We start from the raw sequence: 144179 nt of genomic DNA, 5'->3' as shown, positions 1-144179 counted from the left end.
CTATTATGTTATCCTGCTATACAACCAGTCTAACTATAAAATTATTACTATTTTTTCCAAATTTAACCTTAGATGGATAAACTGAACATAAGAAGGAAATTGTTAATAAATTATATATAGTTAGATATACCTGTAACAAGTGTAAAGAATCAGCCAATCTAATTAATATCATAATAAAGATATCAGAGCTCTCAGCAGTTTTTGACTATTACAATTATTTATCATTTGTCACATTTTTCCTACTATTGCACTGGTTTTATGATCAGCAATTTTAAAAGAAACAAACACACATTGATTTTAACACTTAAGGGTATATTTACTAAACGGCTGGTTTTAAAAAGTGGAGATGTTGCCTATAGCAGCCAGATTCCAGTTATCATTTACTTATAGTCTACAAAATGACAGCTAGAATCTTATTGGTTGATATAGACAACATCTCCACTTTTTCAAACCTGCAGTTTAGTAAATATACCACTTTGAGGAAAACAGTCTTCTTTACAATTATTGAATTTTAAGAGTGTATGTGCACTACAATAAACTAGTTTTTTACCCTCTGTATCTGTTTGTTTAGTAGTAGCACCTCCATTTATTAATAAGCACTATAAAAGTGAGTAAGTTAGACGACACTACAGTCATTTATAGTTTATTGTTGCAATGGTTTACTTTGCACTTCAAACAAGCCTTGTGCAAGACTTTCTGTGGGAAAAACCCAGATTCACAAAAACAATTAACCCTGGCTCCTTAGCCAGCCCAGGAGAAAGACATATCTTCACAGTTATAAAGTATAAATGTATATCTCCCCTCCCCTTCATGTGCTAAAGATGTTTAAGCCACACTGAAATGTTGTCTCTGCAAGTTCAGGCTTTCTTTGGAAATCAAGACTCAATACCCCTTCCTTTGAATGCAAAGAGTTAAGGCTGGTGTCATCCCTCTGTAAACCTAGTATCCATACCTGAATCTTCGCTTGGGGCTAGCATAGAAAACACTTTTTTCCTTTCTCTTTCCCTACAGTTAATACTAAATGTTTTAGCTATGTTATCTACGGTCTCTGGAAACAGATTTTTGTTTTGACTCACACCATATGTTAGTTTCCCTCCCTCTGTTTTTTTACATGAAAAACACAATAAACTGTTTATTAAAAAAAACAAAAAAAACAAAACACCTTTCCCACTCCTAGGGGTAAATGCGTTATGCTCAGATTTCTACAACTCACCAATATTCGGCGAGTTTGACAGCTAAATTTAAAACGCCAATGTCTTTAAAGGGCAAAATTTGCCATTAAAGACTTTGCTGTTTTAAACTTAGCTGTCATACTCGTCGAATATCGGTGAGTTGTAGATTACCCTAGACTCATTTTTATGGGGTTCCCCAGTTCTGACAGAGGAATCCATAATCAACCTCTTCCTGTCTGTCGCTTGGCTACTGATGTTATCCAGCTCCGAACCGAATAAAACATATCCCATAAAATTCAATGGCTTCAGTGTATTCTTGGACTCTGCATTTGCTTCCCAAGTCTTGAGCCAGAGATTGCAGCGAGCGAAGACCACTGAAGCTGAATTTCTGGGCCCAATTAGACCAGCATCCAGAGCTACGACCACCAGCTATTCAGGCACCTATCGAATGTGTTCAACCAAGATCACCAATTTAGACCTAAGCATTCCTGACAGCAAACATTCCAACAGTTGCTGCCTTGTTGACCCTAGCACAGTCGGAAAGGAGACTCAGAAAAGTACCAGCCATTGTTAGGATAGAAGCCACCGCGGGCATCGCCACGACTCACTCTCCCGTCTCTGGCGTCCCGGTCGTCATGGAAACGGTCTGGATGTAATTTCCTGCATTCAGCCCGACCGTTGCCAGGGCAACGGCTGGCTGCTCACGCTCCGGCAACGCAGGGCAGCCGGGCACGCGTCTCCAGATTGCAGGCTAATTAATCATCTCATTAATTAATTAAACAGTACCTGGGAATGTTTACAGGGCAAAGCCCTGATTAGCTAGTTACAGTATTAAGGCAGGGAGGGCTTAACCTCCCTGCCGGTTATAGCGTGGATTTTGTCTGTTGCTGACCTGCTCCTGCTTTGTCCCAGTTTTCCTGTGGATACTCTGCCCCACATTTATTATTGGACCTCCCATTGTGACCCTATTGCCTTGTTCTTGGATTCTGCTATCGTGCTGGTGACCCTGAGACATTTTATTTGACCATTCTTCTTGCTTGTGACCCCTGACCTCGGCTTACGTCTGACCATCCACTACCATCTACTCAGCCTCCTCTGACTTGCCACTGTGGTGTTGTTAACAAACTTGCACTACGCTAGGAGTTAAGTCCTGGGGGCATCCGAGTACCTGTGAGCGCATAAAGCTCTATGGGAAAGACGGCTGCTATAGGTAATACCTCTGTCAACTGTTCTGCAAGTTCGTTTTATCAGACCGGCAGCCTAACAGCCACTACATAAATAGAATTAAGAATGGTCTCAAATTTTCGATAAGTACTATCTTTAAACGCTGTGGTATTTGTGAATGAAAAAGTGGTGGCTTTAGACAATTGCACTATAGGGCATTTATCTTAGGTGGCATTTCTCATGTATCCATGTATTCTTTTGATTAGAGATAAGGCATATGTAATCTGCAACTTCCTTAGGTTTAGCCCATGCCTCGCAGAACAAATTTTTCAATTGTGGGGAAAAGAAAAAAAATAAAATAAAATAAATGTAATGCTTCTTCCTCCTTTTAAATAGCACATTATCAGGATCCGCTGACTCCTCTATCATCATCAACATTTATTTATATAGCACCAGCAAATTCCGTAGCGCTTTACAATTGGGAACAAACATTAATAAGACAATACTGGGTAATACATACAGACAAAGAGGTAAGAGAACCCTGCTCGCAAGCTTACAATCTATAGGACAATGGGAGTTTGAAACAAAAGGGCATGTGCTACATCATATTGCACAATGGACCAGCTAGAATGCTCTATGCCCTTAATGTGTAGTGCCTGACGCACCTCATGCTCTAAATTATCCACTACATGCTGTCCTGCAGAATCCTCATCAAAGCAAGAAGAATGCTCAATGTCCGATTCCTCCGCTACCTCCATAAGAGAAGCACTGGGAATCAAAGCTCCCAGAATGGGACAGAGACAGAACTATGGTGTTTCTGAGACCTAGCCAGTGAAGAGTGCTCCAGAATCTTCTCTAGGGGGAGGGAAATTTAACAATTGTATTGACATTGCACCCAAACTGGTTTGGTTAGGAGAATCGCCAATGGACCTGTTGACCAGTGGACAATAGTGCCCAGACGCAGAGTATTATCCGCTGAATTCTCAACAAAGGAGGTGGAGTGATGGTTACCTTTTCCTATAACCAAGGCACATGCATCACGCTGGGTGAACGCAGAGATCGGCTTCGATAGGGATGTTGTCCAGGCTGGTTCTGTCAGTGGGAATCCCACGATACGCGCGACAGTCTGTTTTCAACTTCGCAGGCCGTACACAAGGCATCTGTGCCTTACTGTCCACTGGGCAACTTAGAATAACATTGTAAACATGTACAAAAAAAAGTTGCTGATAAAGCACACAATATGTTAAACACTGCAACACAAAGACAAAGCATTTAAATGGGCATATTCAATTGACGGCGCGATCGCCGAAAATCCAGTGCTCAAAAAATATTACCGTTCTTACGGTAATCCTGCGCGGGATAACCGTTAATATGGTAATTTACTCGCTGGATTTCAGCTCGCAGCTCAGGGAGCTGCGAGCTGAAATCCAGCGAGGTATTACCGTAATAACAGTAATATTTTTTGAGCGCGGGATTTTCGGCGATCCCGCCGTCAATTGAATATGCCCCATAGTGTTAAGAAAAGCACCCTAACCCACTATGCAAGCCCATCCCAGCTCTAGAAATACTTCCCTGTAGCTGAGGACAAAGAAAAAGAAGGAGCTACTGGGAATGTGACTCTTTTGACTTCACTACAGTCCATGTACTAAAGCCTGCCAGGGAGGAGGCATTATGCTGGCTGCCAATGCAGCAGTGGCAGTTTAGGGCCCCCATTTGGTAAGTCAAGGGGTCACCCTAGGGAAAGAATCCCCACATCAAGAGCGGAACACTGCACAGAGAATGGCGCCTCCATAGCCTGCTCCAGTTCGGCTGTCTTAAAATTGTTTTGACTCCCAGTTCGTCTGAGAGTCAAAACAATCTAAGCCGAAGTATCAAGTAAGGAGATAAATAAAGTTTACGAAAACAAAATGCCAAGGTAGCACTGAGAAAGCACCCGGTCCTGTGGCACTCTAAGACAAACGGATGTCCCTGCAGGATGGGAATATAGAAAAGGGAAGAGCACAAACATAATGAATATTTTAACGTTCCAAATTCCTGAAGGAGGCTCCAGTGTCCCCCAAACAGATGAAATACATACTGTACAGCTGTCAAAACATATACACTGCCTTCAATACAACCAATATCAATTTAGAGCATTTCATTTTATTTAAATTTACAAGAAGGCATTTAACATAACTTAACTCTTTAAAAAAGTTTAAATGTCTTCTTAATATCGATGTGTTTTAATAATCACCAACTTTAACAGCAAGACACTGGAAAACATTATGCACTGTGGTGATAGAACACTCAAAATGGTTTCAGAAAGGGTCATGTTCACAAAGATATACTGTGATAAAAAGCCATGTATCAGAAATACCTGGGATACAGGAGCAGTGGTGATTACATGAGAGAGCTGTACAGTGGTTGAAGTGGGGGTGTATACAGTGGTATGCTATACTGCCACTTGTCCTACTGCCTTCTTTGTAAAACTATAAAATTCCATTCACATTACATTTTTTACGTGTGTGTAGGATTTTTTTAAAGATGCCTTGTGTAGACAAACAGTTGAATCTTCTGTTTTTCCTAAGACGTTATCCATTCACAATGTCTGGCTCAGAATACCAAAATTCGAAGACTATCTTACATTGTTTGTTGAAGGTCTGCATAATCTCAAGTTAAAAAATCCCAAGACTGTTATAAAGACACAGCTTTCCAAGTGAGGTTATTCTCAGCAAGAGTTTGTTTTTTACATCAGGCCCTGTTGTATTTTGCCGATCTGCAGATATCTTCGGCTTCATAGAACAGATTCATTCTCAGTTTAGGGCGTTCATCATCTCAAGAGCCTGTTTCAATTCTAGATACACAAAACAGAGTCTTGTTAACGTTATAGTTACACTGTCCATTCACAATTACAAATTGGGAAGTGTATTTAGGTACAATACTGAATAAAAAAAAAAAAACAAAAAAAAAAAAAACAGCTTACGTACTGTTAGTGAATGTATAAAAATAGATTTGATGTACTAATTCTATCTTCTCATTCTACTAGGTACAATTATTAGCTACAAATGGACCATAATTATTTTTCATTTTCTACAGTACAAGGTAGAAATATTGTTGTATACAAGTGCTGGGTATCTATGCACATACAAACAATGAAATATAATGTACTTTCTCCTTCCATGCATAACTTCATTTTCCTATTTTGCAAGGCGGCATAAGTAGTTGTGTTCAGATCACATAATAGCCTTCTCACCTGTCAACAAAACTCTTAGTTTACTGGCAGACAAAGTTACAGGCCTGGAGCGACCAGTATTTGTCACATGCAGATTTAGGTGGACAAGAGGCTCATTCACCTCCTGTAGAACACTGGAGCAAAGGGTCTGGTCTACACGCCAGCTCAAAGAGGATAAGCGCGACACTGCAGAGATACAAGAACACCCATAAATAAACTCACTGTGTATCAACAATCTCCCATACTTCCCCAAAAAATAGTTGAAGTTAACAGATCAAATTAAGTGTCTGAACAAAAAACAGTTTACAAAATCAGAAGACTTTTCATTTACAAGCAAAGATTACAGACAGATTAACCAAAGGTGCAAACACAAAAAAAACAAAATCATTGCAAAGTTAACACTTTAAACTGAAGTTGAGTGTTTAGCCTAATATAAATTATACGAAGATGAGATTATGTATGTATGGACACACACACACATAGCGTTTTTTTCTTCTGCCAGAACATTCTGGCGCCTTTTTCTAATGTTACCACTTGTACATTAGGAAAGGGGGACAAAAGTGTACTGTACAATAATTTATGTCCCCCTTCCCTAACCCAGAACGGAGCCAGTGCAACACAGTTTACCAAGATGGGATATTCTTTTGTGCTTTGGACTGTCAATTATGCAGAGCGAAGGAGAATCACAGCCTAATCTGCCATGCACAGGAAGTCTGTGGCCACACACAAACTATAGATCGATCAATCATGTATGAAGCAGTCTATTCTGGGAACACCTTGGGGAAGTAAAGATGGGTACACACTACAGGAAATACCTGCAGATGAGATATCTCTAAGAATTTAACCAACGACTGAAAGTCCCGATGAGCATACAGATTTATGTGTACACACCTACACGATTTATCTTCTGATCTATGCTCTTCATCTGTCATAACCATCTGCTGAAATGATTGTGACTCTCCACACTACAGATATCTGCCTTAACTGCTGGTCGTGAGTGCATACACACTTCCACATTTGTCAGACATTGTTCTATCATTGATAGTGATTTTTAGTCAGTTTATAAAATCAAATCAAGCAATACGATGTGCTTTGGTACGATAAAACATGATCGTGGGAGTGTACACACTAATGCAACATCCGACCTAACAGTCGTTTATCGTAACATGTAGTGTGTACATTTCTCATCACAATGTTACCACTGATCTTTATTAGAATGTAATTGGCACATTTGCACTTTTTTCAAGTAACTCACAATTTCCTCTAAAAACATAAGTTGAAATTAATAACAGTATTTGGTCTTCAGAAATATTTTTATTAATGTTACAGAACCATTCTTGTCAATTTAATGCTGTATAACCTATTAAATCAGAAAATGAAAATATATGGCATTGTCAAGCTAATGTGGAATAAGCTAAAGACCTAGTATATTTTAGTGCCTTTTGTTTTTTACTCCACTGCAAACCAAAGGAATGCATAGGTTGATACCAAAATACATACATTTTTTAATTTAAATAATTTTCTGGAAAAACTGCAAGGGTGCCAATATTTTATGGCCACAACTGTACTACTGGTGTAGAGTTCTTGCACCTTTTAAAGCCACGTTATAGGGTTACTTTTAGGGAAAAAAGGTTTATCAATTATAGTAGGGTAAATAAAAGTTGCACTTTTGTTACTGTTATTTTAAGTATTATTTGGTTTTCAATTATTTTCAGCATACTACCTAACACCACAAAGAGTCCATTGATTATGGTGGAAGTCATATAAGGTATAGTTCCTGTAATATAATTTCTTACTGGAGAGCTTCATACGCTAATGTATCTTTATAGAAGATCCCACTCTCCCATATTTGTACAACTGTGAAGATTGATCCTTAGGATCAATTATTTTGAATGTCAGCAGCTGACTGGAAATAAAATATAGCAACCAAAAGCAGCCTAATGTCGGTTAAGTTGGCCACACTTGCTGCTGGGCCCAAGGGCTGAACGGCCTGATCGTGACTGATTCAAGTGTGGCCAAATTCAAAGGTGATCCTCTCGACTGGCTGGTGGAATGACCCATGTGTAAAAACCCTTGCATTAAAAATGGAGGCATAGAAAAGGGAAAGGTGGATGTCTTCTGTGAAAAAGAAAAATTTATATATATATATATATATATATATATATATATATATATATATATATATATATATATATTCTGTATAAGCCACAAAGTTCTTATATAAGAAAAAAAATAAAAATAAAACAAAAGTATCACACAAATTTAGCAATGTATGACATGATAGTTATACACAAAATATGATGTATATAGTTGCTTGCTCTACCTCCCATTGTATGGCGCCATGGACTCTGCGGTGGTTTATAAATAAATGATAATAAATAATAATAAGGATGTAGGCACATGGCTGAATACTTACAGCGGAGGCTGTTTTCCTTCAATGTCTCCTGTAAAGCAGTCTGTTTCTCTTCATAAGACCGACAGAGAGATGCTGCGTGTTCTACAAAAAAACCCCCCCAAAAAACGAAACAATAGGACTTGAGATAAACAGATATTTCACCAGACTACATTTTGTATGCCACATGTATTCATAGAGAGCCCTGGCAAATATCACTATTCCTCATAACCCACAAACATATGGATTAACTGCTAAGAGCAACATTCAATATAAGCAGAGACCTTATTGCACTCACAAATTGTATTTTCAGACAAAGATCCAAAAGGTGGGGCGGGGCAGCAGGTAAATATCCATAAATCCAAAGAAAATTGGAAAAGTGAGCCAAGTACGTGACAGGATCCCGAACTAAGGATCAAAATTGCCACACGGCATTCTGTATGCTTTACTATAGGCTAAATTGAAGTACTTTTGATACTTTGTCAATATTTAATGTGCATGTAATATATTAAAATGGGAATTCTATTCATTGGCTGTAAGTGTCTCTGTGCATAGGGCAGGATAATGCAAACTAGCAATTTAAATACAATATACTTTTTCTACCTGTACACTGCACAACACAATTGGAGTAGTGCATATCACATGCATTATTAGAAATCTGTAAACACTCAACACTATTTCTTTAGTTTTACCGATGGGCAAAATTGTCAAAAAATGTTTTACAGAGTGCCAGTAAATGTACTAACAGCTGCCAACAATTGTGTAAAATTGTTACCTGTAACACAGAGAAGTGTGTGTGTGTGAGTAACTAAAGGTGCTTATCCACTTTGCGATGACCCTCACCCTTTTAAATAGTACCTACACCAAGCTTCCATTTGTAAGCCTGAATGAGAAGTCTCCTTTCTCTAGAATATATTATGAGGAATAATTTTAAAAATTCACTGCCCTTCTCCTGTACCCTTCTCCAATGGGAATAACACTCTCAGACTTCATTATAACATTTTGCATGCAGTGTGTATCTTTGTAATTTCACATAATAGGCTACCATAATGATTAGCACAGTTACATATATAGTTACATAGTTGTAGAGGTTGAAAATAAGACACCAGTCCATCAAGTTCAACACATTTTGGATCTCCTGTGATCTCTCTTATATTAATCCAGATAAGGCAACCATCAATTTGTTTCAATCGTGAAAAATCCCTCCTGACCCAATATTTCACTACTGTCCTTCATTCTAATTAACGGTTGTAACCCTGGATATCCTTTTCCGCTAAAGATTTGTCTAACCCTTTCTTAAAAACATATTAATTGAATCTGCCATCACAAACTTCCCTGGCAGTGAATTACATATCTTTACAGCCAATACTATAAAGAACCCCTTCCTTTGCTGGTTGTGAAACTTCCTCTCCTCTAAACCCTAGGGGGTGACTACATGTTCTATGTACAGTCCTTGGGGTAAAAAGTTCCCATGAAAGCTCTCTGTATTGACCCTTAATGTATTTATTCATAATAATCATATCCCCTCATAGACACCTCTTTTCTAAAGTAAACATGCCTAAACTGGCTTTCCTTTTTTTCACAACTTAATGACTTCATACCCTTTATCAATTTTGTCCCCCTTCTCTGAACCCTTTCCAGTTCCAAAGTGTCTTTTTTATAGAGTGGTGCCCTGAACTGTACTCCGTATTCAAGATGAGGTCTTACCAATGATTTATATAGTGGCAAAATAGTGCCATCTTTATTGTCGTGATGGATTGCACCTGAATGAGGAGGGGGCTGCAGTGCTAGGGGAGAGGATGGTTAGAAGGTTGGAGGAGATTTTAAACTAGGCTCCGGGGGGGAGGGGCAAGCAAGTATTTATGGGATAGACATTGAGAGTAGTAAGGAGGAATTTAACAAGAGTAAAGGGGGTGGAGAGGGGGGAAAGGGAAGCATAGCCGATAAGGAGCGGCCCTTTTTAAAGCAAAAAGAAATACCTAAGGGAGCCAATAGACTTAAGTGTATGCTTGCAAATGCAAGAAGCCTGACAGGTAAAATGGGGGAGTTAGAACTAGTAGCAATGAATGAGCAGTATGATATTATAGGTATTACTGAGACCTGGTGGGATGATACACATGACTGGGCAGTCAACTTGGAAGGCTATTCTCTCTTCAGGAGGGATAGGGTAAATAAAAGGGGAGGAGGAGTATGTCTTTATATTAAGCCAGAATTAAAACCAAGTATTCAGGAAGTTATATATGAGAATATTGGTGATAATATAGAGGCATTGTGGGTGGAAATATCCAGCGGAGGAAAAAGTTCAGAGAAGTTTCTGATAGGGATATGCTATAAACCGCCAGATATTAGTACGATTGAGGAAGCCCAACTTCTACAGCAAATTGAAAAGGCTACACAACTAGGTCAAATTTTAATTATGGGGGATTTTAATTATCCGGACATTGATTGGAGTACTGAGACCTGCGGTACAGCTAGGGGAAATAGGTTTCTGAGCACGCTAAAAGACCATTACATGTCCCAATTAGTTGAGGAACCAACTAGGAACCGGACTATACTGGACCTAGTAATAACAAACAATGTAGACGTAATATCAAATATTCAAGTAAAGGAGCACTTGGGAAACAGTGATCATAATATGGTCTCATTTGAAATTAGTTTCCAGAAACAACAGTATAAGGGATCAACTAGGACTTTAAACTTTAAAAAGGCAAATTTTAATATGCTAAAGGAGTCTATAAAGAGCATAGACTGGGACAAAGCCTTTGAAGGAAAAAATACGGAAGAAATGTGGGCTGTCTTTAAAATGTTGTTGGAAACATACACGTATAAGTTCATTCCTATGGGAAATAAATGTAAAAGAATTAAGTCTAAACCAATGTGGCTAAATAAAAAGGTAAGAGAAGAAATGCAAAGGAAGAAGCATGCATTTAAATTGTTTAAGTCTGAAGGGTCAGAGGAGTCCTTCCATAGGTACAAGGAATGTAATAAAACATGCAAAAAGGAAATTAGATTGGCTAAATTAGAAAATGAAAGGCACGTTGCAAAAGAAAGTAAGACAAACCCCAAAAAGTTTTTTAAGTATATAAATGGCAAAAGGATTAAAAAAGATAATATAGGACCACTAAGAAGTGAGATGGGTGAATTGATAAATGATACTAAGGAAAAAGCAGAGATATTAAACACGTTCTTTTCTTCAGTATTTGCCAGAGAGGAACAAATGGCAGGAGTAATACATAAAAATGGAAATGAAACCATGCCATTAATTAATACTTGGTTGTCAGAGGAAGAAGTCCAAAGGCGACTGAAGAATATTAAGATAAATAAAGCTCCAGGTCCAGATGGCATACACCCAAGGGTCCTTATGGAATTAAACTCGGAAATAGCTAGACCGCTATTCTTAATTTTCAGAGATTCAATCTCATCAGGCTCAGTACCAAGGGATTGGCGAATAGCAGATGTGGTGCCGTTGTTTAAAAAGGGGACGAGATCACAACCAGAGAATTATAGACCTGTAAGCCTGACATCAATAGTGGGGAAACTACTGGAAGGTATTTTAAGGGACAGTATTCAGGATTACTTGGTACGCAATAAAATTATTAGTGGGAATCAACATGGATTTGTGAGGGATAGGTCATGTCAAACTAATCTAATTAGTTTCTACGAGGAAGTTAGTGGGAACTTAGACCAGGGCAGGACAGTAGATGTGGTCTACTTAGATTTTGCAAAGGCCTTTGATACAGTGCCACACAAGAGGTTGGTTTACAAAATAAGGGAACTGGGTCTAGAAATCAAAATTTGTTCTTGGATCGAAAACTGGTTAGAGAATAGGGAACAGAGAGTTGTGATAAATGGAACATTTTCTAATTGGTCAAAGGTCTTAAGTGGAGTTCCTCAAGGTTCCGTGCTGGGACCACTCCTTTTTAATATATTTATTAATGACCTTGGTGATGGTTTAGAGAGTAAAGTTTCTATTTTTGCAGATGACACTAAACTCTGTAAGGTAATAAAATCAGAGCAAGATGTAGCTTCTCTACAGAGGGACTTAAATAAACTGGAGGATTGGGCGGCTAAATGGAATATGAGGTTTAACACAGATAAATGTAAGGTTATGCATTCAGGGATCAAAAACAAGAACGCAATCTATAAATTAAATGGAATTAATTTGGGAGAATCTATAATGGAAAAGGATTTGGGAGTGCTCGTAGACAGTAGACTTAGCAATAGTGCTCAATGTCAAGCAGCAGCTGCAAGGGCAAACAAAGTATTGGCATGCATAAAGAGGGGCATAGATGCAAGGGAAGACAGTGTAATTTTGCCACTGTATAAATCATTGGTAAGACCTCATCTTGAATATGCAGTACAGTTCTGGGCACCACTCTATAAAAAAGATAATTTGGAACTAGAAAGGGTTCAGAGAAGGGCGACAAAATTGATAAAGGGTATGGAGTCATTAAGTTATGAGGAAAGGTTAGCCAGTTTAGGCATGTTTACTTTAGAAAAGAGGCGTCTAAGGGGAGATATGATTACTATGTACAAATACATTAGGGGTCAATACAGAGAGCTTTCATGGGAACTTTTTACCCCAAGGACCATACACAGGACACGTGGTCATCCCCTAAGGTTAGAGGAGAGGAAATTTCACAACCAGCAAAGGAAGGGGTTCTTTACAGTAAGGGCAGTCAAGATATGGAATTCATTGCCAGGGAAGGTTGTGATGGCAGATTCAATAGATATGTTTAAGAAAGGGTTAGACAAATTTTTAGCGGAAAGGTGTATCCAGGGATACGACCGTTAATTTAAAATAAAGGATAGTAGTGGATATAGGGTAAAAATTGGATTGCAATATTGAGTCTGGGGGGATTTTCAAAATTGAAACAGATGGGCGGTTGCCTACTCCGGATTAATTTCAAATATAAGTGCAGGATCGCAGGAGATCCAAAATAGGTTGAACTTGATGGACTGGTGTCTTTTTTCAACCTCATCAACTATGTAACTATGTAAAAAATTACACTGTCTTTCCTTGCATCTATGCCCCTTTTTATGCATGCCAATACTTTATTGACCCTGGCAGCTGCTGCTTGACATTGAGCACTATTGCTAAGTCTACTGTCTACAAGCACTCCCGAATCCTTTTCCATTTAGATTACCCTAAATTTAACACACTTAATTTATAGATCGTGTGCTTGCCTTTTATCTCTAAATGCATAACCTTACATTTATCTATGTCAACCTCATATTCCATTTGCCACCCAATCCTCCAGTTTATTCAAGTCTCTCTGCAAAGAAACTACGTCTTGCTTTTATTTTATTATCTTACAAAGTTTGGTGTCATCTGTAAAAATGGAAACTTTGCTCTCTAAACCATCACAAAGGTCATTAATAAATATATTAAAAAAGTAGGGACCCCAGCATGTATCTTTGAAGTACACCACTTAAAACGTTTTAACCAATTAGAAAACATTCCATTTATCACAACTCTCTGTTCCCTATTATCCAATCAGTTTTCGACCCAAGTACAAATGTTGTTTCTTAGACCTAGAATCCCTTATTTTGTAAACCAACCTCTTGTATGGCCCTCTATCAAAGGCCTTTGCAAAATCCAAGCAGACCACATCTACTGTACCAGCATGGTCTAAGTTCCCACTGAATTCCTCATAGAAACTAATTAGATTAGTTTGACATGACCTATCCCTCACAAACACATGCCGATTCCCACTAATAATCTTATTGGGCACAAAGTAATCCTGAATAAAGTAACCTGATGCTATACCTGTAATTTTATAAGAGTTATACAAAGTATGAATATACACAGTTATGCACCATCTTTGAGTATCATGTTTTGAGAGGTTTGCAGTGGGACATATCATGGAAGGCAAAAGAAGTTATAATTATGGGGGATTTTCATTATCCAGACATTGGAGTACTGAAACTTGTGGTACAGCTAAGGGCAACCGGTTTCTGTGCACACTAAGATCATTACATGGCCCAAATAGAGGAACCAATAAGAAACCGAAATATACTGGACCTAGTAATAACAAATAATGTAGACATAAAATCAAATATACAAGTAAGGGAGCACTAGGGAAACAGTGATCATAATATGGTCTCATTTGAAATTAGTTTCCAGTAGCAACAGTATAAGGGATCAACTAGGACTTTAAACTTTAGAAAGGAAAATTTTAATAGGCTAATGGAGTCTATAAAGAGCATAGACTGGGACACAGTTTTTGAAGAAATAATATAGAAGAACAATGGGCTGTCTTTTAATATGTTGTTGGAAACATACACGTATAAGTTCATTCCTATGGGAAATAAATATAAAAGAATTAAGTCTAAACCAATGTGACTAAATAAAAAGGAAAAGGAAGATATGGAAAGGAAGAAGCATGCATTTATATTCTTTAAGTCTGAAGGAACGGAGTAGTTCTTCCATATCTACAAGAAGTATAATAAAAAAAAAAAAAAGCAAAAAGGAAATTAGATTGGCTAAATTAGAAAATGAAAAACAAGTTACAAAAGAAAGTAAGACAAACCATACAAAGTTTTTAAGTATATAAATGGCAAAAGGATAAAAAAAAACACAATATAGGACCCATAAGAAGTGAGATGGGTGGATTGATTAATATCTCTGTTTTTTTCTTATTATCATTAAACACTTTTTTCTTTTCTTAAGTATTTACTAGAGCGGAAAATATAGTAGGAATAATACATAAAAATGGAACTGCAAACGTTCAATTAATTTGTACTTGGCTGACAAAGGAAGAAATCCAAAGGCGACAGAATAAAATTAAGATAAATAAAGTTCCAGGTCCAGATGGCATACACCCAAGGGTTCGTATAGAGAATTTTCATAGAATCAATTTTATATGGCTCAGTACCGAGGGGATTGGCAAATAGCAGATGTGGTGCTGTTGTTTAAAAAGGGAATTAGATCACATCCAGGGAATTACAGACCTGTAAACCTGACACCAATAGTGGGAAAAACTACTGGAAGGTATATTAAGGGATAGTATTCAGGATCTCTCACATAGTGTTCTGAAAACATCGGCTAACCTGCACTTCCATCAGTATTCACAATTCCAACTTTCGCCCCATCTTTAACGTTTCCTCACACATACATTTACAGTCTACAAATTCCCTTTACAATTTAAAGTGATGCAGTTTTGATATGTGGTTTACAAGGACACTGGAACTCAAACATGCAAACAAACAAACAGTGTTCTGAATACCCAGACAGAACAACCAAAAACCTGATTGTTTAAGTGAAAACAAGCGACCCTAGTAATAACATACTCCTTTCTTCTTACCTCTGGGAAGACCCAGTTGCTGGAGCTCGCTGGACAGATTGTCACTGCTCACATTATGCTTGGCTGCACTTGAAAGGATGAAGCACAGGACAGCAACTGTGGCTTTAATGTCACCAGATTCTGCATAGGAAGGAAGTGGCAGTCTTATGAGAATACATGTATTTTAAGGTATAACAGAACCTATTATCCTGAGGATGGTGCCATGAGCACTGAAATGTCATTATATTATAATAACATTTTGCAATTTATCTGGGAGTGTTTGGTCATGAGTAAAATCTGGCACATTACTGAAAATTATGTGAAACTCACAAGATTCTATTGTATCTGGATTATTAAATTTAACAAAAATAAAGTATGTTATCTGTATTATGCAAAACTTATTTTACAGTGTCAGCTTTAGAAGGAGGACATGTCATTTCACAGTCTCTGGCAAGACACAAACAAATTACATTTACAAAAGCATATGGAAGGAATACAGTCATATCTCACCAAAGCGAGCATCTGAGGTCAACTTCAAGATCTTTTCATACTGTTCAATAAAGAAAATAGGCATGAGGTACACTGTCCACTATATCACCATCACCCAACATGTTACTCCACCCACATGACTTACATCAATAGCTTCTCCCAGCTGTTCCTTCAGCACCTGGGCACATATCAACTTCAACTTAACAGAGGACTGAAAAGAGCAAAGAAGACACTATGAGTAAAGGACTATGGGGTGGAAAAAACAAAAAAGGTAAGTTGTGCAAGACAGTCTGTGAAATGAGGACATAGAAAGTTCAGATAGATTCAGACTGACAGAAAGTGAAACTAAAGAATCACTTAGCAAAGACTAAACAATAGCAAGAATGTGAAAATGATTAGAAGTGTGACCTTAAAAAGATTAGTTCTAATAGACAAATACTATTAATAGAATTTAATAGTAAGAGAAAATTACAGAAATGGAAGTTTCTCAATCAATCTATACATTCACCCCAGGTGCACGAAAGGGAGGAGTTATACAGAAAAGAGACACACAGAAAAATCCCCCAGTCCCAGGGGTGCCGTGAAGTGACAGGTGGCATATCATTTATTTGCAACTGTATGTAACGGAGGCTCCTGCATTTTATGTATGCAGAATAGCTGCTCTTTTACTGGATCACACTGGTGATATATATATATATATATATATAAATAAAAATATTCAACGTGAAATTCTAATACACAGTTTTGGCTCTTGAAGCATAGTACACTTTCATTGCCTCATTTGTCTTTACAATCTTACAGTAACAATATAAGGCATCCTTTTTATGTATATATAAATTATAAATTTATAAACACAGACAAATAAGAACAAAAATATAAAGACACACACACACACACACTGGTGTTTACCAGTATTAATTAAATAAATATACCATAAAAAATTAAAAAAACTCCATCTAGATTAGTGTTTATCTTACTTTAGTTAAGAAACATAATCAGGTAAAAAAAAGAAAATATCAGGGCAGAGGGTGTCAAGAGACAGGGAAAGATATATGCAGTAACAATGAATCTCTTTCTGCCATGATTATTTCCACCTTCTGTGTTTTTCTGTTATTTATTTCCTCCTTCAGTCCTCCTCTCTAGGAGGGACTTTTTTTCAAACTGCAGGTCTGAAAAAGTGGAGATGTTGCCTGTATCAACCAATCAGATTCTAATTATCATTTATTTAGTACATTCTACAAAATGAAAGTTACAATCTGACTGGTTGCTATAGGCAACATTTCCACTTTTTCAAACCCACGGTTTAGTAAATACACCCCTAGATGTCACTTATTTGTCACAGCGCTGGCATGGGAATCACCATGGTGACTTTCCTGTGCTGCTGTTCGCACAGGCTCTTTCTCAAGGAATCCCTAAATACCACAAACTGCAGTGAACAAGGTTTACAAAATGTGATATGCTTAATAATTAAATTACTTAAATTGCCTCCCGTTTTTCTGACGAATTTAGTCTAGGGCTTTGCATAGCATCTACACTACATTATGCAAGCTCAAAAGTTTGTTTCAGAACATATAGGCTCAGTTTATAAGCAATATATTTTCATTTCACAGGTGAACAATTTGAAACAATACACAACTTAAGCAAGCATCATGACTACGAGTCTACATAAGTTCTCTTTTTTTCATCCTAGAATCATAGGCCTAGCTTTAGAGAGGCATGAATATACTCAACTATTTTAGCCAAGGTACTGATCTCTGCCAAAACCCAGTCAGGGCAGTCCAAATCACCACAGAAACGGAACCTCTAAAAAGAAACCATAAACAACAAATGTTGAGCATACAGAAATAAAGACTATGCTAAAATACTAAATGAAAGATATATAAACAAACCAGTTAAAGAATGATTACAGAGAAGTTGTATTATCAATTGGTGGCTGCGTGTGGACAGGGAGATGAATAACCTCATACCCCCACAAAAGTAAATATATAATTAAAATAAAATGGCATGCTGGTTCTTATGCAGAGTGGGTCAGCCTGGATTGGTAAACAGGGCTGGTTTCCCCCACCAGTACTAATATGTGTCTCCTTATTTTGTTGGTCAATCATAACAGTATTGTATCTTAAATAAATAAGGAGGGCATTTTTTGCACTTTTTAAATAATTAATAGTTCAGCATGATGAAAATCCAAACGGCAATGTAGTTATTAAAACACATGCGAGAAAAATCAGCAATAAAACTGTGTTCCATCTCTCTATGGGTCACAAATACTTTAGGTATTATTTATGCAATTAGTTACAACCAATGTACTAAAACCTGCTCCTGATGATGCTAAACATGTTTCTCAGGAGCACAGTGAGCATGTATGTTCACAGCTGCCTAAAAAATTGTGGCATGTAAAAAGGTAAACATAAGAGAAACTATATAGTGGTAATACATGGTAGATGTAAACATAAGTTTTAGAATGTGTTGATAAGATTTGTTTAATGCAGTTATACATAGGGTACAGGTATGCTTCAAAGCTATAGTTGCCTATTCGAGCGAACAGGCAAACCTCCCAGACAGCGCAATCCTGCTGCGAATCACATTATCAAGCCCCACCCTCCACAGAGTGTTAGTGGTGTGATGAGTCTATTGTGCCAATCTATATTTTATTGAGGAGGAGGAAGGTTTTATTACAGATTTGTCTTGCAGACTTGAATTGCATTTTTAAGCCTTATCCACCTCTTTTCTTCCTACTTCTGAGTTACCTCTCCCAGAAAAAGGCAAAGAAAATTAGGCAAGTATGTTTGAAGCTCTGGAACTAAAAAGAAACATAAATAAAAAAAAATTGCAAACAATGTGTAATATATTTATCATTGAAGATTTATCTCCTTCCTTTGCGACTGATGCTGAAAGGGGTGTGACTTCTTATTGTCATTGGTTGAGACATATTTACCATTAATGTGGCATTTTTTGATTGCAAAAAAAAAAAAAAAAGAAGAAAGAAAAAAACCCAAAAACGATTAGCTATGTCTTCAAATCAAGGAAGGTGTGTGTGTGTGTGTGTGTGTGTGTAATATAAAATTCGCTTTTGAAACTCTGCCATATAGAACAGCTGCAACTGAGAGAAACACAATATAGAAAAAAATGAAGCTGAGAGACGTATAGAAACAAACAGAAGAGATGATTTCAGGCTATACATTTTATTACATTACCGTTCTACTATGAAGTGCACGTTGTAGTACCAGTTTGAAGTATACTGCGATTGTTAGCCGGCACTTCTAAACATTTACGCTATGCATTACAATAACATATTTATATAGAGCACAGAACGTAATCCACCCAATACATGTAAATATATCTTACCATATTGCTCAAAGCAGCAGCCTTTCCTATCAGCTGACCAAATAGCGATCATGTGACATTTAATAGACACTCCTTTCCAAAACAAAAAAACTTTATAAACACAAGCAGGCATTTTACCTTCCAATGGTTCTTCTGTGCAGCTACTCTGCAGTTAGAAAAAGCGCAGAGCTGTTGTTATAGCTATGCAAAATATATTTTTAATATACTTGCTATGTGTATGTATTCTTGTTACTCATGAGAAATGAGGCTAAGTGTGCACATGATAGGCACGTGTATGTATTTATGTGTACCGACTAGCGACAGTACATAAGGAAGCTGAGAGATCCTTCAATTTTTAGAATATAGGGAATATTCTTCATAGGAACGGTTACCTGTGCCTATCTTGTTACTGCATAGTTGCCAACGTTCTAAAATGGTTTCAGGGGTTGCTGCTGAGCTGATACATGCAGAATTGCAATGTAATGAGTGCAAATGTCTCTAAAAACTGAGCACTACAATCCCGTCATGTTTGTGGACCTTTTCATGTATTTTAAATACTGTATAATATTGTACTGAGCAGGACCCCGCCACCGACATATACTGTGGACATCTTCGGCAATCCTCGGTTCTCTCTGGAGCAGAACTCACAAAGAGGTATTTATCAAGCTGCGATTTTTCAGCGGGTTTGAAAAGTGGAGATGTTGCCTAAAGCAACCAATTAGATTATAGTTACAATTTCTTTAGTACATTGTTTAATAGCTAGAAGGTGATTGGTTGTTATAGGCAACATCTCCACTTTTCAATCCTGCATGAAAATTGTAGCTTGATTAATTTACCCCAAAGACTGTAAATGAATGTCAGTTACAAGTTGAAGGAGTGGGTGAAGAACAAATTTACTCTTTATAAAGATGAGAATTTAAAATCTCCAATAGTACTTCTGTTAGAATCCAGTGCTCTAGGACCCACCTTTCGTTGTACTGAGCAGGATCCTGACAATTACATATATCAGGGACATTTTTGGCAATCCCCAGTTCTCTCTAGAGCAGAAATAAAAAATCCATCACAAAGGTTGTAAACAAATGTCAGTTGCTGGTTGAAGGAGTGGGTGAAAAATGAATTTCTCCATTATCCTTTGTGTGACACCGGGTACCTTGTGATGTAGTGTAGATCCAGGCATGTTAAGTTTCTTAAAGTTGTCTGTAGCTACTCCTCCTCTATACCACTTTCCTGTAAGGGCCCAGTTTAGTTTAAAGGCCCAACAGTGCGGGGGCATTTTTTCTAGGGCTGCCTTGGCAGGGCTTCCTTTAGTTTTATTATTTATTTCTTTTCTTATTTTTAGCTTATACAGCGCCGATTTGGAGGTGTCAGGGGTATGTCTCCGCTGCCACCCCCCATGACCCCTCTCCCAGTGCTGTATGACTTCAGTATAGCCAGTCACTGCCTTTACAGGCTGCAACCAGTGGTTCAGTGCAGCGGCTGTAGAAGGGCAGCTGTGGCTACACCGCGCATTGGGGCAGTGGCAGGAGGGGAGTATAGCCCTCTCCGAGCACAGAGCTGGGAGAGGGGCTGTAGGCCCTTGGTCTGGAGGCTGCCTCTGTTAGAGGGGCAGTGTGTTTTTTATCATGGGGCTGGGACAGATGGTGGTTACTCTGATGTAAGCACCCCACTAGGCACTGAATTAGTGGAGGGGGCTGTGCTTTTGGACAGCTGTCAATCCAGTTCTGTCCCCTAGGGGGAGGTGCTTCCTTCTTCTTTCAGTACTTCCTCATTGGCAGTTTCTCCTCATGTGCAGACGCCAGAATAGCAGCCATTTTGGAGCTCCAACACTCCCTTTCTTGAGAATTGGTTTTCTGAGTGTTTAGTACCTCAGATGGTTTGGCGTCTGGGGCTGTATTACAGATTCACTCACTTTTTCTGATTGTGTGCTGCTTCTGTCCTGTGTTGTTTTTTTCCCTAACCTGTGTCTATCATGTCTGATTGGGGATCCTTGAGGACTAAGGCTGGGGTTACTTCTATGACAAAGTTTACATATGCTGAATGCAACTCTAAACTGCCTCCTGGACAGTCAGGTGCAGACACGTGGTGCCCACCCTGCCAGTCTGAGAATCGGGTGCTGTTTGCACATGGGAGCTCTGGTTTCCCATATGGCAGATCCTGTCTGGACTAGATCTCTCTCCAGTTCTATCGATGTGCTTACTCAGGCCCATATATGTGAGGGAGACAGGGAGCTTGACAGATCCAGTGTCTGAGGCATCAGGTCAAGATCCTGCAGGTCCTGTGGCTGTGGTTCTAGAGGCACCGGTTTGGGCCATAAGCCGGTTAGAATTTACTCCTCCTTAGGGCCTGGTTAGGGTTTCCGCCTCTTTAGAGATGATGTTGGAATCCACACGCCACTCCATAAGTGCAGTAGTGTGGTGGAACCGCTACCTGGAATTTAGACATATTCTGACTGTTCCTCCCAAGGGATGCCAAAGTGCTCGTAGGGTTGGATGTTGAGGACTTGTATTTTGCGAAGAATGTCCCTTCTGACCTCTGACTTTAGGGAGTGGATAAAATGATAAGGACTGTGCGCCAGGTATTAGGCATCACAGACACGGCCGTCCCTGAGGCTGCGGAAACTTCTGTATTTAAATGTAGGGCTAAAAGAATTTATTTATTTTCTTTCTTCTTCCCAGCTGGATGATTTGTTAGGCGAGGCATGGAACTCGCTTAACCAGAAGTTCCAGATGTCTCATAGGTTTCAGACCTTGGTTGAGCAAATTCAAGGAACTTTGAAGTACTTGGGAGAGGTAGGTCTGGATGCGGGACTGATTGAGGCTAAGATCTCAACCTCTGCAATTTTGGCTCATCAGACCCTCTGGCTTAACGCTAAACTGATGTGAGTCAAGAGTACTACAGTGACTTTGTTTTTTGAAAGATATTTTCAATGATATCCCGGACCGTCAAACAGGTTTGGGTTTTTACTCCAACATGTTTTTGATTCAAAAATCTTGAATTTTTTTTTTTATTTAGAAGGTACAACAAGGGGTCCGCAGGGCTGTACGGATCGTATACAGTATAATATAGGCAAAGCACTACAATATAAACAAAACAATAAAATCAGAACTGAAGAGGTAGGAGGGGGATAACCTCTCCCTAAAACATGAGGCATGGGAAGAAGGGGGATTAAAAGAGCACTAGCTGAAACTGTACTCAGTAGAGTGGTCACAGCAAACAAGATCAGAGTCCCTGATTGAGGAAAGGAGGGAAGGCACTGGCATTCTGGAGGTAACACAAATGGAGGAAGGTGGGCACAAGGTAAGAGGGTCCTGATCGTGAGGGCTTACAGTCTTTAAGGAGGAGCAGATGAACCGAGATGAAACCGAAAGAGTGAGACACAGGGAGTAGGAGTGAGTTAGGAGTTGAGCTGATATCCTTAAACACCTAGCCTCGGAGCCCTTAAATTCGGTTATAAACATCATGGAATGGGACAAGCTCTTGGAAAAGAAGAAAATGACGTATTCTGGCAATATTTTCAAGGTGGAGGTGACAGGACTGGGAGAGAAACTGGCTGGGAGGAATAAAGCAGGAGGCAGAGACGTGTGACACCAAGGCAGTGGATGTGGACTTGATGACTTATGGAGGAGAGAAGTTAATAAGCTCTGTTTTGGACATGTTGCACTTTACATAGCGTTGGGACATCCATGTTTAGATAGCAGAGAGACAGTTGGTCAAACAAGACAGTACAGACAAGCAGTGATCACAAGAGTAGAGGTAGATTTGGATTTCATCAGCATAGATGTGTTACTGCTACCAGCATTATAGTTTCAAGTGATAATTCTGTTCCTACACCAGTCATGCCAGTGTTTGTTTCTGCCCTGCTTATTCTCTCACTACTTGATTACAAAGGGCATAATAAGGCCAGCCAGTGCTTAATCAATGTACCTAGTTGCAGCCTGTTTTTTCTCTTGGGTCTCAATACTATTGATGCCTTGGGGGTAAATGTATAAATCTGTGGTTTTTGCAAGTCACCGATATTCGGCGACTTTGCAGGGAAAATTTAAAACGACAATGTCTTTAAAGGTAAAACTGGCCTTTAAAGATATTGCTGTTTTAAATTTGCATTGCAAAGTCACCAAATATCGGTGACTTGCAAAAAACACAGATTGATACATTTATCTATCGGTCTTCTTTTGTCAACAGCTGCTTACTAGGGCAAGCTTGAGGGACACATCCTGTGAGTATCTTGTAGGAAAACCCACCAACTTAGCTCACTGTTTGTGCTCAAGAGGGGAGGGGTTTACTTTATATTCAAATCATACTTACCTACTTTCTTCAGCTCCCTTCCGGGAGCCAGCCAGTGGAGGGGGGCGTGAAGGGGCGGGGTGGCCGAAATCGCGTCATTTCGGCCCCGCCCCCTGTGACGTCATGACGCAAATTGCGTCATTTGACAGCGGGGGCGGGGCCAAACGCCGCGATTCACCGGGAATCGCGGCGTTTGGGATCTAATTCTGCCCACTTCACTAGGAAGTGGGGCACTTCCTAGTGAAGTGGGCAGAATTCGGGAGATTGCCACACTCGCCCGGGAGTCCGGGAGACTCTCACAAAATGCGGGAGTCTCCCGGACATTCCGGGAGAGTTGGCAAGTATGATTCAAATTAATTTAAGGATATTGTCTTTCTTTTTAATGCAATATTACATAATAAGATAAGTCTTATATGGGAATGATTTAAAGTGTATATGATCAATAATTATTAATTACAGGTAATCTGCAGCAGCAATCGCACAGTAATAGCAAAATCACATATTACATTACTTATTTTCATCAAGGACACTCTTTCATCCTCAAAACCCCCGCTGGATATTAAGGGGCTTGTTTAGAGTTACACATATGCACGCAGTACTTGCAATGGGAAAAGATCCACGTAATAAACAGCATATTTACATTCATATATTGAGAGATGCTTCCACTCAAAAACAGCAGCATTTGAGTCAGGTGTATGTTAGACGTAGCAAATGTCTGGCCCTCAATAGTGTAGGTATAGCATATATATGTGGCTTGACAGTGTCACATTACCCTATTTTTGCACAATATAATAAAGTGTCATACATAAGAAAGAATAGTGTTTTGACAGTGTTAATAGCAAATGTGAAAGTCACACTTTCCACATAAAATGTAATTAAAATAAAACACAATTAAAAATTAAATGATTTTTTTTTTTAATTACACTAAAGGCTAGCATTTGTTGCTTCCAATGGCAGTCTTCATGTCCTCAACCAAATGCATGCTGGTGAAACATACATAGACATAATTAAGAACTCCACCTTCAGAGAACTGTGTATTTGTGCAGCATAGTGGCACAGTGGTTAACATTGTTTCCTCATAGCACTGGGGTCATGTGTTTGATTGCAACCAGGGCCCTATAAGTGTGGAGTTTATATATTCTCCCATGGGTTTCCTCCGGGTGCTCCACTTCCCTCCTTAATTCAAAGACGTACTGGTAGGATTACAAAATTAACCCTAGTGTGCGTTTATGTGTGCATGTGATAGGAACATATAGATTATAAGCTCCACTCGGGCAGGGACTGATGTGCATGATTATATATTTTCTGTAAAAGCACTGCTTAGTATATAAAAAAATGTAAATAAATAAATAGTATTGTTATACAAACATTCCTACCCAATGCTGTTTGTGAAAAGAATAATACATATTTAGAAACCTCAAATTTGCGTATATGTTTATTTTTGCTTTATTTATAAATATATTTGCAACCAATACATATCTAGACATCTTTCGATGTAGATCATACACCTATAATGACAAATCTACAGAAATAATAAAATACAGGTAACATAGCCATGGTTATAAGTTTTTCCTTTATAAAATAGGGAGTCGTGTCACATGCATAGACTTCTCCTGATTCTTCAATAGATGAGACACTAGGCAACTAGTGTACCAAATCCAGAGAGGCAGCCATAGTTGTTATACCACACAGGTTAGTGTTACGTCTCATCTTTCCGTAACCATTATCTCCCCACTTTTTGCCCCAGCTATGTGACAAATAAATAAAATAAAAACAGAAAAATGGAAAATGTATTATTTTTTTACATAGCACATAATTAAACAAGCAGACTAGCAAATAAAACATAATCAGAATACTTGATGTTATTTGCTAATATAGAAGTGGACCTGTAAGGTCCATCATTTTACATAATAACACCCTGTAAGGCTAGGAACTGATTTTGATGTTCTGTGACACAGATGGGTTAATTAAACTTCCTGTAATAGCTGTGCACAGCATAAACCACAAAGTATTACAGATTTGTTTAATGAATGCTAGCAGTGCATGTCAGATCTGTGTGTTGTCCAAATGGATCAAGACAATATGAGTTCTGTCTGAGCAATCATATCTGCTATTGTATGGCACCTTTAACAATACAAACTACATTTCTAGAGTCAATTTCTCCAGCCAAACCCATGGTCCACGTCTTATTGATGCTACGTACATCAATATTGAGGAAGCTATTTAGTCATAAAAAATTCTTAAAAAATGTAGATGTTAGATCTGGTTTTGGCTAGTTTTTCTCATAACATTACGGGTCTGATTCATCAAGGAACGTGTCTGCTGATTTTGTGCGTATAATCCTCAAAATTTGATCTGCTCATGTCCAGTACCGGACCATACGCAACTAAACGTAGCAACGTTCAATTCATCTGCGTACACACAGGACACTTACTACAGTCTACAATTTCTGGGAGAGAACGCTCTTACTGTCCATGTACAGTAAGGACGTGCCACACTCGAGTGCACGCAGCCACGTCCGATTCAAACTTTTGGCATCTCGATACTTGATTTTCTGCTGTATCTCTTGCTCCAGCTACAGGGCTAGTCTAAGTCCTGAGTACTAGTGATGACAGTATCGTATGCATGCTATAACATGGGTTTACAATCACGAGCAACTGTAGAAATGTATTTTATGTTCAGTAGACATTAAGAACATCCTAATAAATGTATTTCATGGCAAAAACACCTAGGAAAAAACTCCACTTTTGTTTAACTGTTTTTTCATTATTGCCTATATTATTAACAGGTGACATTAATTGATTTTATTTCTGTGCTTTCTTTTGCAAATTTATATTCCACCTAGATATTGGACGTATTCTGCAGTGTCTTGTGTAGTAGAGCTGAGCAGATCTATACCCGAATTCATCACATGTATCTTTAGATCCGCTCCTTGTTAAATTCGGTCATGCGTATGCCTGAATTCCGCGTGTCTTAAAACAAATGCACGTTGCGCTCAGTATGTATGCCTTGATGAATCAGGCCCTACATATTTGTTCTAAAAAGAATTCACATTCTGTAATTATGCATTAGCGGCAAATGTTGTTTTGGTTGGATACATTTTTATATTTCTTGTACAGTATACAGATTAAAGAGAATATCTATTTCATTTGATTATAGTGTTCTCATGTTACGTCTTATTAAAACGGTATTTAAGTTTGAGACACAGTATATTTTTAGTGAGTTCTAATATTTGTTGTAATATTGACTCTAAAGCAATAACTGGAAACACTGGTTCAAATCCAAGTATTATTTAAAAAAAAACAAAGAAACATACCTGTTCTTTATGATCCAGTAATCTATATCCTCGTCCTCCTTTTCATCATGTTCTGTGCCATATCCCACAATAATGACTGCATGATTTGGTTGTTCACCACATTCACCCATAAAAATACCTGATATGACAATGTATATTATTAGTATTACTATAATTATTTATTGATAAAACATATACCACAGTTGTGCACAGACATCTTCAGATTACAATGAAACTGTACATATAAACTGATTGTCTGCTAGTGGTTCCTGATCAGCTTGCTTGCCATTCCATAGCTGTCAGTTTGTGTAATGGAACATAAATGACACCCTTCTTATCCTTTATACAAACTACAATAAATATTTGTAGAAAGTTGTACTTTAAAAGACAAATCCTTTTTAAGCATGATTAGATATAACAACAAGGCAAATACAATAAACACAACTCTGTTTACTGATATAGAATAAGACATTTTTGAAAATAATATGCAAAGAAAGAATATTATAATGTAATGAAATCAAAGAAGGTTCATATAACAATCAATTTTAGTAAGATACTTTTAGCGGTTGAGAGGTTATAATCCCCTTTGCTGCACTACTTGCTGAATAGCCTCTAGATTATACAGACTGGATAAGAGCTCAGTTACAAAAGCCACAGATGTTTTGAAGAGTCACATCAGGATGGAGGCGTTGAATGGGGATAGGGAGAAGCAATTCATAAAAATGTTCAACTGATGTTTGCAGTGGGATTAAAAAAAATTAGAATTAGACTCACTCTCTTGTAAAAGAATCATAAGCATATGAATGAGATTATTTTAAACCTCTCAGCAAACAGGTGAAAACACTAACTTTTATACAAGGTAACTTACCATTACCATACATCATAAAATCACTACTTGCATCAATTCCAACTGTAATAGGTCCATCTAGTGCCACAGAAGATGCCATATTGTCTTCTCCAGGCAGAACGTAGTACTTGGTCAGATTAAATTTTATTGCATCATCAGGTTTGTATAAACAGGTGAATTTCTAAGTAGGATAACATGAAAAACATGTGATTGTTCAACTAATATATTTCCTTAAAATAAAAAAATTATATATATTTATTAAAAAGCTTCAAAATTAATGAGTACATTCAATCTGCATAGTAAGCTGACTGGTTTTGTCACGACTTTGAGTTTTTGTGAGAAGGGGGAAGACAGCGGTAATGAGATATTACAATGGGGAAAACAGAGGTTGAAAAGAGAACAGTGAAGAAACATATGAGATATGACAATGGCAATAAGACAGTAAAGAGCCAAATCACACAATGGTAATATACAGTAAAGAGGTAATTTAAGTAAATGGAAATGTTAATGGGAGACAGTCAAGGTAAGACAATGGCAATGAAATATGGGATTGATAGGGAAGACAGTCAGTTAAACTGTGTAGAGGAAGATGAGGATGAAAGTTGCAATAAGACAGTGAAGAGGCAGTTTAAACAATAGCAAATAACAATTCTAAACTATTATAGTTCCCTAACTAACTTATGTGTTGGAAGTCACATAAAATTCTACTAGTGTGCAACTGTTCTATGTTATGAGTAGTGTAAACCGCTCAGCAACCGCATTGCCTTAAATGGATATCAATTATCACTATCATTATTACCCCTGGGAACCAGAGAAAGAAAGTATGTGTGTGTGTGTGTGTGTGTGTGTATATATATTATATATATATATATATGTATAAATATATACACTGATATTTGGCGTGCTGTGATGTTAGAGTTCAACAGAGGTAATAATATATTTTTACGAGATATTGGTATACGAATAATATTATGAGGATAATTGAATAATATTATAATTAATTATAAATTATTAATAATAAAATTCAGAATCCTTAAATAAAAATGAGACCTATAATTTATTGATCCACCTAAGTACTAAGCAGTGTCTTGACAGAGATCAATTGGTTGCTGTGTAGCTGGGTTCCTAGTTACATTACTAGAACCCTGGACTGACATCGACAGCCAAGTTTCATGAATGTGGCAATACATGGCCAGGGATCTCTATATTGAGCTACTGTACATGCATGGCTGCTCATTGCAAACACTTGTGTTATGAATTGATTAAGAATTACTAATTAATGTTATAATAAAATTATCAAGCTCCATGATCCTACCTTCTGTGAATACTCATAATCTTTGGCCTTCATGACACCGTGACGTGCCACATATTCCAAAGCATTTGTTGGTAATCCTCCACAGCAGCCATCATCTACATTATCACAATCCACAAGCTGCTGCTCACTCAGTACAATTTGCTCTTTCTTCTTGATGCAATAATGGGACTCAATCACACCCACCTTAAAATATATCATACAGCAGTCATTTTTTGTACCAATTTTACAATGCAAAAAAAAAAAGTACAATTTCACAGATATCTTTCATCATTGATTGCATCAGTGGTTGTCTACAGAAAACAGAACTATGTGGAAAAAATTAATTTAGAAGTTTGCAATTTTGGTATTTATTATATTAACCATACTTTTACTCCATCATAATAGCTTGTTCTGTTGTCTGTAATGTAAATCTGTAATGTAAATTGCAGCTAATACAGAGTTCCTAGTGCCACTAGATAATGCCTCTTCTGGGGCTAATTATTGTTATAATCAGTGGTTGTAGTAGATATTTAGAAAAGGTGGTATGGAAACTTAGAAGTGGCAGTATGGAAAATGTAAGTCAATTGAATTTAATAGTTTTACAATGAAACCAGTAGCAGAAGTCACATTATGGCATACCACCATATATCAGCCCACTTCGGCCACTAATTATGACTGACAACAAAGTGAGATTAGTTTATTGCTGAGCTGTATTTAAGTTAACTGCAAAGAAGATTCTGTGCCATGGAGCTGTGTTATTCTTTGCAGTAAATGCTACTTTATTTGTACCTCTACAGAAAATATGTAACATATTCTTGAGAATGTAAAAATAGGTGTAACGCCCCCCTAGTGGCGTTTTAGTAAAACCTGCACCCCAGTGAATACAGGAGGGGTCACCTAGAGGGCAAGCTAGAAGTATATGAAAAGTTAAATAAACTGGTTACCATGGTGATAACCCAGCCCAGCCTGTGAGACTGAGTGAGAGGAAAGAGGGGCTGTGAGAAAGGGGGGAAAGGAGATAGAGAGAGAGGAGACAGGAGAAGAGAGATGTAGCTGGGGACCTGGGAGAGTGGGGTGGAAGCTCCAGGATCACCCAGCATTGCCTGGAAGTCTGAGTGCGGTGACTGTGCCAGGGCAAGGAATGTGTGCCCTGGATGAGGGGGAGAACTCCATGTTACTATAGAGAACCCAAGAGAGAGGGGGACACTTCGCATGGAAGAGGCCCTGGAGTGAGGGTTGCTACAAGAGGCATGGTAGCTGTATTGTCAGAGCCTGAGGCTGGGAGTACACAGAGTGAAGTGTCAGAGCCCACAGGAGACATCATCCCCGCAGAGGAGGGGTGAGCTGCAGTTGAGAGGTACACAGAGTGTGTCAGAGCTGCATGGAGGAGAAGCTGCCTGCCTGTTAGCATCCATGTGAATGCCCCTGCAGAAAGGGTGATCTGCAGTGAGTATGGAGTGTAAGAGAGACCTATGATTTATGTTATATAACATCTGGATAATATTAAGAACTGTGCAGGAGGAGTAATGAGATATATTTGCAACCATATTCGTATTGCTCATTAAGAACTGTGCTGGAGAGAGTGAGGAGCTGTATATATATTTCTTTATTGCTGCAACCATTATGAATATCGTGCTGGAGGAAGAGGAGTGTAAATAAAGGGTTCAGTTTGTGATAGAGATGGTCTGGCGCCCAAATTATTGTGACTTTTATTGCACTGCACCACAAAGTGACATTACCTGTGTCCCACTAACTACAAAGAAACACCTGCATGTGCAGGGACCCCTTGGTCATTTACACCCATGCCCATCAGCTAGCCAGGGCTTGAGAAGGAGGTGCACTCTGTACCCTTTGCACCTCATACTACACACAGTGACAGGGGGTTACATAGGATTGTGGTTGTGTATGTGTAAAACACATAATATGTCTCTGTATGTATAACAGTATATGATTTTTCCTATCTCCCTATTGTATATTGTGGTAGAATGAGACAATTTTTATAACTATCATATAGTAATTATTTTATGCCTATGGTTATTTAACTTACACCTATGCAGATATAACATTTAATTACCGTTGCAAATGCCCAGCAGGATCCACAAAAGTCCCCTTGATCTTTAATCTCTGTCACACATTTTGAATCCCTCCAGTCAACTGATTCTGGTATGTTAAGGTTTTTTTCATGAACCTGCACAGGAATATTCTTCATGACTGACAAATTTCCTTTTTTGCTAAGGCAATTCCTGGAGCTACGTTCCTCTGGGGTCTGAAACAACAAAATTAAGTAATAAAGGACATACAATATGTTGTACTGTATATTTCAAACATATAAAAAAATATAAATATTGGAGTGCACTTTTTTTAAATTTTTCTTCTCTATTGTGTTTATTTTAAATTTGTGCTATACAGATGGTTTATCACTATGACTTTTTATGATACACAATTGTAATCCAAAAAGTTATTTCATTGTGTAACAGAGAACATAGACAATAAGTAAAGTGGACTATTGCATTACAGGGATGATATAGTGCAGCAGTAGATACTATATTTAAAGGTGCCCATCTCTGTGCAATTACATGGTGTGTAAACTGTTAAATAGAATTCTAGTGTTCAAAATTTGGCTGAAATTTGTAAACTTACCATATCTGCAAACCGATTCATGGCCATCGTATATTTAGTGAGACCCTGCTTAGCCAATCGATTGTGTTTCTGCACCATATTCCAGGTTTCCTCCCAAGCTTTCCTCCGAAACTGTTCATCGTGTAAAGTGACATATTTCTTCTCTGCATACAATTTATTATATACAATCAGTAACTACATGATTGTGTCATTTATTGTCTCAATATAATGATAACTTCATACTTGATAGATATCTCTCAAATGAAATAGTCAGTGGTTTAAAACAGAATCGAGATCAATGATGGGCAACTTGCATGTGCGGCTTCAAAAGGGCCCACATTACCCATCATCATCATCAGCTATTTATATATTCCGCAGCGCTGTACAGAGAACTCACTCACATCAAACCCTGCCCCATAGGAGCTTACAATCTAAATTCCCTAACATACACACACACACACACACACACACACACACACACACACACACACACACACACACACAGACAGACAGACAGAGACTAGGGTCAATTTGATAGCAGCTAATTAACCTACTAGTATGTTTTTGAAATGTGGGAGGAAACCAGAGCACCCAGAGGAAACCCACGCAAATACGGGGAGAACATACATACTCCATAGCGATAAGGCCATGGTCGGGAATCAAACTCATGACCCCAGTGCTGTGTGCTGACCACTAAGCCACCATGCTACCCTTTTCTAAAAAAAAAACAAAAAAACAGCCCCAAAATGACCTTAGCACCCACACATGAGCCAGCAAATCATCAAAAATTGCCCCCATGTCTGTACCAATGTTTTTTCTTATTTTTATTTACTTGTTTGATTTTTTATTTAAGCAGTGTGGATGTTCAATATAACTGATCTGCTGTATGTACTCTGCAACCACTGCTATGTTTGTAATATGCTTTTCTAAAAAATTCAATAAAAAAAAATTGCCCCCACATGCTACTCAAAGTTTCCACATGCCATCCAAACCCCACTTACACAAAATGTTCCCATTTGCCCTCACTCATCCTTCTGTGGGTGTACCAGTGGCCATCCACTGGCAATCTACTGATTTATTAACTCTGGTTGTAAAATAATTTTACCAATCCCTTATCCATACTGTTTAATGATTAAATAAGCAGATATCAGTCTGAAGAAGGGGAGAGACCACATAGTGCACATTTGCAGAGTGCATTGCACGGAGGACAGACCGGTTCAGACTTTATGACCCTCCACTCTTCACCAATGGCTGTGGATAAAGCTTGGATGTGAATAAAACAGAGAATAAGCCAGAGCTGGGGTGGATGGTGGAAAGAGCTGGGGGCCACAGGTGAAGACTCAAGGTGGCCTGTTGCTCATCACTGATCTACATTGATGTGAAAACTAGTTTATATATTTACAGAATAGTGGGAGTACTTGCATACTTATTACCTTTAAATCACTACTATATTTAGAGCTATTTAAATTTTCAATCATTTCACATGGCTGACCATTTATATTTAAACAGAAAAAGGGTTTTTGTGATGCCGAAATTAAATATACTAGTCCACTAATACTACTGAACCCTGCCTCCTTCCTTCCACTGAAAACAATAATTTTATTTATGTGATCACAATTAAGTTTTTATATATGATCATTGGCAAATCCTTTCTGGAAACTTGCATTCTGTTATGTTCCAAAGCTGTCTTAGGCTATCTACCCACTGGAATTAAAAATTATGATGACTAGCTTGTTTTAAAACTTGTAAAAGACTTTAATGTGGTATGTGACCCCACTTACACAGTGGGGAGTGGTGGCCCGGCTGCCTTAATATTGCTCTGCCTGCTCTATTCACTGGCATTCCCTAAAAGTGAACAGGAAGGGATCAGTGGAGTGCAACTATCCTTCCAGACCGCATGTGGAAGCATTGCGGTGTCAATGGTGTTTTCTTAATGCTATTTGGTAACCACCCTCACAATGTATTAGCTACTACCTAGTCGACTACTAAAAGATTATTGGTATTTGTTATAGAAAATGTTTGACTTCCTTACTATAGTTAAAACTGGTTAAATGAATATGACAAACAGCGTTTCAGTGTTATTTAGTGTATATGTGTAAATATATATATATAAGTTTAGGACACACTTGTAATAAAGAGGCATGCTTCCTCTACACAATATATAATAAATAATGTATGTTACCATAATTGGATTTCCATGCATTCCATTCTTGGTCAAGGAAATGTGAGGAAGAGGCACATATGATGATAGCAGACAAAGCGAACAGCTGCTTATCCAAATGCATCCTAAGAGTGAAATGTTTACATGCAAATTAAAGGCAAAATGTTAGTTGCCGATACAATAAAAAGAATAGCATTATTTTTTTTTATAAACAGTCATGTTTTGTTGATAAGTAATAAATAAAATGCTTTTCATTTAATAATTTCTGTTGTTGATTAATGTTATCTGTTGTTCACTGAGCTTTGTGGCAATGTTACATTTATTTATATTTTGCTACAGAGTTTGTATGTACTAAAGTTAATATATAATATTAATTTAAATAGATAATTTTAGCTTTGAATCATGTGGACAAATATCTGTCCATAAAATTAACTTAATAAATATTTTACTAAATATCTTAAATGTTTTCTATATAAAAATAAAACAAAACAAAGTGCATACATAAAACACACTGGGGTAGATTCAATTCTCCGGGCACTATTACAGTTACAACAGTAATTTCAATGCAGATGTTTTGCTCGCATCTCACAGAACTGCATGCAAAAATCAGTGGAGATATTACCATAGTAATGGTAATAATGCGCAGCTATTAGCGTAGTAATGGTAATAGTGTGCGGGCCGCGTTGTTCTCAAGAACAATACAGGGAACTGAATCTACCCCACTGAGCCTGATTCATCAAGGCACGTATCTGCCAATTTTGAGTGTATCATGCGCAAAATCACTCTGGCCATGATCGCACCCTGGAGAAACGTCTGTGAACGCAACCTTGTCCTCTTCGAATGCAAAGGACACTCACTACAGACCACAATTTTGGGGAGTGAATGGGGTGGGGAAGGAGCTTTTTACTGTAGTCAATTTACAGTAGGGGCCTGCCAAACTCTGGCCTTCTTAAAGCTACTTGTTTTTCTGCCGTCTCTCTTGCTTCAGAAAAAGGGCTAGTCTAAGTCCTGATCAGTAGTGATGACAGTCCTGTATGCCTGCTAGAAGATGTATTTGCAATCACGAGCAACTGTTTAAATGTATTTTATGCTCAGGTGACATTAACAACATCCTAATAAAGGTAATTAATGGAAAAATTAATTAAAAAACACTTTTTTTTAACTGTTTTATCATTTTTTTACCTGTGCATTCTTTTGTGAATTTATGATCCACATAGGTATTGAATGTATCCAGTAGTGTCTTGTGTAGTAGAGCACAGCAGACCTGCACCCGATTTAAACAGTGCACGTATCTTGGGATCTGTGCCTTATTGAATTCGGGAGTACGCAAAGCCTAAATATGTGCGTTTAATACTAAACGCAGGTTACTCTCAGTATGCGCGCCTTGATGAATCAGGCCCACTATGTCTACCTACAAGCGTACCATCTTGTTGTCATCTATTTTTATTCAAACACTATACGTTACACTATAGTCTAGAATACATCCCACTATAAAAATGTTTTGTCTCTAACTTGAATACTGAATGAAAACAAACTAAAATTGTTTTCTTGGTGCATAATTCTCAGATGTAAAAAAGCGTATTATACACCAAGAATGCAATTTGCGTTCAACGTAACATAAGCCCATATTATTACACTTAAATTAGATGAACCTCCTTGCAGCTTAGGGCAATGCACCGCAGATGGATGCTAAACTGCTTATTAGTATGGACCATCAGGCTGATAATCTAACTGGACTGGTTAACATTACCGTATTAACAGTAATGGTGCGCTGGCTGCGTTACTTTTGACAGTAGCGCACCCAATTGAATCTGCACCATTGTTTATTATTATTTTATTTTTCTATAAAAGCTAAGTAAAACAAATGGTCATAAATCATTCTGCATAGAGATTCTTACTTGCCTGAGTGTTGCACTGGGTTATGCAGAGTCCACCAGCAAATCTAGATACAGAGGTCAACTGTAGAATATAAAATAACATATTTTATGTAACACATATATGTTATACCATCCATGCACGCTAATATGAAATATAAACTTACTTGTTTAATGATTTTGTGATATCCGATGACAATAAAGCCACTTTACCCATGATTTCCTTGTATTAAACATGCTATAGAAAATTGTCCAGTGATCTTAATGGGGTGTATGAACCAGCTTGTCTGCATATCTGCATTTATTAAAGGGATGTTGCATCTTAATATGACTTTATTTAATTGACTTGTTCATACCCTCCTGCAATTTATATTGCATAGATTGCTTTTTGTTATCTTTTCTGTCCTTTTCATTAATATATTTTATGTGCAGGCAGAAGTGTGTATTTTTGTTGCAATATTATAAGACACAATCCATTTTGTTATATACCTTGGGACAACAAAGACAATGCTATCTGGTCATATAAAGACTTGATAAAATAATACAGAAGGAAACTAGAAAAAATGTCATTTATTTAGTAAAAATTGCAGGAGAGCATGTACAAGCCAGTGAGGGTGGACGTAGAAGCATGAGCAGCTACTATGTAATATCAGCCCTACATCAATGGACCAGTGCCATCTTGTAGCCAAATATCTATATTTGCCAGTAATTGTTCAACAAAGATACAACACATGTGAGTGCAATTATTTTTCAATGATACTGACCTGAATGATGTGCGTCCAACAGTGAGTGTTAAAGCTGTACATGAACAAATCTCTATGTATATATATATATTTTCAAATGCCCTCTATGATATTATCACCACTATCTCTCTACCAATAAACGGTTTGATCCACTGTACAATCAGATAACTGGCAACAGTTAAACATACAATGGTGATAAGACATATGGTTTATTTTAGGACATGGGAATAAGAAGAAAAGAACAGATAAACATGGCACTAAAATATTAGAAATTGAATAAGGAGTTACACAGCATATATGAAACAACTACTAAATTATTGTGACGATGATCTGGGCAAGTCATCCCTTTTTAAATTCACATCACCTTGCATGTTAGGTGTACAGACCTGTATAAAGAGCAGAGCAAGCAATATGCTATTGGACACTTGTAAAGGAAAAAGTACCATGACAATCATTAGGCTCACAAAACCCATGGTAAACTACAAAAATGTCCTCAATCATTTCATTGCCTTATGGTAAAAGACCAAATGATTACCTTGGTAAATTACCAAATTACTATGAAATTCCCTGGAAAAAGGTCAGTGCAGTGGGAGATAGTTTCTCTCTATCACATCATTCTGAAATGGAAAAGGAAAAGAAGATGCATTGTAAAGAGAACCTACTGGTGTCAGATAGAATGCTCTGGAAGAATATGTCAGGAATGTCAGGAACAGTTAATTGGACAATAGTCTAGCAATTAAGAGGTCTGTCACCCATGGAAGAATCATACGTTCATAAAATTGCTTGTGTGAGATGGGAATGTAGCAACTTTTTTGTGTTCAGAGTACACATATGCAAAGTCATGTCTAAACACTGCTTACCTTCCCTATTACAGCAATTTTACTAAACTTCTTTCAATGAACTGACCAGTTCACTCTCATATTGTATGTGGTTCATAAAGAGGCCATTTTTTTTGCTATTCAGTTCCATAATTCACATGAATAAATTTCACTTATACATGTCACTGTTCATTGTAACAGCGTAATATTCTTCTTCATGACTCCACAAGTCCTAACACTAATGTCAGCACAATATTTCTCTGAATGACAGAACTAGATTGTAACTCAGTGTTTGCTTCTCACTTAGCAAACTTAGCAAATTCAAAACAGTCTAAACCAGTGAAGATGCACAGAGATGCATGTACATTACTGGCTATGGCATGGCACTGCACAGTTTAATATGTAAATATGATTGTAAAATATAATTAATGTGTATAAGCAAAATATTCAATTATATTTGTTATATTACAATTATGTATTATAATTAGATTATTATTATATTATGATGCTTGCAATGGGTTAAGAGTCACTGTGAATTTATCCCTAACAAAATAAGACATATTTTGCAATCCCATTCTAAACCATTTTAGGGTGATTAAAAGTCCCTACAATTATGAATATTCCAAACTGTGTAGCATTCCTTATATGTGAGAGTAACTGAGGGCCTGATTAATTTCCTGAACGCAACTTGTTCGCTACTTGCGGTTAAAAAAAAAAAGCGGAACTTGATCATAATTCGTTCCGTATGCAAGTTCGTGTGGATTTTGAGATACATTTCGTCTGTGCGGCCGCATCACACATGCATCACATTTATCGCTGGCCCTAACAGCTGTAATTCTGAGTGCCCCCGGGGGGGGGGGGGGGGGCGATGCCCCCCTGCCCCCTGGCCCGGCCCGCCCCTGAATCTGGGTGTAAATACTTCTTTACTAAACGTTACTGCAATGAGAGTTAACACTGGAGCTATGGAGCTCTCCTAAATATCACTGATTACTTTGTTTAACACTGCTACCACCCTCCTCTTTCAATTCTCTAACTTTGCCTGTCTAACTGCTCTACACTCTATGTTACCCCTCCTGTGTCCCTCTCTCTAATGGAGCTAGATCGCAATGGAGGGCGGTATTTATAGATTCCAAAACTCGCGAGATCTGATGACCAGACAACGTCAATGATGTTTTGCCTCGTTTTCGAATCCGAAAAATTGCGAAAGACTCGGCTCGGTACTCGGATCCCCTAAGTTCGGGTGTGTTCGGTTACCGAGGAACCAAGCCTGAGCATCTCTAATAGAAAGGTGTCAGAACACACAGTGCAACGCAGTTTCCTGCGTAGACGCAGACAGGTCAGAGTGCCTATGCTGACCCTTGTCCACGGCCGAATGCGCCTACAGTGGCCACATGAGCACCAAAACTGGACCATGAAGCAATGGAAGAAGGTGGCCTGGTCTTATTAATCATGTTGTCATTTCCATCACGTGGACGGCCGGGTGCATGTGCGTCATTTACCTGAGATGGCACCATGATGGACTACGAGAAGAAGGTAAGCCGAGGCAGTGTGATGCTCTGAGCAAGGTTCTGCTTGGAAACCTTGGGGCCTGGCATTCATATGGATGTTACTTTTATATGAACCACTTACCTAAACATTGTTGCAGACCAAGTACACTCCTTCATGGCAATGGTATCTCCTAATTGCAGTGGCCTCTTTCAGCAGGGTAATGCACCCTGCCACACTGCAAAAATTGTTCAAGAATGGTTTGAGGAACATAACAAAGAATTCAAGGTGTTAACATGGCCTCCACGTTTCCCAGACATCAATCCGATAGAGTATCTGTGGGATATGCTGGAAAAGCAAGTCCGAGGCACGGAGGGCCCAACTCGCAACGTACAGCATTTAAAGGATCTGCTGCTAACGTCTTGGTGCCAGATACCACAGGACACCTTCAGAGGTCTTGTGAAGTTCATGCCTCAATAGATCAAAGCTGAGGGGCACCTACACAATGTTAGGCAGGTGGTTTTAATGTTGTGGCTGATGGTGTAAATAACTTAATAAATAAATTAATGCAGGACATAAGTTAGGCTAAATCAAGCAAGAGAAGCATAGGTCGCTTAGTGGGTGATGCATATTATTGGCCCTGGCTTAAGGGGATGGCAGCCCTGCTCTGAGTATGTCTCCCAATGGGTCCCCGGAGACCAGTCAACAATGCACTGCGCCAGTTTGCAGATTCCACAGCCTGAAATATGTTCATTTTATCAAGGCCAACATCAACCACAGCTCAAATTAAACACACAGATGGTTTTATCAGACTTTATCAAAGTCCTGATCAAGATAACCTGATACCTCCTATCCTTTCCACTGATGGCTTGGTTTAGTCCTTTTTTTCTGATTTCCTCTAATAAAAAATTCATAATAACTTTGCTTTTGTCTTTTTGTTAGTGCTTTTTGGAATAATAATTTGGCTAGATCAGGAGTAATTTACTATAAGATGGCTAAAGCACAATAACGTGCAATTTTGTATTCACCACACATGTGGGTTTCCTCCGGGGGCTCCGGTTTACTCCCACACTCCAAAAACATAATGGTAGGTTAATTGGCTGTTATTAAATTGCCCTTATTCTCTCTCAGTCTCTCAGTCTGTGTGTATGTTTTATATATATATATATATATATATATATATATATATATATATATATATATATAAAATGTACATACAGAGGCGGATGGGGAGCCAAACCAGCATCATAGGGTCTTAATCTGGCTCTGCCTTAACTGATTCTTTTGAATCTCCCACCTTCCATTCATTCAGTCCTCACAATGTCAGGGGAAAATAGAAAATAATAATGAAAAAATCATTAGAATGTGTACTTCTTGAAAATGAAAGATAAGGAGAAGAAAAGTATATATTAGTGACAGGAATGACATTTTCATTCAGAAAGGCCACTCATTTTAATCTGACATCAGGTCTTCAATGTTTTATACATTGGTTATTTCCTCTTTAGGGTGATATTATCACCACAAACTGTCTGCAGAGCAATCAGATAAATGAAAGCAGTTTAACTGCTCACACTGGCGAGAAGATGACTAATCCACCAAAACTTTTGAAAACATGAGAAACAAGTGTCCTGAACCTGTGTCCAGTAGTGAGCATGATGCCAAAGAAAATGATCAAGCACACAGCTACTCAGGCCTGGTAAATATCCTCAAGAGTACCCATGCAGCAAAAAAGCTAAAGCCTTCTCCAGAACTTGAAGAGAAAGTAGGTTCAGTTAATATAAATTGTGAAGAACAGTCATGGTTGTCAGCAGCTAATTGTCCTAAACACAATGAGTAGTTAATCCACCTTCCACTGTCTCTTCTCATTCCGACCACACTACATCGGTGGTAGATGCACAGAAATGTCAATTGCCAATGACTGTTTTGATATTGATGAATGCTAATATGTTGGCACTTTATAAAGGATAAAAATAATAATAATAATTTTAATTTAGGAAATGCCAATATAAAGGATGTGAAGCTATATCAGTATATGAAAAATATAATAACTTCATGTAAACACAAAGTTACAATTCCTTGGTAGATAAAATAAAGGTCTAAAATAAAGTGTAAATAGTATCAATATCTAATGCATTATTCAGCAGTAAACAGTGTTTAAAAAACAAACATAAGCTTATAACTGTTATCTGTTGATAGCTAGTTTGCTGCTTGTTATGCACTGTTTCGAAAATAATCTAGAGATGAGCAACAAAGCTGCACCAACATACATCTCCTCTCTTGTCTCAAAATATCTCCCAACTCGGCAACTCTGTTTTGCACAAGATCTGCATCTCTCATCCACCCTCATTACACCCTCCCATTCCCGGTTACAGGACTTTTTTCGGGCTGCACCCCACTCTATGGAATTTTCTCCCTCGCACAATAAGACTCTCCTCTGGTCTACAAACTTTCAAGCGTTCTCTGAAAATCCACCTCTTCAGACAAGCTTATAATATTCATCAACCACGCCCTTAACCTCACTAAAGTACCCTATTAACACCCGTTAAACAATTTCACACAAGACAACTACCCCCTGACCAACATTGTTGTGTGACAGGATCATTTAGCTTATGAGTCACTTTTACCTTTGCAGTCTGGCTGGGCAGAAATGCAAAATGTAGACTTAACCTCATGTGTCAAACTCCCATTGTCCCATAGATTGTAAGCTTACGAGCAGGGCCTTCTCACCTCTTTGTCTGTTTTACCCAGTTTGTTTATTAGTTTACTGTGTTTGTCCACAATTGTAAAGCGCTACGGAATATGTTGGCGCTATATAAATAAATGATGATGATGATGATGAGCACTTCGGATTCAGTGTAATCCAACAAATTTGGGCTCTTCGAGCCTCGTATTAATTTGGAATTGTCTGCACTCCTTAGATCAGAAGGTGAGGCAAAATCTCATTTTCACGTGATCATGTGAGATTTGGTTTCCACTATCCCAGGTTTCTGACTTTCTAGTCCTGCACAATTATCTGTGCATAATGCTTATTGTTGTGAAATTTGTGATCTTTGAGATACTCTGTAGAGTGGGAGTTAATGTAATTGGATGTCAGTGCTTATGTATAATACTGATTATTGGGACATTTCTGAAGAAATAAAATAGGAAAAGAATGATATAAAAAAGTGAATAGACAAACGGCGCTCAGTGAAATCAGGAAAATAATTATCTATAAATTGTAAATAAATGCAAATTAAGGTAAATACTAATGTAGATAGTTAGAAGAGGGTTTAATTCCGTGGGACACTATAGAGACATTGCTTTGTCACCTGTTTATCCAGTGCTACTCTATGTGTATATTTTTTTCACTTTGTTTTAGTTATCTCTTCCTGGAGAAACAACACTCAATATGAGGAGTCATGTATGTTTCTTGTTCTTGATCCATTTAGCGCTTTAAGGTATATTTTTTTATTGCCCCATAGAACTGCTGGCTGTATAATAACCCAGGCCTGAACACAGTGGCATACAAACTACTAAATAGCCTATGGTGCAGAACCTTGGTGCTTTAGAATAACAGCTAAGCAGGCCATCTCTTTTCTTTAAGGTAGAGATGGGTGGGCTCGGTTCCCCGAGAACCGAACCCACCCGAACTTGAGGTATCCGCTCGGCTCGGTACTCTCCGGCCCATTCGGATTTCAAATTGAGGCAAAACGTCATTGTGACGTCGTCGGATCTCGGAGCTCGGTTCTCGCGATGTTTCAAATGCATAAATATTCGCCTCCACAGCAATCCAGCGCCATTTGACAGAGAGAGATAGAAGAGTTAGGTCTTAGGCAGCATTAGAGCAGGGAGAGAGCACTTCTTACAGGACTTATTACAGAACTTATTACAGGACTTGCTACAGCAGGAATAGAGGAGAGAGAGAGGAGGTATTTTTGCAAACATTACCAACTGTTTTGGGTGTCATATTCCCTCTTCCAGAAACTATTTTCTGCCTGCAGAAATAGTAATATACCAGCAGTATATATTTTGCAATTTGCATTACAAGTGTTTGGGGTGTGACATATTGCCCTCTTCCAAAAAATCTATTTTGTGGTGCTGAAATTATTAGATACCAGCAGTACATATTTCTCAATTTGCACTACAAGTGTTTGGGGTGTCAGATATTCCCCAGTTCTAAAAAAACTATTTTTCTGGTGTTGAAAATACTATATACCAGCAGTATATATTTCTGAATCTGCACTACCAGTGTTTGGGGTGTTAGATATTCCCAGGTCTAAAAAAACAATTTTTCTGGTGTTGAAATTACTATATACCAGCACTATATATTTCTGAATTTGCACTACAAGTGTTTTGGGTCTCATAAAATGGATTCACAGCAGTCCACAAATGAGCAGGATCAGCAAGCAGCTGCTGGCACCAGTCCTGATGGTAGTCTTCCCTGTACGTCATCTGGTAAAGCCTATGTAAAAGTACATAGTCTTTTTAAGTCAGGGAAAAAAACACACCAAAAAAAACCTTTTACCGTGTTGAAGAGAAAAAGAGCTGTTACTGATGAAAAGTTAACTCCCGAGAAAAAAAAATTGCAAACATGCCATTCTACACACGCAGTGGCAAAGAAAGAATGAGGCCTTTGCCTTTCTCTATTAGTGCGAGATCTAAAAATGTTACTGAGCCTTCTTCTTGTAAGGTTACTCGTGACCAAGCAAGACCAAGTAATTCCAAGTCCAAAAGTGGTGCACAACTACTGTTAAGTGGGAAAGCCAAGCTGCAAGAAAACAGAAAGGCATTAGAGGAAAATGTATGCTCAGAATCAGAAATTACACCAATCCCTAAGGAGAGTCCATCTACGAGTGGTATGTGTAATCGTGACCATTCTGATAGTGTACCCATAAAGAAGGGCCCTTTTAGCATTTCTGCTGATGTGTGCCTGAACAGCCCGAGTGTACCCTGTGATACACCAAGTGAGGATGACACTTTGGAATTAGAAGAGGATGAGGAGGAGATTTGTGTAGCCGATGAGGGCGCTGATGAGGATGTGGTTGATTGTGTAAGTCCTGCACCAGTGGCAGCAGTGTGGCACCAGTGGCAGCAGTTCTGGCACGTGAGGTTCTGGCACCAAATTGCACTTTCCAAACAGAAGCAGGGATGACGCAGGTGGCAGACCACAACAGTTTAACATCTGGGCTGGTTTGAAAGATTTTACCAAAAAATGTGTGACTTTGCCCATAACTCCAACCAATCCTACTATTAACATGCAAAGGAAGGTGGAGGACCTAGCAGGGATTAAACTGTATTTTTCCTAATTTGCACTAATAAGGTTTGGGTGTAATATACACCTAAAGACTAGTGCTCAATTGCTAAGAGTCATTGATGAAGAGGAAGACAAGCAGGCTTGTCTGTAGAATTTGCAGGCAAATTCTACAGCGTTATATAGGTAACACCCAAAGAGAAGAGCTCCATTGCTCCATTGCTAATTGTAATGGCTGAAATAGAAATGATAGGCCTGCCTGGCTTGGTCTAAATCTGCACTTACATTTTATTGTACCATAGCTCACTCAGAAACAGGAGAGGTGGCAGGGTTCAGTGCAAATCTTTCTCAAACAATACTAATTCATCCCACCATCATAAAAGTCTGTGTACTATGATGTAATTGTCGATAATGGCCTTCCGAATGGAATTAGTAGTTGATTTTATGGCAGAGCTGTCACGATTTTTGGGCAATTCTTTTAGAGCAGAGCAAATATCAAAATGTTGTGCTGACTCATCTGCATCACCACTGGGTGTCTTGGGAAAGCTACGTTTTTTCCGACAAGCAGTTGCCAGAGAAGCTGAAGGAGTAGATAGACATCATTACAAGATGTTGATAGCTCTTGGATCCTGGCGAAGTGAATTAAGTAGTTAATCTACAATTAAAATATAGTTAGCACATTTACTTTGCTTTATATCATCTGTTAAATTTCTGTAACTCCTTCTCAAAATGTATAATTAAGGCAATCACTTGACTCAAGCTAACTGTGTCTGCACTCTCTTCACAGGTGACTACTTCGCTGGAGTAAAGTACATTCCCCTCAAATGCTAGTCTTCTTGCAGCTGCTGCATTCTCCTACATGCTGCTGCAGAATCCCGAAAATGACCCTAAATTTTTTTCGGGACACAAACAGCATCTCCTACATGTCATTGTCATTTTTTAAAAGTTCTGTAACACCAAGTCGATTGTGTGAGCAAAACAGAAAATGTGATGGAATTCCACCCGCTGTAATGCTTGAACGTTATTGGTGTCGTTATCAGAAATGACATATCCTCAGGAGAGTCCAAGCAGGATTAGCCATGTTGCAATGACATCCCTTAGTTTGATTGTCAGCTGTATGCCTCTTAGTGAAGCTGCTGATACACAGAGTAGCCTACTTCTGAAAAATGTGACGTACTTGGGTACATGCTGCTGCTGTTACTGCTGGTGAAGGCAAATGACCAACCCAGTGGGCTGTCACAGTCATATAATCTTTAGTTTGCCAAGTTCCGCTTGTCCACATATCTGTGGTTAAGTGTACAGTGGGTAGAATGGCATTTTGTATCCCAATAATTAAATTTTAAGAACCTTCTGGTAGAGGTGAGGAATAGCTTTTCTAGTAAAATGGTATAGTGATGAAATTTGGTAACAGGGACACAAGACCTCAATTAAATGTCTTAAACCAACTGTATTAATAGTGGACATTGGATGCAGATCTAATACTAGCATAGTCCTCATGGCGTCTGTGATCTGCTTTGCGTCTGGGTGACAGGTTTCATACTTGCTTCCTCTAGCAAACGATTGTTTAACAGTCAATTGTTGGTTCTGGGGATATTGATGATGAAGGTGTTGGGGGTGTAGATTTTAGGTGCTGGGATCTAGATGAGAGAAGGGAGGTAGATGATGCTGGACTGCTTGTTTTTCTTTTTTTTAACATAAGTTTCTGATTTTCCCAACAGCTTTCCATGAACGCGCTTCAAATGCGTAACATGGCTGAGTATCCTAGATGGTTAAGGTCCCTACCTCTACTGAGTGTGGCTTTAAAAACGCTACAAATGGCTACACATTTGTTGTCAGGATTTGTGTAAAAATAATTACAAACTGAGAGGGTGGATGTTTGGTCTTATGCCCAGGCATAACAATGGCCTTATTCTTATTCTGTCCTTGGACCCTTACTATTCTCACTATACACCTCTTCTCTGGGTGCACTCATCAGCTCCTTCGGCCTCAAGTACCACCTTTATGCTGATGACACCCAACTCTACCTTTCTTCTCCAGATCTCTCTCCCTCCCTTCTCTCCAGGGTATCCGCATGCCTCTCTGCCATCTCCTCCTGGATGTCCTCTAGATTTCTTAAACTCAATCTTGCTAAAACTGAACTCATTGTCTTTCCTCCCTCTCGTACCTCCTTCCCCTCTGACCTCTCTATCACTGTTGACAACTCCTCTATCTCCCCTGTTCCCCAACTCCGCTGCCTAGGTGTCATCCTCGACTCCTCTCTCTCCTTTGCCCCTCACATTCACTCTCTCGCCAAATCCTGCCGTTTCCAGCTTCGCAACATTGCCCGCATTCGGCCCTTCCTCTCCCAGGATGCCACCAAATCTCTCATCCACTCTCTGATTATCTCCCGCTTGGACTACTGCAACCTTCTCCTTATCGGCCTCCCCCTCTCTCATCTCGCTCCTCTTAGATCTGTACTTAACGCCGCTGCTAGGCTTATTTTCCTCTCTCACCGTTCCACCTCTGTCTCCCCACTCTACCAAGCCCTTCACTGGCTCCCCTTCCCCTACAGAATCCTTTTCAAGCTCCTCACTCTCACTTACAAGGCCCTCGCCAACTCCACTGCTCCCTACATCTCTAACCTTATCTCTATTCACACTCCCTCCCGCCCTCTGCGATCGTCCAACGATCGTCGCCTCTCTTCCCCCCTGATTACCTCCTCTCACGCACGTATTCAAGACTTCTCCCGCGCCGCTCCCCTCCATTGGAACAAGCTCCCCCGCTCCATCAGAACTTCCCCTAATCTGTCCTCTTTCAAACGAACATTAAAAACCCACCTTTTCCTAAAAGCCTTCCAGTCTCATGCCTAAACTCCCACTGGTCGGCTTCCTCTCTTTCTCATCCCTTCTTCCCCTTCCGTCTCCGTCTCATCCATGTGCCTGTCTGTCTTCCCCTCCCTTTAGATTGTACACTCCTTTGAGCAGGGCTCTCCTACCTCCTGTTTCCATCACTTTTAACTGCGCTCTCCAGCTACTCAGTTCACCTCCTCTCCAACCCTCTGCCCTCTGTCTCCTCTCGCTTCTCTTCGCTCCCCTCAGTGACTCTTTACCTGTCATCCGTGCCCACCCTCTTGGGCCATAGTTACCTGCCTGTACTCACTTTTCCCCTCCCTCTCTTTCTTGCTGTGACTGAGACCCCAGAGTTATAGTGCTTACTGTTACTTGTACTGTGCTGTTTCACCTTGTACTGTGCCATTGTTTGTCCTTGTACGGCGCTAAGGATACTTTGTGGCGCCCTATAAATAAAAATTAATAATAATAATAATTCTTATCACTGACAAGAACTGCAGCAATCTTTCTTTGAAAGTGTTTGGAAATCATATTGTGACCTATGAGGTGGTCAAAATTGAATGGAAATGACTGGAAATTAGTGTTAGTGAGGTTAATAATGATGTAGGAACAAAATAACACCTACATTTTAGCCCCAAAAATATTTATTTTTAACAAATTGCAAAACAAAACCAAACAAAACCAAAACACGCAAGGGTGGTTTTGGCAAAATCAATACCAAAACCAAAACACAAAGGGAATCCAGATCCAAAACCAAAACCCAAACACGGGGGTCAGTGAGCATCTCTAGTTTAAGGTCATCCATTGAGTCCATTGTAGCATCACTAAAGCTAGTCTTTCATTCTCACTCTACAGGCTTATATCCCCTCATCCAAATTCAACTACATGTTTGTAGTAATTTAGGAGCATGTCCATTACTTTTCAAGTTACTCTGTTAAAACTCAGGAGAGTTGCCAATTGGCTAACTGCAAATAGAAAATTCTGCAGAAGAACTCCACTAAAGCAAACAATTAAACATAGCAGAGGTGAATTTGCAAAATGAACCCTTTGGGTCAGGGCCATCTTAACAACATTATGGGCCCCCGTGCAAAGCAGTGCACCGGGGTCCCTAGATATAGATATAGATATAGATATAGATATACAGATGTATACAGATATAGATATAGATATATAGAGATAGAGATAGATAGATGTACTTGCTCAGTGACCCTTGTAGGTTTTTTTTGCAGGTTTTTTTCTTTTGCAGGATTATTTATTCTCATTAAGAGCCATGCCTATGGGGCCCCCTTGCCCGTGGGGCCCCCGGGCAGCTGCCCATCGTGCCCAATGGAAAAGATGGCCCTGCTTTGGGTCTGTTTTCTACATGTAGCCACTAAAGAAAAGACTAAATATAGACTTTACTGCTAAGGGTAAATGGGACTAACCCTCACTCATCCACTGCAGAGCACCAGGTTCCAGGGAGATAAAAATACTCACCAATCACAAAACACCAAAGCTGTTAATATTCCTTTGCTTCACACTCTGAGAAAGGAGAGGCTAGACAGTGGCACAGCCCCCCAGACATGAGGGGGAAAGAGCCCAAGGATAGGATGAGGCTATAAAAGAACCTCAATCTTCCCCATCTTGACTCCTACAGGAGGTGAGTCTCCTCTTTCCCGTCAAAAGTTATTGTCTGTAAATCACATGTGATGCACAGACAATAAAACCACTATACTACAAAAAATAAGCAAGAGCCAAGAGATCGTGGTAGTCTCTAATACAGTCTTTATCTCCCCCATCATGGCTGCTACTATTATTCAGCAAGGTATGTTAATCCATGTTATATAAACATTTTCCAAACCCATATGTGATAGAAAGAAAAATATTTTTTCCTACTATTATGTCACCTTCTGGAAAGTAAAGTACATTCCAGTCTTGGTTTATAAACCAAATTGTATTTTTGGAAAATACTACGTCTGAAAACAAAAAACTAAACAAGGCATGATTTATGTGGATACTGCTTAGAAAAGTGATTTACATGGATGTTACATTGATGTTGGACCATCCAAAATGGTTAAAAACAACATTATGTAGCAACTGCATTTCCTTAACTGGTATGATCTTACCCTTACTGTACATCGGTTATTTTCAATATTCACAACAGTTACATTTCACTCTCAGACAGACATGCAGGTGTCCACCTGGCTAAAGATTAAGTAGCAGAAGTCTGCAAAGGTTTGACTATTTTCATATATTACCAGTAACTTTATCTATTGTTAATGATGGCACTATGCTCTTCATTTTAAACAATAGGGGCTCACTGTCTTAAGTGCCCCGTGCCCCCAAAATCCTTATTCCAGCTCTGAATGGCTCACTCATCTCTAATTTAAGCCACGATCTTTTATACTTTGCAAAAAGGAAAATTATATAAGCCAATAAAAAATATAAGAATTTTAATGTCTTGATGCTGCTCCTTTTTGGACATCTTAAATATAATTTCGGTAGCACCACCAAGACAACAATGTGCCCCAAAAATATAAATAGGCCTCTGCTCTTAGCAAAACAAATAATTTTATTTTAGGGAAAACAGACTTGCAGGGCAGGAACTAACATAAATGGACGGAAGTAAATATTGCCAGATTATATACAGTGGACATAGCAAAGACAGATATAGCAAACAATAGTAAGAGTCACAATGTAAAGGCAAATCTTGCCTTTAAACACATTGCCATTTTAAATGTAGCTGTCAAACTCCCCCAATTTTGGCAACTTGCAAACAGTGCTGTTTAATACATTAACCCCCTGATCTCTCTCTGCATTATCTCTCAACCTAACAATTCTTCTATTACTGTAGTCAGCCCTGTATTACCTTATTTGGCATGTCTGTCTTTTGTTTCCTGGAATCCTGATTTATATGTTACCTCTAAAGCCAGTTATCCCCAGTTGCCTGTGACAACAGTGGTCTTAATGTTAGCCCCAAAGCCAGTGGGCTTCGTGTTAGCTTAGGTACTGCTGTGCTTCTGTGTGCCAAGTCCTGGGCCATCTAAATACCCAAGGGCAATATCAAGGGGAAAGCTGGAAATTGTTTTACCAGTAGTGCTTTGGGTGTCAGGTCATTTTCCTTTTCCGCCCTTTATTGGATAGTGTTATGCCTGCCTTGTATGTTATACTTGATGTGTCGCTGTCCTGTTTGTGTTTGCATAGATTTCTGGCATTATTCCTATCTGGCTGACTATTTCACTTTTAATCAGGCTTTGTAGCTTCTTTACATGTAATAGGGTCTTTAAACATTCACAATTTTCAGGGGCGTAACTAGAGAGAGAAAGGAAGAGAGAGAGGAATAGAGGGAGAAAGAGAGAGAGAAATTGACTGACTTATCTCAGGCCCAGACCTGGAATATGTTTGAAACGAATAGGTGGTCTGGTCCATGTCAGCTGGATTGTGCTAGACAGAAGTTCAGGAGAGTTCTGTAAGCAAGACTGGTCAGTTGGAGACAGGATGGAGTCCTGTCCCAGGATAGCTGGAACCACGAAGGGTGATCACAAAGATTGAGGAGCAATTCAGCAGTGCGAGGACTGTGGATTGTATGTATGGTACTAGATCTGAAGACTGGCATAAGAAAATTAGAATGGTCCCTTGAGAGTGAGCTAGAACAATAAAGAGATAATTTCAGGCTGGAGGGTTGAACAGACTGTTGATACCGGCTAAGCAAAAACAAACAGACTAAAAAGTCCAAATATAATGGAGTCAGAAGTTATGCAGAATAGAGACAAAACACTGCAACTTTGCTGGAGCCTGGAGTAACACAGGGCCTGTAGGAAACACTGCAGCTTTGCTGGAATCAGGAGTTTCACTGGTCAGAGAAATGTGGATAAATGTTAGACAATGAAGCACCAGGGTGTGCCTCCAGTGGGTTTATTAGTAGAAGGAGCATGTAGATCAACTCATTCCTGACACTAGAACAAAAGGGGAAAGTGGCTGAGCTGCCTATTTAATTGAGAAAGGACTAATAAGTGTGTCATGCCTGAGGACATATCTGTACCCAGACTGGGTTGTGTCTCTGGAGCTGGACTGGTGACTACATGGACAGAGCTGGGTGACCTAATAATGTTCCTATGCATGTAGTCAATGGACTGATGCAGATGGTGAATACACTAGCAGGGGAGAGCAAACAGGAACTGGATTGCTGGACTGGACTGGAATCGGAATGCTGAACCGGACTGTAACCAGAATGATGGTGTCACGGGCACTAGGAGTTTTACCCAGAATTCACCAGGTGTAGCTACACTTACCAGAAGTGCGGATCTTTGGGTAGTATGGTGAATCAGTGGAACCATACAGTAGAATAGAGGAAAGGAATGTCAATAGTATAAATGCTGAATCTTGGCACCGTGGAACTATGATGGTTCAGCAGTTTAGTAAACAGGATCAAATGAGAAAAGAGTCCAAGTGCCTTAGCACGCAGGTAGCATATAGCAGGCCAGTACTTGATAACTGGATAACGTTAGGCAACGACCAATCAACAATATAGTAGAAAAGTCAGCTACAATACAGAGGCACTTGAAGACTTTAGTCCAGCCAATAGGTACCATACAGAGTAGTAGCTATATCACAAGGAAACATGAATGGTCTACAGCTGGTAAGTCTCACCACGGATATGTGAATAAGACTTGTCCAGCGCAGGTGTGTAACAGAATAGCATGAGTGGTCTGCAATTGGGAAGTTGTACCACTGATGTGAAGGGAAGACTTGTCCAGGCGCAGGCAGGGAACGGAGTAACGTGAGTGGTCTGCAATAGGCAAGTTGTACCACTGATGTGAAGGGAAGACTTGTCCAGGTGTAGGCGTGGAACGGAGTAATGGGAGTGGTCTGCAGCGGGTAAGTTCTACTACCGATGTGGAGAGGAGACTTGTCCAGAGCAGGCAGGTAATGGAGGTAGTGAGAGTAGTCTGCAGCGGGTAAGTTCTACTACCGATGTGGAGAGGAGACTTGTCCAGGAGCAAACTGTCACGGGCACTAGGAGTCTTGCCCAGGAATTCACCAGATGACTGGGCTTACCAGAGTAGTGAAGTTAACACAACGATCCTCTGGTAGCAGGGTGACTAGCGGAACATATATCACAGCAGATGGAGAGAGAATGCCAATAAAGAATAGGAAAGTCAGTGACTTGCAGCAATCTTGATCAATGAGTCAGCGACTAGCTTATATTGTGGAAAGGCAGATTTGAACACGAAGATCAGGATGGACGTGAGTAGACTGTAGCAGGTATGGAAACCAGCGATGAGTAGAACAGGAATCAGCAGGAAACTGAAGACACTAGTAGAACACAGGAGACACCTTCAGAGACTCACAGGGAATGAGACTCAAGATCAGGCAATGAGGTAATGAGCACAGGTGCCTTAAATAGGGAGAGTTGCCTGATCAACCAATTAGATTAAAAGCAACAGTCACAAGAGTTCTTGGGTGCTGCGCATGCACAGTCCATCAGGATGGCGGACGGCCATGGTTCAAGATAGGTGCCGGCAGGAAGGCTAGGGAGTCACGCACCAGCGTAGAGGCACTCACGGTCTGGAGAGTGACACAAACGGATAAAACGAGCAGAAACAGGAAACACCTCAGAGTCTCAAACAATGAGAACCAATAACAGGCAAAGGTAATAGGGCAACAGGTGCCTTAAGTACTGAGAGGTGATTAATTAACCAATGAGACTAGAGGCGAGGTATTAACAGTTCAGGGTTTCTGCACATGCGCAATCTTAGTCAAGATGGCGGACGGCCGCGGCTCATGAGAGGCGCCGGCAGGAGCGAGAGAGACCCATGTTCCAACCTAGAGGCACTAGCAGTCTGGTGAGTGACAGTACCGCCACTTTTAAAGGTGGGCACTGAACACTTAGAACCAGGTTTGCCCGGATATTTGGAATAAAACTTTTTCAGAAGAGCTGGAGCATTAAGATCATCTGCACGGATCCAAGAGCGCTCCTCTGGACCAAAACCTTTCCAATGCACTAGGAAGCGAAGGACTCCCCTAGAGATTTTAGCATCAAGTATATGAGTAATCTCAAACTCCTCCTCTTGTTGAGCTTGAACTGGGCGAGATACTTAAGAAGGAACAGAAAATCGGTTGATGATGAGAGGTTTGAGTAATGAAACGTGGAAGGAATTGGAAATACGAAGGTTCTTCGGTAAAGACAGCTTAAAACAAACAGGATTTATCACTTGAATGATTTTAGAAGGATCAATAAAACGTGGAGCAAACTTCATGGAAGGAACCTTCAGGCGAATATTCTTGGTAGAAAGCCATACACGATCTCCAATTTTAAGTGCTGGAATTGCTCGCCTCTTTTTATCAGCAAAAAATTTATATCTTGAAGATGCCTTTTTCAAAGAGAATTTAACCTGAGCCCAAATGGATTTAAACTTTTGACATAAACCCTCCACAGCAGGAACTTGGGTGGGAGGGAGGGCAGGAAATTCTGGGAGAGACGGATGGTGACCGTATACAACGAAAAATGGTGTTTTAGAAGATGACTCATGATACATATTATTATGGGCGAATTCGGCCCATGGAAGCAAATCTACCCAATTGTTCTGGTTGGCTAAAGAAAAAATTCTTATGAAAGTCTCTGGATCTTGATTGACTCTCTCGGTCTGTCCATTTGATTGAGGATGGTATGACGATGATAGTGACAGTTGGATACCCAGGGTTTTGCAAAGGGCTCGCCAAAATCTGGAGACAAACTGCACTCCTCTGTCTGAAATGATTTCAGATGGACATCCATGAATTCTAAATATTTCCTTGATGAAATGATCAGCCAATGTAGCAGAAGAAGGTAATCCTATCAAAGGGACGAAATGAGCCATCTTAGAGAATCTATCTACCACTACCCAAATGGTATTGCATTTCTTACTGAGAGGAAGATCAGTAACAAAATCCATACTTATATGGGTCCATGGTTTAGAAGGAATGGGTAGTGGTTGAAGTAGACCTGCCGGTGTTCTACGGGAAGCTTTAAATTGGGAACAAACATCACAAGCAGCCACAAACTCCTTGACATCTTTCCTAATAGAGGGCCACCAGTAACTTCGAGAGAGAATCTCTAATGTTTTTCATTTTCCAGAATGCCCAGCAAAACGAGAGGAATGATACCATGACAAAATCTTTTTGCGAAGAAGTGGTGGAACAAAGGTTTTCCCAAACAGTAGAACATTGGTGGAAGAAGCAGCTAAACTGACACATTTAGGATCCAGTATGGGACGATCAAAACAATCCTCCATATCAGAGGAAGAGGCCACCGCCCGAGACAATGCATCCGCTTTTTTATTCTTAGAAACCGGTTTGAAGGTTATAATTAAGTCAAAGCAAGAGAAAAAAAGTGACCATCTTGCTTGTCGGGGGTTTATACATTGAGCTGACTGTAGATAGAGAAGAATTTTATGGTCAGTAAAAATAGTCACGGGGTGACGAGCACCCTCTAGTAGGTATCTCCACTCCTCCAAAGCCACCTTTATGGCTAATAGCTGCTTATCTCCGATAGTATAATTCTTCTCAGCAGGTAATAAACTTCGTGAGTAGAAAGCACAAGGATGGAATTTCTTTTGTTCAGATTTCTGAGATAGAATGGCTCCTAGTCCAACATTAGAGGCATCTACCTCAAGGAAAAAAGGAAGGGTAACATCAGGTTGTCGAAGAATAGGAGCAGTTGAAAACACCTTCTTGAGGAACTGAAATGCTTGAAGAGCTTAAGGAGACCATTGCTTGGTATTAGCACCCTTACGGGTAAGCGCCACAATAGAAGACACAATGGAGGAGAAACCTTGAATAAAACGTCGATAATAGTTAGCAAATCCTAAAAAGCGTTGAATAGCTCTGAGAGTAGTTGGCTGGGGCCAATGTAACACTGCATTCACTTTCTCCAGATCCATCTCCAGACCTACTCCAGACACAATATATCCCAGGAAGGGAATCTGAGATAATTCAAAGGAACATTTCTCCAGTTTACAGAATAAAGAATTTTCCCGGAGTCTAGAAAGGACCTCTGACACATGTAATCGATGGGATGAAAGATCTTGAGAAAATATCAATATGTCGTCTAGATAGACAACGACACAAACATACAACAAGTCCCGGAAAATCTCATTAACAAACCCCTGTAAGACTGCTGGGGCGTTACACAACCCAAAGGGCATGACAAGATATTCATAATGTCCATCCCTGGTGTTAAAAGCTGTCTTCCATTCGTCTCCGGCCTTGATCCGAATTAAATTATAAGCACCACGAAGATCCAGTTTAGTGAATATCCGAGCTCCCTTAATGCGATCAAAAAGTTCAGTGATTAACGGAATGGGGTAACGATTTTTGATGGTTATGGCATTAAGACCTCGATAATCTATACACGGTCTCAAAGACCCGTCCTTCTTCTTAACAAAAAAGAAACCCGCTCCAGCGGGAGAAATGGACGGTCGAATAAACCCACAATGGAGATTTTCCTTGATATAGTCAGACATCGCCTGGGTCTCTGGTAACGCAAGGGGGTAAACACGACCCCAGGAGAATTTTTGCTAGGTTGTAAATCTATTGGACAATCCCAAGCCCGATGAGGCGGAAGACGTTCTGACTGGGCTTTATCAAATACATCAGCAAAGGAGTTGTACTGTGGAGGAAGACCAGGTGGACAAGGTGTTATAGATGATTTATTTATTTTCACTGGAACCACTTGAGTCAAACATCTGTGATGACAATCCGAACCCCAGGAAATAACTTGCGGAACATTCCAGTCAATCTGTGGAGAATGGAGTTGAAGCCACGGAAAGCCAAGTACAATAGGACTAGTAGTAACCGGAAGAACTAAAAACGAAATTTGCTCTTGATGTAAAGCCCCGATTTGAAGGTTTACAGGAATGGTACGTTGAGTAATAGTTCCATTGATAATTCGTGAACCATCTATGGCCGTAACAGCAATAGCTGTTTTTAAAGGAGTCACAGGTAAAGACCACTGACACACTAAGGAACTTGAAATAAAACTCCCAGCAGCTCCAGAGTCCAGAAGTGCTTGCGATGTAAAAGACTTAGTAGAAGTGGAAACAGTAACAGCAAACGAGCAAACTATAGAATTCAAAAGGTGTGGAGAGGATTCCAGGGACCCCAACCTTACCTCTCCAGAACAGGTTAGGGCCCCGCGTTTCCCGACTTTCTAGGGCATGAGTTCAGCAAGTGATTAGGATCAGCACAATAAATACAGAGCTTATTCTTCAACCGTCGTTCCCTCTCTTCTGAAGTCAATCTAGAACGTCCTACCTCCATGGGTTCCACTAAAGGTGAGGGATGACGAAATCGAGAAGGCAGGCGACCCGATACTTTAGGTGAAGACTCCTTTTCGGAATTTCTTTCTCGGAATCTCATGTCCACTCTGTTGCACAAAGATATCAACGCATCCAAAGAAGATGGTAACTCTTGGGAAGCCAGCACATCTTTAATCTTGTCAGCAAGACCTTGCCAGAAGGCAGCTATCAATGCCTCACTATTCCATTGGAGTTCAGAGGCAAGTGTGCGAAATTGAATTAAGTACTGTGCTACTGAACGGGATCCTTGGTGTAATCGAAGAATACTAGAGGCAGCAGAAATAACACGACCAGGTTCATCAAAAATTCTTCGGAAAATTGAAATGAACGTGGCACTATCCTCCAGCAGGGGGTCATTTCTTTCCCACAAAGGAGAGGTCTATGCCAGAGCCTGTCCAGAAAACAGAGAGATTAAATAGGCCACTTTAGAGCGATGAGTAGGGAAATTTTGAGGTTGGAGCTCAAAATGTATACAGCACTGATTGAGAAAGCCCCTACAAGCTTTTGGATCTCCATCAAATTTTGAGGGAGTAGGCAGGTGTAGAGTAGAAGCAACAGACACCTGGGATGACACTGGGAGAGAAGAAGACTCCGGGGGATTATTAGTAGAAGGTTCATTTTGCACAGGATCTCCCCGAGAGACTAGAGCAGCGGTAGGCAACCTGTGGCTCTCCAGGTGTTGTGAAACTACAAATCCCAGCATGCCTTGCCACCAATCTGCTGGTTATCTACTGGCAAAGCATGCTGGGATTTGTAGTTTCACAACACCTGGAGAGCCGCAGGTTGCCTACCCCTGGACTAGAGACTGCAAACATTGAAATAATTGTTGCTGACGAGTATCTTGTTGTTCAACCCGAGTAACCAAGTACTGCAGCATATCCTTAGCTGTTGGTTCCGATCCTGGGTCTGTCATGGCCTGTTCTTACTGTCACGGGCACTAGGAGTTTTACCCAGAATTCACCAGGTGTAGCTACACTTACCAGAAGTGCAGACCTCTGGGTAGTGTGGTGAATCAGTGGAACCATACAGTAGAATAGAGGAAGGGAATGTCAATAGTATAAATGCTGAGTCTTGGCACCGTGGAACTATGATGGTTCAGCAGTTTAGTTAACAGGATCAAATGAGAAAAGAGTCCAAGTGCCTTAGCACGCAGGTAGCATATAGCAGGTCAGTACTTGATAACTGGATAACGTTAGGCAACGACCAATCAACAATATAGTAGAAAAGTCAGCGACTTGCAGCTACAATACAGAGGCACTTGTAGACTTTAGTCCAGCCAATAGGTACCATACAGAGTAGTAGCTATATCACAAGGAAACATGAATGGTCTACAGCTGGTAAGTCTCACCACGGATATGTAGAGAAGACTTGTCCAGCGCAGGTGTGTAACAGAATAGCGTGAGTGGTCTGCAATTGGCAAGTTGTACCACTGATGTGAAGGGAAGACTTGTCCAGGCGCAGGCAGGGAACGGAGTAACGTGAGTGGTCTGCAATAGGCAAGTTGTACCACTGATGTGAAGGGAAGACTTGTCCAGGTGCAGGCGGGTAACAGAGGTAGCGAGAGTAGTCTGCAGCGGGTAAGTTCTACTACGATGTGGAGAGAAGACTTGTCCAGAAGCAGGCAGGTAACGGAGGTAGCGAGAGTAGTCTGCAGCGGGTAAGTTCTACTACTGATGTGGAGAGGAGACTTGTCCAGAAGCAGGCAGGTAACAGAGGTAGTGAGAGTTGTCTGCAGCGGGTAAGTTCTACTACCGATGTGGAGAGGAGACTTGTCCAGGAGCAGACGGATAACACGAGCAGAAACAGGAAACACCTCAGAGTCTCAAGGAATGAGAACCAAGAACAAGCAAAGGTAATAGGGCAACAGGTGCCTTAAGTACTGAGAGGTGATTAATTAACCAATGAGACTAGAGGCGAGGTATTAACAGTTCAGGGTTTCTGCACATGCGCAATCTTAGTCAAGATGGCGGACGGCCGCGGCTCAGGAGAGGCGCCGGCAGGAGCGAGAGAGACCCATGTCCCAACCTAGAGGCACTAACAGTCCGGTGAGTGACAGATGGAACCGGAATGCTGAAAAAGGATTGCTGTCACCGGAATGCAACCTGATTGCTGAAATCAGACTGGAGCCAGAATGCAGACTGCACTGTCAGAGCTGGATAAATAGCAAGACTGCAAACTGCTGGGAACCAGGTTGGCGTCAGAAATACAATGTTGCACTGGCAACAGGTAAGGGCTCCAGGAAGTCATTTTATAGTTGCTGTTGATTCCTGATTGAAGACTGCAATCAGCTGGGCAAAAAGCAGTACTTTGATTTGCTGAGATGGATCAGGTGACTATATCCAAGATGGCAGCTCCCATGGACTGGTTTTGGAAGGAATCTGAAATGGAGGCTGTTATCACCTGATTGGCTAAGAGGAATCATGTGACCAAATCCAAGATGGCCACACCCATACTCTGACTCTGGAGGGATCTCTGGAGTGAAGACAGACCGGACAGCATCTTACAGAGAAGTCTGAAACCAGCAGAGCCTGAGTACCGCAGCAACAACTTGAAAAGCCAGCGAAGAGGTAAGTTACAGAACCTGAGAGCCAGGTGTATGAGAAAGTGAGGTAGGGCCCTGAATGTTATCTATTGCAAACAGTTAACTTTATCTTGTGTTGCTAAAGCTGATTAAAACCATTTATGTTAAAAACTCTGAGTTCCCTGGTGGAGACTCATATATTGTAGCTACACACTGATCACTCCCCAAAGGCTGCTGTCTTTGAGACTATTACTTTTTGTACTCATGACAACAAATTACATGCTGTGAATATAGGTCTTCTATATTTATGGCCCTTCTCTAACTTACAAGCTTTAGCACCTACAGGCTTGAATTCAGAGTTTGAGCTTAAATGGTTTTTATAGATGGCTTGCTCCATATATTTTTTTCTGCAGCATCTTACAATATTCATTAGATAGGTTTGTGGTGACAGAATATATGTGTCCATTATCTTGTGTATATGAGATGTGAAGCTGTGTCTTGGCCATGGTGGTATAGTTTTGACGGGAATGACATTCTACATATAGATGTTTTCCATCAGATTCTCTTTTTCTTATATATAGTTTGTGTATTGGTCTGTGTACCTTTCATTAGTGAGGACCAGATCTCATAGGATTTATTATTCGCATTTCTACTGTGATGTGTTAATTTGCTTTTTGTATCTACATGTTTTTTTATATGATTCAATATGTGTTTTTATATGTTTTTATTGGAGTATTGCATACTCTTTATTAATGTCCACTTTTTATTTTTTATTTCATTTTTATGTGACATCGTTTCCCCATGTCCGGATGTGCATGATTGATAAAGTTATTCACAACTAGATCTTGGTTGCAACAGAGGGCGGTGACGATCTGTAGCTTGGTGTTTAAGACACTGCTATTTCCTCATGCCAAGATGTCCATTGTCCATAAAGTTTTTCTCATCCAGACCTCGTTTTGAATAAATGGTGGAGATGATCAGCTGTCCACGCTAGGAGGGACTTGTCAGCGCTGGGGAGTGATCAGATGGGGTTTGTGTATTATTTAAACCTGCACTTCAATGTGAAGAGACATGCCTTGATAAAGACCCACGATATCGGGTTGAAACGCGTTGGCTAATGACCCGATGATCAAATGCCCAGGTGACATTATTGTGTACTTTGGACCTGAACTGCAGCAGTGTTTTATTGTATACAGGCACTTTTATCTTGGACATTTGGTACGGGGCCATTTTTATTGATTCTGATCATATTCATTGATTTTACTAGTTGCACTGTTTTATCAGGAATAAATGTATTTGTGAGATAATGCACCAGTGCGGTTGCTTTGTTTCCTTCTTTTGTATATTTCTATATGTTTGGAGTGGAGTGTGACAACACACGTGCTGAGACATCTGTAAGGAAACGGAGAATTATTCTACAGGCCTATATTTGACTTCCTGAATGTAAGCTCATACCCTGAGGGGGAGGAAATTGGAGGAAGGATCACAGCTGCTGTATTGAAACTTATTATCATCACCAAGTTTTGAACACTCCATACATGCTCATAGTGGTGGTGGACTATACTTGATGTTTTACGTTATTATGCTATGTTGGTTTTCTTTCTTTTTTATTATGTACCTCACATGATGAGAGGATTGAGGGAGTGTATTTCTCTGATTTAGAAGTTCTCTTGTTTCAAGAACGGGAGCGCCAGTGTACGTACCATTTTGTGTATTACAGCCTTGGAGAACACGTCCAAAAAAGAAGTATAGGGAGCCGGAACCTCAGGGTGAGAGGGGTGCATCAGGCATGACGTGGAGGAAAGGCATAATTTCTTTAGTTCGACCGTATGTAAACATCTCTTGTGGCATTGAGGACCCCAGGAAGTGACCTGTGCAGATCTCCAATCGAACTGGGGCGCATTTAATCTGAGCCATGGGAGACCTAGAATGACAGAATTTATGGACTGCTGTAAACCCAAAAATTCGATCCTCTCAGAATGCAAGGCCCCTACCATCAGCCGGACTGGAGAGGGAACCTTGGAAATGGAACTGTTAGTGACGCGATTCCCATCCACGGCAGTAGGAATAATGGCTGAGGCAAGTCACAAGTAGCAATTTGGAATCCACTAAGTCAGAGGTCAGTAGGGGGCCACTAGGAGATTCCAGTGAGATGGTCATCAAGAAGTCTGGATTGGAGGTGGAATAGGGCGTGGAGAGTCTAACTCCTAGAATGGCCTCCCTGTTACCGACTAGGAGGAAGCGTTTCCCGGCATTTGGGACAGGAAACCAGCAGATGACCAGCCTATCCACAGTAAATACAGAGATTTTGTCTAAGCCTTCTCTCTCTCTTCTGGTGATAACCGGGAGCGACCTATTTGCATGGGCTCGTCCAGAGTGACTGGGCTCGGGTTCTGGAACCGAGGGGCTAGGCAAGGGGAAATGCGTCTGGCAGATGGTCTCTCTAGGGTGCATTCCCGTAAGCGAAGATCTACCCTATTACATAGGGAAATGAGGGAATCAAGATCCGCTGGGAGCTCATGGGATGCCAACTCATCCTTGATGCGATCCGAAAGGCCCTGCCAGAAGGTCGCCACGAGTGTCTCATCGTTCCATTTGAGCTCAGAAGCCAGGGTGTGAAATTGTACCGCATATTGGCCAACAGTCTGGGAGCCTGGGAGCCTTGGCATAGAGAAAGGGGACTGGAGGCTGCAGAAGAAACCCGACCTGGCTCATCAAATTTTTTACGAAAAGCTGTTGTAAAGGCGGAAACATTCAGAAGGAGGGGGTCATCTCATTCCCACAGTGGTGAGGCCCATGCCAGGGCTTGTCCGGAAAGGAGCGAAATAATGAAAGCCACTTTGGAATGTTCAGTAGAAAAGGTCCCCAGTTGCATTCGAAATGGATGGAACATTGGTTCAGGAATCCCCGACATCTCTTAGGGTCCCCATCAAACTTCTCTGGCGTGGGCAGCCGCAGGGAGGAGGATGCGACTGACCCTGGAGCAGGAGCAGGGAGGCTGGTCCCAGATGAAGTGACGACAGCGGATTGAGGAGCAGGTAACGCAGCCTGAAGAGAATCTAGATGGGTAGCTATGCCCTGAATACAGTGAAGCAGCCTGGCCTGCTCGGTGTCGTGTTGTTCAACCTTTTGAGCAAAATGGAGCAACAAGCGGAGGGTTCACCTTGGCCATCCAAGGTCATGGCCAGAGTATACTGTCACCAACTGGGTAGTTGGAAGGCCTCACCTGCTGGTATCAGCGCAGCTACGTTGGGAGGCACGGAGTCTAACCACACCCCAGGTTTTCACCAGCTGCTGAGATGTGTTGGTCGCGACCCTCCCAGGTAGCTACCAGCGAGGTCTGGTGAATAATTGTAGTCGAACAATCCGGGGTCAAAACCGAGCGGGCTAGAAGGTACCGAGGAGTCAGGCAGGAGAGTAGTCGGGGAGCCAGGGGTCAAAGCCAGGGGATCCAAACAAGAGCAAGGGAGAATCTGAAGAGAGTGGTCAGGCGAGCAGGGTCAAATCCGAGGAGACAGGTAACAAAGCACAGGAGCAAACAGGAGCCAAGAGACAGGAGACTACTAGGAGACTAGATACTGTGGCACCCTAGTGGTGCCAGAGTCTAGTTTATATACTGGTGCTCCCTCCTTCATTGGTGGACGTGGAGGTCGGCGGTCAGCTGGTCTGACCACCGTAAGGAAGTGCCCCTTGGCGTCTCCGTTACCTAGCAACAGAGACGCGATGTTCGGGCACGTGCCGAACATCCTCTCCTGGCCGGAAGTGACGTCCCTGACAATCACTTAGAAATATCTTACTGTATACATTTAGTGGCGGAGTGTGCTGCTGTATATCATTACATATGTACTGATTTTTGTATTGGAAGTGTATTGATCTCTGAGGCAGTATGCCATGTTGGTAGAAATTCCCTTTGGAACTTTTCTGACGGAAGACCCATGTTAATTAAGCATTTTCATCTTACAGTGACCAACACAACTTTTATCCTGAATGCACAAGAGGGGGTCTTTACCTTTTTATCCTGTGTAACCTGTGTCTTAAAAAGATAGGGGAACTATCTGAATAATGCAACAACAAGTAATTCGGGAAATCACAGATTGATGTAAATTTTGTTATGCTATAATTCTGTTAAATGCAAATTTAGATAATATATTGCATCCTGATGCTAAACATTGAATGTAATATCTTACACCTTGTGGTGCCAGATATGGATAGAGAGCTGGATTACCCCTGCCAACATGTGTGTCAGAAACAGTATATGTAGAGCTGTGTATACCATCTATACTTCTGGATGATCACTAGAACCTTCAACTAGTGTGTGGAGGTCTTTATAAGGACCCTTGAGCAATAAACATCACTGCTTAAAGATTCTGACTGATGCCTATTGCTACTGTATCCTGTGACCAACGACTAAGAGCTAACACTCTGATCACTGATCCATAGGATGCTGTCAGGAGTTACCAGCAAGCCCATAGCAAAGAGACACTGCAGCAGGTACCCCACCTATCCAGAAGTAAGCGGTTCCATGTGACAGTGAAGCAGCCTAGTGGTGGCAGCCAAATCCTCCTACTACTATTGCACAGTTGGCATTCGCAAGTTAGCGAGTGTCTGGTGACAGGTAACACCAATAGGAGTGGTCAGTAAAAGTCGGTTACTGACGGTGAGAAAGCAACCCAGATAAACTGTATAGCAATACTTCTTCCCCCACAAACTGGGTGGCAAAGTAAGCCCATCCGTTCACAGGAGCTTTAGTAATTTCTTTATATATTCATGCTAACCATTTAAATAAAAAAAAAATTCAGGTCCATAATGTGTAAGCATCCTTCTTCAAGAAAAAAGGTCATCCATCCAAATTGTTTTATTTTTAACAATGGTTAATAGAACATATATAAATGTGCAGCTGAGCATTACATGATGGCCTCTCAGGATGTTCAATTTATTTGCTCACATCCCTAGGCAGCATATGTTTACATTAGGGAATAGCTTGTTTTCAAATTAAGAAGCAGGGAAGATTTATAATCAGGTGGACAATGCTTGCAATTTATTTAATTGTAATGTCTGAGATATCATGTGGCAAGTCTGCAGTCTGCAAAATTTAAGTGGCACAGGTTAGTTACAACTGTATATATATGTGTATACATTTATACAGACAAGTATCTGTGTGATGAGCCCTTTATGTGTTTGTTTTATACTGGGTGCAAAGATTTTTACTAAAGTTTGCAGTCTTGTCTTAAAGTTAGAAGGAACTGTGGATGCTGCAATAATTATCTTGTGAATTAATTAATACTAACGTGGTATTTCCATAAGAGGTTTCCATAATTATTTCTTGAAAATACAAAGAAGACAGATAACCAGGAACTGGGAATTTTCTGTTTTCTTAATAAATGACATGAATCTAGCAGCCACACTATCTCAGAAGACAGCTTGAAAGAATCCCTAAAAATCTGACATGCTGTCATTTACTCGTTTTAAAATTGAACATCCACACCTACATAAAATAAATAAAGAAAATTATCCAAATGATAATAACATGATTTTTAATTTATTGTAGGGGTGTGCACCGGCCACTTTTTGGGTTTTGGGTTCTGATTAGCTTGAGGTTTTGGGTTCTGATTTGTTTTGCCAAAACACCCCACGAAAGGTTTTGGTTCTGATTTTGGGTTTTGGGTTCTGTTTTTTTTTAAAAAAAGCATAAAAAGTGCTAAAATCCATTTTTTTGTTTTTTTTCACTCCTACACTATTATTAACCTCAATAACATTCATTTCCACTCATTTCCAGTCTATTCTAAACACCTCACACCTCACAATATTGTTTTTAGGCCAAAAGGTTGCACCGAGGTAGCTGGATGACTAAGCTAAGCGACACAAGTGGGAAGCACAAACACGTGGCCCAACACGTGGCAGGATCAGTGGACTTAAACAGCAGTACCACTGGACTTATACGGCAGGATCAGTGCCTTGCCTGCAGTCTCCTAGGTAACGCAAATAATCTGTACAAATATGCAGACAGGGGCATGGCCAGTAAAATATGGAACACATACTCTATGGATAAACAATGTCACTACACTTCATACCGAGAAGCTAACCAAATAGTTTTCTCCATACAAGATACTCCCAACTATTCACTGAAATACCTAGCTTTTATCACCACGTAAATGAACTCAGCAGTCAGATCCATAATAAAGTGTGTAATCACACAAGTCAGGTTCGGGATAGACTCATCACAGTTCAGGTAAATTTAAGTTTGACATTTGCTATAAAACAAACACACAAATAGTCAATTAGTATGTTTTTGGACATTGGGAAGAAACCAGAGCACCCAAAGAAAACCCTCACAACTCATTAGGAGAACATACAAACACCACATAGATATTGCCAGGGTTGGAATCTCAAACCCATATGACCCCAGCACTGTGAGGAAGCACTGCTAACTACTGTGCCACTGTGCTGTCAAAATTTTTACAAATTGTTTAGGAATGTTTATAGAGTCACAGTTGAGTAAAAAGTAATAGAAAGACTGTAAACTGTTTTGGGTTTGGATTTTGACATGCACCAAAAAATAGAAAATCAAGGTATAAACACTAATATGAATATTTACAAAGAAGATAAGTTTTTCTTTAATTATTTTATACTATGAAACAGTCCCAGTTTTCTGCACCATAAATGGAAATGGCCAAGTGGAAAAGGATTGGGGTTGCCTTAAAACCTAACTCTCATGACAGCTGCTTCTGTTTTGGCTGTAAATACTGACTCATGCTCGCCCCCAGGTAACTTTCTTCCACAGCTCCACTAAAAAAAGCCAACCTCCCTCTTCCCTGATCTGAGCCCGACTGAAGATGGCGAGCGCGAGCGGGGAATTTATGCGATCCGAGTCTAGCGAGATCCGACGTGAGTCTTGGATGTCATAGCCTCGGTTTCATTTTTTTTGTGCGCCGGAAATACCCGAACAGTGCTCGGATCCCGTCGGATCCGCACTGTTCGGGTGGGCTCGGATTAGCGCAATCCGCGCCCGCTCATCTCTAATTTATTGTTAACTTTTCTGCTTGCTTTGGGCTTGTGTAAAACAGATAAAACCTTGTACTTTATACTTACTCTAGAACATTAGAGGTATGTTCATTAATGCATCTCAAAGCCTATTGTACTATGTACTTAATGAGCGTTCTCCAAGAACACTGTAAATTAAATACACTGCATTTTACTAATTTTAAACATTTGTGCATTCTGCAGTATATGTAAATTTAGTGTCAGTGCAGAACAACCACTAAAAAAATAAACAACAGATCCATGGACAGATTAACAGATTAATGAACAACTTTACTAAAATACCAACGATAAACAATTTGGCCTGTTGGTAAATAATTGATCCTATTGATAACAATATAAATAATATAATAAATAATTTTTGTGTTTGTTTTATATTTGTTATTAATAGGATCAATTAATTATTTACCAACTGGCCAAATTGTTTATCATTGGTATTTTAGTGAGGTTGTTTAGTAAATTATGGATGATTTACAAGAACTCATATTTATATGTCATTTTTGAATAAATTGAATTGATTAACTAATTTTTATCTATGGATCTGTTGTTTATTTTTTAGCAGTTCTTGTGTGCTGCCACTAAATATCTATTTATATTTTCGTTAAAGAAATTGCTAACAAACCCAAGGAGTCAGTGAGTACAGTTACTTACACCATCAAAAGGACCTTGGAAACTGAAGTGAAGACTTCGAGCTGCAGATTTGACAGATCGAGTGGCATTAAAAAATCCATTGCTAAGATTGCAAAATAAGAATCGGAGAACATTCCTAATGCAGTAAGTTTCCAACACACATAAAATGTGTATAGTTCTTATATAAACTGCGTACAATTAATAAGATTCAAAAAAGCTTATCTGTCACTCTCCTGAAGTCACCCCACATCAGGATATGAATCCAAGGAACAAACAGTAAATTCATATGAAGAGCAGAGAAAAAGCCACAACAAATGGCCACAACATGTGTGGAATAGTTTACAAAAGGTTTTATTATCACAACAGTCAAAAACACTTACAATAATAACTAAAAATAGAGCTTATCTGTATTGTCACTAAAAATGCTGTAACAGATCCGGACCAACCAGCGAAACGGGGTAATGAAACTTGCAACAAGACCGCCCCACATGCTGCGTGCCCAACCCTTATCAAGGGTGAATACACACATATATATATATATATATATATATATATATATATATATATATATATACCGTATATACTCGAGTATAAGCCGAGTTTTTCAGCACTTTTTTGTGCTGAAAAAGCCCTCCTCGGCTTATACTCGGGTGATGGAGATGCAGACCTCAATAAATAGTACTGAAGGGAATGGTGGTATATCCGGAGGCTCCAAACTGTATAGGACATAACAATAAGGAACAATGCAGAGCAGTGTTGGTGTGTATAACTCCTGATTTCTTGATAGCAGTTCTCAGTCCGTCCGCGGTATTCCTTAAAGACTGCAAGCAAACAGATGGGGTGCGCTGACTATAATAGCCGTCCAGACACAAAGTCTTTTGAAGGAAAGTTCCTAGCTCCGTTTGGTCCTACCACTCCAATAGCGCTGGTTGAAGTAGTGATGTTTCCGCTGGACTGCACTGACAGCCTGTTTAGTGAGACATGAGGAAATCAGTAACAGCCGGGACGTCAGGAACCTCCTGCACAGGCGCGTCTGAAGAATGATGGAAACACTCTTAATAGAAAGAGTTGTAGAATATCTCAAATCCAGTAATCTGCAGGATCCCAAACAGCATTGATTTACTGGGGGGTGGGGTGGGGGAGGGGGGGATCATGTTAAACAAATCTTATTGACTTTTTTAAAGTAATAGATCAAAGGGGGGCATTAGATGTATCTTATTTAGACTTTAGTAAGGCTTTTGACACTGTTCTACATCGCAGACTGTTAAATAAACTCGAAATGGGATTGGATTCTAAGATGGTTGAATGGATAAGAACTTGGTTGCAGGATAGAAAACAGAGAGTTGCAGTAAATGGAGTGCAGGAATGAGGAGGAAAGTGATCTAGGAGTCACTATTTCAGGTGACTTAAAGGCAGGTAAACAGTGCAGTGAGAGAGGCAAGTCAGATGCCTGGTTGCATAGGGACAGGAATGAGTAGCAGACAGGAGGTTATAATGCCACTGTATAGGTCATTGGTACGGCCTCATCTAGAATACTGTGCTCAGTTGTAGAGGCCATATCTCCAGAAGGATATAAATACATTAGAGACTGTAGAAAAAGGACTACTAAAATGATGCATGGCCAACAATACAAAACCTACTCGGAAAGACTAAAAGATCTTGATTATGTATAGTTTGAGCAGAGAAAGGAAAGGAGGGACATGATAGAAACGATCAAATGTATCAAGGGTTTTTAACAAGATACAGGAAGGAAGTATTAACACATGAGGATGTGCACTGAAACTGGAGGGATGCAGGTTCAGAGGAAATGTGAGGAAAAATTACTTGACAGAAAGGGTAGTGGATAAGTGGAATAGCCTCCCATCAGAGATGGCAGAGGCTAATACAGTAGAGCAATTTAAACATGCTTGAGATAGACATCAGGATTTAAAAATAATTAAGAATCAAATTTTGTTTGAGGTTACCACTGGTTAAAATATGAGCAGACTAAATGGGCCAAGTGGGCCTTATCTGCTGTCAAATTCTATGTTTCTATGTTTATTGACTCAATTTGCTTTAAGCTTGTGTCCTAACAGTGCAGTTGTATTTTATATGTTTATATGGTGTCTGGGCAGGGCCGGTGCAAGGTGTCTCGGCGCCCTAGGCAAAATTTCAAACTACCCCCCCCCACGCACGCTCGCACAAAAGACAAATAGCCACGTCCCAGGACCTCACACACTTGACTTGAAAAAAGAGATAAGCCTTACCTCCTACAGCAGTCCAGGTGCTGTGATGTTTGCTGCAGAACACTGTTCAGATTCCACTGTTGCCCAGGGACAAACACAGGATTTCTAGAGGGGAGGCATCAAAGTGTTAGATTTGGGAGCGAAAAACTTGACACAATAAGCTGCCAACAGTCAATTCCCTTCATCAAAATAATATAACACATTTAGGCGCTCCCACTCCAGGGACCAATTGTGAGAATCAAAATATTAAAAAAAAGGAAATATCCCATGTTCCATCCTCTCTAAGGGGTGCCAAACCTTAAACATGAGCAAACATACAAAAACACAATCAGAGGTGCGCCAGGGGACTACAAAAAATGTTTAATTCAGAAAACATCAGCACAAATATGGCGCAATAAATAAGTTATTAAAAAATACATACACAAAAACATCAATGATGTTTAATATAATAATAAAAATAAATAAATATCATAATCTACCGTCATGCACTAGGCTAACGATATAAATTTAGAACATTTATAAATAAAGAACAGACATCCTTGTTGCTTTTGTGTATGTATATTTAATAAATGTATATTTTATTAACTTAAGTATACATTTTTTGTAGTCCCCTGGCACACCTCTTATTGTGTTTGTATGTTATTTCCCTTCATCACACATTTCCCCTTCTTCACTCATACTGGACCACCTTCATCATACTGTCTGCCCTGCATCAGACTGTCTGCCCTGCATCAGACTGCCCTCTCGTTCACACTGCCCCCTCACTCACACAGCCCCCCCTTCAGCATCAGACTACTGTCCCCCCTGCATCAAAATGCCCCTCCTCCAGCGTCACACTGCTCCCCCACTTCACAATGTCTCCTTTCCATCATCAGTGTCCCCCCTGCATTACAGTGCCCTTCCCCCACTTGCATCACACTGCCCCCCCCATCACAATGTCTCCCCTCCAGCATCAAACTGCCCATCCACTTTCATCACACTGCCCCCAAACTTGCCTCATACTGCCCCCCCTTCATACTGCCCCCCTGCATACTGCCCCCCTGCATACTGTATACTCTCCTTCACACTGCCCCCCCCCGCATCACAATGTCTCCTTTCCATCATCACTGTCCCCCCTACATTACAGTGCCCTTCCCCCACTTGCATTACACTGACCCCCCCCCCCCCCCTGATCACAATGTCTCCCCTCCAGAATCAGACTGTCTCCCCCCTGCATCACAATGCCTCCCCCCTGACAGGGGGCCCCTGCATCATGCTGTCTCCCCTCCATCATCAGTCTGTCCCCTTGCATCAAACTGCCCATCCACTTTCATCACACTGCCCCCAAACTTGCCTCATACTGTCCCCCCTGCATACTGTCCACTCTCCTTCACACAGACCCCACTGCATCACACTATTTCGTTCCCTAGCATTTCTTACACTACTTACTTACCGGACGTCTCTTCATCAGCAGCTGTTTCTCTGGCGGGCTCCTCACTGACACTGTCGGGGCGTGATCATGATGTCGCGCCCGACAGGCAGTGAGGGGGGAGGGGGAGGATCGTGAAAAATGAACAGGCAGTGTGCGGAGGAGGTGCGCGATCAGTGTCCCCACCCCCCGTGGATCTGAACTTGTGCGGCGGCTGGGACATGCAGTGCCAGACACCAGTGGCGCCCTCCAGAGCCCGGCGCCCTAGGCAGCTGCCTAAGCTTGCCTAATGGGAGCGCCGGGCCTGTGTCTGGGAGGGAACAGTGCAGTAGAGTGTAAGAAGGACAGTGTGGTAGTGTTAAGCCGGTTATGTTCCGTATTAAGTCATTTATATCTTTCCAGTATATCCTAATTATGGAGCAGCTGCACCAAATATGGATGAAAGTGCCTTCCTGACTACATGTCTCCAGCAAGCTTCTGAGGATTTGGGATAGATTGCATGGAGTTTAAAGGGGGCTAAACACCACCTATTATTCAGATAGAGATCTTTGCAATATGTTCTGTTATTTTGGTCCACTCCTCTGTTTCTAAGGTCTCCCCTATGTCGTCCTCCCATCCTATGTTGTAGATATCTTTTTCAGTTTCAGTGATTAGTAGACAGTAGAATATTGAAATTAGGCCATTTGTTTCTGACTTGCGAAACATTTCCAAGGAGGTTAATTTAAAGAGTTAACTGAGTGTTGGAATAGTATACTAATCTGAAGAAATTGGAAGAAGCAGTCATGGGGGATTTGGAAGCATTGTTGAATCTTTAAAAATTCTGGGAAGAACACAAGGAGGTGATAGCAGTCAATATTTTTGTATTATGATGGGTTTAAAAGATTTGTGGTTTTGCCCAGGAGGGTAGGCTGGATAATCCCATAATGGCGAGTTTGCATATGAAATGGTATGTTTGCATGTTGTAATCTCATATGCTTAATAAAAAGCATGTCGTAGGGGGTAGAGAAGTGGGAGGAGTGTAGGGTGACAGTATGTCCAATAAGCTAGCTTAACTATCTACTTATAACCTGGTGTAGCTTTAGAATAGAGTAGGATTGTTTGAGTTAGAGGAGATATATCAGCAATATTTTATTATAATCTCGTGAGCTTTGATGGAAATCTCTATATTTAGCCCTCCCCCTGTTCTCATCTGCCATTTTAGAACAGACAGCAAGTAGGGAGGAAGGAAGCTTGCAGGCTGTGCTCTTAAACTAGTGTGTAGAGAGTAACTAGTGTAAAATAGGAAATTTTACATAGAAAACAATAGATTTGATTATTTATGATGCAGTTTATTCCTGTAGTGTTCAGTCAGCTAGAATAGTTGGCTGATCGATGGGGTATACGTCTGTCAGACCGTTTAGATAGAGTACTGGCCACTATTTATGAGCATGTGTATAGAATATCATAATAAATATATATATATATATATATATATATATATATATAGTATGTATATAGATAAATATATATATATGTATATGTATATATATATATTACAATATAAAATAATATTGTAACCAGGTTAGGGGGACATGATGTTGATTATATAAGACACTTTCCAAAACACAATCGTATTAGATATAATCCATACATCAATATCACAGCCTTGTGTGGATCACAATGACTTTTACCATCACGATCATTCATGTATTACAACAGTCTATATATCATTTGGGAAGTATGGATCATAATTGGAACGTCTGACTCATGAAGTTCTGTCAGTAGCTTGCAACTAACTCCACCTACTAGAGTCTATTTTCCGCAGTCAAATGTTTTTTGTTAAATGATCATACCCCACTCGGGATTTTTATGAAGAGGCTTAGGAAATAATGATAGTGGAATCCAAAAGATAATTAGGTCTCTCATTCAGTCAATCCATCCAGTAAGCACAATCAGGTTCAGGTAGTTTGATCACAGTTTAAAGAATTATAATCTGACACGTTTCTCCACTGATATTATGTGGTTTCCTCAGAGATGTCTGAACCACACGAATACTATTTTGTAATAGTGTAACAATGCTGTATAATACTGTATAAAACATGTATTGTGTGCGTGTGCATTTAAAAAGAAAGAACAGAAAAACAGCAGTTAATTTTTACAAAACTAAAATATATTCTTATTATTTATTTATTTCCTAAACTAAAAAATAACCCAGATCCATCCCAACCTCTAAAGATCTAAATCATCTGGTGGCATGGGTACGGGATAGTGGACTGCGTACTATGTTGATAGTGGCCTGAGGCCTTTTGTCTGTAAGTACTGGGGACTGGAAAGTGTCTGTGGATATGTCCGAAACACGCCCACACTTGTAGTAACTGATGAATGTCAATATTGCCCATCCACAAGGTTATCATGCATTAAACCATGAATCAGTGTACACTTAGGGCCTGAGTCATTAAGGAGAGCAAAACAAAAAAAAAGGAGTAACATTGGACCTTGGCAAAACCATGTTGCATAGAAGGGGAAGGCAAATTTAAAATGTGGGGACAGATTTATATTTGGGGTAGGGCATGTCCTAGAGCAACTTTAAATTTCAATGTAAAAAACAAAGCTATCATGTATTTGTGTGCTACATGACAGAGTAGCTAGTATTTTCCTTATGTGCAAAATAGTAATGTAATTTGCACCCATTGCATTGTAACATGATTTGTCCAGGTTCAAATTTACTCCTTTTTTGCCTTACTCTCCTTAATGACTCAGGCCCTTATTGAATAAAATGAAGATACAAATAATGTATACATACTGTTATGGCAAAATGTTTTGAGAATGACACAAATATTATTTTTCCCAAAGTCTGCTACCTCAGTTTTTATTATGGCAATTTGCATTTACTCCAGAATGTCATTAAGAATGATCAAATGAATTGCAATTAATTTCAAAGTCCTTCTTTGCCATGACAATGAATTTTATCCCAAAAACAACATTTCAACTCTGCCACAAAAAGACCAGCTGACATCAGGTCAGTGATTCTCTCGTTAACACAGATGAGAGTGCTGACGAGGACAAGGCTGGAAATCAGTCTGTCATGCTGATTGAGTTAGATTAACAGACTCAAAGCTTTAAAAGAAGGGTGGTGCTTGAAATCATTGTTCTTCCTCTGTTAACCATTGTTGAAGTGCAGTCATCAGTGCTTTGCACAAAAAGGGCTTCACAGGCAAGGATATTGCTGCTAGTAAGATTGCACCTAAATGAACCATTCATCGGATCATCAAGAACTTCAAGGAGTGAGGTTCAATAGTTGTGAAGAAGGCTTCAGGTGCCCAAGAACATCCAGCAAGCACCAGGACTGTCTCCTAAAGTTGATTCAGCTGCGTGATTGGGGCACCACCAATACAGAGCTTGCTCAGGAATGACAGCAGGCAGGTGTGAGTGCATCTGCACGCACAGTGAGGCGAAGACTTTTGGAGGATAGCCTGGTGTCAAGAAGGCCAGCAAAGAACCACCTCTCTCCAGGAAAAACATCAGGGGCAGACTGATATTCTGCAAAAGGTACAAGGATTGGACTGCTGGTAAAGTCATTTTTTTTCTGATGAATCCCCTTTCAGATTGTTTGGGGTATCTGGAAAACCGCTTGTCCCGAGAAGGAAAGGTGAGCGCTGCCATCAGTCCTGTGTTATTGCAAGAGTAAAGCATCCTGAGACCATTCATGTGTGGGGTTGCTTCTCAGCCAGGGGAGTGGGCACACAGCCATGAATAAAGAATGGTACCAAAACATCCTCCAAGAATCCTCTCCCAACCATCCAAAAACAGTTTGGTGACAAACATTGCCTTATCCAGCTTACACCCTAAAGGAAAGGGGGAGACACAAATAGGGTGGTACTGGGGGAGAGAGCCAGGACAAGGGAGTGTATATATATATATATATATATATATATATATATATATATATATGTGTATATATATATATATATATATATATATATATATATAAACACTTTGTCAGCTCATCCAATGTGCCTCCTTCAGGTTGTTAACCATGTGGGTCCATACAGCCCTTATAGTTCTTTAGGTCCAGAGATGAAAATTTTATATAAATATGCACTGTCAATGGAGTACATCCACAATGCAATAGCATGCCTTATTCAGACTGGTGGCAAAGCTGTGCCAGTATCCAGCTACTTTCAGTTCTGTAGGCCTGGGGATGAATACTGTATTAAAATGAGAACACAATTTCTTTAATCTAATTAGTTAGCTCTGTAAATCCAGATCATACCATTCAATAATAATTTTTGTTTCTTTTTACTACTTCTGTAATCATTAGAAAACAGGGCTGTGTTTCCTTGACAATTACTTTTTGCAATTTGCTTAGCAGTGCCCTCTTACCCCTAGAACTACCATTATTCACTCTGTGAGTCAAAGACATGTACAAATCAAATGTTACCAGTTCTTAGAACAGCAACTGGCCAAACCTCTGTGGGTCGTTACGCTGACTATGTTGGAGAAAATTCATTCTTGTAGAGTCCAGTATAGGAAATGCTCTGTTACACATTTTGGTCCCCATAGCAAGATGGTCTGTTTCCTCTGGTGATCCAGCGTGATCCATTCTGTTTTCTGATGGTGAAGATTCCTGTGTTATTGGTGTGACTTCTAGTTGGCACACTAGGTACCTGCTCTGCAGGGCCGGACTGGGACTAATAATCAGCCCTGGCATTTGAAGCATACAGGCCCACCTCTGATGATGAGCAGGAAAAAAACAAGGGCGTGGCCACATTATGTTGGGGGCGTGGTCAACATGGGGCATTGATACATACATTATAATAAAATATTACATTTATCAGACCCTCCCCATCCACATCACGCCACTCCCCACCTCAGAAACACATTACAACACCCCAGTCCACTGTACTTATCTATGCATTTGATGCTGCTGACATCCATCAGGGTGGGAACTTCCTGTAGAGTGAGCAGGGAAGCTCTTAGTCTCACAAGATTAATAAATCTCATTAGACTTAGAGCTCCTCGGCTTGCTCAGCAGGTTGTGTCATGTCCGGGGACTGGGAGCAACTATCAGATTCCTCCTGCTAACCAGAGCTGGATTAAGGCACGGGGGGCCCAGGGCACTTAAGACATACTATGATGTAGTATGGTTATTAGACACATTTTCAACAAATACACAGGCAATACTGTGAACACTACTGTTAGGTGCACACAGTTCTGCCTTTACAAGCAGTACAATGTGAAGCAGGACATACCTCCCAACTGTCTTTGAAGTCAGACCAAATCCTGACTAAGCGGGACAGTCACCCACTAAATTCAGGACAGTTGGCAGACTATCCTGGTCTCTCTTACCTGTTTTGTCATTGTCACCACTTGTGGCTGCTGGTGTCTTCAGATCAGTTGCTGCTTGTCTGGATCCTGGAATGTTGAGGGCCCTATTTGGAAAAAAAAATGGGTTCAGAAAACTTAAACCAGCACCGCTTTTAATCAATATAGCATCCACGTTTTAAAATTAGGCCTCACTCCAGCCCCAACATTAAAATAATAGTATTCCATATTAATAAATAAACCTATTTCCCTCCCTACATACAGCCCCAGCAATAAATTAATGGTATTTACATTTCATAAATATACCTATTTCCTGCAACCATCACAGCCATTAAATTCATAGTCACATTTAATAAAGAGACCTCATTCTCCCCAAACTCACCCCGACATTCAATAGCCCCCAAACCACCCCATCTTAAATTAATAGTCCCCACTATTACATTGCCCCACCATTACCCTTCAAACAAATTATCTCCCATTAATTAGCCACCATCTACCTCACACTACATTGCTAAAAGCTCCCTGTGCCATCACGCACACATTACTGTGCCCCTTCATCACCACAATGTGCCTCTTTATGATCACACTGTGCCCCTTCATCACAACCACGCCATGCCTCCTTATGATCACATTGCGCATTCCATGCTGCTTTACTTCCATTTATCATGCTCTACCATGCTGCTTTTGCCCCTCTTCATCACCCTGTGCCATGCTGCTCCCCCCTTCTTGATCCCCTGTGCCTTTTATTCCCCCCTTTCTTCATCCCCCTGTGCCTTTTATCCCCTCCTTATTCTTCAACCCCTGTGCCTTTTATCCCCCTCATTATTCTTCAACCCCCTGTACCTTTTATCCCCCCCCTTTCTTCATCCCCCTGTGTCTCTCTGTGGTTTTCGAGTCTTTTACTTATCTCTGTATGTCCTTCTTTCATCTTTATTTTCTTTTCTTCTCTTCTATCTTCTTTCTTCTGTGCACCACTCCTCACTGAATGTCGGGCGTGATGTCATCACGTCACGCCCAACATTCAGTGCAAATGGAGGGGGCGGGGAGAGGGACGCCGGAGCCGTAATCATGTGGGTATTTGTATACTCATATGATCGTGGCTCCGGAGGCTCCCAACCCCCCCCCCCCCCCGTTGCGCAAATAAAAAAGATGAAAAAATAAAGGTTAAAAAAAAATAATTTGAGAGTGAAGGCAGGGGCACCGTGATCATGTGAGTATACAAATACTCACATGATCTCTGTGCAGGGTACCAGATGGCCAGTCCTGCCCTGCTGCTCTGTGAGATGCAGCAGTGGGTTCATCGCTGTTTGTGTGCCACATAGGTAGTGCTTATTGAACATTGTGACCCTTGTCCAGTAAAAGGTTATGTATTATAGACCACTGGGTTAACAGAGTTCAAAAGTGCTTTTCTGGCACAATCTATTCAATGCTGCTGGTCAAGGTGGAGATCAAGTCCTTCATGTTCTTTATGTACTTTTCCAATATTTCATTTGTCTATAATATGCCACATGTACCAAAGCCACATGTTGAGTGTACAATGGGACAAGTTGTGAAATCAGGACCACAGGTAAATACATATTAAATGGAACAGAGATACAACTGAGTGAAAGCGAACCGCTATAGTGACATTACCTGTCAGTAAATTCATACCGTGCCTCTGCTGATTGTCTGTATCCATTTGTTAAGCAATACACCTGACAGGTTCCAAGCTGCCCAGTTTATCATTTGCAGTCATGGCAATGTCTTGGGCTGACTCTGGAACACTGTCCAGATCTGTCAAATGAAGCACTTTTTACCTTTGCAATCTGGCTGGACCAATATGCAATATGGAGCACTTAACCTCATGCTAGCCACTAAGCACGGTGGCTTAGTGGTTAGCACTTCTGCCTTACAGCACTGAGGTCATGAGTTCAATTTTTGATCATGGTCTTATATGCATGGAGTTTGTATGTTCTCCCCGCGTTTGCGTGGGTTTCCTCTAGGTGCTCCGGTTTCCTCCTACACTCCAAAAACATACTGGTAGGATAATTGGCTCCTAACAAATTGACCCTAGTCTGTGTGTATGTGTGTGTGTGTGTGTGTGTGTGTGTGTATGTGTGTGTGTGTGTGTGTGTGTTAGGGAATTTAGACTGTAAGCCCCAATGGGGCAGGGACTGATGTAAATGAGTTCTCTGTACAGCGCTGCGGAATCAGTGGCGCTATATAAATAAATGGTGATGATGTTGATGTATCATATTGTCCCATAGATTATAAGCTTGCGAGCAAGGCCCTCTTACTTATCTCTCTTTATTACCCTGTATTGTTTTATTACTGTGCTTGTTCCCAATTGTAAAGCACCAATTGGGAACAAGCACATATAATATGCTGGCACTATATAAATAAATATTGATGATGATGAATGCATTTTTATTTTTTCAATTACGTTTTCTTGGTGGCTGATAATGATATTCAGTTTTCTGACGCACTGGCCTCTGTTTCAGTTTCAGCCATGTTTGCCATATCTCAAACCACATGGTTAAATCAGCCATATTGGCATTGTTACACATAGTAGTAAAACCAGTTTTTAGACTGAAAAGGTGACCTGCATTTATATGTGAATTGCTGTTAAACCACTTTAGACAAAGGAGCACATTACACAATAATTACTTCCAGTGGCAGTGCTTGCTACAACCAAGAAAATACGCTGTGGATTTAAAAGTAAAATAAAGTGATAAAAGTGGCGTCTGGAAGATTATTTCAAATAAGGCATCTGTGTGTTTATTTCCTATTATGTAGGTATGTTTAACTACTTGTGCCAGTGGGCGCTGACTACCATGGCATGTTGGCAGTTGTTGTTCTAGAAGGGGGAGTTCTAGAGTTCCTGTATTTATGGCTAATAATGATTGAATTTTGAAGTGTGTGTAAAACTAGCTTAAGGTTCCATGGTAGAGTGAAATTTGGTCATGAGAGTATGTAAAACTGCTAATATGCTTGTACCATAACTGGTTTGCATTCACTTAGCCAGATGGAGGCTAATGCCAGGGAGCAGTCCTAAGATGTTCATTGTAATAGTTTCACCATTGAAGAGTGCATACATTAACCATATATATACATAAATAAGTCAGTGCATACTATGAATTTAATAGTGTGATGAGTACAATTTAACTGTAAGTCTATGTAATATATATAAAAATATATATATATAGTTAGTAACCAGCGCGTAGCGCCAAAAAGGGCTAAGTCCTGGAGTGTAAATGTATTTTCATATTGATTTATGAGGTATTATGCCATGTTAGGAAGCTGTTTTTTTTGTAAAAAAGGATGTCCCATGCAAATTAAGTGTTTTCATTTGTGAGTCTGAATGCACAACAGGGGGTCATTACTTTTCATCCATTGTCTTAGAAAATGTCTGAATAATGGAACAGCATGTGATTTGGGAAATCACAGATTGATGTAAATTTTGTTAAATTTAAATTGTGTTATCTCCAAGTGTAGAGAATTTTACATCCTGAGGGTAAACATTGGATGTAATATCTCAGACTTTGTGGGGCCAGGTGGCTAGGTTACCCCCTGCCAACATGTGTGTCAGAAACTGTATAAAAAGAGTCCTCTTTGACCATGTTATATATTATTCCATCTGTAACTTCTGGTTGATCAATAGTACTTCAAATTAGTGTGTAACGGCCCTTATAAGAACTTCCTGAGCTAATAAATATCTCTGTTTAGGGATCCTGCTTTGATGCCTACTTACCTGTGACCAGAGATTAGACCAATCTAATCCGTTATCCGGCTGTTCTGAGGTTTGGACCCTGCATTTAATACCAATGATCAGCCCACTACCCTGCAACTCTGGCCAGTGTGATAGGCCAGGAGGAATCATCCACAGCTACCCTGATCTGAAGGAAGAGGTCTGTCACTCACCGGACTGTTAGTGCCTCTAGTTTGGGACATGGGTCTCTCTCGCTCCTGCCGGCGCCACTCCTGAGCCGCGGCCACCCGCCATCTTGACTAAGATTGCGCATGTGCAGAAACCCTGAACTGTTAATACCTCGCCTCTAGTCTCATTGGTTAATTAATCACCTCTCAGTACTTAAGGGACCTTTTGCCCTATTACCTTTGCCTGTTCTTGGTTCTCATACCCTTGAGACTCTGAGGTGTTTCCTGTTTCAGCTCGTGTTATCCGTTTGCTGTGGACAAGTCTCCTCTTCACATCAGTAGTAGAACTCATCCACTGCAAGACTACTCTCGCTATTCCATTTGCATACCTGCACCTGGACAAGTCTCCTCTTTACATCAGTAGTAGAACTCACCCGCTGTAGGAATGCTCTCGCTGTTCCATTTGCATGCCTGCACCTGGACAAGTCTCCTCTTTACATCAGTAGTAGAACTTACCCGCTGCAGACTACTCACGGTATTCCATTTACATGCCTGCACCTGGACAAGTCTCCTCTTCACATCAGTAGTAGAACTTACCTGCTGCAGACCACTTACGCTACTCCATTACATGCATGCACCTGGACAAGTCTCCTCTATACATCAGTGGTAAAACTCGCCAATTGCAGACCACTCACGTTACTCCGTTACATGCCTGCACCTGGACAAGTCTCCTCTATACATCAGTGGTAAAACTTGACAATTGCAGACCACTCACGTTACTCCGTTACATGCCTGCACCTGGACAAGTCCTCTCTTCACATCAGTGGTACAACTTGCCAATTGCAGACCACTCACCTTATCCGGTTACCTGCCTGTGCTAGGACAAGACTTCTCTACACATCAGTGGTAAAATTTGCCAATTGCAGACCACTCACGCTACCCCGTTATATGCCTGCACCTGGACAAGTCTTCTCTTCTCATCAGTGGTGTAAGCTGCCAACTGCGGACCACTCACGCTATTCCGTTACATACCTGCGCTGGACAAGTCTTCTCTACATATCTGTGGTGAAACCTACCAGCTGTAGACCACTCATGTCTCCTTGTGATATAGCTAATACTCAGTATGGTACCTATTAGCTGGACTAAAGTCTACAAGTGTCTCTGTATTATAGCTGCAAGTCGCTGACTCTTCTACTGCATTGTTGATTGGTCTTTGCTTATGTTATCCAGTTATCAAGTACTGGCCTACTATATGCTATCTGCGTGCTAAGGCACTTGGACTCTTTCCTCATTGGATCCTGCTTATTAATCTGCTGTACCATCACAGTTCCACGGTGCCAAGACTCAGCATTTATACTATTGACATTCCTTTCCTCTATTCTATTGTATGGTTCCACTGATTCACCACACTACCCAGAGGTTCGCACCTCTGGTAAGTGTAGCTACACCTGGTGAATTCTGGGTAAAACTCCTAGTGCCCGTGACAAGGTCAGGGGTACCAGTCCAGGTACCCAGCAAGAGGGTACACTAGAAGTTAGAGTTACTCAGAAGGAAGCGGTTCTAGATGCCAGTGAAGGAGCCTAGTAATGGTAGCAGAGCTCCTCCTACTGCATTTAGAGGGGCGCAATTGGGATACAGAAAGGGGACTGTGGCAAGGCAAGCCCAGCCGTTCTCCAGCAACATGATAGGTTGACATATGTGGTCCACCCTGTCACAGCAGGTAAGCACAATTTTCTGATTGCCCCCATGATAAGAGAAAACAGTAGCCTTGCTTGAATGACTAAGGAAAAATGATGTGATACTTATAGATGAAAAATGTTTGACATTAAATTTTCATGCCATCATTTAGGAAGTAATATTTCTCTTAATATACTTTTTTTTATTATGATAACTATTTATATATTTTTCCTATTTGATCATAGGATAGCTGATTTCAACTCGATTTAAGTAGTCTGAGTATTAATGAAAAGCCATATTCTGAAGGTGGCATAGCCTAAAAATCAAAACAAAGAAGCACTATTTGCAGAAATTAAACAGTTTTGGTATAGCCAACTAACTAAAGAAACTTAACAATAATTTAGCAAATCACTAAATCAGAGTTTTGCTGAGTGCAATTGAACCAAATGGTCTAGCCAAAGGAATGTGGACACTGTTTGAAGTTTGGCAGTATCAAACATGTCTTACTTTGCAGTGTGTACTAATCTAAATTTAAAACAATTTAGTTCTTATACAAGTTGGAGAATTTTACTTTAGAATAATGGAATATGACATGGTAGCATATGAATGGCGCAACAATTGCTACATCTATATACCGGTGAATCAGCCTGCATAATTAAGTGTTTCCTTATCAGATGTATCCTTTAAGAGTGAAATTGTGTTTAACAGAGAAAATAGTTATTTTTGAGACAGGAAATTACATTATGTAATATTACTATGTAATATTTGGGCTGTCAGGTTCAATAAACTGTGACACAATTCACTCCCTACCATGTTAATATAATACAATTTCATCATTTCCTTCATATGTCTTCATATGTCTGTCTTTTGAGAAAGCTACTTTTCGTTTGCAATCCACGTGCATAAATTATTCATCTGACTATTATATGATACCCTTTTAGGAATTCATGTAAGAAACCCTGATAACAGCTTGCTTGATGCTGCTGTGAGTGGCACTACCAGAGTAGGACAACAGGACCGTAACTGTGAACATTCTATCACTATACAGAGTGATTACAAAAAAACAAACCAGTAAAAAAAAAAAAATCAGTTTCCTTATTTCAATATTAAAGTTTCTCTAGTACTTGTGAGCATTACAATGAGAATAGATTGTATAGTTTCTTAATTCCAATATTGAAAAGTCTCTAATACTTGTGGATGTAGCAAGTATATCATACAATTTCTTAATTCTGATACTTCAGTGTCATCAATAGTCAATAACCCATGTTACAATGAACCAAACAATTACTGAATTTGTTATTTTGGGATTTTCAAGCTTGGTATCATCGCGTCATCCTATTTTTGCAATGTTGCTTTTTGCTTACTTTCTTATAATTACTGGAAATGTAACAATAACTTTCATGATCTGGATTGACACACGTCTCCACACACCCATGTACATGTTTGTAGGAATGCTATCTTTTCTTGATATATGTTATACTGCTGTAACAATTCCTCAAATACTGCTTATATTTTGGATCGGGAGCGTTTACATTGATTTGCCCGTCTGTCTACTTCAGATGTATTTTTTTCATTCACTGGGGATAACTGAGAATTACCTTTTGACAATTATGGCCTACGATCGCTACATAGCTATTTGCAACCCTCTGCGATATTCTACTATCCTGACTTCCAGATGTTGCAAGTATCTAATTTTTGGATGTTGGTTGTGTGGTTTTATGAGTCCTGTAACAAAACTGATATTAGCATCTTCGCTTCCATTTTGTGGTTCTAATGAAATACACCATCTTTTTTGTGACTTGTCTCCTCTATTACATCTGGCTTGCACAGACACTTCTCTCAATGTTATTGTTGACTTTGTCATTAACTCATGCATTATTATACTAACTTCTGTATTTATTGTCTTGACTTACATTAAAATCCTGATAACAATAATGAGGATGAACACAGCAGAAGGACGCAGCAAGACTTTATCAACATGTGCAGCTCATATCTCTGTTGTGCTGATTTTCTTTTCAAGTGTAGCTTTTATGTATGTAAGACCACAGCAGATATATGCACCACAATATGATCAACTGGTAACCATCAATTATACAGTGTTGACTCCACTGTTAAATCCTGTTGTATACAGTCTAAGGAATAAGGAGATTAAGAAGGCAATTAAAAAACGTCTACATTTCAGATGTACCAATCACAATTTTTAGCACATTTAACCGCTTTTAATTAAGTGCTACTATAATTCAACCTAAGATAATCTTAGGTAAGAATGACAGTTACTTGCTCTCAAAAGTGCACATAAAGAGAAACATCGCAAAATCCAGGAGGCTTAAAATTATTAGTTTTGTGATATGAGAAATCTTTGCTTAGCAATGAACTAGACTATTTGGTGATATAATAAAGTAATCATCTTCTATGACTCTACATAACTTACTAACATTTTATTTATTAATATAATGCATTTAATGAATGACATATCATCGGATAGGACATCTGGGATGTGTATAGAAAGTATTGGTTTAGCAGAGTGTTGGCTAACCTGTGACACCCCAGCTGTTGTGAAACTACAAGTCCCAGCATGCTTTGCCAATATATAGCAACTTATTGATGGAAGGGTATGCTGGGACTTGTAGTTTCACAACACCTGAAGTGTCACAGGTTAGCCAACACTGGTTTAGCAGGTCCCAATTAGTTATAGTGCTGGCTATGCTAACATCTGGTATTGTGCTTTATTCACTTTGAGGGATTCCATTTGGCGGCTTTGAGTGTCATTTTACAATCACTCTATTATTTTACATTATAAGCTAAAATTGTGGCTTCTCATTTATTATTTTGTCACGAGAACTCTGACCTGTATAAAATTGGTGCTATTTTGGGCATGCGGCTACCTTTGTACAACAGATGTTACATTAGTGTATATATGAGATAAATTATAATAGGATACATAGGGCAGATTTATATTAAACATGTAAAGGCAGGTGCCTTCACCAGTCATGGGTGCCCTGCCTTTCCCAATTTTAAATTTGCTACTTGACCTATCAGTGAAAACAGAGTAAGCAGTGCTTCATGTGTGGTCAGAAGATCTCCTAGTGTCACCAGAAGGTTTTATTATGGCCACCAGTACTTTGTTGATTGCAGCATGGCAATAGCAATACTTATGGCTGCACTTGAGAATCACTGCAGAGCTTGAGCACCTGTAGAGCAGTCTGTAGTGTCTTTTATAATGAAGGTAGCTACATTTCCTCTGTTGAACTCCCACACAGTCAACTAGGGTACAAACCTAATTTGAACTGTATACTGATCAGATGTGGCAGTTAACTAGTTCTTATCTATACTGGTTAAATGGAGTCTGTTTATTAGTCAGGTGATACAGCAGTCTGTGCTGGTCAAATGGGTCTGCTTACTGGTCCACTCACTATGTACTGGTCAAATGGGGCTTTTTTGATGTATACACTACATTAGAATGGTGGGTGTTGTGAATATGGTTGGGGCACAAGAAAAGGCATGGTGTAACATTTTGTGCTGGTCATATTCTTACATTATCCACTCTGTCGCCAACCAAGATTGTATGTACCTAAATACATCATTAGACAATGAAGTTTTATTAGATGATAACTTAGTATCTTGGGTGTAAGTTATAGCAAATCCTTTGATGTATTCCGTATGGTAGGCTGGTCACAGTTGTCTAATTTATACTATATGGGCCAAAGTATTTGGTTACACCTGTTAATTGTTGAATTGAGGTGTTTCAATCAGACCCGTTGCCAGAGATGTATAAAATCAAGCACCTAGCCATGCAGTCTACGTTTGCAAACATTTGTGAAACAAAATGGGTCGTTCTGAAGAGCTTAGTGACCTCAACTGTGGTACTGTGATAGAATTACAACTTTGTAATAAGATAGTTTGTGAAATGTCATCCCTGCTGGATATTCCACAGTCAACTGTAAGTGATATTATTAGAAAGAGGAAGTGTTTAGGAACAACAGCAACTCAGCTACGAAGCAGAAGACCACATAAAATCACAGAGCGGGGTCAAAGACTGCTAAGGAGCATGGTGCGTCGGATGGAGTGGTGTAAAGACTTATGTGTCATATGACACTACAACACTACTATTTACCTTATATAGGGTACATGCTATAAGCAATATATAGGTAGGATCAAAAATCCTAAAAAGAGGATATATGAATATAACAATATAGAAGATGATTACAAAGTACACAACTTGTCATTTAGTTTCAGAAGTAAACATAATCAAAGCCTTGGTGGCCTATATTTTATCAACATATACACAAATAGAGTGATACCCTCTGGGGTGGTAAATGGGCACAAAGGTGGAATAGTGTATGGATATTTCTCTTGATGTGGTCCTGCAGAACTTCGATCCCTGGATGAGAACTGTTGGCTCTCCAAGTACACACACCAAGGAGACGTGGCAAAGATCTCCCTAACACTAATTAACTGATGAAAAGCTTCTGGGTTGAGTAAAGATATATCACTATTTTACAATTCAATTAGGTTAATATAATGGATAATTTTTTATGCAACTATAAACTCCCAAATATGTCTGTATGTGTTACTATGATGATGTTTGTCATCCGAAATGCATTAATCAATGCTAGGTATACTGTGAATTTTTAGTGCAATTGCTAAACTCGCTAATTATTATTAATCATCCTTTCTTAAGCTATTTCTTAAAAATGTACTTATGTTAAGTTACTCTGAAACTGGTAATGATTGCAACATTCAGTTATTATACTGATATAAGTCTATTCTTACTTATATATCTATAGAATTATTTACAAACTTGAATCAATACAAAATACATTCATCCTACTAGATACATATAACTTTAGAAACCTTGGTGCACGTTGGTGAAATGAGATGATTTTTATGGTTGTAGCTATAAATCTGACAGTTAATAAACAGTTATCAGAATTTCTCCGGCAGCTGTATTATCTTCTGTAGTATGATAAACAGACATCTAATATATATGGAGGCAAGTTATTTGGTTATCAGCGTTTTCTTTATTAGTTCACTCTTTAGTGATACATGGTTAAACTCCTGTTTTCCATAGACTATAATGTTGCTCATCATCAATGGACCACATAACTGTATTTGTGTATTAGTGACATTATCATATAAAAAGAATACATAGTGAGAACCATTATTCATTATCCACACATCAACTGGAGTTTCACCACATATCACTCAGGAGTAAACTAAAAAAGAAATGGAAAAAAACCAAATAAATCGCCTTGATATATTAGACCTCTGTTTATCATACTGCAGAAGATAATACAACTGCCGGATGAGTTCTGATAACCGGTTTGTAACTGTCTAATTTAAAGCTACAATCATTAAACTCATCACATTTCCATCACATTTCCATCACCAACGTATCTTATGTACTAAAATTACATATATTTAGTAGGATGAATATACATTATATTGATTCAAGGTTGCAAATAATTATATAGATGTATAAGTAAGAATAGAGTGATATTGGTATAATAAAAACAATATTATTTAAATTGTCCTAGTGGTGCTGAGCGGCATGTGTACATTAGATTGCACTTGAAAATCTAAATGTTTTCTTCTGTATAAATAACCTTTGCATTGTGTATTTTACTTTAGTATACAAGTTTGCTGTTTATTTGTGATATATGGGTATCCCTTTTCCTCATGGGTATTGTTAGTGTAATATTATACATGCATAGTGTAGCATTGTGGGCTCTCCAGCCTCACAGCTCAGTCTGCATCAGTCCACCTACCTCCTGCTCATTGTACCTTTGGCTATCTCAGACTCTGCATCCATGGGTTTGGTGGGTGAATATATGGAGAGCCATGCTTATGAAGAACTTTTAAATCAACCCCACAATTATGGTTTACAAAGTTAGATCTGAGGGGTGCTTCTAATTGGAGATAAGGTGGAAAACAGAATATAGAATCCAACACAGAAATTTTGAATATCGAGTAATGCTTTTTGGGCCATGCTTCGTCCCAGCAATATGTCAACATTGTGTCAATTACATTTTTAGGGACGTACTAGACCAGTATGTCATTATATATCTGGATAGTATGTGTGTTCTATCATCAACTATCAAACATCATTCCAAAAGTATTGGAACCACATCACACACATACACCTCTGTGCAAAGCTCAAGAAATGTGAATTTGAAAAAATCATATCAAGACTAAGTTATTTTAAATTGGCCTCAAAATTACCAAGAACCCCCCCCTTTTCTAATCATGGAACCTCACAGCTAGTAGGTATATTAAATGACTATAACACATTGTCTGGAGCTAGGAAATATTTTGATGGGCGTCTGCATATGTTTTCATGAACTTTGGCCTGAACAAAATGGCCACCCTCACTTTTGTCTCTAGTGTATTATTTTTAGTTTTGTATTTAGTGTTTGTATGACAGAAAGTACAGAAAGTAAAGGACCTGTTATTATCTGAAGTCTGATGTGCAGCACTGGGTAAGTAACTATGACACTAATTTTAATAGTTTTTATTTTAATTGGTTGGGAATGAAGATTAATATTAGTTTTGTAGAGTAATATTAATTTTGTTAGAAGCTCAGATTTATTTAAAGCAGCATTCACATTAATGTGCAGCTTACTTTATGCCTAATTTTTTTATATGTAACATTTTATTACATTTATGTACATTTTATCGTTCTACTATTCATATCTGAATACAGCACTACTGCCTAATTTCTGTTTTGTAGGCAATTCTGAATTGTTTTGCTATGCTGAATGTGTGGACACTGCACAGTACAACTTCTCTTTATACAATTCTTCTGCTGTACATATGGACACTGCACATTGCCACTTCTCTCTAGTTCACTCCCATGCTGTACATTTGGGAAAATCTAACCTGCCCAAACAACTCCAAAAGTCTCGGAAGCCCGGCGGTGGCCATGTTTTTTTTTTTTTTTTTTTTTAAATTAAAGTTAAACTTAAAATATTAAAATAAGTTAGAAGTACCAGGGATTTAGGAAAAAAAATCCTGAAAAATGGCAAATGGAAACAGTGGAGCAATCGCCTCTCAGTAGCTGCTTCTGCGCCAGTTATTATAAGATTATATCTTACACTCAACCAAATTTCTTATTTACAGTCAAAGAATTTCACTGCAAAAAAGTGTCTGTTGATGGTTTATATAGTAGCAAGTTTGTTTTTGTTTTGTTTTTGCTTTGTTCCAAAATCAAAAATGAACCCCCCCCTCTAGAAATCCTGTGCTAGCCCCGGAGACATTGCTGACAGACTGCATATGCAGTGACCTTCTGATCGATTATACCGACACCAGAGAGCTAGCCAGGGCTGAGAAAAGGAGAGCCTATTTGCAAATAACAGCTAAAATACAAATAAAGCTACATTTTTGTTTACTTCCTGATAAACCTATATACCAAAGAATAACTCAAAGGATAGTACAACAATAAATAGAATGAATGGAAAATGAAGAATAGAAAATGAGTCACTTGTCTGATATGTAAATGTGAATAAGAATGCTAGGACTAAATAAGCAACTTTTATTGTTTCATTATCATCATCATCATCATCACCATTTATTTATATAGCGCACTAATTCCGCAGCGCTGAATTATTTTAACATGTACAATTATGTGGCCGCTTGAAGCATGCATTGGGCATTTTGTAAGAATTCATTGACTAAAGTTCCCTCTACTCATTAAGAGAATCACTAATTATACACATTCGGAAATCTATGGTCACTCCTGTAATCAGTTTGGCAGTGAGGCAGCTGCCATTGGCAAGGCAGTGAGATTGGGAATGAGTGTGAGTAGAGATGAGTATGGAGATGTAGGAGGGGATTGGTTGAGGTTTGGTAGGTGGGAAGGTACCGGAGGAGATGTATAGTTTGAGGAGGTGGGTAAGGTAGGAGCGGCCACGAGAGAGAGAGAGAAAGAGGGGAGGAGATGAAAGGGGACTGGATCTAGGGGCCAAGTGGAGGAAGGTGAGGAGGATAGAATGGTTTGGACTTCATCTGCAGATACCGGAGAAGAGGTCTGTGGGCTAGCGAGAGGTTGTGGAATTGGGTTGTGGGGTGGATATAGCATCCTCTGAGGAGGATGAAATATGGGTCAAGTTGGAAGGAAGGGTGATGAGGGTGGGGCAAGAAGGGACTGATGGAAGGGATTTCTTGAAATCGAACTATATGGTATGGCATGTTAACACATGTTATAAAACAAAAGAAGCAGTACAAAAAACAATAAAATAACAGTGTAAAAATAGTGCATCCTCCTGAAGTGTAAATGTGGCACCGATCCCTGTTAGCAAAAGGGTTAAATACAAAACCCAAAGTAATAGAGCCTAGCAGCCAGGCCTAGTCAATGCCTACTGCTCACACAGGGATAAGAAGGAAGACTGGGATCTGAGATCACAAGTGTCTTCTACTACCAGTCCACTACCCAGTTTTCCACTGTACAAATTAGACAAATGGAACTAATACACACACACATTTAGAGACCTATTTACTTTGGACAAAATGATCTGTGTGAAAAATTGTAACCACTGCACAAAAAAAGGAGAACAACATTTCGCCACAGATATTAACCTACACTCAGAGATCACGGTCATCATCCAATTACATTTACCCCAGTCCTGATCAATATATGAATTTTTCTGATTATGTATTCATTGATAATGACAATAATGGTGTGTCCATACGTGCTGCAATTTGTAGGTTTAAAATAGCCTATCTAAATTGTTTCTTATTTTTACTGTATGTAACAGGATTTGATTACAGATTGGATGCGGTAAACAAAGGTGTCAGGCACCGTCCCTGTGTCTCTGCTTTCACTTAGGGATAGGCGCCTGCTTCCTGTGTTGCGGCTGCATCTGGTTGCTCGGCAAACAGGCGCATAGATTCCAACTGCTGAGCAGGGGCTTCCACGCATGCGCATCCCATTGCCAGGCAACGGGACGCTACTCTTGGACCCGGTGACGGCTGCTGACATCACGCTGTTCTCCTTCCCTATAAGTAGAAGACTCTGGCACCATTAGGGTGCCAGAAGTTTGGGTCTCCCGACTCCAGAGCTATTTATTATCTTTCTGTGTTGACTCCAGTTATTGACCTCGGATTCCATGTGACCTTGCTTCTGCCTTGCCCTTCTGGTGTGTTATTAACTCTTGTGTTTGACCTGGCTTACCTGACCTGACTTTTGGATCTCTCCTGTGCCAAGATTTCCTGACTTTCTTCACCATCTGTTGCTTCATTGGTAGCCCTCTTTGAGGACCGCAACCTGTGTGTCTCCTGCAGTGAAACATAAACTGCCTTGCGGGGGTCCCCGGAGAAGACTGGAGGCACGTTAGACTCCGCACTTCACTGTAGGGTAGTGTCAATACCAGCAAGCAGCCACCCCAGTTCCAGAAAGTGTGACAAAATGACAGTTCTGAGGCAAGGATGATCCCTTGGGTATCATCCGCAAATAGATGACACTGAAATTCAAGGGAGCTTATTAGTTTTCCAAGCAAAGTCGTATAGATAGAGAAAAGCAGAGGACCTTGTACTGATAGAGGAAGCCTTGAGGAGGGGGATGCAGAGAAACAAACACTGAAAAGTGCTTTGATAAATAGGATGAGAACAGTATCCTGAGGACTTAGGGAATGTAGCATTTGCATAAGAAGAGTGGTCAACAGTATCACATGCAGCAGAGAGGTCTGGTTTAATTAGAAGTGAAAAATTACTTTTAGATTTGTCAATGATCAAATCATTGACCACCTTAGTCCGTTCAGTCCCTATGGAGTGTAGACAATGAGAACCTGACTGAAGGTTGTGTGAGGAAAGAAAGTGTGTGAGGCAAACATTGGCAAGCCTCTGAATAAGCTTGGCAAGGGTAATGAGAGAAGGGACTGTAATCTGAGAGAGAGTTTGGGTCCGAATTAATTCTTTTTCAGAATAGGAATAATCGCTACATACCTAAATAATGATGGAAATATACCAGTGGTGAGAGATATTACAAATTTTAGTTAACGCTGGAATGAGCACAGGAGACAGGGATGGACTGATTTTTGAAGCTATGTGGTCAAGTAGACATGTAGTAGACTATAAAAACATTAACAAAGTAGATACTTGATCTTTATATGTGGAAAGGTGTCAGAGGGCACAGAGAAGGAATTGAGAAGGTTCTAGGTAGAGGAAAAGAATACAATTTCATGTCAGATCTTGTCAATCTTGTATTTGCATTAGAATGCAAATTTTTGGGCAATGATGGTTGTCAGAGGGATTGATTTGGGAGGGTTGAGAAGAATTTTAAATGTATTAAAAAGGCATTAGGGGTTAGAAGCTTGAGTGGAGATGAGAGTTTTAAAGTATAATACTTTGGCAGCATTCATAGCGTTTTGATAGAAGTGGTAGACAGCAGTGTATGATCATTAGAAGTATGAGACTTCTACCAATGTTGTTCTACTTTGCTAGAAAGCTTTTAAAGGCATTGGGTTTCTTTCGTGTGCCTCAGCTCAAATAGTGGATGACACGGAATGTAAAGAGTAGCTGGATCCACTTGATCAAGAACTGTTGCATGGGTTTGAGTATTTAAGTATGATTCACTCATACAGTATTCTGTAATGCTTGCCCTCTTTAAAGTACTTGCAGAGTGACAAAAAAATAGCATATAATTAAATGTAACATGTTTGAAACATGCTATTGATTGTTTTTTCTTAGTACTGGGAAGTCATTGCATTGATATTGTTATTGTGCATGTCTGTAGACTCAGCGATCACTTTAAAGTCATAGTTACATACCAAATCTTAGGTACTTAGTAGATATTTTTCACTATAGATATATGCATGTGCTCACATTGGGCCTCACTTACAGTTAGGAGCAGAGTGGGGGTGTGTCCCATATCTAAATTGAAGTGTAAAAATACAGCTAATAGAGAAAAAGGAGAATACATAGAGCTTAATTATTATAACCTTTAATACAAGAGCATTTTACATATACCTGAAAAAAAAATAATATATATAAAATCTTAGTGCTTTTCAGTAGATATAAGCTAATTTAGCAATTTTGCTGTCAACTGCACATGCAAATAATATACACAGTTCTCTGTATAGCAGCAGTATCACTTTCGCTTGAAACATATTATATGATATACAGAAAAACACTGAAAATTAATTTGCCTTTTTATAATATATTTTTACATTATAGTGATATTATTTTTTCTGATAATGGCTTATTTTATTTTATTTGACTATTTGCCTTTAATGTTTTAAGATATAATGCCAATTGTTGGTTTACCAAGTGTCTGAATACTAATGGAGTTGTGCCCTGTGATTGGACAAACTGTTCATTAAAAAACTGCCTGATACAAGACTCTGTATATTTCTGAGGAAATCCTATGGATAAACTGGAGAAACATGTAGGAATTTAGCTTCAGACTAAAATCTGGGAGCTCTAGACATTGTGTTGCAATGCACACCTCCAGTTCTTTTGATCAAACTCTTGATTCATTTAATTTAGGTCTGACTTCAATGGTAAAAATCCTGAAGTGGTTGCCTCCATTGTCCTCCTGGATTACACTTTCCCCTTATCCCTCTTTCCATTCTAGCAGTACAAAGCACCACTCTCTGTTCTTCCTCTCACTCCCCCATCCTGCCCTCCTCTTATTAAAAACTTGATCAGCATATTGCTTTGTAATTATTTGCTGGTGTCTATTTACTCTACTGAAAACATCCTGATTTTATTGGCCTATCTTTCTTGTGGTGTCAAAAATTGAACATTGAATGATCTGTATTTTACTGTCATTTGCTTATCGGCTTCTAAATAAAGTTTAAACAAAAAAGAAAATATTTAAATTCTCAATTTTTCTTATATGTTTCTTTTTATTTATTAACAGGGTTTTTTTATTTAAACATCATTAAACAATGTAAATTGTAGGCATTTATTACAGAAATAAAGCAAAACATTTAACTACTGTTGACATTGTTACAAGTTTTTTCTTTATAAAATATGATATAGACCTCTTTGGATTCTTCAACAAATGAGAAGCTAGAGAACTAGTGTTCCAAGTCCACAGAAGCTGTATCCAGTGCTATACCACACTGGTTAACGTTACGTCTCATCTTTGCATAACCTTTATCTCCCCAATCCTCGCCCCAGCTGTATGAAAAATGAAATAAAAAGAAAAGTTAAAAACATATTTTTGCCACTTAAATAAATAAACATACAAACTTACATAAACATTATAATCAGAATGTGGGGTGTCCAAGGTTTTAATTAATAACCATCCTTCTCTGTTTCCAATTCTGTCTAAAAATCAGGGCCTGATTAAGAAATCGGCCACCCTAAGCTAATATGCTCCATGCCAGGCTAATACCCAATAAGTAAAAACTAGCCATCATTTAAAATCTGTATTCCTTCTTCCCACCGACTCCACCAATTTTTATGTTCCCATATTTTTCGAAATTCAGCACTTGGCTTTTAAAAATATTCACAGCAATCTTTATCACACATTTCATTTTCATTAAAATCCTTTCCTCCTTTTAGTGGATAGGAGGCATGGTTGTCATATCTGTTCCTGTCTCCGTCCTTGTCCCTCTACTCGCCATCCTCAAGTGTCCACCCAGGAATGGCTCATTGTCTACAGCCTTAGCCATGGGTATACATCAAGATTAAAACCTTACATGTTTCTTTCATGTTTTCATTCTACTTTGGAGAACAACTATTCTCTTATTATTTAAAGGAAATTCAAGTTAATGCCTCTTCTTGTCACAATTTTGCACCCTCAAAAATCTTGTGCCCCCCCAAAAAGCATTGTGCCCCAGGTGGCAGCCTAGTCAGCCTATTGGATAATCAGGCCCTGCTAAAGGTGTCCATATACACAGCAATACTGAAAGACAATGAGGACATGTTATAATAAAAAGTCTGCAAATCATTACAAGAACAGTCCGAAATGACCATAGATCCCACTCAACATCAGACAATGACCCCATTTGACCTTGTGCAAAGTCCGTCAGTTTCATTAATTTCTGGAAATAACAGATCTGTCCAATTTATCCACACATATGTCTGTCTTAAATGGACAAAGATCTGTTCACTCTGAGCTCTGCCCGAGAAGTCGTATCTATCAGTGTATGGTATCTTTAACTAATCATAGCTGCAATACATTCTACACTTCTCTGGTCATTTCTTCATAATGAAGCAGGGGACTAGTATTTCAATAACATTACATCTTTGTTCCTTATTCTGTGGTCATGTATTACAGGCATATGCTGTCTTGCTTAGATACATTTTTTATATTCATTATAGTGTATGTAAATAAAAAGGAATATTTATTTCAGTTGACTTTAGTATACTTTTCATCAGTGGTGGTATGGATATATTGATGTGGCGGTATAAAAATGTGATGGGAATATAAGTGAATGGAATTTAATAGTGAAGGCAGTAAGAGAAGTGACGGTATGGCTTACCACCATGTACACCTCCACTGCGACTACTGTTCTTCATGCTATGTTTTCTATTAATACGGTACTTAACAGTCTGACACACAGTAAAATTGCAATAAGTTCTCTCATTAGTTGTAGCATTGACTGTAAAGCAATAGCTGATTTGCTGAGACATTGGTTCTAAGACCTCCATCATTTTTAAAAACATTTTTACTTTTACCTGTCCCATGTCTCAGATACTGCAAAAACTAGTTTGGCCTCTGTGAACATTATCATTTAAGAACGTACCTGTTCCTTATGATCCAGTAATCTATTTTCTCGTCCTCTTCTTCATCATATTCTGTGCCATATCCCACAATAATGACTGCATGATTTATATCATCTTCCGCTTTACCACATTCACCGCTAAAAATACCTGATATAACAATGTATGTTATTAGCATTACTATTATCCTTTATTGATAAAACATATTCCAGAATGCTTTACAGAAGAGTTAATCATCATCAGCTATTTTATATAGCAAGACTAATTCCGTAGCACTGTACAGAGAACTCATTCACATCAGTCACTGCCCCATTGGAGCTTACAGTCTAAATTCCCTAACATATATACACACACACACACACACACACACACCCACACACACACACACACAGAGACTAGGGTCAGTTTGATAGCAGCCAATTAGCCTACTAGTATGTTTTTGGAGTGTGGGAGGAAACCAGGGCACCCGGAGGAATCCCACACAAACACAGGGAGAACATACAAACTCCACACAGATCATCATCATCATTTATTTATATAGCGCCACTAATTCCGCAGCGCTGTACAGAGAACTCATTCATATCGTTCCCTGCCCTCGGTCCCTGCCCCATTGGAGCTTACAGTCTAAATTCCCTAACATACATACATACATACACAAACGCACACACACACACACACACACACACACACACACACACACACACACACACACACACACACGTACACACACATTAGGGCCTTGTCTGGCTGTTGTTTCAGCTTGCTTGCCAGTCCATAGCTGTCAATTTGTGTAATGCCACCCTTTTTATCATTTGTACAAACCATCATTACTAGGTATATATGTGTTTCTTGCACTTAAAAAGAAAAATAATTGTAAGTGGTATAAGATCATAAAAATACCACATTTGCACAAACAAAATTTTTAGCATTTTTAACATGCAAGGGCCACCAAATCCTAAAACTAAAATTTAAAAAATGAAGGTAAAGAAGACTGTTCAGCATTAACAAGTCGTTCTACTGCAGCTCTGTTAAACGTTAAAGTATTACTTCCATAATCCATTACAGACAATTGAAGCCGCTACCAGATATTTAGGATATTGTTTGATGTAGGATAAAATGTACAGTCATTGAGCTGCTGTGATATCATTGGGCCGGCTCATGTGTTCACAAATCCACACTGTAGATTGTGCAGAGTAAGCCTGAAAGTCACAATCTGCTGGTTTAATTGGTTATGTTAGAAGAACAACCCCCCCCCCCCCCCAAGATGGCAACCAGCCGCAAAGTAGTGAAAGGAGTGAAAGTCTACATGAGGGACATATATAAAAAAACAATTAAAGTATATGTAACTTGCAGGCACAATTTTCATGCATTCTCATGTGATTAGGAAGTTTCTGAGGTAGGAGAATTGACATCCTCTAAGTTTGTTTATAAAGCACAATAAGAAAATAGAGAAGTGAGACATGGGATTGTTACAGTCATTGGGGAGCTCTGTGGCTATAGAGAATGAAAACACCAGGAAAATATGCTTTTTTTTTTAACTCCCTCATCTGCTATGTAGTTTTTGGTGGAGTTCTGAAACTTGTTAATTATATGGGCACCACTCTACCAGACAGCTAGGGCTGTGCGATAGGGGCGACAGTTTAGGAATGTTTTAGGTTCATTTGTCTTTCTCGCCCACGGCGCTAGAATTCTACGGCTCTGCTACCAGATCTGTCTAATCATCTGAATTCAACCATTCTAAGAGGCCTATTTAGATTCACCACAAATTTAAGTATAGTTTAAATTTATGAACATTGCATCGCAGCAGATATTGCATTTCTGTTCGTTTTACAGTGCAGTCCCCATAAAAGTGTATGGGGACTGCTCCCTAATGCTATTTAGCAATTTCCGAAAATCTTTTCATGTTAATGTATGCCAGCTCAAGCTGGCGTACATTACCGTAATTGAAAGTTCTCAACTCTGTCAGCTCTGCTCTGAAGAGCAGAGCTGAACAGCGCATTCGTGGGGCCCTAAGCAAGATATTGGCTTGCCCCCCCCCCCTACCTGAAACAATCCATAGCAGTATATTTTTTAGCATAGCATATACTCCTACAGGTAAGTAGATGTCACTCACCGGACTGTTAGTGCCTCTAGTTTGGGACATGGGTCTCTCTCGCTCCTGCCGGCGCCTCTCCTGAGCCGCGGCCATCCGCCATCTTGACTAAGATTGCGCATGTGCAGAAACCCTGAACTGTTAATACCTCGCCTCTAGTCTCATTGGTTAATTAATCACCTCTCAGTACTTAAGGCACCTGTTGCCCTATTACCTTTGCCTGTTCTTGGTTCTCATTCCTTGAGACTCTGAGGTGTTTCCTGTTTCTGCTCGTGTTATACGTTTGCTCTGGACAAGTCTCCTCTCCACATCGGTTGTAGAACTTACCCGCTGCAGACTACTCTCGCTACCTCCGTTACCTGCCTGCTTCTGGACAAGTCTCCTCTCCACATCGGTAGTAGAACTTACCGGCTGCAGACTACTCTCGCTACCTCCGTTACCCGCCTGCTCCTGGACAAGTCTCCTCTCCACATCGGTAGTAGAACTTACCGGCTGCAGACTACTCTCGCTACCTCCGTTACCTGCCTGCTTCTGGACAAGTCTCCTCTCCACATTGGTAGTAGAACTTACCGGCTGCAGACTACTCTCGCTACCTCCGTTACCTGCCTGCTTCTGGACAAGTCTTCTCTCCACATCGTAGTAGAACTTACCCGCTGCAGACTACTCTCGCTACCTCTGTTACCCGCCTGCACCTGGACAAGTCTTCCCTTCACATCAGTGGTACAACTTGCCTATGGCAGACCACTCACGTTACTCCGTTCCACGCCTGCACCTGGACAAGTCTTCCCTACACATCAGTGGTACAACTTGCCTATTGCAGACCACTCACGTTACTCCGTTCCACGCCTGCACCTGGACAAGTCTTCCCTTCACATCAGTGGTACAACTTGCCTATTGCAGACCACCCACATTACTCCGTTTCAACGCCTGCACCTGGACAAGTCTTCCCGTCACATCAGTGGTACAACTTGCCAATTGCAGACCCCTCACGCTATTCCGTTACACACCTGCGCTGGACAAGTCTTCTCTACATATCCGTGGTGAAACTTACCAGCAGTAGACCATTCATGTTTCCTTTGTGATATAGCTACTACTCTGTATGGTACCTATTAGCTGGACTAAAGTCTACAAGTGCCTCTGTATTGTAACTGCAAGTCGCTGACTCTTCTACTATATTGTTGATTGGTCTTTGCCTAACGTTATCCAGTTATCAAGTACTGGCCTACTATATGCTACCTGTGTGCACTTGGACTCTTTCCTTATTTTATCCTGTTTAATAAACTGCTGTACCATCACAGTTCCACGGTGCCAAGACTCAGTATATATACTATTGATATTCCTTTCCTCTATTCTATTGTATGGTTCCACTGATTCACCACACTATCCAGAGGTCCGTACCTCTGGTAAGTGTAGCTACACCTGGTGAATTCTGGGTAAAACTCCTAGTGCCCGTGACAGTAAAAGAGTAAGCTAAATGCCACCGCACATCACGCTACTCCTCCTGCATCACCATGCGGCCCCTCATTACTGTCCCTCTCATCACACTGTGCCCTCCTTTATCTTTACACTGCATCACACTGTGGACACTCATTACTGTCCCTCTCATCACACTGTGAACTCCTTTATCATTACACTGCATCACACTGTGGCCCCTCACTACTGTCCCTCTCATCACACTGTGCCCTCCTTTATCATTACACTGCATCACACTGTGGACCCTCATTACTGTCCCTCTCATCACACTGTGCCCTCCTTTATCATTACACTGCATCACACTGTGGCCCCTCACTACTGTCCCTCTCATCACACTGTGCCCTCCTTTATCATTACACTGCATCACACTGCGGCCCCTCATTACTGTCCCTCTCATCACACTGTGCCCTCCTTTATCATTACACTGCATCACACTGTGGTCCCAGCAGTTAAAGAATAATGACCATGGACCCCATATTTTGTCAAAGGATCTAGCAGAATTTTGAATTATACTGGTCATATACTCAATACGATGAATATTAAGCTCAGTGGTCGAAGTGGAAATTTAGAAGTGGCGGTATGAAAAATGTAATGAGAATGTAAACAAGTGGATGGAATTTTATTATTTTACAATGAAGGCAGTATGAGAAGTAGCGGTACGGCCTACTACCATATACACCCCACTTCCACCACTGCTTACCTTTCAATTCACACAAATTGTACTTTATCTTTAACTAAACTTAGGTATTAATCATAATTAACATGTCAAGAAACTGCAGTTCAGGGTAAGTAAGCTCAGTAATACAAAAAACAGCAGTCTCCTATCACTACCACATCACAGACCGTCCACCACTACAGTTACTGACTGCAGCCCTCTACCTACAGAAACATGAAAAAGTGCTGGAATGTAATAATCATGTTAATATGTCAGTCTTCTGCATGAATCTCATAGTGCAACATTTAAACAAGTCAGACCTCCTCATAATATAAACCCCACCAGATTCAGGATAGTTGGCAGACTGTGCTGCTCTCTCCTACCTGTTCTCGTCACTTTCACCGCTTGTGGCTGCTGTGTCTTTAGATCAGTTGCTGCTTGTCTGGATCCTGAAATGTTGGAGGCCCTATTTGGAAAACAAAATGGGTACATGAAATTTAGTAAATTCCAACCAGCCCCAGTGTTAAATCAATATAGCACCCACATTTTATAAGTAGGCCTCCCTCTAACCAAAACATTAAATTAATAGCATACACATTTAATAAATAGACCTATTTCCCTCCAGCCAGCTCCAAAATTAAATTAATAGTGTTGCCATTTAAAAAATACTCCTATTTCCCTCCCACAAACAGCCCCTCTCTCACACACACACACACACACACACACACACACACACACTATACACACAGTGGCCCCTCACACACATATAATATACACACATAATATACACAGTGGTCCCTCACACACACATCATATACACACAGTGGCCCCTCACACACACATAATATACACACAGTGGCCCCTTACACACGCATAACAGAAACACAGTGGCCCCTCACACACATAATATACACACATAATATACACAGTGGCCTCTCTCACACACACACACATAGTATATCAATATACTACCCTCCCCAACTTACCTTTTTCTATCCACGAGCTGTGCAGTCTTTCTTCTCCTCACACATGGGACGGCACCTGTCATGTGGTGCATGTCCCATGTGACACGGAGCAGGCAACACATAGAGCAGGGAGGGAGGAGACCAGCCAACACACCAGCCCCTCCCCCGACTCATGGCACCTCCCCCACGTGACTCGGGGGAGGGGCCGCAATTTTTTTTCTTGTTCCCCTCATCTGCTTTGCCGTGGGCCCCCTGAGAACCGCTGGGCCCTAGAAAGGTGCCTAGGTTGCCTAGAGGTAAATCCGGCCCTGATCTGATCTCATCCACCAATTAGCTTTCTCTGCAGACTATAAGAGTCTCCTCCTACACTCAACAAGTTGCCAGTGCAAAACTTTCCGAGTTCCTGGTTCCAGACTGCCACAGTTGCTGTTTGTTTGCTGCTTCATCCTGTCTGCTGTATACAGATCTCAACCATCAACCCTTTGTGTGAATACAGCTTCATTCTGTTTGTAGCTCCATTCCGCCTGCTGTATACAGATTTCAACCATTTACCCTCTGAGTGAATGTAGGCTCATCCTGTTGCTAATACATGGACTTCAACTATTTACTCTCTGAGTGAGTTTCATCCTGTTTGCTGTTGTATGGATTTCAAACCATTAATCCTTTGTGTGAATTCAGCTGCTTCTTGTTGCTGTTATATGGATTTCAAACCATTAACCCTTTGTGTGAATTCAGCTGCATCTTGTTGCTGTTATATGGACTTCAAACCATTAACCCTTTGTGTGAATTCAGATTCATCCTGTTGCTGTATTATGAACTTCAAAAAAAATCATTAACCCTTTGTCTGAATTCAGCTTCACTCTGCATGCTGAAATAAAGTATTTGGCTATTTATTCCTCACGTGGATTCACCTTTATTCTATCTGTTCGTGTACAGTTTACAGCTGTTACCTTCTGTGTGGATCCTCCTCTCATCAATCTATTCCTGTCTCTCCTACTGGCAATCTGGGAGGGTAGGTTGTTGTTCTGAGTCATCCACTTTCTGGAGCCTTCTCTGTGTCTCGGGGTACCGACTTCCAGTTCCAGGCCTACCTCAGGTTCTGAGTTCTGAGTCTTCCCAGACCCAGTTGTGGTACTATATTCCTCTGAGTTTCTGAGTTCTTGGCAGTATTGAGTCTCTTGTCATGGGGTCAGGTCTTCTCTGTTCCCACGACCAGGTTCCAGTCCATCAGGTCCAGATACCATTCGTTTATTGCAGCACAGGGTCCAGTCCAGCATTCCTCCTACTAACATTTGGTATACAGGAATAGAACATACCCCTATAACACTCATCCAGCCTCCCAGTTTCCACTACATCCCTGCCACAGCTGGCCCCAAGGGTCCCAAGACGGATCCCAGAAACCCTATTGCCATGACACTACTAGCTCAGGTTAGTGTATGCCAGCAGGAGATTTCAGCTTTGTGATTAGCATAATGATTCCATAGCATGCGAATATTAGGGCACCACTGACTAACTAGCTTGGCAGCTGATTCAAAGATATTTGGAAAAAGGCCACTGCCTGGCTGACATCATAATTTATTTAACTAGAGCCACACAATGGGAGATGTGAAATCAGATTTCAGCTTACTTATTCAGTAATGCAGATCACATTAGCTGAAATCTCTCCTCCTCTCTTTGGAGCTGTAGGCCCACAGTATATTTTATATACCAAATACTGATATATATTTGATATCTATAAATATATATATCAAACACTGGTTTTACTTATACTCTGTATAATTAAATTTACCTGGATATTCATCAGTTTACAACTATCTACATATATATGAATGTACAGTGGCAAATGTGGCAAAATTATAAATATAAGAATATATTTATTAGCTTACTCTTTATGTACACTTATTAAGGGATGAATCAGGAACACATGAAGATTTAATATAGTACCACCATCTTTGATTGTATGTTGGCAAAACTGCATACTTGCCTACTTTGGGCAAGTTCTTTCCAGGAGAGGGGTGTGGCGGGAGAGGGCGTGCCACGGCCAATCGTGTCATTTTGGCCCTGCCCCCTCGCGGCAGAAGTGGCGGTTTGTCCCGGTAGGCGGGGCCTAAATGACACGATTCACCGCAAGTCGCGTCATTTTGGGACGGCAGTAGCGGGATGCGGGAGAATTGCCAGCTCTCCCGGGAGTCCGTGAGACTGACCTGAATTTCGGGAGTCTCCCGGACATTCCGGGAGAGTTCCCAAGTATGACATACTGGAGAGAGAAAGCAAAATCCAAATAACACAAGAGACAGTGATGCACACTCTCACCTCAATCACAATTCACTTAACAGCATCTTGGTCCCTTCTACTCCAGCACATTACAATGTAAGGTCAGGGTTATCATTATATGTGAGGTTGGGGAAGATAGGTGATGATGTTACTGTGAGGAGGTGGGGTTTACCTGACCAAGTGATTTTCACATAATAGAATAAGCTATTCCAATTTATAGAAGAGTATTCATCATGAACATAGATAAATTCTATTATCATTGCACACATTTTTTTAGAAATTGCTGATACTGTACTTCATTTTCAGATGAGGAATTCACTATCTAATAGGTAAAATCAAGGATGATCATGGGGCAGCATAATTTTTCCATTTAGGAAATCAAATTACAACAGATCTGCAAAATAATTATTTAAAACAATTTCAAAAAGGATTCAATTTGTTTTATATCTTAAACCTGAGATATTTGCTGTTAATGTACACTCTACAACCAAAATTCTTTTTACTAATCTGTCATTGAGTAAAACAAATATGAATGGATTACTGGAGAGGAATTCTCATTGTTAAAGAGGGGATCAGCCTACTCTGGACAAATAATATAAAGTTTACATCTTGTTATTATGCATTTCAAAGTCATATTTCTATGATACATCAGAACAATCTGTGTGATGCCATATCAATCATATTTAATTACAAGGGAGGCTTTATATTAGTTATATTTTTTTAATTAGAGACGTAAACAGAGTAAATCAAGGATGTGCTTTGATCTTGCACTATGTAACTTACCATTACAGTACATCATAAAATCACTACTTGCATCAATTCCAACTGTAATAGGTCCATCTAGTGCCACAGAAGATGCCATATTGTCTTCTCCAGGCAGAATGTAGTATTTGGTTACATTAAATGTTATTGCATTATCAGGTTTGTATAAACAGGTGAATTTCTGGGTAGGAAACATGGACAACATAAATGATTGGCCAACTAATATATTTCCGTTAACATATTTAGCAATGCGTGTTAATCCACACCAATTAAGCTGATTGTACACAATTTTCTCAGGAATGACAGGTGTCGTTATGTTCCTCTATAGTTTTTCCCTCAACTTCTGTGTAGTAATTATCATGAAAGGTTACACATTTTGTCAGGGCAAGATGTGTATTCTGAGCTCTGATAGGAGAGAACTGGGGGTAAATTTTTTCAAGCTGTGGGTTTGAAAAAGTGGAGATGGTGCCTATAGCAACCAATCAGATTCTAGCTGTCATTTTGTAGAATGTACTAAATAAATGATAAATAGAATCTGATTGGTTTCTCTAAGCAACATCTCCCATTTTTCAAACCTGCAGCTTGATAAATTTACCCCCTAGTCCCATTTGCAAGGAAGACTAGTCTTCAACTAATGTATCATGTCAGTGGTCAATATTTTGTAAAATTCTGTATATCTGAGCATGTCTAAATGGAAGGAGCCTGATTTATGTTGTAAGGTCCAAAGCTATCTCAACAATTCCTATTTTGTTAATAGGGTATACCGCGGGTGGATGTAGGCTGCAAGATATATTCTTATATTCGGCATGCTCTAATGTCTGAGCCCACTGAATAGGTTTTTTTTTTTTTTCAAAATATTGTTCTATGATAATTGATAATTTAATTATTATATCAGTTCTTCATTTGCACAACACAGTGGCACAGTGGTTAGCATTGCTGTTCCACATCATGATTCCAGTCTCTATCTGTATGCAGTTTGTATGTTTTCCTTGTGTTTTCGTGTGTTTCCCCTGAGTGTTCCGTACTTAATTAATCATTGTGTAACTTGGTCGGGGTGGCTAGGAATTGCTTGAAATGTTTCCAGCTACATTACTTGAACCCAGAACTGTCATTGACAGCCTAGTTTATGAATGAAGCAATACATGACCAGGGACCTTCATATTGACCCACTGTAATTGTAAGGCTACTCATAGTAAATAATTATATTTTTAATTAGGAATGTAAAAAACTGTATAATAAATAATCAAGTTACATGATCCTACCTTCTCTGAATACTCGTAATCTTTGGCCTTCATGACACCGTAACGTGTAACATGTTTCAAAGCTGTTGCTGGATCTCCTCCACAGCAGCCATCATTTGCTTCATCACAATCTACAAGCTGCTGCTCACTCAGTAAAACTAGCTCTTCTTTCTTGATGCAATAACGGGATTCAATCACACCCACCTTAACGTATAAAAGACAGCAATTTAGAGTACATTTATGTAACAATATTACAATGGAAAAATTATTTTGGCTCATTGTCACCCAGCAGACAGCAGGACTGAGTGGAAAACATTACTTTAGAAGTGTACATTTTCATTATTACCCTGCATTATTATATTAACCATGTACTTTTACTCCAACTCAACTCAAGATTGGGTAATGCCTCTTATGTAACTAATTATTACTATCAGCAGTGATTGATGTGGAGGTAATGAAAAATGTAAGTGTATGGGATATGATAGTTTTTTGTTTTGCATCAATAATTTTTTTTGAGATTTTCAGATTTTCAGAGGCATGTAGGGGGGTACAGAAAGTAAAAATAGAGGTAAACCAGAGGGCACACAGGGAGTCCCCCTGCTTAGGGGGTGGGGGAGTAGTCACACAGAAAACAACATACTGGCAATAAATGGGAGGAGAAAAACATACAGTAAGGTGCAACAAGTACATTAGGGGAAGCCAAGTCTGCACACCAATGGGGAGTCTAGTATGTAACGTGTCAAGGTTGGGGTGATTCAATTAAGGTTGGGGTGATTCAATTATATTAATTATATTATATATATATATATATATATATGTATAAACAAGTTAACCCGTGCATGATACTCATGCATTCTAGTCAAATCAAGCTACTTAAGGTGTTAAAAAGGTTCTTGTCATGCATTTGGGCCATAGCCCAGGCCTCAACCACCAACCACTCCCCACTGTCACCCCCGGCAACCACCAACCACTCCCCACTGTCACCCCCGGCAACCACCAACCACTCCCAACTGTCACTTCTCCTTCAAGAAATATATATATATTTTTTTTAAATCTTTATAAACACTTTTAACAATTAACAAATTAAATTAACAAATTAAAAACATCTTAGTATACCAAATTTCAGCCCTTTCTGAATTTTTTTTCCACGCACACTAAGAATTTAGTAGGTCAGTACATAACTCCTCCCAGCAGGTGGCGCTGCAGCTTGGTTTTATTTTTTCCACACACACAGACACTAACACACGCCACTAGACATTTATATTATAGATATTATATATAAACATAAGTCAATATTTTGAACTGCACCTACATTCTGCAATGCTCTTGTTTGTCCCTTAGTTGATCTCTAAAAAACAACTCTTAACAATTTCCAGAGTTTTGCTATTGAGAATGTATTGATGTTGCAAGACGAAACGCGTGGGCTGGCTTCTATTTACAGATAAGATTTTTTTTTTCTTTTTACAATATTAGGATAGTCCATGGTTATTGTACTAAGGATTGGAAGGAAAGGATAAAGTTTGAAATTCTTAATCTGGATAGTCACAACTCTGAGGACCTTTTTTCTCTCCTTTGAACCCCACAACAGGATCTGTTATTGAGCACAAATAAACGCTAAGTGGGTATATTATTTTCCATAAATGAGTGTGATATTGGGATTCCTCATGAGATTACTATGGACTGTGTTGGATACATTTGAACACATAGTGCTGGAACTTTGGAGCTTTTCCTATTTTTTATAATACATTTCATATACGTACAATCTTATTATGTGTTTGGTAATATTTCTATATGTTTTTTGTACGTTGATTAAATACATGTTTTTAATATAGGGAACTTCATTATTTATTTATAAATTTGAATTTATATGTGGGTTTCCCATTTTGGGGATTTATCAATCTGCACTGCGCTGTTCTTTTTTTGTGTGTTTATGTTTTCTATGAGTTGGGTGAGCAATAGTCCCTAAGAACTAGCTGCAGTGGGATTATTTACTCATTTTATATACAACAGGAGTTGTTATCAATATAATATGTCAGGACCTATTGCTATTCCCTGACATAGTCTTTACATTTTATTCTATATTTGCATTTTATTTATAAATCCTCAATCTCATCATTAGTGCCAGAGTTTTTTTTACGTTAGACAAAAAAAGTTGTAATTTATGTTTTTGCAATTGCTCCCAAGTATTGTGTCAGCAGAGCAAGTAGCTATTTGCCGTTGTGTAATTAACACACAATACTCTTCGTTCTGGATATACTTATTTATTCATCTGTCTGCATGCATAAGAAAGTAAAGTAGAGTGAGTACAGGGAGAAAAAACAGTAGAAACGCTATTAAAATAATTTAATACAATATGAAGCTGTCTGACAGTTACTTCAGTATTCTTATATAGTTAAGACAAATTTTGACAGCTCATGTGCCATACTTCTCTGAATAAAATGTTACTAATTAATGATGTAACATTACTTTATCAATCTCCCTATGGAAAATCTAAATTTATTTCTGAGAATGTAAACATATAATTGTGGTTATGTACAGTATATTTATAGCACGCAGTACACATTTGTCTTCTTTATCAGCTCACATATCCCCTGTAGGTTGTAAGCTCTTGGGAACATGGCTTTCTTACCTATCCAGTGGCGGACACAGGGGGGGTTTCTGGTTCTCCAGAAACCCCTCCCCTCCGCGAACCAAGGGTACTGTACAGCAGCCGCGGCGCTGTCAAAGAAGCGTCCGCGGCAGTGCTGTATTGTAGTATAATACAGCACTGCCGCGGATGCTGCTTGACAGCGCCGCGGCTGCTGTAGATTTTAGACTCGCCGAAATCGCAATATTTTTTTTTTCCGGGGGGGGGGGGGGGGGGGGGACGGTAACCGCCCCTTCTAAATCCTGCGTTCGCCCCTGCTATCATCTCTCAATGTATAACAATATACAGTACATGTTTACTATATCTCCCTATTGTACATTGTGGTAGAATGAAACAATTTTTAAAACTAATTATTTTATGCCTATGGTTATTTAAAGTACATCTATGCAGATATAACGTTTTATTACCGTTGCAAATGCCCAGCAGGATCCACAAAAGTCCCCTTGATTTTTAACCTTTGCCACACATCCTGATTCCCTCCAGTCAACTGATTCTGGTATGTTAAGGTTTTTTGCGTGAACCTGCACAGGAATATTTTTCTTGACAGATAAATCTTTTTTTGAAGAAAGACAGTTCCTGGAGCTACGTTCCTCGGGCGTCTGAAACAATAACATTCTATTATGAATGACATATCTTACATATACCAAATATACTAAATTACAACCAGGGAATTATAGACCTGTAAGCCTGACATCAATAGTTGGGAAACTAATCATCATCATCATCATCATTTATTTATATAGCGCCACTAATTCCGCAGCGCTGTACAGAGAACTCATTCACATCAGTCCCTGCCCCATTGGAGCTTACAGTCTAAATTCCCTAATATAGACACACACTCACACAGACAGACAGAGAGGGAGAGACTAGGGTCAATTTTGATAGCAGCCAATTAACCTTCCAGTATGTTTTTGGAGTGTGGGAGGAAACCGGAGCACTCGGAGGAAACCCACACAAACATGGGGAGAACATACAAACTCCACACAGATAAGGCCATGGTCGGGAATCGTGCTGTGAGGCAGAAGTGCTAACCACTAGGCCACTGTGCTGCCCAATGGAAGGTATATTAAGGGATAGTATTCAGGATTACTTGGTACGCAATAAGATTATTAGTGGGAATCAACATGAATTTGTGAGGGATAGGTCATGTCAAACTAATCTAATTAGTTTCTACGAGGAAGTTAGTGGGAACTTAGACCAGGGCAGCACAGTACATGTGGTCTACTTAGATTTTACAAAGGCCTTTGATACAGTGCAACACAGGAGGTTGGTTTACAAAATAAGGGAACTGGGTCTAGGAAACAACATTTGTACTTGGATCGAAAACTGGTTAGAGAATAGGGAACAGAGAGTTGTGATAAATGGAACATTTTCTAATTGGTCAAAAGTTTTAAGTGGAGTACCTCAAGGTTCCGTGCTGGGGCCACTCCTTTTTAATATATTTATTAATGACCTTGGTGATGGTTAAGAGAGTAAAGTTTCTATTTTTGCAGATGACACTAAACTCTGTAAGGTAATAAAATCAGAGCAAAATGTAACTTAAAATAAACTGGAGGATTGGGCGGCCAATTGGAATATGAGGTTTAACATAGATAAATGTAAGGTTATGCATTTAGGGATAAAAAACAAGAACGCAATCTATAAATTAAATTGAATTAATTTAGGAGTAACTATAATGGAAAAGGATTTGGGAGTGCTCGTAGACAGTAGACTTAGCAATAGTGCTCAATGTCAAGCAGCAGCTGCAAGGGCAAATAAAGTATTGGCATGCATAAAAAGGGACGTAGATGCAAGGGAAGACAGTGTAATTTTGTCACTGTATAAATCGTTGGTAAGACCTCATCTTGAATATGCAGTACAGTTCTGAGCACCACTCTATAAAAAAGATAATTTGGAACTAGAAATGGTTCAGAGCAAGGCGACAAAATTGATAAAGGGTATGGAGTCATTATGAGGAAAGGTTAGCCAGTTTAGGCATGTTTAATTTAGAAAAGAGGTATCTAAGGGGAGATATGATTACTATGTACAAATACATTAGGGGTCAATACAGAGAACTTTCATGGGAACTTTTTACCCCAAGGACTATACACAGGACATGCAGTCACCCCCTAAGGTTAGAGGAGAGGAAATTTCACAACCAGCAAAGGAAGGGATTTTTTACAGTATAGTCAAGATATGGAATTCATTGCCAGGGAAGGTTATGATGGCAGATTCAATAGATATGTTTAAGAAAGGGTTAGATAAATTTTTAGCGGAAAAGTGTATCCAGGGATACGATCGTTAATTAAAATGAAGGATAGTAGTGGATATAGGGTAAAAATAGAACTGCAATATTGGGTCTGGGGGGATTTTCACAATTGAAACAGATTGGCGGTTGCTTACTCTGGATCAATTTCAAATATAAGTGCAGGATCGCAGGAGATCCAAAATAGGTTGAACTTGATAAACTGGTGTCTTTTTTCCACCTCATCAACTATGTATTAGTAATTGGACATCTTTGAAATGTTATATTAAATACCCTTTGAAACAGCTTCGTATTTGTTAGTTGTAGCTCAAAGATTCATCCACATGCTACAAACGATATTTTTACAGATATTTTTTGAGAGTGCTTTTACCCAGTGGCGGAACTACTATTGGTGCAGCAGGTATGGTGCACAGTGGCACATGGAGATAATGGAGCCAGCTGCACAGGGTACTAACAAGCTGTGGGCCCTGGTTCCCTCCTCCCCGTTTCCCTATAGCAGGGCCCAGAGCTCGCTAGTTCCACCTCTGCTTTTACTAACTGCAGACCGCAGTTTCCAAATAGATAACATAGGAAGAAAAGATGTGTGTGATTGTAAAGTAAAATATTCTGTAAGATATTTCTTTATATTTGGAGAAAAGTGATATCACTTGTGTCACATGATTCATTCTGAAAGAGAAATGTATAGCTGTCATTGTAATATAGTACACACCCCACACAAGCAACTTGTCTGTCATAAGAAATTATCCAACAGTTACTTTAGCAAGAAATTAAGTAAGTAAGACTAAGAGGTTAAAACAATAGTACCTAATGCTCTAAGTAAATTAGCTACCATAAGTAACGTCTCTTCTTAACAAACTTAAAACATTTTACACAGTGCTTTGGTGTTACTTAAGAAGACCCACTCCGAGGACAGTGGCAGGTAGGGAGTTTGACTTGGGCGGTACACCTGTCAAACCGTAATGTAGGTGTCCTAAGGTGATCTATGTTTTATAAGGGCATCGTTTTAGAAAATATGTGTTTCTGTATACACAGCACTGTTTTGGGGTTGTCATTTTCCATTAAGTGTATCTTTTTGTTGAGGTCTGCAACATTATTCTGTTTAGGACGTGTACTGGTCATACCTTGTATAGGTGATATACATATATGGTCAGGGGCAGGCTGGGCTGGGGGACAGGTGGGAATCTGCTTCCCCCGGGCCAGTCCCATAGTGGGCTACCTTGGGCTGGTCCACAGGGGCACCTGCTTCTTTTTTTACTTTAAAATATTCCTTATAGGCTGCTGAGTCGAGACTTGCTCCCCAAGCTAAAGCTTTCCACCCCTCCCCTACATATGTTATCAAGAAGATGATATGGTAATGCTGTTACGTCCATTTTTTAGGCAACAAAATAATATAGGAATTGTCTGAAACAAATAGCAGAAGTATGTATGCAATATTTATTATGTAACACTTTTTTTTAAATAAACATATATAAGTAAATCATGAAGCATATATATATATATATATATATATATATATATATACACACACACGTACACACGTTACCATAATGTACGTGCGTTGAAATATAAAAGGTATTACCATACCATAGGCGACGTCCGAGAGATGGGCGCAACTAATGGGCGGGAGGGGGCGGGGCGCCTCAAATCGCGTAATTTAGGCCCCGACCCCACGAGTAAATTGAGGTTTTGTCGCGGGGTCAAAATGACACAATTCTCTGTGAATCGCGTTGTTTTAACAAGGGAATTGCGGGATGCGGGAGAAATGCCAGCTCTCGCGGGAGTTTGGGAGACCGACCCGAATTTCGGGAGTCTCCTGGACTTTCCGGGAGAGTTGGCAAGTATCTATAATACAAGTCCCCTCAGAGTTCTATAACCTTTATATGAGAATCTAAATTGCAGTCTTTTGCTTTCTATATGGTCTCAGAACTCCTTGATGACGACTAATATCCTACCATTAATTAAAACAAAAAAAATAAAAAACATAGCTTTGGTGTGCACGTTTTTTTCTGTTGTGATTATTTTTAGACTTCTGTAAATTAGGCATATAACTGTAATTTTGTTTGAGAACAAGCCAGTCCACTGGGTAATAGCAGAGGCAGGTTAAATGGGGAAGGGTGAAGGGGGGTCAAGGGGCATTAATATTATCATCAAGGGGGACTATTTTTAATTGCGCTCATCTATAGGGCACAAATACTAATTACAGTTATCAAGGGGACACAATTATTAATTAAGATCATCAAGGGGCACTATTATTAATTTTAAGCCCTCCCTCCAAATCCTTAATCCAGCTCTAGGTATTAGAGAACATAGACAATATTTGAAATAGATTATTGAGTTACAGGGATGATATTGTCCAGCAACAGATACCATATTTAAAGTCGCCCGTCCCTGTAGAATTATATTTCTTAGAAGCAGATGGAATTCTAGTTTTCAAAACTTGGTTGAACTTTGTATATTTCTAAACTCACCATATCTGCAAACCGATTCATGGCCATCGTATATTTAGTGAGACCCTGCTCAGCCAATCGATTGTGTTTCTGCACCTTATGCCAAGTTTCCTCCCAAGCTTTCCTCCGAAACAGCTCATCAGGTGAAGTGATATATTTCTTTTCTGCATACAATTTATTATATACAATTAGTAATTACAGTATTTTGTTGTTTCAGTAGATATCTTTTAAGTGCAATGTTTGTTACAGTGGTTCAAAATAGAATCTAGAAGGATATGAAAACTAATTTACATATTATTGAATATTGAGGTGTTTACATTCCTATTGATCCTGGAAGTATACTTATAATTATTTATTATCATCATGCTGTAGAATAATTCTGATTTATTAAATATACCATAACTCCCAACTGTCCTGACTTAGAGAGGACAGTCCCATTTTAACTGGTTGTTCTGTTGTCCTGCCAGTTAGTAACTATGTTCAGCAGCCAGGAAGTTGGGGTATATCTCCCCACTTACAATAGTGAGCTGATGCTGTGTGCAACTACCACTGTTGCTTAAGCAATTCAAGGGTGTTTTCATGAGAGACAAGGGTTGTTGGAGGTGGCATAGAACTGCTGAAGAGCTATACAAGGCTGCATGTGTAAAGTTACAATGCAGTACCGCAACATCGCAAAGTTCTCTTCGCAACCCTAAGGACAGCGCATGGAAATTCACGGTGTTGCAGTAATGGGTCTTGTGCAGCCGCGTGTAATCGTGATCACCAAATATAATTGAATATGACCCATATACCGGAGCATGACATGCCCCCACACAGTTCACCACTCCCCAATATGTTTTGACTTTGCCCCTTTTTGTGTGCTCATTGTTACTTAGTGATGACGCAAACAGCTTTACCAGATTTACAGCATGCCAATGTTTTAAGATATGATATATTAAATAAAAAGTTCTACTGACTCATGCCAACTTCCTTATTCTGACATAAAATGTGTGTGTGTGTGTGTGTTGCACAATAATGCATTGATATAGAGTATGTCCACTCATAAATTAATTTTCCTTATTGTGGCTCACAATTTTTGTAGCCTAAATGTAGGCCTACAATTACAACTCCAAACTTAAGATTAAGATATGTGCAACTCAAAATATATATAAGGGTATATTTACTAAACTGCGGGTTTGAAAAAGTGGAGATGTTGCCTATAGCAGATTCAGATTCTAGCTGCCATTTTGTAGATTGTACTAAACAAATGACAGCTAGAATCTGATTGGTTGCTATAAGCAACATTTCCACCTTTTAAAACCCGTAGTTTAGTAAATGTAGCCCTAAATGTGCAGGTACATGCAAATTCTGCTATGTTGCATTGCACATGCGTAGTAAAACAGAGTAGTTTCCTGGCCCACAGTCCAACTCTAGTTGAGGCCCATTGTGTGCAAATGCTGTCTCATAATATATTAGATTATATATAGTCTATCACTAAAGGATTATTGTTTTGTATTCGATAAAACTTGCCTTATTTCAGCAACTTACTATGTAACTTAGGCTAATGAATGTGATTAATTGCAGTTTAGTCTTATTTTGTGTATAAATATGAGTTTGTGACTCACTTATAAGGAGGTGACATGAGTGCTTCTCATACACAATATACATAATAAATACTGTATATTACCATATTTGGATTTCCATGCATTCCATTCTTGGTCAAGGAAATGTGAGGAAGAGGCACATATGATGATAGCAGACAAAGCGAACAGCTGCTTATCCAAATGCATCCTAAGAGTGAAATGTTTACAGGCTTATAAAATGTTGGTTTGCGTCAAATTTAAGGACTTTACATTATTTTTTTTACATGCTCTTGTTCTGTTAAATAGAAATAAAAACCCATTTTTATTCTGTGTGGTTGATGAATGTTATCTCTATTGCTCAGAGAGAGTTGTGACATTGTTTTTCTTTTTTATATTGTGATACAGAGATTGTATGTTTTTGACTTTTGAAATATTTCCAGCCTCAGCAACATGGCAAACAAATATATTGCAATAGTGTCTGCATAGCTAGGCAATAACAGACACATCTATGGGTTACACAAAATGTATCAAAGGTAAATCGATGCATTGGTATAAATAGAACGCTTGCTATAGATACATGTAGCACAAATAATTCCCAATTAAATTAAATTTCCTTTCTGATAACTAGCTTTTAATTGTTTCTAAAAAGAACAAAACAAACATTCTAGAAGCACAGTTGTGCCATATGTAACATTGAGTTATTACATATAACGCAGCTCAGCTGAAAAACAGAGATGATAAAAGATTTTGGTGCAGTGAGCAGCAACACACTGCATGACGAGGACTGAACCCAATACTACCCACCACTGGTGGATGGCCATACAAAGCATTACACTGTACTCGACACAAAGACATCCATCTTTAAAAATACTCTGTCTTCCTAACTTATGTACTCTGAATGAAAATAATATAATATGTAGAGTTAGGGGAGCGCAGTGGCTTAGTGGTTAGCACTTTTGCATCACAGCACTGGGGTCATGAATTTGATTACCGACAATGGCATTATCTGTGTGGAGTTTGTATGTTCTCCCCGTGTTTACGTGGGTTTCCTCCGGGTGCTCCGGTTTCCTCCCACAGTCCAAAAATATACTAGTAGGTTAATTGGCTGCTATTAAAAATTGACCCTAGTCTCTCTCGATCTGTGTGTGTTTTGGGAAATTGAAACTGTAAGCTCCAATGGGGCAGATGTGAGTGAGTACTCTATACAGCGCTGCAGACTTAGTGGCACTATATAAATACTCATACAGCTTTATTGATTGTTCTCAGAAGCAGTTTGACATCTGCTTATACCATGTTGTCTTTGCTATGGTCGATGGAAGGTGACTGTACATTGTATGCATTTTAAAATAGTATAAAAGAGATCACTATGATAGATTTAATTACAATATTCATGGCAGGTTTAACAAGCTAAGGATGGGTTCACACTACAGGGTTTTCGGACATATATTGGGCCAATCATACAAATATGATCGTTTGGCCCGATATTGCATTAGTGTGTATGCTCCAATGATGAACGATTATCGTTCCAAAGCTCATCTTATGGTTTGATTTGATTTTTAAACTGAACTAAAAATTTAGTTCAAAGAAGGAACAATGTTGATTGAATTCTGCAGTGTGTATGCACTTAGGACTAGCAGTGTCCATAGATCTCTATAGAGTAGGCAGAGTCATGATCTTTTCAGCCAATGGTTATGACAGATGAAGAGCACAGATCTGAAGGTAAATCTTGTCAAATTGTTTAGTGTGTACACATTGAATCGTCATGTTAATCGAGACATTTCAGTTGTTGGTAAAATCATTAAAGATATTGCTTTAGGAGAAATTTTCTGTAGTTTGTACCCAGCCTAACTACACAACAATCTGTAATCAAGAAGAGTATGGTGTTTGTTAAAACCATTGTGAGTACTGTAACTACATCATTTGTTATTGTGATCAATTGAAAATTTTGATAAGCACTTAAGTTGCTCAAAATTCCAGTAAATGTAGCTTAAAGCGATGCACTGCATCATAATGTTAGTGCAATATTGGTGCATTTTTAAAATTTTCCAACATTCTCATTTTAAAACAGCACAGTTGCACAGTGGATAGTATTGTCATATTTAATTGTAACTCAGCAGAGCCAGCAGTGAGGCTGAGAGGAAAGTATATGAGGGAAATAATACACATTTAAAAGTATTGTTAATTATATTTTTTATTTTTCTATAAATGTTTACTAAAAGTAACAATCCTGAATCATTCTACAAATAGAGTCTGACTTACCTCAATGTTGAACTGGGTTATGCAGAATCCACCAGCAAATCCAGATACAAGGTTCAACTGTAGAGAATAACAGAATACATTTTATGTAACACGTATATTTTATACCAGCATGGAAAAATAATATGAAATATGGATTTACTTGTTTAATGATTTTGTGCTATTCGATGACAATAAAATTACTTTACCCATGCTTACCTTTTATCAAACATGCTATAGAACAGAGTTTCTTAACTCCAGTCCTCATGCACCCCCAGCATGTTTTCAGGATTTCTTTAATCATGCACAGGAGACTTAGTCTACTTGTCTGGGACAATAATTATCCCACCTGTTCCACAAACAGAAATCCTCAAGACATGACCTGTTAGGGGTGCGTGAGGACTGGAGCCAAGAAACACTGATATAGATAATCCTCCAGAAACCTTAAAGGGATGAATGATTCTGCTTGTCGGCATATCTACATTTATCCAAGGGATTTTGCACCTTGATATGACTTTAAGTTATGTGCTTGTTTATACCCCCCTACACTTTTTATTAAATACATTGCTTTTTCTTATTAGCTTATTTCTGTCCTTTCCATATACTTCAGTCAGCAGGCACACTTGCTCACTTGAACCCCTTTGTGGCTTATGCTCAGACAAGAAAATCTAACAGTTCTACCTGGTCATATACAGACTTGACAAAAATGTACAAAATTAACCTAAAAGACAATTTCTGTAGTAAACATTGCAGGAGGGCAACGATGCCACATAGTGGCCAATTATCTATATCAGTCAGTAAGTGTTCAACAAAGACTCCCACAGACATTTGATTATGATTATTTTTCAGAAATCATTAAACTTCATAACATTGTATACCTTTTTCTAAGGCGCAGTATAATCTTCATTGCTTATTAAGCATTTCTTGATAATGGTTTCTAGTATAATAGTGTAAATAGCATGCAAACATGCAATAGATTCACTGTTTATTGAAAGTTCATTATCATGTGGTACTGACCTGAAGGACGTGCATCCAGCAGTGAGTTTTAAGCTCTTCAAGAATAACTCTATTTATATACTTTCAAATGCCCTCTATAATGTTATCTCCATTATCTCTCAACCACTATATGGTCCACAATCTGATAACTCTCAGCAGTTGGACATACAAAGGTCATAAGATACATTGTTTATTTTATGACATGTCCGTTAAAAGAAAAAGATAGATATCACTTGAGAATATAAAATTTATAATTGAAGAAAGAATGATATAGCGTTCGTGAAGCCATTACTGAACTATTGTGACAATGATCTGTCTATCAAAAACAGTAAAATGATCTTCCTCATAAGAAAATTACTTAGAAGAACAACAATATATTAATATATTAAGCGTATTTTATAGATCAGTTTCAGTGGCGCACGCAGGGGGGGTTTCTGGGTCTCCAGAACCCCCCCTCCGCTAAAAAGTGCCCTACAAGTGCCCTACTGTAGTATACAGCAGCCGCGGCCCTGTCAAATAAGCGTCCACGGCGGTGCTGTATACAATATAGCACCGCCGCGGACGCTTCTTAGACAGCGCCGCGGCTGCTGTATACTACAGTGCAGCCGAAAAGGCGCTGCCGCGCATGCGCGGCAGGTCTCTAGGTTTGTTTGTTTTTTCCGGGGGCGGAGGTAACCTCCCCCCTGACAAATCCTCCGTGCGCCCCTGAGTTTCAAGTAAATAAAGAGTATATGCAGCTGATGTAAAAATAATATTTACAAAGGTAGTATTGAAATAACCCTTGAAGGGTGCTGATTCCAGTAGTAAATAGTCATAATGAATCGAAGAAAAGAAAAGTACTACTTTAAGGAAGGCACACCTAAAATATAACTTATGAGCCAAATGGTGTAAGGACCCTGTTAATTAATTCATATGATGCCTAAAGGTGAACAAGTAAAAACTACCCCACACATAAAAAACAATTTAATTGGTATGTATTAAAAATAAAGATAAATGGTTAAAAGTGTATAATTAATTATAGGGATGTAACAAAAAATATATATAATGAATCTATATATAATCGGGATAACTCTATATAGATGTTAGAAAATCTCAAAAAGTTTAGTGATTAGTATAGTGATTATCTTATCCATGGGTATAACTATATTAGGGAAAATCATTCCTATATAATTCCAAGAATAAGATCATATACTTTAAGATCTTAAAATACACCAGTTGATATTAATGGGGTATATAGATTAAAGAGCTAGTAAATCGATCTTAGATTACGGGTACGCAAATATCATTGTGTCTATTTAATCAATATCAGTGAGGTTCTGTTACATAAAATATGAATTATTAGACCACTGAGGGATACTGATACATACAAAATAAGATATCAGACTATTAAGAAAAGATACCAATATATCAAAATCATCCACCGGTAGGAGAGACTATTGATTAAATAGACACAATGATATTTGCCTACCCGTAATCTAAGATCGATTTACTAGCTATTTAATCTATATGTTCCATTAATCCCAACTGGCGTATTTTAAGATCTTAATATATATGATTTTATTCTTGGAATTATATAGGAATGATTTTCCTTAATATAGTGATACCTACGGATAGCATTATCACTACAGTTTTTGAGATTTTCTAACATCTGTATAGAGTTATCCCGATTTATATATAGATTCATTATATATATATTTTATGTTACATCCCTATAATAAATTAAACGCTTTTTAACCATTTATCTTTATTTTTATTGCATACCAATTAAATTTGTTTTTTTTATGTGTGGTGTAGTTTTTTCTTGTTCACCTTTAGGCATCATATGAATTAATTAACAGGGTCCTTACTCCATTTGGCTCATAAGTTATATTTTAGGTGTGCCTTCCTTAAAGTAGTAATGATCTGTCCATGCCGCCTTTTTTTTTTGACCTGTATAAAGAACAAGCAATGCGCTATTGAACATTAATAAACCGTATAGTACCGCAGTAATCATTAGGAAACAAGGCACATGATAACTATGGTTAACGTCCAAAATACCATGACATTCCAGGAGCGAAAACGAGTCAGATTTCTGGCTACAATTGTTCTTATACAATACTTGTCATGTTGTTTAAGTACAAGAGAGTCCCTTTTAGACAAACGAAATTAAATAGTGACAGTGTTGCATTCGTGTTTGCACTTACCTGAAAGAGTTAACATGGGGTTTAGAACTGGCCAATGATGGCGAGGGGAGGGCCTTGTGACTTTGTATAGGTGATGCATTTCCTGGTCTTAGTCACTCGGCTGGCATAATCCTGTGGGAGAAGACGTCGAGGCAGATAAGGATAAATTGTATTTTCTTATATATCTGTTCTTTATTTCTGTACATCCTATTGTCTGTTGTCCCTTCTTGTCTTTTCTTTATCTGTAATAAACCTTTCATTTGTTTTATCTAGCCTTTGTGTCCGTCCGGTTATTTCTTTATCTCCCCATCCCTGCTCCTCCCCCCCTCTCCGCTGTTTTTCTCTGTTTATTTTAGCGTTACACCCCCCTTGCCTTTAAATTTTCAGTATGCCCCGTCCAAAGAGGATTTCGGTTCGTCCAGCGAGTCTCCGCTCCCCATCCCTCGGTGATGCTCGACGCCATCTTGGGGATGGGTCAGCAGGTCTGGGTGTAGAGGGCAGCGGCGGCGGGAGCATGGTCTGTGCTCCCCACCGTCGAGGTTCTGGGCTGGGGGCGGGCACATCCACTCCTGTCCCGGGGACCCGGTGCAGGAGACAGTCCAGCGGGCGCGGCTCGGCGGTTCAGTCTGAACCGCCAGGAGTCCTGCGCATATGCAGATCCCATGCCCCAGCGCGGGAGTCTACTCCCGTCGCTGGAGCCGGGCTGCCAACAGGGGGGAATCGCAGGCTTGCGGCGGGGCGCCAGTTTTCCACCAACAGAGGGGATCTGATAGTAGATGAGCAGGGGGCACGGACACCCCCTCTTCAAGGGCACATAGGCGAGGTGGGCAGTGTTTCCAACAACAGGCCACCAAGGGGAGCAGGGGAGGCATTTTCCAGCAGCTCAGTGGCAGCATTGCCGTTAACCCCTCCCGGGCTGGCTGTTAGACAAAGGGGGAGAGAGGTTTTCTGTCGGGCCCCGCATCAACTGTATTTTCCTCCCAGCCCCTTTTTATCCAACAGTGCTAGGGGATCAGCATGGGGGGCGCGGTTTTCGGCACCCATGTTGTCCGCCCGCAGATCTCTTTACCCGGCGGCGTCCGGGGGGGTGATTTTCGGTCAGAGAGAAGAGCCTTTTTTGGCCAAAGCAGGGCTTATGTAACGGGGGGGTGGAGTCAAGACCCGGGCGGGGCACGGAGGAACTGGGGAGCCCAGGAATATTCAGGGGCCAATGAGGAGGAGGAATTTTGGCTCGGAGGTCAGACAGGTCAAGGGGTAAGCCGAGTTCAACGGCACCAATTGACCTCCCTCCCATATAGTCGGCGCACAGGGGAGAGCCATGGGCGGATGTCCGCAAGTCAAGGCAGCAGGGGGGTTGATTATGGGGGGTATGGCCCTTTAGCTGACCAGGTAAGTGAACGGGTTTTTGAGTATCATCATGGCGCGAGCAGAGTAGAGCAAGGGCCCCCACTGTCGGGTTATAGCGATTGGAGTGGTCAATGGGGCAGGGAAGAAGGCACGCGTAGTGGTTCCACCCCGTTAGCTGGAGGGGGGTGGGATTTCGGGGCCGAGAGCGGCGAGTCAGGGTTTCGGGAGGCTCCCCGGGGTAGACCTGTCGCCTCCTCGACATTTGTTCCACGTAGTAGGACCCCGCTAGATACTAGGGTTGGGGGGAATACCATTTTGAGTTTGCCGGAAGCTCACACTGTCTTTTCTTCAGCCTCACAGGGCCAGGATCCAGCGCCACAGGAGCAGAGGGTGCTACATGATGAGCCGGGAGCGGCAGCCGGGAGATCCTTGCCAGGAACGGCAGATCGGTCGCGGGGAGCAGCAGCAGCGGGGGCGCAGGAGCGGCCGGGGGTCGAACAGGCATCGGGAGCCGGGACGGAGGTTGAGGCTTCAGTGGAGAAAGGTGAGATCATTTCTTCTAATACACACAAAGCATGTGATGTAAGCCCCCCGAGGTCTACTACTAGTGAGGAGTCCTCGGGTTCTGGGCACAGGCCCCGCAAACTGATTAAGCTCTTACAGACACAATTAATTGGCAAGTGAACTGCTAGGCCACCGCAGGTTCTAGGCCCCGACATAGTTGCGCGAGCTGGGGATTCAGGAAGAGTGGAGAATAAGGCGTTACTATATGGCATTAGGCCAAGTGTCAGGGATAAAATGAAAAAGGGGTATTACGTGGATATGTTTACCCTGACCGACGAAGGCAAGAAAGGGCTTGAGGCGACGTGGACAGGAATGGTGAGGGGGAGGAGAGTTACAAAACGTTCCCTAGATGGGTGAAAGGTTTTTATGTTTTTGCAACCATGTGCACTGATTTTAGACCAGAGGAACAGGTGGAAGTGTGGAGGTATCTACACCTAATTATGGACGTGTTTTTGAAAGATGGGCCAGTTATTTGGAGGAATTATGATAAGATGTTCCGTAAAAAGATGACGGGCGTGAGAAGTTGCCTTTAGGTTTTAAAGACATATCTACGTGGATGGATCTCATGAGGCCAAGTAGTCAGCGGCAGGGGGTGACTCAAGGGAGGCGGTTTCCTGGGGCGGGGAGGGCACAGCGGACCCTCCCCAGCAAAGGAAAGTGTTTTGCTTTCAATTCAGGGACGTTCCAGAGGGATGTGGCGTGCAGATTTCGTCACTCCTGTTCCAGCTGTGGCGGGTTCCACCCCGCATCAGAATGCGTTAGAACAGGCCTGTCCAACCTGCGGCCCTCCAGATGTTGTGAAACTACAAGCCCCAGCATGCTTTGCCAGTAGACAACCTGTTGATAGCTGGAAGGGCATGCTGGGACTTGTAGTTTCACAACATCTGGAGGGCCGCAGGTTGGACAGGCCTGCGTTAGAACCAGAATTGGGGGCGGGAGAGGACATGGGGCTGCTACAACAGCTCCGGGTCAAGGCCAAATCCCCAGTTAAGCTTGAGGAATTAGATAAGTGGCTGTCACTTTATAGTGACACCGAGGCTGCAGCCATAATTCGGGAAGGTTTTCATTTTGGCTTCCGAATCCCTATTCTTAAAAAATTAGATTTACCATGGCCCCGTAACCTGAAATCAGCTTTTATATTCCCAGAGATTCTGGATGAAAAAATTGCCAAGGAAGTCCGGTTAGGCCGGATGTTAGGGCCTTTTTTGAAAGTACCCATTCCCAATTTGGTAGTGTCCCCTGTGGGTGTAGTGCCCAAAAAAGCAGAGGGGAAGTTCAGACTCATTCAACACCTGTCTTACCCATTAGGCGAGTCAGTAAATGACGCCATAGACCCGGCAGTTAGTGCTGTTCAATATCAGTCATTTGAGGACGCACTTGCACTAGTACAGGAGTGTGGGGAGGGGGCCCTTATGGCCAAGATTGACATAGAGTCAGCTTTCCATCTGTTGCCGCTCCATCCTGAATCGTTCCAGTTTATGGGCTTTAGACACCGCAGCATGTTGACCGCTGCCTGCCCATGGGCTGCTCGATTTCATGTGCCCTTTTCGAGAAGTTTAGCAGCTTTCTCCACTGGTGCATTCAGGCTGGAACTGGACACGGGGGGATTGCTCACTACCTAGACGATTTCCTGATTATTGGCCCAGATAAGTCCAGCACTTGCTTAGATGTTCTACAATCAGCGCAGGCCCTTTTATGGTGATGGGCGTTCCCATTGCCAGCGATAAGACAGAGGGTACTGCCCATTGTTTAGCTTTTTTAGGCATTGAGATTGACTCAGAAGTGGGTTGTTGTAGGCTCCCGGAGGATAAGTTGAAGAAGCTGGAGGAGGCGATTGGGCTCACGCTTAGCTCCCCCTACATGTCATTAAAAAAAGTTCAGTCACTTCTGGGGCTTTTTAACTTTGCGTGCAGAGTGATTCCAATGGGTAGGGTGTTCGTGCGTAAATTGCAAAGAGCCATAGCAGGAAAGAGTAGACCCCACGCAGCGGTTCAATTGTCACAGGAAATTAAAGATGATCTTCAGGTAAAGGAGTTTAACGGCAAAAGGATTTGGCCCACCTCCCCCGGTAAACAACGCTACCCTTGAGCTGTTCACTGATGCTTCGGGATCGCAGGGTTTTGGAGCTTATCTGGGGGGACAGTGGTGTGCAGAGGCGTGGCCAGAGTCATGGCGTTCAAGCGGATGGGTTAAGAACTTGGTTGTGCTGGAGCTATTTCCGATTATTGTTGCCATGGAGCTATGGGCTGTCGCCCTACGGGGCAAGCACGTTGTTTTTTGGTGTGATAATCTAGGGGTAGTTCAGTCTGTTAATAATCAGAGCGCATCCTCCCCGCAAGCGATAGCGTTGCTGCGTCACCTTATACTTTGGTGCCTGGAGCACGAAATAACGTTTAACGCACGTCATGTCCCCGGGGTACACAACGAAATAGCGGATGCTTTGTCTCATTTTTAGTGGGGGAGATTTCAGGAACTGGCCCCGCAGGCAGATAGCATAGCCATTCCCTGTCCTCCTTGTGTTTGGCAGATCATCACGCCGGCATAACAGGTGTAGCGGAACGCGGCCTAGCACAATCGACATTGCGGGTGTATCAAGCAGCGTGGCGGCAGTGGGTCCAGTACAGCACCACCAAGGACCAGTCGGAGGCAGGTCAGCGGGATGTGGTAATGGAGTTCATGCGGTTGAAGTATTGTGAGGGAGCGTCTAAGGCTAGTATGTCATCCACACTGGCAGGCATTTTGTTTATGTCACGGCTGAATGGCACGATAGATATAACTAAAGGCTTTTTAATATCTAAGGCGCTTAAAGGTTGGGCAAAGGTGAGACCGACCACAAATGACATGTGGCACTCGATTACCATACAGACTCTATCCCAGCTGATGCGGATTTTAGTGGATGTGGCTTGGGACGAGTATGAGGTCCTGCTTTTTCGCACTGCGTTTAGCCTGGCATTTTTTGGGGCCTTCAGGGTGTCGGAGCTAGTGGGGCAAGCGGCAAGTCATGTCTCCGCAGGTTTGCTTACGGAAAACATGGTCATACGTGAGGATCATCTGAGCTGTAAGATAGCCAGTTCAAAAATGGATCAGAGAGGAAGAGGTTTCTGGTTACAGTTGCAGGCCCAAAAAGATAAAGAGTTATGTCCAGTTGAGTTAACCACCCAATTTAGTCTAATCAGGCCCGTTAATTCAGTTTTTCTGAAACATAAGGATAGGCGCAGCTAACAAGATATCAGTTCAACGCGGTTCTGAAAAAGGCGATAAAGTTGCTAGGCCTTAACCCTTCTTTTTCAGCTCATATTAATTTAGAATTGGTGCAGCCACCTCCGCGGCCTTGTCGGGGGCTTCGGTGGAAGCTATAAAATCACTGGGGAGATGGAAATCTGCGGCTTACCAAAGTTACATTAGGCCTAATATTTAAAGTTTGATTAATTGTCTATGTGAATTTTGTGGTTATTGATTATTGTGGTTATTTTGCCTTATTTCTCTCTCTCTGGCTTTCATCATTATTGTTTGTCACTGTCAAATAGTTTTAGAACTGTTTCTTCATTACCTTTTGTTTGGTCCTCCTATCCCCTACCCTGTTACTCAAGGCTAATCTGCTCGTCGCGTTGAGCGACGGCGCGAAGGGCTTTCTCCGTTTTTTTTTCTCCAGAGGCCTGATTAGTGGTGTAACTCTGGGGTTTGATCGGGTTTCACCTTCGTGTGAGTAACTTACCCCTACCTAAATCCATTCCTTCCCGTTTTACTTTCCTTGGACAGCTATTCTCCAGGCCCGTCTGATGGGCTGCCTTTGTCAAATTTCTTATGTGCACCTTTCGTGCTGTGTGTGATGGTCCGGTAACGATTGCAGTACTTGACACATATCTCTTTTTTAAATGCTGTGGTAAACGCGAGAGATATTTGGATCATCGGGCACTCATACATTTTCTGGGCAGCTAATCAGACAGAGGTTCAAGCGAGGTTTTCCAGTATAGGAGAGAACCGGGTTTATTGGTTAGGTAAACGGTGTATAACATGGGGTAGTCTCTTGCCCTGGTTAGGACAGCTGATTGAACGGTGGGGAGCACCTGACATCTTAGTTATCCACCTTGGGGGGAATGACCTGGGTAAGGGTAAGTCCCTTGAGCTAATTATACAAATGAGAGAGGACCTGCACTATATTAGCAAGACATGGCCAACAATTATTCTGGGCTGGTCCGCTATGATCCCGAGGCTGTTGTGGCGATCACAGATCCCGTTAAAAAAGATTCTTATAATGGCGCGGAAACTTAATAGTGCGATTCGGAAGGTTATCAGGTCCCTTGGCAGTTTTGTAGTGTATCACCCTGAGATAACAGTGGATAGGGTGACTCTTTATAGGAGAGACGGTGTGCACCTCTCGGATGAGGGGTTGCGTATTTTTATGGAGAGCATTGATTTGGAGGTGAGGAGAGTGCTCGGTTTTGGTGGTGGCGGGCTGCTTTGCCCCTAGGGTCAGCAGCGTCTGAGGAAGGCACTGCGATCAGCGGCTGATATATATGGCTCTATCGTGATTGGTCGCAGGTATCTGTCCCCTTACAAGACAATCGGTTACTCTTGTCCCTTCCGTGGGGAGGGGCCTTTTCCGGCTCAGTGAGGGAGGGGGAGTGAGTAGTGAGGTGAGTGCAGTTTACTCTGACGCCAGGTTAGGGCCGGCCAAGCAGTGGGGTTATGAGAGAAGTGGGTGGACTTAAGGCTTTATTGCCATGTCCACGCTTGGTTGGGTATCGCTGGAGGTGATCTTCAGTGCCCTTTCTCCGCCACTAGGTTTAATTAGGTTATAATAAAATATTTTTAGTGCCACGTTACTCACGTCTCCCTGTCTTTATTTTATATAAGTTGGTTATGTTATTTAAGGTATTGTGTAGAACGAAGGGCATACACAGTGAACTATTTAAAGTATTGCCAAAGTAAAGTAAATGCCAACAACTTGAACTCTCTGTTTTTACTCGGCAGACTTGCATAGTTTGTGAACAGATTCTACTATATGAAGTGTGTTTTTTCATTTACTTTGCTATTTTCTGTATATTACTGTAACAAAGAGATATCAATAAGAGTCATAGTGTAATTAACGACGTGCAAATTCTATCTTGTGATGTCATGTCATACTAACTTGTGTGCAGGCACCCAGTTTCATCTGTAATCCCATGGATTTGTGGGCTGCAAATGGCAGGGTCTGCGAAGGGAGCTGGGCTGAGTATGGCATGTCTCAGTGCAGAGAGGTGAATGAGTGTGCCAGGTTTTGCACAGATATGGAGATTTCAATTGCAGGATAGTATTATTTAAATAACAAAAAATGTAAGAGCACATTTACATGGGGCTTAACCATCTTTGTACCTCTCAGCTCGTGGTGCTTATATATATATATATATATATATATATATACACATATATAAGATAAAGATTGGGAACTTTTATAGATGTAATCTCCTTCTCACAGTGGCTTTCTCACCACAACCTAGTTTGCAGCGCAATCAGATAGCTTCAACTGTTGTCATTTATCACACGGGTGAGAAGATTACTATTTTTAAGTTACAACCTTTTGTTACATTACTACCCGGGCAGCTGCTATGGGTCCAAAAACACAGAGAATGTGAACTCGGTTCTCTGGTAATGGTTTGGGTGGCATTTTCTTTGTGATCCTCGCTCTTTTGGATTTCTTGACACAGTCTTATCAGATATCCTTGGTTTGCTGTGTAGATATCAACCATTGGCATTAACCCCTACCCATTTTGGTTTTGAATCTATGATGTATAACTGCCCACTCTGGACTGCTGACCCTGTCCTGTCTCATTGTTCCTGTTATGACTCTTAATTCTTGGTTGCCATATCTGTCCAGGCTCGGACTGGCCTGCAGGGCAGCAGGACTATCCACCGGTAGGCCCCACCACATTATAGCCATGCCCCCTCCATTGTTAGGGAGGAGTTAAGAAAACAGCTGACTCCTGACTTGCATACAATTCATCTTTTGGACATACGCGAGAACAGGAAGGGACAGATGCGTTCCACAGTGGAACGCAGGCACCTTCCTCTCCAACAGTAACAAGCACGGACCACGAGAAACATCCTCTGATTTCAGCACACTGGGTACCCGGCCACCATCTCTATATACATCGGAACTGCAAGTAAACAAAGTTAAATTTGAAAGCATCGCAGCAATAACCATGTGATATATGTGGACAGTGATCTGAATATTTATATTGCACTAGCAGAGACTTAAAGAAATACCAATTCCCATCTACTGGACTTGTATGCTATGAACATTATTTTATTGAGATATCAGTGACTGTGTTATATCTGGATCAATGCAGCATTTATACCCACTGCCATTTGCCTCCCAGTAGCTAGACTAGTCCAGGTCTATATATCTAGGTTTGTCTGATTTTTTATGTATGTTCAATTGATGCCATACCATATGTATGTATATAGAAATCAATGCCTCATAATATAAATACTGTGGTTTAATTGGAGTATTTTATTTGTCTATATTAATGTATTTTTATGTATTTTAACCAGGATTCAATAAATTGTGATAAAACTAACATTAAATGTTATCCCACTAATTGAACCGAGCCTCTTGCTCACAGCCTAATACAAGATATAGAAAAATACGAATTGTATTCAAGATAAAAGAATACAAATTTTATTATTAGCATCACACTTGGAATAATACATAAGTCAATGAGCGCTTAACTTTCAGTATATTATTACTTCGTAGAGAGGGATAACCTGTGTTAATGCTGCTCTTGCAACGGTAGGGGTAGAGCGCAACTCCTCCCCCATCCCCCCCCCCCGTTTTTGCCAAGCACTCGCATTAAACACACTACCACACAGGTGCAGAGAGTCGCGTCTGGGCTCTCTGAACCTGCGCGGTAGTGCGTTTTTCACTTTGAGCAGGGCAGATGAGAGTAGGAGTTCCGGATATCCAACCGCCCAGAGGAGCATGAGTAGGTTAGTAACTAAGTGTGCAGTCAGCCTGTCATTTTAAAAGAGAAGGATGAGCACACTACATTCTTTATATACTACACTATGGTGCTAGCTGTCCTTCGTGGGCTGACCACTCTCCCTTTAGTGTCTGGTCTCGCCTCTATGATGGCTGGCCACACCCCCTCTGGTGGGCCCCTAGCATTGCAGTCCCCCGGTGGGCCCTTCATGCCCCAGTCCGACACTGTATCTGTCTATATTTGTTATGTGCATTTGTCATAGGCCATCTTTCTCAACTTATCCATCCGGTTCATTTAAGTTAGTTATGGCCCTGTAATTCCATTCTCCTAAATTTCCAGATCAACAACCCCTGTCTGGCTGCTCCCATATACAATGCAGATGATATGCAATGCATAGAATTGGTACACTATTTTGCAGAGCCCAATAGCAAAAAATATTGGAAATCAGTGATGCAATCCACCCTCTTCTTAGCATTTGCAGAGGCATGCAAAGTGCAGCCCCATTTGGGAGTAGGCAGTAGTGGACTACTGTCATTGCAGAGTGTGCAGCGGCTACAGGCCAATCCTCATCTCTGGGCATCATAGCCACTGCACCCCTTGCATCATTGGCTTTAATTCCGCTACTCACTGACCCATATTCATTTCAAGAAGCACTCTAGTAAAAAAAAAAAATATATATATATATATATTTATATATATATATATATATATATATATATATATATATGCATTCAAGTGACTAATACATAATACAAAGTGCTTACATTTGATCAATATGTATAACAGAGAGAATTTTGGAGACCAGTATTCAATACAGAGAACCTTATACTGTCTGGAATACATTAGAACGCAGAAAGGATCTTGATGACCCCATTCTGGAAACCTCTGTACATTGCAGATTCCAAATCACTGATGTTACAATGCAGACCTCTAAATTTCTAGTGGCTATACAACGCAGACTCCAGATCTGTGGGCAGCATGTGATGAGCATTTCTGCCTCACATCACTATGGTCATGAGTTCAATTCTCGACCGTGGCCTTATCTGTGTGGAGTTTGTATGTTCTCCCCGTTTTTGCATGGGTTTCCTCTGGGTGGTCCGGTTTCCTACCACAATCCAAAAACATACTAGTAGGTTAATTGACTGCTATGAAATTGACCCTAGTCTCTCTGTCTGCTTATGTGTATGTTAGGAAATTTAGACTGTAAGCTCCAATGGGGCAGGGATTGATGTGAGTTCTCTGTACAGCGCTGCGGAATTAGTGGCGCTATATCAGGGGCAGATTGGTCATAGGCACTACCGGGAATTTTACCGGTAGGCCGATGAACGAATGAGGCCGCCCGTGTGCCGCCTGATGTTTTTTTAATTTTAATGCATACTTTTTTTTTTTTTAAGCAAAGAAGGTGGCTGGCCCCTTTTCCCGGGACCAGCCACCTTCCTTCTAGTGGCTGCGGATCTATCCCTCTCTCCCTCCTCTGCGTGGACTATACTGTAACAGTTAAATATCACATGGGACGTGCACCATGTGACAGGTGCCGTCCCATGTGAGCAGAGCAGAAAGCGCGGCTTGAAGCGGATGACAGGTAAGTGTGAAGTGTGAAGTGTAAAGTGGGGGGGCTGATAACAGATGTGTGTGTGGCGCTGATAACAGTAGTGTGTGTGAGGAGGGGGCGCTGATAACAGTAGTGTGTGTGAAGGGGGGGTGCTGATGACAGTACAGTGTGTGTGAAGATGGGGGGCTGATATCAGTGTTGTGTGTGTGTGTGTCTGAAGGGGGAAATAATGGCAGTACTGTGTATGTGAAGGGGGGCTGATGTCAGTGTTGTGTGTGTGTGTGTGAAGGGGGGGCTGATGTCAGTGTTGTGTGTGTGTGAAGGGGGGCTGATGTCAGTGTGTGTGTGTGTGTGTGTGTGTGTGAAGGGGGGGCTGATGTCAGTGTGTGTGTGTGAAGGGGGGCTGATGTCAGTGTTGTGTGTGTGTGTGTGTGTGTGTGTGTGTGTGTGAAGGGGGGGCTGATGTCAGTGTGTGTGTGTGTGAAGGGGGGGCTGATGTCAGTGCTGTGTGTGATGACAAGGGGGCGTGTTGTAATGTAATGTGGGTGTGAGGTAGGTGGTGGCTAATAGGTGCTGTTTTGTTTGTGGGGTGATGGGGTAATATAATTTAATAGTGGGGCCTATTAATTTAAAATGGGGTGGTTTGGGGGCTATTAATTGAATGTGGGGGTGAGTTTGGGGACAATGAGGTCTATTTATTAAATTTGAATATGAATTATTTAATGCCAGGATAGTTGTGAGCAATGGTTATATTTATTAAATGTAAATGCTGTTAATTTATTGCTGGGGCTCTTGGAGGGAGGTTTATTTATTCAATGTGAATGCTAGTATTTTAATGTTGGGGTTGGAGGGAGGCCTTATCATTATATGTGGGTTATTTTGATTTAACCCCAGAGCTCCTTAGAGTTTTCTAAATTTCATGTACCCATTTTCTTTTCCAGATAGGGCCCCCAGCATTTCAGGATCCAGACAAGCAGCAAACTGAGCAAGAGTCACCAGAAACCACAGGTAGGGAAAGCAGCAACAACAGGTAAGAGAGAGCAGGATAGTCTGCCAACTGTATTTTTCTGTATTGGCAGTTCCTTTGCACCCTGTTATTAAATAAACACAAATATGTACAGTCATGGCCAAATGATTTGAGAATGACACAAGTACTGGTTTTCACAAAGTTTTAGACCTTTTTGTCAGATGTTGCTATGGTATACTGAAGTAAAATTACAAGCATTTCATAAGTGTCAAAGGCTTTTATTGACCATTACATTAACTTTATGCAAAGAGTCAATATTTGCAGTGTTAACCCTTCTTTTTGAAGACCTCTGCAATTTGCCCTGGCATGCTGTCAAACAACTTCTGGGCCACATACTGACTGATGGCCACCCATTCTTGCCTAATCAATGCTTGGAGTTTGTCAGAATTTGTGGGTTTTTGTTTGTCCACCCGCCTCTTGAGGATTGACCACAAGCTCTCAATGGGATTAAGCTCTGGGGAGTTTCCTGGCCATGGACCCACAAATTTGATGTTTTGATCCCTGAGCCACTTAGTTATCACTTTTACCTTATGGTAAGGTGTTCATCATGCTGGAAAAGGCATTGTTCGTCACCAAACTGTTCTTGGATGGTTGGCAGAAGTTGCTCTTGGAGGATGTTTTGGTACCATTCTTTATTCATGGCTGTGTTCTTAGGCAAAATTGTGAGTGAGCCCACTCCCTTGACTGAGAAGCACCCCACACATGTATGATCTCAGGATGCTTCACTGTTGGCATGACGCAGGACTAATAGTAGCACTCACCGTTTCTTCTCTGGACAAGCATTTTTTCCAGGTGCCCCAAATAATCTGAAAGAGGATTCATCAGAGAAAAATACTTTACCCCAGTCCTCAGCAGTCCAATCCCTGTACCTGTTGCAGAATATCAGTCTATCCCTGATGTTTTTACTGGAGAGAAGTGGCTTCTTTGCTGGCCTTCTTGACATCAGGACTTCCTCCAAAAGTCTTCGCCTCACTGTGTGTGCAGATGTACTCACACCTGCCTGTTGCCAATACTGAGAAAACTATGCACTGGTGGTGCCTCGATCCCGCATTCTGGGGTATATGCAAATTGCCATCATAAAAACTGAGACAGCAGACTTTGTGAAAATAATATTTGTGTCATTCTCAAATTTTGGCCATGACTATATATTGTGATGACATTTTCTGTTACTGGTTTACTACTGCTAAATTTAGTTGCTCATATTGTCCTACTTACTATGTATTAGTCAAATTGTACCCATCACTCGTACACAGAGAAGGCAGCCATTATGTGGGTGAACCAATAATCATAACACCCAACTGTCCCGATTTTAGCGGGACAGTCCTCATTTAGGGTTCTGTCCCGCCCAGGGACATGTTTGTCCCATGGGTGGGAATGTTGGAGGAAGGGTGCTATGTAAAGGGCAGTCTAGCACTTTACAGGCCTCTGGTGGCATAGTCGACTTTGTACTAATCCCACCTCCTTTTGTGCTTGCCCTGCCTACAGTTGATATGGTCCTGCCCACATGAGGCCACTTCCAGAAATTTTTTCAGGGCCACTTTAAGTTCCCAATCCGCCCCTGCGCTATATAAATATATGATGATGCTCTGTGGTGACAATACAGTGCAGTTTACAACCCCTTATATATTCTATTTTGCAGCTACAAAACATTTTTAACAATACACACTAGAGACAGAAGAAAAATATTAGAATCCAGTTCTTTAGAAGACAAACACTACAATAGTACCCCAGAGTCCTACATAAAGCCACCCCTACTACTTGCCTGTGCTGTCTGTACTTACAGTACATGCAACCAGTCTGTAGACTATCCCATTGAAGCAATGAAGCTAGCTCTACCCCTGTGTAATGCTTCATTTCTGCCAACAAGGACTAATGAAACAGGGGAGCGAACCAACATAGATTATATACGGTAAAGGCGTGTTAACACAGAAGTGGCCAATTCAAATAATGTGTTTATTGTAAGTACGTTTGTTTTTAGCAGTATCTTTTACAACGGCTGTAGGGCAGGTATAAATGCCAGATGATAGTGATGACTGATACGCCATAGTCTTTGATTAATAAATGACATGTATGTGTCTCAGTAGCTAATTATTGCTCTTATGCACATTTTGCTCTGTGTGTCTATGTATGGAAAGTACCATTTATATAGAGCGTATATATCTATCCATGTTCAAATCATAACAAGTCTTAATGCTTTGATTTGAATACGGACGGAACTGTGCAAAAGTTGCTTGCTCTTTTTTTAAACGCGTAAATTGCAGCCAATTTGTGCTTGGGCTGGAATCAGGCCCTTTATGTTTAAAGTTCAAAAGGGATGTTTCCTGTATCTGGTGTTTCTGCCCTGTCATAGTTATAGCTCTGATTGATTGGGTTGGAATCTGTTAAATCCACATTTATTCTGTCTGTGACATTGATGTCTAGAATGTATGCCATCTGCCTTCTCTCACTATGATGACACTTGCTTGTTCCACCACACTGCTGGTACTGGGGCCTGCTGATGGTCCAGATGAGCCCCTTGAAGTGACACTGGCAATATCACTATACTATAAAACTTCTGGTTCAGAATCTGACTATTATTTATTAACAATATTATTAACATTTATTTATATAATTCCAGCATGCACTATAATGGTTTGTAGTAGGGGACAAACACAGTAATAAAACTGGGTATTAATATACAGACAAATTGATAAGAGGGCCCTGCTGTCAAGTTTATTTACTGTATGGAAATGTGAGTTTGGTACATGAGGTTAAGTATTGTGCTGCTAGATAGCCATGGGAAAAAAGAACTTAGCGTTCTATGTGGTCCAGTCAGAGGGTTTTAGAATGCAGAAGGAGAATAAATTTAAGCTTGTGTGAACTGCATAATGTTGTGGTAATTGTGTAGATTAGATTAGGGAGGTTAAGATGGAATTTGGTAAGCTTGCCTAAAAAGATGAGTTAGGGACCGCATGAAGGTTTGGAAGCAAGGGGAAAGTGTTGTTGTTAGAGGAACTGAGTTACACAGAGTTAAAATGCATAGCGTGGAAGTTCTCATCATCTCACACAATACCATTTAACTAAACATCTTATTTAAACCAAATAACGACATGGACACCAAATTAAAGTTGTGAATGAATAATAAAATTTATTAAAATGAACTTATAACCTTAACCGAATGAGGATTGTATGGCGGACGAGAGCAGGGCAGTCGGCAAAAACAAATCCAATAACGGTGGAAAGTTCAGACCATAGTAGCACCAACCCAGGATCATGCCTTATCTATTGGCCGGTGCTAAAATCTGTCCAACGGCAAGACTACACCCACTTATTACCTGCCTTATTAACCTGTAGATACCGGCCGAGGGACCTTCTCACCGGCGGACCAACCATATGATGACACCAACGAAAGGGGGGTAGTGACCTATGACAAGATGAACCCAGCACCATATGCACACTTACTGACTGCACTGCTCTCCTACCCACGCCACAATCTATATACAGATATGTGGTCTGCCAACACTAGGCCTAACCACAGCCCTCAACTTCCAATACAACTGGTCTATAAAGTACCGTATCCCTTCATCAGACAAATGTACCCCATCCGGTATAAACAAATAGGAATAATCCGCTTTCAACAAAGGATGAGATATATCCGAAACCCACAGCGCTCGGACAAATTTATTGGCTGACTAATTTACCTTCCGAATAACTGATGCTATAGCAACAGCGGGAGTACTCGACCTCCATTGCCGGCGTTGAATTATGTATGACCAGCACAATCTAAAGTTAGGCCATCTAGGGGCAACAGCTGGCATGTCCTCACGCATACGAATAATGAGATCCAATGATTTACCCCGGCCCACACCGTTACCCCCTAAATGTATGACCAGAATATCATGAATACCATGTTTGTTAATTTCACTGGAAAAGAGTGGAATACATTCGGCCTACTTCATGCCCCTCTTTCCTATCCATATGACTTGGGTGTGGGCAGGCAACCAAGGGCATCTCTGAGCCATAACGTGCTTACTTGCCCAGTAAACATAAAAATACCCCAAAAACCAAATAATCATCTTCTTGATGTCCACACCTACAACAGAAGATACAAAACATGTGTGAGGTTTAAACTGGAAACAGGATCAAATTCAAATAACCAGACGACCACCAGAAGCTACTGTACAACAAAAACTAACACGTCTTCCAAAACTAAAATAACCGTGCCTAAGGCAAACAAAAGCACGTCCTGAAAAAAGGTGTGGGGGGAAGGCTTACACACCATTTACAATAACACACCTTATATTGGAAAAAGAAAAGCAGCAACCTAAGTGAAGGTAAAAACCTATAAAACCCCAGAAGGCTCCATGCCAATCAGGCCAAACGTAGGAAGAATAGGAAAACTCCTTTCACGCCCACGCAAAAAGCAGCAATCAGCAGAGCCCTGGGTCCACTACTAAGAAGAGAAAAAGAGGTAGAGCAGAGCTGCGGAAAAGGAACAAAACATAATGGTTAAACATCAGGTCTAATGTAACTTTTATAACTGTTTGACTTCCACCTGCCTAAGGCCTGAATGGATGCCACGAATGCACCTCCTGATGCTGCAGCCGTAACCACCCAGTCCCGAAAGCCGAGGGAGGTAAGCCTAAAGAAACTAGGGCGCGCTTCAGTAATGTGTGAAATTGAAATTTAGTAATAGGAGATCCATCTCTGTGCACAAGCCAAACATCGGCCTGCCGGGGACGTAACTCTACTAGCTGGTGACATAGACAAACCAGGCAGATTATCTGATCTTGCTGACTGAGCAGAGAAAAGCAATGACCTATCCCTGCCTGATCTGTTTTGGAACTAATTATTTTACATTGAGCACTTTTAGGATTTACAACAACATTTTTCGACAGCATGGCTGCCCCTATCCTATTTTTTGATTGCGCCACCAACTCATTAACTCTAAGGGCACCGTATAAGGCCATCGAGAAAGCCGTGCTAAAGATGGTAACTTCGAAGGAATCTGCAGATACTTGAGGCAAGGCTGAAATGATACGAGATAGCAATTGTGGATCTATCGGCCTCCTATTATCCCTGGGAATAGGGTGAAGTTTGGCCCACTCCTTTAATGCTTTACTAATAAGGAATGATTTTGTGGGATCTGAAAGCCCTTGCATTATTGCCATAAAGGATATACCAGCCAAGGTCGATGCCATAGATGTTTTATGAAGACCTTCCTGGTAGCACCCCCACATGAAATCCCCTAGGGAACGGTTGTTACAGGAGAACAGAAATTATTTCCACCGTTTCCTTGCCAACCGATAGGACTTCCAAGTGGACGGAACTAGAGAAGCTTCAGCCAGGAATCTTTGCCAGCTCAACCATCTGCCAAATATAAGATGGACATGATATACCGATGGGGTTTTCATGCAGAGCTAACGCTCTAAAACGCGTCCAATCGAAATGGGACATGGAGTCTGCTATACAATTATCTATTCCAGGGACGTGTTTGGTGCGAAAAATCATATAGAAATCCAGACAACGAAGCACCAGAAAGCACAACAGATTAACCGCTGTCCGAGAAGATGCACTCTAACGATTGATTGCCTGAACCACTCCCAAATTGTCACACCAAAAGGAAACATTGCGCCTGCTAAGGTGAGGAGCCCATAACTCCAAGGACACAATGATGCGGAATAACTCTAACACCAATAAATTTCTGACCAGGCTGTTATCAATCCAATCTTTCGGACAAGGGGATGAGCACCACTCATCCTGGAAGTAAACTCCAAACCCTCTGGACCCTGCAGCATCTATAAACAAATCTAATGCCCTGGTGGAAATAAACGGGGATGGCCATATTCTGGAACCATTAAACTTCTTTAGCAAAGTGGCCCAAACTCTAAAATCCACCTTGGTCTCATTGTTTAATGTAAGTCGGGAATGAGGACTATTCCTACCTGCCGAGGCTAACTGAAGCTTTCTACAAAATATTCTGCCTCTGGGAATCACCCTGCACGCAAAATTAAACGACCCTAATAAAGCTTGTACCTGCCATAGTGTGTGAGAAGGAGAGGCCAGAGTACTGGATATCAGACTCTTCAATTTTGAAATCTTATCTGCTAGCAATCGACAACAGCCTGCTACTGTATCTATTTCTATCCCTAGAAATTATAAGCACGTTGAAGGGCCCTCCGTCTTGTCCTGAGCTATAGGTACCCGCATAACAGAGAAGAGTGCTTGCGCTGAGTACAACATATCCAAGCATAAAGTGGAATTGGCAGAACCCACAAATAGAAAATCGTCAAGGTAGTTCACTATTCTGTGATGACCTGTCCCCGCCTGAATAGCCCAATGTAGAAAAGAGCTGAAGGACTCAAAAAAGGCACAAGAAAGAGAACACCCCATGGGGAAGGCATCTATCAATGTAATATTTGCCCTTGATCCTAAAGCCCATGAACATAAATGAGAAGGGGGAGTAATCGGAATGCCGACTCTATATCCAATTTGGCCATAAGGGCCCCTAACCCAAAGTGCCTAATAAGTGTCAGGACCTCTTGAAATGATTGATACACTACCGAACTTACATCCTGATCTATGGGGTCCTTGGCTGAATTTCCTAATGGGTGAGACAAGTGCTGCATTAAACGGAATTTACTCAGGACTTTCTTCGGAACTATGCCTACTGGTGAAGTAACTAAGTCTGTAATGGTGGAGTGTGAAACGGCAAAACCATAAGACTCAGGCTGACCTCCCTGCGAATTTTTTCGTCCAACACTTCCGGAAAAACATAAGCTGACTTAGGGTTCTTAGAGGCTCTGGCGGTTACTGTGGAGCTAGTAGGAAGCCGGAAACCATGACAAAAACCTTCACGGAGAAAGGAGGCCTTGTCCACATGTGGATAGAGGCTGAGCCATCTTTCAAGCACCTCGATGCATATGGGCGAATGAGCTTTAAGCATTACTAACGTCGTTGCCGCGTCATCTGCTGAGAACGGGGGCACTTCTTGGACACTCTTTGGCCGAATGCGGTCCGCGGCAATTGGATCATATGTGCCTGTACCGACAGGATTCACCTCTCCCACACGATGCATTATTGTACGCAAAACATCTATTTTTTTTAAAATTGGGGAGCACTTCGTCTCCCCACTTGCTGCAACCATACTATGCCCCCTTGACCTAAAGCCAGGCTAGCCCGATTGAGCTTCATCCATATCTCCACGTCTCTAAAACCTAAAGGCACTTCTATTTGGCCACTCACTTTTTCGCGGAACTGCTCATCATATTTGCGCCAAGTGCCTGTGCTGTCGCACACATAAATCTTGTTTAGGAGCTGCAAATATTTCCAAAACTTCCACACTTGCTTCCGGTCTAGTTTCTATATAACACGCTGCAAAGACACAATATCCTGCTATCCAATTGGGGAAAGTTTGATAGGCTTCCTCCCCTATGTCCCCTTTTGCGCATGCCGTGTCTAACTCCTTTTTTGCAGAAACTGTCAATTCAAACATATTAACGAAGAGGCCCCTTTTAATCTTTTCCCTAATGCTAGGACACAAACCTGTCAAATGTTCGGTGTTCTCGCACAGTACCATTGGGCATGTGGTTATTGATAATTTTGCTGACATGTTCCGTTTGCCTTTATAACTTTCAGCAGTTGGACATACAAAGGTGATAAGACAGATTGTTTATTTTAAGACATGTCAGTTAAAAGAAAAAGATAGATATCACTTGAGAATATAACATTAGTAATTGAAGAGAGAATGATATAGCGTTCGTGAAGCCATTACTGAACTATTGTGACAATGATCTGTCTGTGCCGCCTTTTTTTTTTTTTGACCTGTATAAAGAACAAGCAATTCGCTATTGGACATTAATAAACCTTATAGTATAGTATTATTCATTAGGAAACAAGGCACATGATAACTTTGGTTATTAGGTACTTCTGCGCAACTCTCTGTTTTCTTTTCTCTGTACATGATAACTTTGGTAAATGTCCAAAATACGATGACATTCCAGGAGCGAGAATGAGTCAGATTTCTGGCTACAATTGTTCTTATACAGTACCTGGCATGTTGTTTAAAAGTATTACCAAGTAAAGTAAATGCCAACAACTTGAACTCTCTGATTTTGCTGATTATAGATATATAGATATATAGATATATATATATTTATATATTTGTATATGTATGCATTCAAGTAACTAATACACAATACTAGGTGCTTACTTTTGATCAATATGCATAACAGAGAATTTGGAGACCAGTACACAATACAGAGAGCCTTATACTGTCTGGAATACATTAGAACGGAGAAAAGATCTCGATGACCATATTCTGGAAACCTCTGTACATTGCAGATTCCTAATCACTGATGTTATAATGCAGACCTCTAAATTTCTAGTGGCTATACAATGCAGACTCCAGATCTGTGGGCAGCATGTGGTTAGCATTTCTGCCTCACATCACTGGGGTCATGAGTTCAGTTCTCGACCTTGGCCTTATCTGTGTGTTTTTACATGGGTTTCCCGGGTGATCCGGTTTCCTACCACAATTCAAAAACATACTAGTAGGTTAATTGGCTGCTATGAAATTGACCCTAGTCTCTCTGTCTGTTTATGTGTATGTTAGGACATTTAGACTGTAAGCTCCAAAAGGGCAGAGACTGATGTGAGTTCTCTGTACAGCGCTGCGGAATTAGCGGCACTATATAAATATATGATGATGCTCTGTGGTGACAATACAGTGCAGTTTACAACCCCTTATATATTCTATTTCGCAGCTACAAAACATTTTTAACAATACACACTAGAGACAGAAGAAAAATATTAGAATCCAGTTCTTTAGAAGACAAACACTACAATAGTACCCCAGAGTCCTACATAAAGCCACCCCTACTACTTGCCTGGGCTGTCTGTACTACAGTGCATGCAACCAGTCTGTAGACTATCCCAATGAAGCAATGAAGGTAGTTCTACCCCTGTGTAATGCTTCATTTCTGCCAACAAGGACTAATGAAACAGGGGAGCGAACCAACATAGATTATATACGGTAAAGGCGTGTTAACACAGATGTGGCCAATTCAAATTCTGTGTTTATTGTAAGTACGTTTGTTTTCAGCAGTATCTTTTACAACGGCTGTAGGGCAGGTATAAATGTCAGATGATAGTGATGACTGATACGCCATAGTCTTCGATTAAAAAATGACATGTATGTGTCTCAGTAGCTAATTATTGCTCATACGCACATACGAATACTTCATTTCGCTCTGTGTGTCTACGTATGGAAAGTACCATTTATACAGAGCGTATATATCTATCCATGTTCAAATCATAACAAATCTTAAACGCTTTGATTTGAATACGGACGGAACTGTGCACAAGTTGCTTGCTCTTTTTTTAAACACGTACATTGCAGCCAATTTGTGCTTGGGCTGGAATCAGGCCCTTTATGTTTAAAGTTCAAAAGGGATGTTTTCTGTATCTGGTGTTTCTGCCCTGTCATAGTTATAGCTCTGATTGATTGGGTTGGAATCTGTTAAATCTACATTTATTCTGTCTGTGACATTGATGTCTAGAATGTATGCCGACTGCCTTCTCTCACTATGATGACACTTGCTTGTTCCACCACACTGCTGGTACTGGGCCCTGCTGATGGTCCAGATGAGCCCCTTGAAGTGACACTGGCAATATCACTATAGTATAAAACTTCTGGTTCAGAATCTGACTATTATTTATTAACAATATTATTAACATTTATTTATATAATTCCAGCATGCACTATAATGGTTTGTAGTAGGGGACAAACACAGTAATAAAACTGGGTATTAATATACAGACAAATTGATAAGAGGGCCCTGCTGTCAAGTTTATTTACTGTATGGAAATGTGAGTTTGGTACATGAGGTTAAGTATTGTGCTGCTAGATAGCCATGGGAAAAAAGAACTTAGCGTTCTATGTGGTCCAGTCAGAGGGTTTTAGAATGCAGAAGTAGAATAAATTTAAGCTTGTGTGAACTGCATAATGTTGTGGTAATTGTGTAGATTAGATTAGGGAGGTTAAGATGGAATTTGGTAAGCTTGCCTAAAAAGATGAGTTAGGGACCGCATGAAGGTTTGGAAGCAAGGGGAAAGTGTTGTTGTTAGAGGAACTGAGTTACACAGAGTTAAAATGCATAGCGTGGAAGTTCTCATCATCTCACACAATACCATTTAACTAAACATCTTATTTAAACCAAATAACGACATGGACACCAAATTAAAGTTGTGAATGAATAATAAAATTTATTAAAATGAACTTATAACCTTAACCGAATGAGGACTGTATGGCGGACGAGAGCAGGGCAGTCAGCAAAAGCAAATCCAATAACGGTGGAAAGTTCAGACCATAGTAGCACCAACCCAGGATCATGCCTTATCTATTGGCCGGTGCTAAAATCTGTCCAACGGCAAGACTACACCCCCTTATTACCTGCCTTATTAACCTGTAGTGAGACCCTGCTCAGCCAATCGATTGTGTTTCTGCACCATATGCCAGGTTTCCTCCCAAGCTCTCCTCCGAAAAAGCTCATCATGTGAAGTTATATACTTCTTTTCTGCATACAATTTCTTATATACAATTAGTAATTACAGTATTTTGTTGTTTTAGTAGATATCTTTTAAGTGCAATGTGTGTTACAATGTGTGTTACAGTTAAAATAGAATCTATAAGGATATGAAAACTAATTTACATATTATTTGAACACTGAGCTGTTTACATTCCTATTGATCCTGGAAGTATACTTATAACTATTTATTATTACTTATCATGCTGTAGAGTAATTCTGATTTATTAAATATACCATACCTCCCAACTGTCCTGACTTAGAGTGGACAGTCCCATTTTAACTGGTTGTTCTGTTGTCATGCCAGGAAGTTGGGGTATACCCACATACAATGGTGAGCTGATGCTGTGTGCAACTACCACTGTTGCTTAAGCAATTCAAGGGTGTTTTCATGAGAGACAAGGGGCTAGATTTACTAAGCTGCGGGTTTGAAAAAGTGGGGATGTTGCCTATAGCAACCAATGAGATTCTAGCTGTCATTTTGTAGAAGGTACTAAATAAATGAAAGCTAGAATCTGATTGGTTGCTATAAGCAACATCCCCACTTTTTCAAACCCGCAGCTTAGTAAATCTAGCCCAAGGGGTGTTGGGGGTGGCCTAGAACTGCTGAAGAGCTGGACTCTAAGGGGCATATTGAATTAGGTTTGGTGAACGTAAGTACAGGCGGCTGCACGTGTAAAGTGACAATACGGTTCCACAACATTGCAAATTTCATTTTGCAACCCTAAGGGCAGCGCACGGAAATCCGATGTGTTGCGGTAATGGGACTTGAGCAGCCGCGTGTAATCGTGATCACCAAGCATAATGGAATATGCCCCATGTACTGGGGGCGTGACATGCCCCCACACAGTTGACCACTCCCCAATATGTTGTGACTATGCCCCTTTTCATGCGCAATGTTGCTCAGTGGGGACACAAACAGCTTTACCCGATTTGCAGCATGCCAATGTTTTGAAGTATGATATAATAAATAAAAATTAAACCTCTACTGATTCGTGCCAACTTCCTTCTCCTAACAAAAAATATGTTTGTGTGTGTGTTGCACAATAATGCATTGATATACAGTATGTGCACTCATAAATTATTTTTCCTAACTGGGCCTCATATAGAGTAGGCCACAATTTCGTGGCCTAAATGTAGGCGTAAAGTTACGGCTGCAAAATTAATATTAAGATATGACAACTGAAAATATGCAAAGGACCTGAGTCATTAAGAAGAGCAAAGCAAAAAAAAGAGTAAGTCTTCTCCTGGACAAACCATGTTACAATGCAAAGGGTGCAAATTAGTTTATTATTTTGCACATAAGTTACATACTGGCTATTTTTTCATGTACGAGACAAATACCTGATAGCTTTATTTTTATACTGACATTTAAATTTGTTATAGGACATGCCCTACTCCAACTATAAATCTGTCCCCACATTTTAAATTTATCTCCCCCTCCATTGCAACATGGTTTTGCCCAGGTGCAAAGATACTCCTTTTTTAGGCTTTGCTCTCCTTAATGACTCAGGCCCTAAATGTGCAGTTACATGCAAATTCTGCTATGTTTTACTGCACATGCATAGTAAAACAAAGCACTTTTTTTGCAAACAGTCCAATTGTAAATGAGGCCCTTTGTGTGCAAATTCTGTCTCATAATATATTAGATTAGTCTAGTCTAATCTAGTTAGATTAGTCTACCACTAAAGGATTATTGGTTTTTATTATATAAACTTTTTCGTCTTACTTCAGCAACTTACTATGTAACTTAAGATATTGAATGTGATTAACTGCATTTCAGTGTTATGTAGTTTAGGGGCTAGATATACTAAGATGCGAGTTTGGTTGCGTTTTTAAACTGCCACACATCGCCAGCGGTTTAGTGGTCCAAACCGGCATATTTACTATATGGCAGCTTAAGGCTGCCATTCAAAATGGCTAGCAATGTGTGGCGGATTGAAAACAGCTAAATCGCTGGCGGTTTGGTTAAAACCACCATCAAAAGCGCCATCCAAAAGGTTTTTAAATACCTGCTTCTGAATGGCTTGATAACTCAAACATACTGTTTAAACTATTTTGCCATTCAGAACATAGGAGGAAGCACCATTGACATTTAAATTATTGGGACAATCATTATTTATTGATTAAGGGGCAAAATTAATGTATAACGTATGGGGGGAAAATATAATATTTCATTATATTAAATGGACAAAATTATTGAGTTATTATATTATTTGGCACTATGTAATGTCAAATTGTGCAAAATAAATAATTATAGCCACCATTAACAATCAGTCAATATTATATATTCACATTTCCACCATAATATAATGCAAGAATAACATTTCCCATATAAGTTAATATTAAATTCATTTTGCCCCTTAATCAATAAATGATGATTGCCCAAATAATTTAAATGTCAATGGTGCTTCCTCGTATGTTCTGACTGGCAAAATAGCTCAAACAGCAGCAGTGGGAGCAATCTCGCCACTCACAACCACCTCTTTCATTTTGGACGCTTGGATGGTGGTTTTGCGTCAGTTCTGCAAACCTCAGCTTAGTAAATCCGGCGGTTTGTATTTTCATCATTGTTTAAATCGGGATGGCGATTTTTAAAGTGGTGGTTTTGTAAAAAATTTCAATTCTGGGCATTTTAATGGCGGTTTGGGCCATAGTTTCACCAGACCCCCCTTTAGTACATCTAGCCCTATGACTCACTTATAAGAAAAAGCCATGAGTGTTTTCCATACGCAATATACATAATAAATACTGTATATTACCATATTTGGATTTCCATGCATTCCATTCTTGGTCAAGGAAATGTGAGGAAGAGGCACATATGATGATAGCAGACAAAGCGAACAGCTGCTTATCCAAATGCATCCTAAGAGTGAAATGTTTACAGGCTTATAAAATGTTGGTTAGCGTCAAATTAAAGATCTTTGCATTATTTTTTTTTACATGCTCATGTTTTGTTAAATAGAAATAAAAACCCTTTTATTCTGTATGGTTGATGAATGTTATCTCTATTGCTCAGAGAGAGTTGTGACATTGTTTTTCTTATTTATATTGTGATACAGAGATTGTATGTTTTTGACTTTTGAAATATTTCCAGCCTCAGCAACATAGCAAATAAATATAATACAATGGTGTCTGCATAGCTAGGCAATAACAGACACATCTATGGGTTACACAAAATGTATCAAAGGAAAAATGAGGCATTGGTATAAATAGAACGCTTGCTGTAGATACATGTAGCATAAATAATTCCCAAGTAAATACATTTCCTTTCTGACAAATAGCTTACATTTTTTTCTAAAAAGAACAAAACAAACATTTTAGAAGCACAGTTGTGCCATATGTAACATTGAGTTATTACATATAACGCAGCTCAGCTGAAAACACAGCAGAGATGATAGAGGATTTTTGTGCAGTGAGCAGAGCCACACACTGCATGATGAGGATTGAACCCAATACTACCCACCACTGGTGGATGGCCATACAAAGCATTACACAGTACTTGACACAAAGACATCCAACTATAAAAATACTCTGTCTCGCAAACTTATGTACACAGAATGAAAGTAGAATAAAATATATATGAATAAACCCAAACATCTTTAGGGATTGATCTCAGAGGCAGTTTCATCTGCTTATACCTTGTTGTCTTTGCTATGGTCATTGGAAGGTGCCCGTACATTGGTTGTTTGTCAAAATAGTATAATAGAGATTGCTAAAACAGATTTAAATACAAAAACCCTGGCAAGTTTAGCAAACAGAGGACTGACTACTCAACAAGCTGTAACAAGATTAGTATGGTATATGTTAAAACTGAGCTCTGTAACTACATTTGTTATTGTTATCAATTGGCCGCTATTTTGATATGCACTTAAGTTGCTCAACTTTGCAGTGAATGCAGCTCAAGGCAATGCACAGCATGTTAATGTCACTGCATTCTGAATTTGCCAACATTCTCATTTTAATACAGCACAGTGGCACTGTGGATAGCATTGCTGCCTCATAGAGCTGGGGCCATGAATTTGATTCTGACCAGGGCACTATCTGTGTGGAGTTTGTATGTTCTCCCCGTGTTTGCGTGTGTTTCCTCTGGGTGCTCCGGTTTTCTCCCACACTCCAAAAACATACTAGTAGGTTAATTGGCTGCTATTAAAAATTTACCTTAGTCTCTATTGATCTGTGTGTGTATTGGGGAATTGAGACTGTAAGTTCCAATGGGGCAGATGTGAGTGAGCACTCTGTAC

The 144179-nt window shown here is 40.2% G+C and overlaps 4 protein-coding genes and 1 non-coding gene across 7 annotated transcripts; 1 reads left to right on the top strand and 4 right to left on the bottom strand.

Moving 5' to 3' along the window:
• Nucleotides 1-4458: 4458 nt before the first annotated feature.
• On the bottom strand, nucleotides 4459-19148 carry COMMD4 (COMM domain containing 4). Its single transcript, XM_075208158.1, has 8 exons — nucleotides 19060-19148; nucleotides 17446-17517; nucleotides 15860-15925; nucleotides 15736-15775; nucleotides 15247-15366; nucleotides 7964-8044; nucleotides 5569-5733; nucleotides 4459-5169 (listed from the first exon to the last, which is right to left on the bottom strand). The coding sequence occupies exons 1-8, from the start codon at nucleotides 19060-19062 to the stop codon at nucleotides 5129-5131; spliced, it is 588 nt and encodes a 195-aa protein (XP_075064259.1). The 5' UTR covers nucleotides 19063-19148; the 3' UTR covers nucleotides 4459-5128.
• A 5593-nt stretch (nucleotides 19149-24741) lies between these two features.
• On the bottom strand, nucleotides 24742-36186 carry LOC142151991 (cathepsin L-like proteinase). Of its 2 annotated transcripts, XM_075208156.1 has the most exons (9): nucleotides 35580-35673; nucleotides 35437-35497; nucleotides 33560-33663; nucleotides 31399-31541; nucleotides 30833-31024; nucleotides 28780-28962; nucleotides 27486-27645; nucleotides 26639-26756; nucleotides 24742-25069 (listed from the first exon to the last, which is right to left on the bottom strand). In XM_075208156.1, the coding sequence occupies exons 3-9, from the start codon at nucleotides 33660-33662 to the stop codon at nucleotides 24967-24969; spliced, it is 1002 nt and encodes a 333-aa protein (XP_075064257.1). In that variant the 5' UTR covers nucleotide 33663; nucleotides 35437-35497; nucleotides 35580-35673; the 3' UTR covers nucleotides 24742-24966. The 2 variants fall into 2 exon arrangements, with proteins under 2 accessions (XP_075064257.1, XP_075064258.1); XM_075208157.1 differs by lacking the exons at nucleotides 35437-35497; nucleotides 35580-35673 and adding an exon at nucleotides 36177-36186.
• Nucleotides 36187-64509: 28323 nt separating this feature from the next.
• Nucleotides 64510-64581, bottom strand: LOC142156271 (small nucleolar RNA SNORD50). The gene has a single exon (XR_012692336.1). It is a non-coding gene; the product is annotated as a small nucleolar RNA SNORD50 (small nucleolar RNA).
• A 17181-nt stretch (nucleotides 64582-81762) lies between these two features.
• LOC142150743 (olfactory receptor 6N1-like) lies at nucleotides 81763-82695 on the top strand. Its single transcript, XM_075205936.1, has one exon. It carries the CDS (start codon nucleotides 81763-81765, stop codon nucleotides 82693-82695), a length of 933 nt encoding a protein of 310 aa, XP_075062037.1.
• Nucleotides 82696-92337: 9642 nt separating this feature from the next.
• LOC142151990 (cathepsin L-like proteinase) lies at nucleotides 92338-115792 on the bottom strand. Of its 2 annotated transcripts, XM_075208154.1 has the most exons (9): nucleotides 115778-115792; nucleotides 114785-114841; nucleotides 112630-112733; nucleotides 110985-111127; nucleotides 106679-106870; nucleotides 103646-103828; nucleotides 102405-102564; nucleotides 94186-94312; nucleotides 92338-92611 (listed from the first exon to the last, which is right to left on the bottom strand). In XM_075208154.1, exons 3-9 carry the CDS (start codon nucleotides 112730-112732, stop codon nucleotides 92509-92511), a joined length of 1011 nt encoding a protein of 336 aa, XP_075064255.1. In that variant the 5' UTR covers nucleotide 112733; nucleotides 114785-114841; nucleotides 115778-115792; the 3' UTR covers nucleotides 92338-92508. The 2 variants fall into 2 exon arrangements, with proteins under 2 accessions (XP_075064255.1, XP_075064256.1); XM_075208155.1 differs by lacking the exons at nucleotides 114785-114841; nucleotides 115778-115792 and having other exon boundaries at nucleotides 112630-112738.
• Nucleotides 115793-144179: the final 28387 nt, after the last annotated feature.

This window comes from Mixophyes fleayi, chromosome 4 (assembly GCF_038048845.1).
Source record: "Mixophyes fleayi isolate aMixFle1 chromosome 4, aMixFle1.hap1, whole genome shotgun sequence".
In the NCBI taxonomy this organism is placed as follows: domain Eukaryota; kingdom Metazoa; phylum Chordata; class Amphibia; order Anura; family Limnodynastidae; genus Mixophyes; species Mixophyes fleayi.
Note: the sequence above shows the minus strand (reverse complement) of the source record. Positions and strands in the feature narration are given on the sequence as shown.

What these genes read in the sequence shown, in the direction of transcription:
- COMMD4 (XM_075208158.1), bottom strand. An exon ending in GAAGGAAAACAGCCTCCGCT is followed by an intron (nt 5,734 to 7,963) that starts GTAAGTATTCAG and finishes GTATCTCTGCAG; the next exon opens with TGTCGCGCTTATCCTCTTTG. An exon ending in ACTAAGAGTTTTGTTGACAG is followed by an intron (nt 5,170 to 5,568) that starts GTGAGAAGGCTA and finishes TTGTGTATCTAG; the next exon opens with AATTGAAACAGGCTCTTGAG.
- LOC142151991 (XM_075208157.1), bottom strand. Translation starts at nt 33,662, where the DNA reads ATGCATTTGGATAAGCAGCTGTTCGCTTTGTCTGCTATCATCATATGT. An exon ending in TGCATGGAAATCCAATTATG is followed by an intron (nt 31,542 to 33,559) that starts GTAACATACATT and finishes AATTGTATGCAG; the next exon opens with AGAAGAAATATGTCACTTTA. An exon ending in TACTGGATCATAAAGAACAG is followed by an intron (nt 25,070 to 26,638) that starts GTATGTTTCTTT and finishes TTTGTCACATAG; the next exon opens with CTGGGGCAAAAAGTGGGGAG.
- LOC142150743 (XM_075205936.1), top strand. Translation starts at nt 81,763, where the DNA reads ATGAACCAAACAATTACTGAATTTGTTATTTTGGGATTTTCAAGCTTG.
- LOC142151990 (XM_075208154.1), bottom strand. Translation starts at nt 112,732, where the DNA reads ATGCATTTGGATAAGCAGCTGTTCGCTTTGTCTGCTATCATCATATGT. An exon ending in CCTGCTGGGCATTTGCAACG is followed by an intron (nt 103,829 to 106,678) that starts GTAATAAAACGT and finishes TTATACGTTAAG; the next exon opens with GTGGGTGTGATTGAATCCCG. An exon ending in TTTTATGATGTACTGTAATG is followed by an intron (nt 94,313 to 102,404) that starts GTAAGTTACATA and finishes TTGTTATATCAG; the next exon opens with GTATTTTTAGCGGTGAATGT.